At 37.5% G+C, this 144,179-nt stretch overlaps 1 pseudogene; it reads right to left on the bottom strand.

Moving 5' to 3' along the window:
• Positions 1-143,001: 143,001 nt before the first annotated feature.
• LOC149179219 (cytochrome P450 750A1 pseudogene) overlaps positions 143,002-144,179 on the bottom strand; it is a 1,407-nt pseudogene continuing 229 nt past the window's right edge.

A 144,179-nucleotide genomic window follows, 5' to 3' on the forward strand; every position in this document is an offset into this window, starting at 1 on the left:
CTAGTATGGGTTGATGGGATGGTAGAGGAATATATTTCCATACTTATAAACAGTATTTGGGAAGTTTTCCCAAGGCTAGAGAACAAGTTATTCATACGTTCAAGGTGGATCTACAAGGTGAAGTAAGCAAAAGATAGAAGCATCAAGAAACAAAAGGCCAGATTTGTGGCCAAGGGGTTCTCTTAGGTGGATGGAATTGACTATGAGGAGACTTTTTCTCCTATTGGAAGGTACTCTTCAATTTGATCAGTTCTAGCTCTTATAACACATATGGGGTGGAAGGTCCGCCAGATGGATGTGAAGGCAACATTCCCCAATGAAATGATTCAAGAGGATGTGTATATTGAGCATCCAGAACGATTTGAGACCTTCTACAAAGATTCACATGTGTGCGAATTCAAGCAAGCTTGGTATGGATTGAAACAGCACCCCGTGCTTCGTACACCATGATTGATAGCTATTGCACCAGGTTGGGATTCACCAAAAGTTAATGATATGAAAACCTTTACCATTTGTGGTTGAAGGGAAATTATTGATTGTAATATTATATGTCGATGATTTAATTTTAAATAGTGATGAGAAGCTGATCAAGTCTTTCAAAGAGGATCTTGCAAGAGAATTCAAGATGAAGGACATGGGACTCATGCGTCATTTCCTAAGTTTGGAAGTATCATAAGGAGATGGGGAATTGTTTGTCTCTTAGTTAAAGTATGCCTACAAGATACTAAAGAGGTTTTGCATGGAGTAACAAATCCATGGACTCTCCTCTAGTAGGGAGTTGGAGGAAAGAGGATGCCACTTTAGGTGAGGAGATGGAGGCCGCCATTTATAGGAATCTTGGGGGTTCACTTATGTATTTGGTGAACACGCGACCAGACATGTGTTATGCAGTTAACTAGCTTAGTCAAGCAATCGTTAAGACAATGAAACCATATTGGAAAGCATCCAAACATGTGTTGATATACCTTAAAGGCAGTACTCAATATAGTCTTTGGTACAAGTGGACAAAGGGAGTAAAGGTGCAAGGCTTAACAGATGAATATTGGGTGGGTAGTCCATTAGACATGAAGAGCACATTAGGAGGAATCTTCATTATTGTGTCAACAACAGTTTCTTGGTATAGAAGAAATTAGAGATCAATTGCACTCATTTCAGTAGAAGCATAGTACATGGTCATTAGTCAAGAAACTTATGAAGTTATCTGGATGAGGAAGATTCTTGTTGTGTTATTTAGTTAGATGACGAATCCCACTATGATTTACTGTGACAATCAAAGTTGTATCCAACTCTCTAGAAATCCAATTTTTTCTGATCAATCAAAGCATATCAAGATCTAGTATCAGCATCTACGAGATTATGTTCAATGGAAAATCATATTGTTGGAATACTTTCCTACAAAGGAACATGACCCAAATATTTTGACAAAGGCATTGTCAAGAGGGAAATTCAAGTTCCATAGAGACAAGGTTGGGGTATCCCATAATCCCTTTCTTGTTGAGAGGGAGTGTTGAAAGTGACAACAAGAAAATCCTGATTTAATTCTCCCTTCAATTAAATTAGGAGAAAATTGTAATTCCACATCATAAGGCAACAAGAGTGAGTTAAAGAAGTTAATTCCACCTCAATGGCTAAGCTAATTCAATTGAGGGCCTAACTTGAGTCATATAGAGTGGGTCCTATATTTTAGGAGCTTAGGTTGAGTTTAATTTGAGTTAAAGTTAGTTAAACTAGTTCCAACTGTTGGAGGAACTAGTAGGAGGTCTAGCAGTGGGGTGCAACTTCAATGTTCAACTAGTTAACTCATAAATCAACCATAACTAACTCATGCATGCATGAAATTCGAGTTACCCAGTCAAGATTGGAGTTCAAGGGAAGTTCACTATAAGTTGTACAAGTGGTGGATGCAGTCAGAGAAGGGCCTATAGGGATTTCACAATTCAGGATGGGTATTTACCTAATTAAGATGGGGTTAATTCCTTGAGAAACAATGTAAAGAAATAGGAGTTTGGGAGACAACCTAATTGGCTAAGTATTGGCCAGAGTCAACTTTTGAAATAGTGAGATAAATTAAACTTGTGTAGAGATTGTTCAGGCTTGAACAAACATTGTATTTCTTTTCTATTTTCTTATCTAATGCAATACAGATAGGAAGTGGTTTTGAGCAGCAAGCTTTCCCATTAGATAAATATCTGAGCATATGTGATTGATTATTGTCTCATATTTATGTTGTGATTTCTTGGTCAATTAACTGTTTCTATTGATGAGTAGAGTAGATTAAAGTCTTTTCTTTTACCATATTACATAAGTAGTTTGAATCCTCAAGGAATTTATACAATTAATAATTATACAATGGATGCAGAATGTTTTAAAATATTGATAATAAATTTATAGTTATATTAATTTCTAGTTAAATTGATTAGTTAAAAAAATATATTACATGAAAAACTATAGTAAGTAGTTATTATGGATTGATGCTTACTGATTTATAGCACCCATATAATTTATACAGCTATGTTGTTATTATTATAACCAAAAACATATATGTCTAGAATATGAGATTATGATAAAATATGTATTGGTTTTCATTTTCAGACTGTTTTGTTAATCAATTTTATCAATTTTTGTATGATGTGAATTCATATTCACATTTGAATACATGATTTGTTATTGATTAGCAATAAATTGTAGGCTACAATTTGTTTTAAATAATTTTGTAGAATACTATTGTATATAAGAAAGAATACCAAATTAATCATTAAAATAACTAGAAATAATTTCATATAAGATCGTTGTACATAAGAAATAATACCTAATGAATCATTAAACTAACAAGGCAAGATGTAAAGATTTTAGTTCACCAGTAATAAAGCTTAGAGTTTCTTGTAACATTATTCTGTATTTTTACATTTCTATGTCAAAAAATGAAAAAGAAACAATCTATATCTATATATATATATATATATATATATATATATATATATATATATATATATATATATATATATAGATAGATAGATATATATATATATATATATATATATATATATATAGAGAGAGAGAGAGAGAGAGAGAGAGAGAGAGAGAGAGAGAGAGAGAGAGAGAGGCCTGACCCAGGTTCAACGTTAATTAGCCAAACAAATCCCTACACCACTGGCCCTTTTGGCATCAGCCCGCGGAGCGTGGACCAAATCTCACCCAATGCAGTATGGGGGGATGCTGGAAACAAGTTTCCGCACCCTAAGATGGTTGTGATGTCGTTTAATTCCCTCTATCCCTGCCTTCGCGCAGGTTGCTTCTTTCTAGGGCTTGTAAGGGAAACCCTCTATTATGGCCTTCAATACCTCCGCGAAAGTATACGATCGACCCTTGGAGCCCTAACCTACTACTTAGGTACTTTCACACTGCTAGAGCAGCGTGTCATACAAATTCCCCAATTAATCTAAGTGATTTGCTTATCTTTTCAAAAAGTTATAGTTAACACCGTGTAACCATATAGTCATAAATGCATTTAATTACTCCATGTAATGCGGTCATTCGCACATCATATAACCAAAAGAAAGGAAATTCGTACATAACCTATCAAGATGCAATAATAGAACAAAGACACAGAAATTGTAGAATATATTTCTTTATTAATATCTTCCAAGTGTTACAACCTTTGTCCGCCCTCTGCACACAGCTGCAGGGGTCTGTGCACTCAGTTGCAGACTTCTACCCTAGGCCTCTATGCACTCAACTACAGAGCATCTACGTATGCTACAACCGAAGACTTAGACTTCTTGCTTCCAAGCTATGACTCTTTTACATCGTGTGTCATTCTATCTTCTTCTAATTACTTAGAGCTTAGCTCTTTTTATACAATCCCATGGTTCGCAGACCATGGGTAGATCTCTTACAACCAAATTTACTTTACAAAACTAATGGTGGACTACCCTTTTTGACACATAACACCTTCACGCTCTGTGACCACAAAATGTGGAGTCTTTAGAATTATATTACAAAAATTGACTTAAACATGGGCTTTTAGCCGCAAAACTACCCTTGGGGGATCCTACTCCCAACAAGCCCCCAAGACAAACATCGTGACTCGCCCTCGAGTCACATGGTAGGTGCAAGGATATTTGCATGAAGCCTATCCAGCTTGACCCATATGACCACAACCTCGGCCGTGCACTAAGCTGTTGCCTGTCTCGCATCTTCAATTGTCTTCTCGGTTACCACTCCTACATTGTCAACATGAAGCTTTTGTTGTGTCACTTGCAAAGTCACAAGCTTGCCTTTGATGTTTCCTATGATTGCATAATCTTCCTCCAGCCAGGTCTTTAGCCGTGCCTTTAACACTGCTTCCTTGTGCAGTGCTATGTCCACTTGTTCCTTCAGCTACTTGATTCCTGCAGCTTAGCTAACCTTTGTTTCAATGCAATGGTTTGTGTTGTGCCCTTAACTTCATCGTAGCATTCTTATAGCTCGTGCGCTTCCATCTCTAGCCTCTCGATGTTTGGGTTCTCCTGCAAGCTGGTGAGGACCTCAAATGATTGCTTAAACAACATTGTATAGTCTGCTACTGCACTCTACACCCCCGTGGCTGATTCTATGATAGCCACCGCCCACCGTTCCTTTACCTCTGACGGTGTTAATGGTTGGGCCATTAACTAAAGCTCTATAATATGCATGTTCAACTCCAGCTGAACCCATGCCATCTCAGTCTGAGTGTCGCACACCCTTGTGACCAATTTGTGGATTCAGACCTCAACTGGATCCTTCTCCATAATGGCCAACTTGGGAAACATTTTGCATGCCTCCTCCATGACCTGCATGATCTTCTTTCTCTGGTTGGTCATCTCGGTCTCAGCGATGATGGCAGAATTTCTCCGTAGGGCCATCTGTTCGTTGTTTATCTATTTTTCACTGATGACTTGGAGGGTGCGGTGCTCTTGGGCCCTCAGCTCTGCAATTACTCCATCCTAAAAGAGATGGAGTGCTTCACGTGGAAGCACTGGTAGGTTTAGCCCAAATCCCTTCAAGTCACTAATAGTGGGCTTGTCAGCCTCATTTTCTGTGGTCAGCGCTCCATCCAGTAGCACTATCCCATTGGAATTATTCATGCGCAACATATCAACAACCTTTAAAGTGTCGATGACCAAGGTGGTAGACACCGAACCAGCCTGCAATGCACAGGTCTGCAACTCCTCCAACCCGGTCTGGATGGCCCCTAGTATGACCTAATGCTTCCTTTCAAATCGTTGTAGGGCCTCTGCGGTTACATCTTTGACCATGTCACCGATGTCATATAAGCTTCCCTTCATCGATGTGATAGGGTCCACCGAGGTCTTGGTCGCCCTGGATTTTTTTTGGACCCTCCCTTCTCTAGCTCTCTCGAGTGCTTAATGCAGGCAGATGTCTCTTGAGGGTTCCCGACATGTTGCTCTATATCCTCCTTTTCGGTCTCAAGTGAAGGCAACTGCGCGGCTTTGTCAGAGACCCACTCTGTGCCACCTGTCTGCTTTCCTGCCTCCTTTCCCACCTGTTTTGTTGGGGCCTTCTTAGTGGCCTCATTTTTCCTCTTTTTGACCATCTGCGCCATCTTCAGCTTGGCCTTCTCCTTCTTCTTTTGTGCAGTGGACTTGCTTCCACCCACTGCCAAGTCCATGGTTTATCAAGCACCGCATCGATGGCATCATCTATGGCCAGATACAGCAAGTTGTACCACTTCTACGCAGGGTCCTTCTGTGCCCTGATTGATATTAGATGGAAATCAACTTTAAAATCATCATAGCTCTACAATTTAGCATATAACGTGGGTAACAATCATGGTTTGTGATTGATTTCCATCCTAATGTTCATTTCCATCAAGATCCAGAAGATCTTGTTGTCCTGAACTCGCTCCGCATCCTTGGTGGCCCACAACAAAGCATACCTTGCTGCTTCAAGAAGGTCTGGTGCGACCAAAGCAAACTGGCTCTCCCTTGGTAGCTCCCACGGTACTAGCACAATCGATATTGTTATCTCAAAATCAAGCCCTGGAAGGTTGCAGACCAGGAAGACTTCAAGTAACTATTTCAAACCAATCTTTTAGCTAAGGCTTAGCCTCCTTAGCCTGAGATGGCTCTCTCAAAGGATTGAAGGTTTTTGATTATGATTAAGATGGCTAACTCTTTGTGAAACAAATAGGAATGAAGCTGGTGGAGTAAAATTAACAAGCATCCATTGGGCTTATGGAGTCATATGTCATTTAGCATTAACAGTAGACTTGGCTTTGCAATAAAATCAAGGCATTTAGATTTCAATATAGGTAGAGTACACCAAACACAAAAAGGACAGTTTACGAGTATATGAAGGAAATTAGAACACTGCAAGTGATTTCTAAGTAATCAAATACTCATAATACTGTAGACAACAACAAAAGGAACTCATACATTGAACTCTCTATGATTCTTGAGTAGCAGAAGCCAGTACTGTATTACCAAAAGAAACAGAGTTTTTACATAAGCTTGATAACAGAGCTTTTTTACATAAACTTCCAACCCTTATTACATTTCCTTTTCTCCTATATATAGAGTTCTTCTACCTGACTGAGATTCCTCCTTAAACATTAGGGGAACTCGAAATCTACTTCTAATGACACTTGTTTAACTTTTAACTGCCTATTAAATGTAACAAACTGCAACTAGACTTTCTAGAGATCTAAATCAAGTAGGAGTCTAACTCCATATTATGCTAATAATAGCCTTGATTACAATCATTCTCATTCTTTGACATCTGGTCCCTTTTTAGTTTGGATGTGGTGGATGTTCAAAGCTCCATGCTGGTCTTCAATGTTACATCTTCTCCATTGCCCTGAAACATAGGAAACTACCCCTGTTTATCGGTCTTTGGTTTGCCTCAAAATGTTCGAATCCAAAGAACCATGCCCTTTATCTTTGATTATCCAAAATATAACAGATTGCCATGTCTTTGATGTGCTGTCAACCTCTTTTATGTGTAAAGGCAAAATCTCTTCCATGCTGTCTGACATATCTTGGACTGTAGTAAATATGCTCACTTTATGACAAAAAGTTTGGATTTGGATTCGAATACATGTTTCCTTCACCTGTCTTGACCTTGTTGAATGTTGATAGCTTCAGATGATCCCTTGTAGATATTATCTTTTCAAAATTCCCGCTTGTATTTCAAAACCGGTTGACTGAGATTAGATTGTGTAGCTTCAGCAGTTTCGTAGCGCGCTATGAAACTGCTGAGCATTAGTCATCATCTTCAGCAGTTTCGTAGCGCGCTACGAAACTACTGTGTTATTCCAAGAAACACAGTTTCAACCAAAATTTTTCCATTTTTGAGCCTTTTTCTATTTAAACATTTTTTCAACTACTCAAAGGCCTTTCAAAACTGAATGGAAATGTATGATTCTTCAAGAAAGATTATACCAAGAAAAACCATCAAAATTTTGAAACATAGCCTTACTTGAAGTGAGATTTATTTAAGGAGATTCTTTCAGCTAGCTTAACTGTATCTTTAAGTCCTCAATTTGTTTCTTCATGACCTTGATCCCAGATCTGAGGCTTGTATTGAACTTTCTAATAAATTGAGCTTCCTTTATTGCAGGAACAGTCCAGCTACGGAATTGAACACTAAAATCAACCACTTCAGGAATTTGAAATGTTTGGTCCTCCCACCAAGCTTGCATTTGGTTAAAATAAGCCTCTTTAACTACAAATTTCCTTGCAGCTTTCTTCAATCTGGCAATTTCAAAGTTGGTCGATTCCAATCTCCTTTTTAGGTTTTCCAAACTATCTTCTTCTTGAATGGCAATTGCTTTTCCTTTATCCTTTCTTTCATAATGCTGTGTCAGCTCCCCTGTTTAATATTCTCTTGGAAGTACCTCCTGTACTTGTTTAAACTTCCTCATTATGGGTCTCCTAGGCTTAAAAACGAATTGCTCAACCTGATCATCAAACTTGAGTTTTTTCGAGGCTTTGACTCTCTTGGCCTTGTCTTTTCCTGACTCTATGAAATCTGCTTGAACTAGTGGAGACTCTTCAATGTCAATGGCTTGCAATAAGTCATTTAAGTCTCCCTTTGAAACAGGGCTTTCTTCAATACTCACTGACTTACCTTTTTCTTTAGCCACCTGGCTCCTAGTCCTTCTTCTTTGAACTCCTTCACCTGTGCTTGATTCATGTGCAGTTTCTTTGACCTGAGTTTTCTCTTTAAGGGACTGCTGGGGTGTATCCTGGATAGTCAGTGGCCTAGTGGATTCTCTAACTTGTTTCCTTGCCTTTAACTTTGAAAACCTCTTGGATCTTGTTTCTGCCTGATGACCAGCTGTTGTTGGAAGGTCTTTTGCAGCTTGAGGGCTGAGACCGGTCTTGTTCTTGAAACCAGACATGAATATGAATGTGTCCCAGTCTCTACCTACCCTCTGGAGTTCATGCAGAACAATCAACTTAACCAAGCCATGGTGGAACAATGAAGTCTCACAGGCTTCTTTTCTTAGCTGCACCTTGTCACACATTTTGCTTAAGCTGCGGAATAAGTAAAAAGGTAGATCAATAGATATCTTTCCTATGAAATGCAACAGAAGTTTAAAATGATATGAATACACCTTGTTATATCTCCCTTCACAGGTAAGCTACTTCTGTATATAAGTAAGCAAATTGGCATATGACTCTTTGACATAACTTCTAGGAACATACTTGCGTAAATCTGAGTTAATGAACTCCTGCTTTAGAAATTCTTTACACGGGGACATATCAAATTTGAAATTCTTGAACCAACTTTCTTGCCCTCTTGGAATCTCCGTAACTGTGGATATCATGTCTGGTGAGACCTGCAATTCCAGCATACCAACCTTTGAGTTTAGTCCTGTGAAATTCAGGGCAAATTCCTTAGTAACTTGTGCATGACCTTCCTGGACCTTCTTGCAAAAATTCCAACGTCCAGCTTGTTTAAATGCATGCTCGACTTCTCTGTTCTTCAAGGTTATGTCTAAACCTTCAGGCTCATTTCTTAAACATTTTCCTGATCTGTGGTCTTTCCTTTCTGTTGATCCCTCCATGAAGGTTTGAAACACTGTCACTGCTCAAATTTTACTCTCTACCTTGTTTGAATGGCTGCCTTGCTTGATAACTGCCTCGCTTGATACCTGCCTCGCTTGATAACAATGTATTCAAATTGAAAACTTGTAGACTTGTTCATCATGCAACGAATACAATCATCATTAAGACTGAGGATACATGGCTTTCCTTGGAACTTGTAATCCGTGTGTACCAACGTACCTAGTGGTTGTAATAATGGAGATAAGCGGTTGGACATGATATGTGGAGTGCATAAACTGACAATGAATGACGCAACCATAGATTAACTTGACAGATTTGACAGCTGGGAAAGATTCGCTGCGGAATGCACGAATCTCCGATTTCGCAGCGTGGTAGTGTAAATTTTGAATTATGCGCTACAAAATCACCTAAGATGTGTCACGCTGCAAAATCACCTAAAACACATCGCGTTGCAAAATCACCTAAAGGGCTTTTGCACTGCGAAACTGCTAAAAGGATTTATGCGCTGCGAAAACACTACAAAATGGTTATATGCGCTATGAAATCACCTAAAAGGCTTTGTGGCACACAGTAATTTCTAAACCAAACTGACACATGGCTATGAGACCGGTGATGAATGAGAATGATCAGTGGTGAATGAGAATGCATATTTGACTCAAGACCCCCTAAGACTCAGACTCTAAATAAAAACAAAATCAAACTTAGACTAGCACCGACCTTTATCATCAAACTAGTATGAGAAATTTTGGTATTAGAATTCTTAAGTGATAACAGATAGCAAGATCCATGCGTAGTGAAATGTCTTGCTTTTCTCATGCGCTTCGTGACAGTTTGCCAGGAACTCTACGTGAAGGTAGTCCGACTAGTTAAACTAGACTCCTTTTGCACACTATTGTGCAAGCACAATGATAGATGATGACACCTCATCGGTGCAGCACTTCTGCATCACCTTCCCTTCAAGGATCTACATTTCCACCTTCACAGTGGGGTCACAGATCCTGGAGATAGTGTCCCCGCGTGACTTCCTCACCAGCTTGAATTTCTCTTTCATTGACACCATGAGTGCCTACTCGCCACCCTTGCTGCCAAAGATCATAGCTAGATTTGTGCCTGTATATGGCATGCACTTAATTCGGTGGATTAACATATCTGTGATGGGTATCATCTCCTCCAGCCACAAACACCCATCATGCACCAAGCACAACAGTTGCTTGATGACCAAAACTATCACCAGGGTGCGGTTATAGTGCGGCACCCAGATAAGGTTCAATAATCCTACCTTCTCTACCCCCTTGATCCACCTCCGCATCTGTAACGCGGTCATTCCCATATTTGTATATATGTTGTCGCACATTAGCTGTTCAGTTGCCAGGTGTGGGAACTTCTCATGGTCTACCAAGTCCCAGTCTTCAAGCTTTAGTAGCGGCACTTGGACCAAGCACGAACCATCGAAAGTAATTTCATCCGGTAGCAGAGGGATTTGCAAAGGAGTCTTATTCTCATCAATGTCCTTTGGGACCTTGGATTTAGGCTTGCAAGGAAGGAAATACTCCGATAACTATGTAATAGGGTCTGCGCCCTTGGTTTCAACCTCCACTAATTCAACCCCCACATCCTCATCATCCATCGGGATCTCTTCGATGTCCTCCTCCTCTACCTCTAAGTTTACGGCCTTGCCCTTGTCCTGTGTAGTTGGCTTTGGTGGGTTTCCCTTGTAGAGGTGCACACCGTTATGGTAGGTTGCTTTCCCTTATTGTCCTTCAGAGTCTCCTTGGTAGGGTTTAGCTTTGGTCTCGGTGTTCTCAATGATTTATAGACCTCCGCCAATACTTAAACCACTTTTGGAGTAGCTACTTCTACCTCTCTCTACATTTCCTATGACGGCTCCTCTACTACTTGTTGCATATTGATAACTTCTCGGGGTGCTGACATGATCTTCTGCAAGAATTCCTTTGTGTTCGCCGGAAAAGTCCAAACTACCCCAGAAACTGTTAGAAGATCGTATTGCTCACGATTCATAGGTGTTGGAGAGCTTAACAACTTAATTCTTAAAATGCCAAGTGTTTTTTGTTGGACAACCACTTGTAATAAATAGGGAATTTTGAATTCAAATCCTATCGTTCCCCCAAAAATCAGTTCATTAATGCCAAATTGGCAGTAGATTTTCAAGTATCTAAGCCATATATTTCATCTTAAATGCAGGGAATCCACTCCATTTGGCCTCACTTCTACTGTCTTTTCATGAACAGTGACTTTAACAATCACTTTCTGGTCAACCTGTGCGATTTCTCCCTAGGCAGCGCAACTCCTTTTGCGTTGTCGCGGACTGAGTGACACGTCGTTGCTTCATACCATCTTTCAATCATGCAGCTCCCCAACCCAAGAAGTGTAATTTATAGTCTCGTGCCACCTTTCAGCTGCCTGGAGCGTTAAGAGTATGATACCTTCATTTAGTCACATGGTCAGACCACTGGTGTATGGCTTCAAGTGATAGCCATTCACCTTTCCTGGGAAGGGTTCTCCATTCAATTTGACCATCTGTATCACTCCTCCATCCGTAATATCCTTAATAGCATAGGGCCCTAATGAGTGCATCCTGAGCATCTTCTCTAGCTCTAAGAAGACCTTTTCCTTATGTTTTGGATTGAGACGGTAAGGATTTTTCTTAACTCGCTTCACGTTGGGTTTCAATGTAATCTTCGTCATTCCTAGGTCCTCGATTATCCCTTTTAGATCCATAAAACTAGTAGGGAATAAATCATGATATTTGCAGAGCAATTCAGAGACCTTATCCACCATCACATTGTCCTAGCAGTCCCTTCGCAAATTTGGGTTTTGCCTCTGTACTAATGTTTACTTGTTTTGTTTTCAACGGTATGGTTATGCTAGAGTTCTCAATCTGCAGTCCTTGAACCTTGTGGTGACCTTCTTCTTCTGGAATGTTAATCTTCCATAGATCCTCATCCTATTCTTCAAATGTTGCATTATAACATTCTACTGTGCAACTCAGTTGAGTAGCCCATTCAGGCTGAATCAAGTCTAAAGAATCCGGCGGTATCCTAAAGATTATTGCTTTCACTTCTTGTAGTGCTTCATCAATACTATCAAACCTGTCCTCAAAATTGAATGTCATCATCAAGTCCTCATGCAGAACAACCCATTCACCTATACCATGGTGGAGCTCTATTTCTACGTACCAATTCATTGGGACAACATCCAGGGTATGATAGAACAAGTGCACCAACTCAGGTTGGGGCTTTTCTCCATAACCCTGGGTCCATTTGGCCAAATGTGCACGCAGATCATCCTGCCCATCACACTTGTCTGTCAGTTGAACCTTAGGCTTCCCGAATCATGTTCTCATCATCCTCCTACATTTGTGCCAATTATCAAAGCTTCCCTTATGCATACCCCACCATCTTGCGGGCGTAGTGCACAGTGCCCAGTGCAACACCTAGAAGCGCTGCTTTTCTAGTACCTCCCTTTCAAATGCATCCAAAAAGATATCTACCTCATTCAAACCATCTTAAGTAGGCAGATTTGTTACCTCTGACGACACACATCACAAGATCAGTGTTTGGTTCCAATTGATGATGCCAATTACAATTTAATTTAATGTCAACCCGGGAAGGTAAACTTAGAAGTGCTTATCTAAAATATATAGATTTAGAAGGATTCCTAATTTGTCCAAGATCTTAAAGTCCCCTTATAAGAACATATTCATTAAGACCTCTTTCAATAACTAATCAAACCTAGATCTAACAATTGTTTGAGATCTATGGTTCTCTTACAAGAACATATTCTACAAGATCTCTTCCAACATTAGAACATCTAATAAGAACTTAAAAGCCTAGATCTAATAATTGTTTGAAATCTTACGGTTCTCTTACAAGAAGACTTTCAAATAAGACTCTTCCAATATTAGAATATTTAACAAAAACTTGAAAACTGAAATCAAACAAAAACATAAAGTAAATTATACCTAAAATAAACAAATAAGCATGCAAGTGAGGCCATGGGGGCCCTCCATAACTCCACAAGCACACCACTTCAATGGAGACTCAAATGTAGAAGCAAAATTGAAGTATGATCCTTTATTTCAAAATTTCCATTACAAACCAACTCTAAGGTTACAACTCTAAGCTTCTAATATTACATACTCCAAAATTCTAAGATTACAAAAAGTTCAAGATTCTAAGATTACAAATGGAGGAGATTGTACTCCTATTTATACAATGGGATGAGTAACAAACTCATAATGATCATCCACTAATCTCTCTTTAGTTCCATAAATCTCTCAACCATCTAGACACATAACCCCCTTTTGTCCTTGATCTTCTCCATGAGGTTTATCTCTTCAGATTCGAATTTGATCATTCAAGGCCACATAAAGGTGTCTTGGAAGCTTCCTTGGCAGCTACACATGTCACAAAAACAACCCACTTCCATATATAAAGTAAAATATATTATTTTCTAATATTTAATCAAGAATTTCTCTTAAAAATGCTTAAAAATAAATAAAATTTGGAAAATATAAATGAGACCCATTAATGGTGAATAATAGGGAAAATGAAGTGACATGGTGGTGAATAATGAGTGATATAATGGAAGCATAGGTGAAAAATGTATGGTAATGAGTGATATTTGTATGACATTTTGAAGTCCAAACATACTCCCCAACTGAAGCTATTGCATGTCCTCATGCAAGCTACTACAATGACATATTTGATTTGATTCTTAGATGAGCTTCCTTTTACAAGATGTTTGGTTCTTGTGTAACAACCATCTTTTAATCATGGACTTCCTTTTAACTTTGCACATCTTTGGATAACTTTCTATTTTTGCAAAGCATTTACATATTTTAATGATTGGTTCTTGTGTTACAATCATTATTTACTTTGTTGAGATCAATCGTTTTAAGAAGTCATTTAATATGCTCATCGTTTTGTAGTAGTTTTTATTGTGGGAATACTATGTGGATTAAGATGTAATATAAATGAGGGAAAAAAAATGAAGTGTGAAATTCCCCCCTCCACAACTGATGGTTTTTGGCAATTTTTAATGAGAAAGGGAATAGTTAAATAGTGGAATATTTTCCAAATATCATCATTTTAGCATCTAAAAATAATTTCAAGATTAAAGGTTAGAAAACATCATACCTTATTTACCTACAAAAGTGGATGAATCATGCATGTTCAGCTGCTACAATTCTGATCTGAAGCTTCTTTTGCAAGTTGTGGATGAAAGATGGATCTGTATTGTCATATCTTCTACTGGATAGTCTGATGAATTTGATGAGTTTGCTGAATATGGCTGAAAATCTATAAGGATTGGAGGGTATACAAAATATATAAGTTACATTTTCCTTCCCCCCAACCTTATTTATTTACTTGTCCTCAAGTCATGACAAACTGAAAAACAATGAAAGGAAATTTGCTTCATCTCTTACAAAATATGGGTCTTCAAGTCTTCAACGGTCGATGGCACAAATATTAGTATGTGATTAAATGTCCTAGTGTCGAACATAGTAATAATTTTTTGACTTTGTGGCCATTAATGAATGCCACTGGCCAGCACGAGAGGTCCCACCATTGATTCCAATGGGAGTCAAGATGCCTAACACATCTTTGTAGGTACGAATGAGTTTGTTGTGTTCGAGTCACCTACAAGATCCAACGAACAAGGGATATTAATGTACTCCCATTGTTCATTGGCAAGAGTACTTACCATTAAGGCATGCAAGCCTCTAGGTGCTTTTACAAAGATAATTAGACTCTACGACTTTGACTCAATGATATGTAGAAGCAGGATTTTATTGGAGGAAGATGAAAATCGTAGAAAGAAAAGGAAATGGAAATGACAAGGAAAATGGCAATAAGTGAGCTTTTTGTAACTGAGCTTCTTTTTTTATTTTGTGGGTTAGGGGTGAATGAAAAGAAGTAGTTTTGACTGCATGATTGAAACTTGCTGGGAAAAAGGGATTTTGGCTTGCATTGAGGACTCATTGGGATTTACAAAGGGAATAAAAGATTGGTTGTAATGATTATGGAATTTTCACATGATTCATCATAAAATTGATCTGTTAGAAGTCCAACTGTCGACAAATTAGACTCCTTGAATGATCATCTGATTAACGCAAACCTGCAAAAACTTGGCATTCACAAAACATAAATATATCCAAGCAAAAGTGATCAATTTCTACTTGGTTTTTTTATGCAAAAATTAAACACCAATGAAACAGATTTAAATAAAATCAAATGTATAAGTTAGCCCAATTCCATGATTTTTTACAAATCCATTTTCAAATATGAAATGAGTATAATTAATTCCCTTCTTATGTAACTTTTGTAAATAAAATTCAATTTTGTTGCAATTATGCAAATCCCAAACATAGTCGTAATTGTTTCATTATTTGCATCGAGGATATCGAATTTCACATGTCGTCATCGATCTTGTATTTGCCAAAATCTGCATCATTTAAAAATTGCAAGATGTTAATACAGATGCGTCAAATAAAAATAAAAATAAAAATAAATTCAGAAAGAAAACTAATTGTTACTCCTTGTCGAAAGTTTTGTCGTGTCGTGATTTTCTGTGCTTTGCCCATATACCATAACATCACCAACCCACAATGTTACACATGAATAAATATCAAATGCTTGAATGGAGTGCACATAGAAATTCAATGCATATGCATAAGACATATGAACCAATTTACATTTAATATGTGAACCATTGTACGAAAGTTATTGTAAAAATTAAATTTCAACAATAAAGTGACCATGAAAGAAGTTACCAATTTTCGACCTTCAAAGACTTTTCAACGCACCAAATAGAATGCATAAGCATATCTGAATTTCAATGCACCAAATTTCACTTACGTTTTCAGCATAGAAAGGAATTTGTTTCCAAGGAAATAAAGTTCAAAGGTTTATCTCGATTCTTGGTACCATAAAATTTTTTGGTGGCACCAAAATGTTTGCTTCAAAAGCCCTTTATCTATTCGTGAAGATGATCGGTACAAAATGTTGGGCTAGTTTCCAACAAGAATGCGACTTCTTGCAACAATATATTCTTTCAAATTTGAAAATGAATGGATATCCAGTAACCCTTAAAAATTATTCAACTCTATTTCTTACCATTATTTTCCATTGTTGTTATTTACCATGTACTATGCTAGTGATGTCGCATTGTTTTGAAAACAAAATTGAAATTCATATGTTCAAAATGCCGAGTGGGAGGACTCAACACGTTTATTACCATAGCATGGTGTGGTGTGACCATTTGATTAGCTCATACAGCTCCCATAGTTTATGTCAGCCATATGCCGAGAATATATATGTCCAAAGTTTTATGTCTAAATCTTCAGATGTGTGTCACGGTGGCATGATGAGTTTGCAGTCCATTCGGCGCAGAGTGACCGTCAGAGTCAAACAACGTGAGGTGGCATGGAGCAGGTCGATACTACTGATGCTGCATTAGTTGGCTGGAAAAATGGCTGACATTCTGCTTCTGATATAAGAGATTGCGAATTCATCATAATCATCAAATCGCTCCTACACAAATCACTCTCAACAGATATCGAAAATTATTCTACAAAATCTGCAGATTATCGCTCTCTTCCCCAACAGCTGCACTCAAGCATCTCGTGAGGAGAGGAGAAGTGGCAACATCACCATCGCAGAAGGTGGCGTGGAAACCATAAGATGGATTTTATGGAAGAAGAAATATCCTGAGCGATTTTCTGTGATATTTTAGCCTCTTTACTATTTAATGTCACGTAGAAATTTCTCAGTCAACAAACAAGATATCATACGCTGCAAAACATGGTCTTCTACCCAAATTACATCTTATCGATCACAGAATATCAATCTTCGAGTGATATGAATCACTGTAAAATTCAGAAATGCAGAAAGTACTAGCATTCGCATTGTCAATGTTCCTTAGTAATTACGTGGCTGCGTTCACTCCTTATCACAAAGATGGGAAGCTTTGGCAAGGTGGAGTTGGTCGTAACCCACCTCCCGATGCTCCTCACCTTGTTGGCACCTCACCTGAGAACCAATAGCAGCAGCAGGAAAATTATGTCTCACAACCTGCGGTAAATTCTACAAATTAAAGAACATTTCACACGACTTTTCCTCTCGTAGCCTTCACTGAAAGCACCCTCCTAATCTGCAGTATGGGCAATCAGTCTTTTTATCCCTGAATTTCATGCTGTTGAGTTTAAATCTCGGCAAAATCGGTTAGATCAATAGTTTTCCTGAAAATTTAAATTTTCAAAACATCTGTCATTAATCCTTTTGTCTCTCTGTCTAGGTTGGTATGAATGAGATAAATGTGATCATTTCTCACCACACAATTAGATAGTCGACTTTCAGCTCAGTACACCATAAAAATATTCTTCAAATGTTGAATTTCTTGGTCAGTGGTTGGGTTTGAGAGCAAAGAATCATTTTTGTTTCCATTACAAATACGCCCAACTCAGACTAAGTTCACACAGAAAAAGAAATTATTTACTCATACTGCATGAAAAATGTATTTAATCTTCGTAGAGTCCCAAGCATCATGATGACAATGCCATAAGCCTGTTTTCAAAAATGTATATTGGTGAAAACTTCGGCTTCTCTGAGCAGGAATGTTACTGCATTCCCACATGGATACCTAATATGATTTTAAAGTTGGTACATAATATTCCCAAATCAACTATTCTCAAAGGAATCAAAATGCCATTTTTTTATGAAGGATTTTATGAAGGGGCCTGGAAACGAGTCCTTAATATGTTTGATCAGAATTTTCTGAATTTGAAATATGTGGGTTTGATTTGGTGTTATGGGCTGACATTTAATGATGTAGATGCAGATTTGGTTTTGGGTGAAAATCAATTAAATTTTTGACCAGATGTTTTTTTTCATTTTGTAAATAATTCAATAGATTTTCTGATCTTCCTGATCGCTCGAAGCGTAGGAAGAGAGCATACTAATCTCTTGATTTATTTTTATTTATGCAGGTTAGCGTGGATGGATAAAACACAATTAAGATTTGCGAAAAAACCTTGCATTATCTACACTCTTTCTACAATGTCACGGGGGCGTTTAGACTCTCGAAAGACAAGGCTTTCCGATAATCAATCTCCTGGCTCACCCGTGATACAGAAACAAGACATAGAGATGCAAAGATGTGCCACTAAATTTATTCACGATGATTTATTTTTTGAAAACAAGGCTAAAAACATCTAATGATAATGACTTCTAATGACTTATAATGACTTCTAATGAGATCTCATTTTTACTTTTCTAATCTATTCGACATTAACTTAAAAGATGTTTTATTTTCTAAGTAAAAGAATGCTTCCAATGAAGCCATCTACAGACTAAAAATTCGAACATGCTCACATCAAGATTTTAAAAATTTTCATTATGTTTTGCAAGTATGTGAGAATCATGTCTTACAGTTGGCTCAAGGTTATTGTCCTTGCTCTCCAAGAAGTACCTGTTCAACATTGTCAAATTCATCATCCGTAGATGGATTAGTGAGAAATGGGGGGTTTAAAATAAAAACTGAATTTAAATTAACTAGGTGTGAAAATAAAAATGCTCCAAACTTTGAACTCCTTTATGAACCTGCTATCACCAAGTTCCACAAATTAGCCCATTAAAAACAAATGCATAAAATAATTACTAAATCCTTCTAGTTGCACTTCCCCGGCAACGGCGCCAAAATGTTTGGTTCCAATTGATGATGTCAATTAGAGTTTAATTTAATGTCAACCTGGGAAGGTAAAATTAGAAGCGCTTATCTAAAATATATAGATTTAGAAGGATTCCTATTTTTTCCAAGATCTTAAAGTCCCCTTACAAGAACGTATTCATTAAGACCTCTTTCAATAACTAATCATACCTAGATCTAACAATTGTTTGAGATCTATGGTTCTCTTACAAGAACATATTCTACAAAATCTCTTCCAACATTAGAACATATAATAAGAACTTAAAAGCCTAGATCTAATAATTTTCTGAAATCTTACCGTTCTCTTACAAGAACACTTTCAAATAAGACTCCTCCAATATTAGAATATTTAACAAAAGCTTGAAAACTGAAATCAAACAAAAACATAAAATAAATTATACCTAAAATAAACAAATAAGCATGCAAGTGAGGCCATGGGGGCCCTCCATAACTCCACAAGCACACCACTTCAATGGAGACTCAAATGTAGAAGAAAAATTGAAGTATGATCCTTTATTTCAAAATCTCCATTACAAACCAACTCTAAGATTACAACTCTAAGCTTCTAAGATTACATACTCCAAAATTCTAAGATTACAAAAACTTCAAGATTCTAAGATTACAAATGGAGGATATTGTACTCCTATTTATACAATGGGATGAGTAACAAACTCATAATGATCATCCACTAATCTCTCTTTAGTTCCATAAATCTCTCAACCATCTAGACACATAACCCCCTTTTGTCCTTGATCTTCTCCATGAGGTTTACCTCTTCAAATTCGAATTTGATCATTCAAGGCCACATAAAGGTGTCTTGGAAGCTTCCTTGTCACCTAAACATGTCACAAAAACAATCCACTTTCCATATATAAAGTAAAATATATTATTTTCTAATATTTAATCAAGAATTTCTCTTAAAAATGCTTTAAAATAAATAATATTTGGAAAATATAAATGAGACCCATTAATGGTGAATAATAGGGAAAATGAAGTGACATGGTGGTGAATAATAAGTGATATAATGGAAGCATAGGTGAAAAATTTATGGTAATGAGTGATATTTGTATGACATTTTGAAGTCCAAACAATCGGGTCATCATGTTGCCATTCAACATAGTTACTTCATGTAATCGATTCTACCAGTGTTCTATTTCTTCATCGGAGTCTAAAGTGCAGGAACTCTCATGATCCCATGTAATCCATCCATTCACAGTGGGGTTCACCCAATCTTGGTCTTGCATTGTTATCTTATAGATACATTCTAGCTTGTCATCACTCTCATAATCGCGGACTGGTTCAGTATAGCATGATCCTTTAGTAGGATCGAGGGGTAATATTACACGCAATGATTTGTTCTCAAAAATCATATTTTTCTTCTTCAGATGGATTACCCCATTCATATCAGTAGCACAGTCAATTCCCAGTAGTGCCAGATAGAGATTGTTATCATCCACTATCTCTATTACATCAAAATCAGCCAACGTGTTTGCTCCCTCAATATCCATGATCACCCCCTGTAGTCGTCCCATGAGGATGATATTTTTTTGATTCACCATCCTTAGCTGAATCGGAGACCATTGCAACGTAGGTCTCCCCATTCATTCGCAAGTTTGTTTCGGTACAATGTTCGATCTGACCCTGGGTCCAAAATAACTTAATCCATTTCATACTCTCCTATTTGCGCAGTCAGTATCATCTCTCGTCCCATCCTTGTTGTATGTTTACCAATATTTCGTACCACATGTGGCTCACCTGGCACAGTCCTAATGCATCTATTGATGAGCTCTTGTAACCCTTTCACAACCTTACTATCCCCCAGTAACTTCATACAGGTCTCGAGGAAAGTTGTGAGCATAGAGGGGTCCATCTCCTAGTCAGAATTATCCTTGCTTCCTGAGGTGGAGGCCTCAATGAAGCTCTTCTTAGCTTGCATGAAGGTCTCATGTGCGTGCTCCAAATCGAACTCAACTTCCTTTGCTAGAGGTTTGGGAACCCATGTACTATCCTCTGGTTGCTTCCCCTTGTCATCTCCCGTCGTGATTCCACTTCTGAGTACTATATTTACATTTGGATCCTCTTCATGCGGCTCATACCTCATCATCTGTAGGTTTTGAGTTGGCGGAGGTGGTAGCGCCCCTTTGTCTCGTATCCTAGCTATCAGTGTAGGACAATATTCCGTTTCATGATCAAACAGAGTGCAATACTTACACAACGAATGCATTGGATTAGTGAAATCATGGGCATAGTGTCCCGGTCCCCTGTAATTGTAGCAAATCAACTGTCCTCAACCTCTATGAGGTCCTCCTCCGCCTTGGCATCGTCTGCACCCCTGAAATCCTAGATGTGCCATCCTTGCACTCTGTTCGAGGGGCCACATTTCAGCCAGAACCCCATAGGCGGGAGTTCTATCCATAATCAATTCATATCTCTGGCAGGTACGCTCATCATATCCTATCGACCTACAAAAGTTGCAGAAAAACTGTTGCGGTACCTGTACAAACTTATATAGCAATTGATCCTTATACCTGGCATGTTTTCCTGCTGCCTGACAGATAGCGCACCATAATGAAGACCCCGCGCTAGGTCCTGCTTGAGCTTCTGACCTTATAGGCATCGGTCCTCCTCCTACAATATAGTTCATAAAGACCGGGCAATGGTCTTTGTCATGACCCTAACTCTTGCATTTCAAGCACCATAAATCCTCATGAACCTCTAGTCGAGTCGTCCTGTCCTGCTTTAGACTTTGCATCTCAAGGCATAGATTCTTCAGTTGCACATGGATCTACTGAACTCCTAGATTTGCCTCTTGCATAGGAGTTTTATGTAGTCTCATGGAAATCTCCAAGTCTTCCACCTGAGTGGTTATCTTTTGCTGCGACAGCACACTCCTTATGTTTGGTAGTAGTGAAGCTACAAATCACTCATGATTCATTTTGGCTTCATGGATTGTACACTTCAACCTCTGATATAGTTCCCAAGTCATCTTGCCTGGTTGCATCGTGATTTCTTTGAATCGCACAATCTATTGTGCCTCAGATTTAGACCTACTAAATTCTCTATTCAGTTCTGCCTGGATGTCTGCCACTCCAACATTCGAGTTGTCATTAGAGTACTTAATATACCAAGTTAGTGCGTGATCTTGGAGAGAAATAACATATATAGCCTTCTTTATATGATCATCTGTAACACCTTGAGCTTCCCATACAACCCTTACAATGAACCAGAATTAGTCTGGGTCTTCATTTCCCAAGCCTTTGAACAAAGGTAGCTTCACTGTATTTGCCATACTGAACTGTGTTGGAGGTGGAGGTGGTATGGGTGAAATTGGACGTGATGGTGGTGAAGTTGGAGGTGGTGTGGGTGGAGGTGGTATTTGAGAGAATCCTTGTCTTATTAATTGAATAGCACTTCACAGATAAACCTTCACTATCTCTTCCTCATCACCTCGCAGAGGTGAAATCAATGGACTATACTCTGGACCCTTTTTTCCTTTGTTCCTGTAAGTTTTTCCACTTCACATAGTCCTAAACATCAAGGTAGCTGCATAACCCGCCTTTTGCACAATAGCATTTTAATCTAGGTATTCAAATATTTTACATACATACCTCGCGGTCCTTTGAAAAAACGTCTCTCTGCCTCACTATAGCTGACTAAGATGTCGACTGAGAATTCAGTCACAAATCCTCCTATGACCTGATCAAGCCAATGATTGACAACGTGAGTGATTTTGTCCTCAGATGCTTCCAATTTATGTAATAGCTTCGAGGTCCACATAATAGGACCATTAAGTTTCCACCTCCCTTGGCTATCTGCTAGCTTCACGATCCACTCACATAGCTCAATAGGGAAGGAGTAGAAAATATCTCGTAGAACTCTATATACAGGTATCTGTCCAACCACTCTTCCTCTGTTAGTCGCGGGTTCTTGTTCTCCTACGCCACGAATTCGTGGATATTTCTATACAACTAGTCTCTAATATCCTTCTTAGTTGGATTCCAGTGATACGACATGACACATTTCATATGAAGATTTTGGTCCCAACAACAGAACCATTTGTTGGCTTGCGTGGGCCTGACCCAGGTTCAATGTTAATTAGCCAAACAAATCCCTACACCACTGGCCCTTTCGACATCAGCCCATGGAGCATAGACTGAAGTCTCACCCGAAGCAGTATGGGGGGATTCTAGAACCAAGTTTCCACACCCTGAGTTGGTTGTGATGTCATTTAATTCCCTCTATCCTTGCCTTCATGCAGGTTGCTTCTTTCTAGGGCTTTCAAGATAAACCCTCTATTCCGGCCTTCAATACCTCCGCTAAACTATACGATCAACCATTGCGCAGCCCTAACTTGCTGCTTAGGTACTTTCACATTGTTAGAGCAGCATGCCGTACAAATTCCCCAATTAACCTAAGTGATTTGCTTATCTTGTCAAACAATTATAGTTAACACTGCGTAACCAGATATTCAAAAATGAGTTTAATTACTCGATGTAGTTTCACTCATTCGCACATCATATAAGCACAATAAAGGAAATTCATACATAACCTATCAAGATGCAATAATAGAACAAAGACGTAGAAATTGTAGAATATATATTTTTTTATTAATATCTTCCAAGTTATACAACCTCTATCCAGCCCCCACACACAGCTACAGGGGTTTGTGCAGTCAACTATAGGCTTCAACCCTAGGCCTCTATGCACTCAGCTGTAAAGCCTCTACCTATGCTACAACCCAAGACTTAGACTTCTTGCTTCTAAGCTATGGCTCTCTTACATCGTTTGCCATTCCATCTTCCTCTAACTACTTAGAGCTTAGCTTATTTTATACAATCCCATGGTCTGCAGACCATGGGTAGATATCTCACAGCCAAATTTACTTTACAAAACTAAGGGTGAACTACCCTTTTTGACACATAACACCTTCGCGCTCCACGACCATAAAATTTGGAGTCTTTAGAATTATATTACATAAATTGACTTAAACATGGGCTTTTAGCCCAAAATCTTCCCTTGGGGAATCCCGCTCCCAACACTTTTCGACCCCCATGCTCTCTAGACGTTAACATGAAGGGACCAGGGGCAGGGGAGGTGGGAGGAAATAGTCTTGGTCCAAAATGCTGAAGCATATGTGGCAGACGCTCAAGGGTTTCAGGGATTCACCTCCCAATACTACAAACTATTGACACTCACCCCCCCAAAATACTACCTCCGCTCCCGCTAATGATTATATCCTCCGCCAACCATCTCTCGCCAAGTGTCTTCTTCTCCAGCACATATCTTCCAGCATATAATCGTTACCTGCTACCACTCAACTCTTGCTGCCCATCCTGGAACATCATCATCCTACCACATCACTTATCTATTATTGTTCGAAATCTCCTGCGAGATCTTATTAACATTACAACATTTATTCGCGCCATATACCCATTTCTGTTAATTAAACCCCTGCTCCAAGGGCGTTTGATTTGTCATTATGCACCTGATTGACCTAATTATATAAAACCCTATAATGCCAATTATTTATTTCTTTCCTAGCTATCTAATTCTACAGAAGGAAGAACTCTTTGCCGTCAATTATCAACATTCAAACGTAGTTCTCCTATAGTACAATCAAAAAATTTCTCGGGACACCCTATGCCTAAAAGTTTCCTCTATTAGAATCTTTGTTCTGCGAGAGTTCTTCATCCAAGTCTTTTTAACATTTATTAATCTGTACCTGGTTTTCATATTCCACAATGTCGAACCGATAGGGAAAAGCAAAGGCCATAGAGAACAATCATCTTATTCCCCCAATTCCGTATTTTGACAAATCCCCTTTAGTAGACACCTAAGTTAAAATCGTATAAACCATTTCAGAATTTGACCTATATGATCTACACAATTGGGCCAAGAAAATGTACTTGGACAAGATTGATGAATTAAACCTCCAAGAATCCTTTCACCCACAGTTCATCTTCCCCCAAACTCTTTTCTTTCCAGAATTATCTGTCTGGTGTCACTTAGGTATTTACCTAGTCAAAGGGTCATCATTTCCTAAAGTAATGAAGTTATCTTCTCTGTTTCTTCTGAAAGCATCTGTCAGGCCCTACAAATTAAATATGAGGCTTCCCATCACCCTTTTTCTTCTAAAATATTAATGGAATTGTATAGAAAACTCACTTTTCCCCCATATCTGATCTTTTTTTGTATGATTAGTTTTTTTGTGCTAATAAAAATTATAGATTTATAGACATGTTCTTGGTTCTTGCCTTTTGTGTTGAGGTTTCCTTAGTTGTTGGTGCTTACAAACAGGTAAATTTTGTTAATTTAAACAAGACATTCATGAGGAAAATAGCTTGAAAAATGAATAATGAACAACAAACATGTACAGTGAAGTAATCCATCAAAGAGACACATTAACACAATGTTTTGATGAAGGAGTTCCCCATCCTGGGCTACAACTCCTTAGTCCATCTTCCATGGCTTGGACCTCTATATTAGTTCAATGTGGAAAAATGATGTTTACAAAGCTCTATGGCTCCTAATACCTGCACCAATGAGTTTGGAAGGTCGAAATTAGCCAGAAACAATTCTTTTTGATCTCAATTTGGTCAAAAATTAAGCAAGTTATGCTTCATGTAGTTTCTCCTAGAAAACCTCTAGTAAATCTAGAGTGACTCCAACTAAGTTCACCAAAACTAGGAGTTTCTGCCTAATTTAGTGTGCCGTCAAATCCACTGCTAACTTAATCTGAATTTTAAGCATGCTTAATTAATGCTTTAAATGAAATTAGTTTACTTAACTCGAGATTAGTGCTAAGCGCTTTCGCTGGCCCTTGGTTTCCATTTGGTGGTCATATGGAGAGGGGGCTAGCCCCACGGGGCTAGCTCCCTCCTCTGCACTATCAGTTGACACTAGTGCATTACTGAATGTCTTGCGACCTCCTTTCAAACATGCACGCTGTGATTTAATGGTAACGCACAAGAATTACGAGGGTGAGGTCATGGGTTCAAACCCGTCCTCCCCCCATCACATTATTTTGCCATAATATATTTCGATACCTTTCGAACTATACCATCAAATAAAAATGTGCATTTGTGTATACGTTTGGAAATTTGTAATGGCTATGCATGCAAATTTAATAATATATATATATATATATATATATATATATATATATATATAGATAAACAATAACTATATATATAATATATAATAATATTTAAATAAAACTAAATTCGAATTCCACCTTGGAGCCAACTAGGAAATTTCCCTTTCACACAACTACACCTGTGAATCCAGAGGTGACACTTGTCACATCCACATTGGGCGAAAACTGAAGAATATTCCCCTTGCCAACTGCATTGCTGACTCGACTGCCATGTCATCATTCTGTCCCATTCTACAATTTTTTTAGTTGTTTAGGAAAATGGAAAATAGGCCTTTTATCCTTCATCCAGACTCCGTTTTTAGTGAAATTAATTGTGTTGTGATTGTCTTGACGAGACTGCTGCAACCATACCATTTTCAAGCCAATACGAGAAATTTGAATTTTGAGCTAAATACTGAGCACCTAATCATTCCTCCCCACTAAAAGCCTTTCTAACCATAAAAGATACTATTATCTAACAAGTAGATGTGGGTTCTAATATCTCACCTTTCCAAGCTCGATACAATTGGATTTTGATGAATTTGCTTCATTTAGTTCCTCTCTAAAGAAATCAACATTGACTTGCCTTGAGGAACCCGTTCTATACATGTAATTGTCTTTGCCCTTTTCAAGATGATATTGCACTGTTTGTTGCACCATTGTCAGTCGTTCATAGAAGCTCATGGTTTTTTCCATGTCACCATCAAAAGAAACATCCTTCTTACCATGATGACATAACAAAATATAAAGCAAATAAATGAAAAAGTTCACTACTTGGTTGACATGACTCAAGACTAATTGCACATCTTGAAAGTATGAAATTTTCTGAACATAACTTTCATGTGAAACATAATGATGCCCAAATACAATAGTTACATAACCATTAGGCCTAAAATGCATAACAATGAAGTTGCTGCTTATACCTCTTTTGTACCTTTGAACCAAGTGAAATTTTTGATAAGTATCCATCCAATGAAAGTGCATGGATTGTTGCAACTTAATCTTTACACCATGGAAATCTTCTACATGAAATAAGATGGTGAAGTTGCTTGCAAAAAACGGAAACTCAAATGAACCTTTCAAGTTTGAAAGAGCATAAAAAAGAATTGAACTGATCTTTTGGTTTGAAGCAACACATGCCTCTTGTTGTTTGCCTCCCCACTGGAAGACTTTGCATACGCATGACAATGCATGCCAAGGAGCTTCGAAAGAAGAAATTTCAACAACAATTCTCCTTCAACATTGGGCTACTCCCAACAAACCTCTTATCAAAATCACGATCTTAGGCGTTGATCAATCAAAAATGGCATCCAACTTGGAGAGGCTTGCCTTGAACTTACCTCTTCCAATATCATGGCCCAAATTCATCAAAGAAGTGAAACCCAATTTTTTCTTTGATATCTTCAAAACATCAAACAATTTTCATTCATAGATGACATGTGCATAAGAAACTTTTCTAAACATGTTTATGTCACCCAAGTGGAAAATTTCTTCAAGAAAATGACTCTTTTTTGCCATAATTAAAATACATGTATGTAATAGAAGTGCTACAAAGAACATACAACACTAAAAGCCATACAAACCATTCTTGTTTGGTGTTATGTATATTCTTGCACTAACCTCTTTTTTGGCGAAAACTACTCCTTCAGTCCTCTTTCTTGAAATACTTACCATTCCTCTTTGCCACCATAACCACTGGTGCACAACATGGCGTAAGGGGTGATTGAATGGGCCCATTGTTCAACAAACTCTGCATTGCATTTGTGTATCTACACTTTGCAATTTTGTCAACTCTTGCATGATAACATCACAAAGAGAAACCTCTTACTGCAAAGATATTTCATGTTAAATTTCTTTCTCCATGAAGGATGATTCTTTCACAACCTGAAATAATTCATCACTCTAATGAACTGAACCAACTAAATCATAATTGAAAGTTGCATTGCATGAAACAACATTTTCATAAACAATTTCATTATTTGGCTTGAACATGAGAAGTACTAAACTTTTACTTGAATTCACTAGTCTTTTTGCCTCCCCTGAATTAACCAAAGAAATGTTCAACCTTTTGCGATGGGATCTTACTATGTACTCCAAACCATCATTTAACAACTGATACTTGCTCTCATGGCAGTAAAATACTACTTTTCGGTAATACAAATAAGGACTTCCCAACACAACACCTAAAATATCAAGTGGTACCACATCTAACTCTACTTCGTCAACAAAATTTGCAGTGATTGCAAACTTAAAAAAACATTTTCTTGTAACTTGTAAACTTGTGTCTCTTGTTATCCATCGCAAAGGGTATGGTTTATGGTGAGGAACAGTTTCAATATTCAATCTGTTGACTAAGTCTTCAGAGATTAGATTTTCTTGTAACCCCCTATCGAAGAGTGTGTCAATCCTAGTGTGTTTAGATATGACCCTAACGTGAAATAACTCAATTCATCTCTTTTTATCTGGAGTAGTAGTAGTCTTACAGTTTTGTGAACTAGTGCTTGAAATATCTTGTTTTCCTTTAATTCCCATGATGATTAGAATCCTTCCTCTCATACTTTTTGTCCTCTGAGCTTCCTTATCCATGTGGAGGCTTAGAACTCTCTCCATCCATTCTAATTTTCCTCCCTTCATAGAGGACTTTAACCATCTCAATCAAAGTGTAAATATTTCTTGAATTCTTCCTCTTCTGAAGAGGGACCTCCAGGCTCTCTTTCTATAGACATAATGGCTATGGATTCAGGCTCAGAAATTTGTACTAATTGTACCTCTTTAATCTCAATTGAAGGAAAAACTTGAGGAGTTTCAAGTGCAGCTAGAATTGGAAATTTGGGTGGTGTAGATTGTGGCTTTGTGGTTCTCCTTATTCTGGGAATTACCTTAGGAGTTGCAAGCAATAACTTCCCTTCTCCTCTCTACAACTTTAACCTTTTAAGCATCACAATTTTGCAAGCATTAAAATCCTAATTGCACAAACTCAAGCAATCAAGCAATTCAACCTTGAGCTCTGATACCAAATTGATGTGTTTTTGTATAATTAGTTTGTTGTGCTAATAGAAATGACATATTTATAAACATGTGCTTGCTTCTTGCTTTTTTTGCTAAGGTTTACTTAGTTTTTGGTGCTTACAAACATGTAAATTTCCCAATGTTAAACAAGGCATTCATGAGAAAAATAGCTTCAGAAATGAATAATGAACAAAAAACATGTACAGTGCAACAAATGATCAAAGAGACACATTAACATAGTGTTTTGATGAAGGAGTTCACCCCTCCTAGGCTACATCTCCTTGGTCCAGCTTCCATGGCTTGGGCCTCTGTATTAGCTCAATGTGGAAAAAATTGTTGTTTATGAAGCTCTATGGCTCCTAATACCTGCACAAATGTATTTAGAAGGTCCAAATTAGCCAAAAACACTTCTTTCTAATCTCAATTTGGTCGAAAATTGAGCAATTTATGCTTCATTTATTTTTTCCTAGAAAACCTTCGCTAAATCTAGAGAGATTCCAGTTAAGTTCGCCAAAACTGGCAGTTTCCGCCTAATTTGGCATGCCCCAAAATCCGCTGCCAACTTAATTTGAATTTTAAGCATGCTTAATTAACGCTTTAAACAAAATTAGTTTAATTAACACAATATTAGTGCTAAGCGCTTATGTTGGCTCTTCATTTCTATTTGGTGGTTGTATGGGGAGGGGGTTGGCCCCGTGGGCTAGCTGCCTCCTCTCCACCGTCGGTCAACACTAGTGCATTAATGAATGTCTTGTGACCTCCTTTCAAATGTGTGCACTATGGTTTAATGTTAACACACTGGAATTATGAGGGGGAGGTCACGGGTTCCAACCCGCCCTCCCCCCATCACATTATTTTGCCATAATATATATCAATATCTTTGGAACTATACCATCGCATAAAAATTCACATTTGTATATACGTTTGGAAATTTGTAGTGGTTATGTATGCAAATTTAATAATTAATATTTTATATATATATATATATATATAGTTAAAAAAACTATATAATATAAATAATAACTATATATATATAATATATAATAACATTTAAATAAAAATAAATTTGAATTCCACCTTGGAGCCAACTAGGTAATTTCCCTTTCACACAAGCATACTGACGAATCCAGAGGTGACACTTGTCATAGCCCCATTGGGAAGAAGCTGAAGAAGATTCCCCTTGCTGATTGGACTACTGACTAGACAGCCGTGTCATCATTTTGTCCTATTCTGCAATTTTTTTAGTTGTTTAGGAAAGTGAACATCAGGTCTTTTATCCTTCATCCAGACTCCATTTTTAGTGAAACAAATTGTGTTATGATCATCCTGACGAGGCGGACGTAGCCATACATTTTTCGAGCCAATCTAATAACTTGGAATTTTGAGCTAAATACTAAGCACTTGATCAATATCCAACTTCTATCTTTCCTGAAGTTTCTAAGAAATTCATTTCCATGGTAACTCGATTGCTTTGATACTATAGTGATGGTGGGTAGATGAGATATCAGTTTTTCTATCCACTTTTGCAGTTGGTAAACAACCCTCTCTACTTTTCAACTACAGTCAATTTTTATCCAATGAAATCCATGAGAAGTTGATTAATTACGAAGCAGAAATTGTTTTCAAATATGAGTTAGTCCTATTTTATCTTATGTTATATTATCAAGTAGATAAATTCAAATTCCCTTTACAGAAAACTGATAGTGAAGGTAATCCTTGGTCAGTCATTCACTGCACCTTTCTCGTTAGAAATAACTTAGAGGAGGATTCCTATACTGATTTTGTTGACAAATTCTTTTATACTTCACTATGCTTGTTAAGCAGCGATGTAATTCGAAGGATCTCTCCTAAGATTAGGAAATTTTTGCACCTATTAGAGCAGGCCAAAGTGGGAGACTAGTACTTATAACAGAACTACACCGAAATTAGAGGTTATGGATTAGAATTTCCTCCGTACAGATTGCCAATTTTTGTATCTATCAGGATTTTCGCATTGGAGTACAGGAGGAAGATGTTAAACATGGATGAAGTGCACTTTGTTTCCAAAAAGAAGAAGGCACAGTTTGAACTCAAATCACACATAGGTCCATACATTATCAATACCAGAGTTGTTGTAAAAGAAATAGATGCAATCTTGACCCAAATGAAGTTCAAGCTAAGCTTCTCCTAGTCATATGATCCTCAAGGTATTATTTGTAAACTTAGGCTGGAGGATAAAAGCACCTCTTGTGCATGCACACCGAGACCTGAGATTGCACAATATGCCAATCAGGAAGAATGGATAGAAGGTACTTTATAGGAAGCCGGAGAACAACTAGTCACTCAATAATCCATGCAAACACTTATATCTAAAGAGGAGCAGAAAAGAGAAAGAGAACCAATGTCTCATATATACTTGTTGATGCCTCGAAATTCATTGCACAAACATTTGGGAAAACCACCCAGTTCGGACCTTAAAGAATCTCCTTTTCCATTTGGAGTAGTGGCTCCGACCGGTTAAATTAGGTCCAGTTACCTTTTCACAATCACTATTGCCTTTAAATATGCCTTTAATTTCTAATAGCTCGGGACATCAGATCGATTCTTCTAGCTAATCAGGTAAGAAGAATTATCCTTAAGTTGTTTTAGTGGCACAACTAAACCAATCTAAAGCTTTTCCTTGAAGAGAGGACTTCTAAGATATGAAAGCTAAGATAACACATGCAAGATGAGATAAAGATGCAATTAATCTAATCTATCTTGATTAAAGGATAGAGAAATCCTTCTCTCCATAAAGAGTTGGTTTACTTAAATAAGAGAAACTTTTAAGAATTGAAAGTCAAATGAAGTAATTAGATCAAGAGATAACTCTCAAGATCTGATTCCTTATTAATCCAAATACCAACAATTAAGCACTTAGTAATTAGTTACATAAGCACCCTATGAAGTATTTGAATGCAATCTAAAATGGTTGTATTTAGTACGTGGTAATAAAGATTAATCACATACTTAAAGAAATGAAATTTTTTTAGTTAATTAGTATGATTAAATAGTTAATTAAAAGAATTGTTATAGCTCATATCACAATCAAAATAAATTAACAATTTGTTGATACATATATTAAAAATTACAGCGTTGGCATATTCATAAATGATATGATGTTGTACTGTATCAAAAATACACATATAACAAAAAAATTGAAATATGGAATGACTACAAATTATACAAAACAGAACATTAAAACATTGATAAAAATTCGTGATGTATCATGCTCCTTTTGTAAAATTCACAATCTCAGTCCTTTTTGTTCATTCCAAAGCTCTCCAGAAGTACATAGATGTAACTAGCTGAAGATTCTTTAAGTAAAAGAAAAAGAATTTAGATGTTATCACTCTATTAAGAGGACTAAGAGGTACAATAGTGCAAGGCTCAAAGGCTTTCTTTTTTGAATTCTGGACCCCCACCTTATTTGTTAACATAAATGGGTTTTTATAGTGAATAAAATAATGTAGAAATAAAGCAAATACAGAAAGCGCTAGGCAAGTTTAACAAACACCCTACATTCAATGAGAATTTGATTAAAATAGAATTCGTTTTTTATAACAATCTGGATAATGTCGCTCTGTCTCTTTTAGTGTTGTTGTTTGAGTTCTAAATGTCTAGTGGTGGCCAATTTCGTGGAATGACATGTTCCTTTTGTGTAGTTTTCCTTCATATTTTTCACCTAAAAGCAAGAAAAGAGTGAGAGATTAGCCATAAAATGAATACAAAATATATTTCAAACTGTCAACATTAATCCACAAGCTATGTAAGATAAGAAAAATTATGAATTATATTAATTAAAGAAGACGGTTTGCCTTTCAAACCACAATTTCATCGGGATAGGGCCTTAAACATTTAAAACAGAGTATTGTTTCCATGAAATTGCATGTTAGGGGATTCAATTTGATCGCGATCGCAATACATGAAGATATCGCAATCGCATCTGAATTGGGGACAAAAATTAGACTTATTGCAATCACATTCAATCGGGGTGGAGGAATGGCTTAAGTCCCCTGGCGTTTTTGATTGCCATATCTTAATCGCGAAGGAAAAGGGATGGGCTGATCGCATCATAATTATGGAGCAGTCGACTACGAAATTTTCCATAAAAGGTTTGTGATTGCAATGTTTCGAGGTGACGTGGAGGACGAGTGATGTGGCAGAGACGTCATTATGTGATGTGGCAGGTGATGTAGAGCATAATGTGGAAGTTAACAGGGTATATAACAAATGACGTGATGGATGACATGGAGGATGACGTGGATGATGATGTCATGGGCGACGTGTTAGAGGAATGGGTCTCACCGGGGCTTCCTTTATTTGAATTCTTTTTTGTTTAATATTCATTTTCATAAAGATTGTGTTTCACATCAAGAGATCGTACTTGGCGTGGAGTGACATTAATAATGAAAATTTGCGATCCGTTTTGGACATGAAATTTTATGAACCCAAATTAACAATTATATCAGATCAACATATCGCAATCGGTGAGGGGAGGTTCCTTGGAGTTTTATGTCGCGATTCATCGGCTGCGACAGATTTATAGTTTACGTTTGCTTATCATGTTGGGTCTGAAGCTTATATCTCAATTCACAATCAGTGATGTGGAGGAGTATGGCCTTAAGCCCATGGATATTACGATCATCCTAGATGCGATGGATTTATAAAGAAGAGTTAACAATTGCTTTGGGTCCGGGCCTGAATCACATTCCGCAGTCAGTAATGTTATTGGGCATGGGCTTCACCACCATGCCTTGTTTATTTGTGATGTGGGGAGCGAGATTTGGACAAATGGAGTTTAGGTTATAATTCATGCTTTTTATTATTTTAAACTCTTATATATTTCTTTTAATGTATTCCGCTTTTAATACTTAAGGCTTTTAAGCATAAGACTAAATCTTGTTCTCACGGGCTATTTCTTATTGAATTTGTGATATGTGATAGTTTTTTTTTTAATCGCAAGATGTGATCAACGATGAAACCTTTATAAAAGGCATTCTTATTTGAATTTCTTGGGGGCAATAAAATTTGGATTTTTATGAAAATAATTAAAATTATTTTATTAAAACAAAAAAATGTTTTTTATTTTTTAGTTTTTAAAATTAAAAAAAAAGGGACCCATATATTTAAATAATTAGTTTCATAGGAAGTTATTCTAAAAAAATTGGGGGTTGTTGAACAATAAAACAATTGGCGATTCACTGGAAGAACCAGTTATCTCTGATGAATGATAATGAAATTTCAAAAATTGATAAAAAATAATTTAGGAATTGGAAACTACTTATTGAAACATTTAGATAAATAAAACTACTCTGATCATAAAACTCATTAAATTGCAATTTATTTGAAAACCTTTCGTGAATGAAAAACACCTATTTACTTGTATTAGTCATTAATCAACTATAAATATAAAGTAGGGGGTCTTTTACAGCTTAGCTTTTGATGTACTCATTCGTCACAAGTAGATGCACTCTTTCTAGCAAGCGTTCACAGCTTCTACTGGGTTACCATTTAACCACCAACAATTCAGTATCTCATCCGTTTAATTGCGTAATAGTTAGATATAAATTTATTTTTTATTTTTCTTTTGCTTTGTTTTAACTAGTGCCTAAAATCCATTGAATTGGTTTGGTGGGTAGATAGTAACAATGCCATTTACTGGTAGTAATTAAACTGAACAAACTGGCTCATGATGAGATCCCTTGTCTTATAATGGAAATAATCATAAGCCATTACCCTAATTTGGTGTTCAGTAGTGGTAATGTCATTCTTATTATTTCGCTATGATCATGGTAAGTAGGTTCGTGATGAGACCTCTTATATTTTGGATTTATTATATTTTTCAATTACACTCTAAAAATTACATTTTAATGGATGGGGAGAATCATTAACTCCTTAAGGGTTTTGGATGACAAATTAGAGTTGAAGATGCTTAGTCATAAGATAGTCTTTACTTTTTAAGGATAACCTTTTTAACTAATACTAGAGTAAAGAAGGATATAATTTTTAAGGTTTTAAAATTTTCTCAACTTAATGGAAAAATTTTAGAGTTATATAATTATTATCTAGTTTTTCAATTTTGATAACCACTTCTTAGAAAATTCCTACCTTCAAATTGAAAAATCATAAAATGATTTCGAGATATTTTTCGAAAATCCAAGGGTGTGATATTAACATTATTTTCTAAAAGTAAAATGTAAATGTGATATGATAACTGAATTTTCTCAAGATACGAGCATTCATAACTATGATGGTAAAATCAGAAAAACCATATCTTAAAGGAAAACTCCACACGATTGTTTATATAAATTTCTTAACAAAAGGAAAAAAATAATCAAGTAAACATTCTTTCTGATGTTGAAATTTAGATAAATTTTAACTTGTAAAGGTATACGAATTTAGTAATAATAAAGTTCAGTTAAAAATGAGGAATTTTTTTTTTGCTATGGATTTTATTTTTCAAAAGAAAAACTTGCAAAAACATTTTAAACATTTTTAAATCAAAGTAATTGTTTAAAGAAAAATATTAATGTTTAGAAATCCCCTATTCTGCCTAATTCGATGAAACTCATTACTGCTTCATTTTAAAATTTGAGCTCAAATCTTACTGTGCTGAAGGTGTGAAAATACTTGTGAAGAGATGCAAAACAATGTTACATATCAACAGAAACTAAAAACAAAACTGAAAAAGTAGAGAAATGAATGAAAGTGACTGTATGAAACTTAACATTGAAGAATTTCAATTGATCTTACGAGAAATGTATGGCTTTCTCCAATGCAAGGAAAGTAACTCAAACTCATTATATATTAAATCTAATCTAAAATGAGTAGTAAACTTAAGAAAATGATTACATGTTCGAGGGAATGAGACAAAACTGATTTTATCCAAAAATGAGAATTAAGATTCACTTCTTTATCATTTGCAGTGATGAATTTTATTTGTCAGTTTTCAATTTATATAAGCTCCAGAATATAGAGAATGATTCAAACTCAAATGATGTATCATTTAAGTTTATGATGAGAGTTTTAATATCTAAGCATGGAGTGACATATCAAAGAATTGAAAATAAAAGAGAACTTAAAATGAATTAATCATGATCTATTAGATTTACTTGTTCCATATTCTATATTTACGAGGTTAATTGTGAGATTTGGAACATGCATAGATAAAATCATGAGTAAGATCATTTTTTTAAGATTAAAAAGAGAGCATTTGAATAAACCTTGCTTTAAGATAAAAATCCTTTTAAATAATTTAATTAACTATCGAGTTTTTTGATTGGAGAAAGTTATTGGAACTTTCTAATGAGGATAGTTACAAAATTTTATGATATGATATGAGTCTTTCGATAACATGTTAAAGGATTATCATGAATTTTATGAGGGGAAGAAAAATTTAGAGAATTTTCAAATTTTGATGAAACAAGAAGTATTTCTCTGAACATATTGCAAATTTATAAAAATTTAACTGCTTGTTTATTTTAAGTTTTCAAATAAAACAAGGAAAACCTATAAAAGCAATAATGATGAAAAGAAAAACTAATGATAGATGAAAATTAATTTGTAAAATGCATACTTGGAAGTATTTTAACTGTAAGTTACCTCATAGATGTTGAAGTTCTTCAATCTATTTCTCAAATTCCGTTATGTTCAATATCATCTATTTATATAATCTGAAATGCTAAGTAATGAATTTTAAGATTACATTCATCTCAATTTCACATAGGATGACAATAGTAGTGACTATAATCTTCTCAGAAGTACTTGTAAATAAGCGATTATCGAGCTATAAAAGGTTTTAATTAGTGTGACATAGTTTCTTGCTAAATCCAAACAACCATGCTATTTATAGGTTTCTGATATGTTTTGAATTACTTTGTCATAAAATGAAAAATAGATGTCAAAAATATTTGATTCATTTATTTCTTATGAAATCTACAATAATAAATGGGAACAAAAAAGAATCTAATCTAACCTAACATATTCCTAATTACTGACTAAATGGAGGGAAAATGACTAGGTATAGTCATATTTCCAATGTAACCATGTAAGCATTGTAATTCCTATATGTATGTACATATTAAACATTAGTAACAAAAATACAAATGTAATTAAACTAAACAAATTAAATCTAAATGCAGAATATAAAGTTATTACTAAAATATTTACAAAAAAAAAAAAAACTTACTTATAATTATCTTCTCTTGGAATGTCCTTTCCAATTAAATTTTTCTTGGATCATAGAAAATTGGATGAATTTCTATTAATGATTGGAGGTGATTCAAAAGAGAAGATAATAGTCTAGGTTGTAGAAACAAATTTTTTGATTCAAAGGCCTGTATAAAATCGTTAGTGTTATGTGAAAGTGTTAAACTATTAGCAATATTTCATGAAGGAGAACTTTCAAAATATCTTTCAAATGGATTTATAAAAGATGAGTGGAAATATGTTAGATACAATGGAAGATTATTAATTGAATTAGATTGTTGGTCACATTGTGAAAATGCACACTCTTGCTGACACTGCGTTCGAAAAGAAAGAAGCAATTGATAAGATTTGAGCATCAATTGGAATTGGAAAATAAATGACTCTTGATGTTCACGATTAAAATGTAAAACTTCATTTTTCCACTCAGGAAATGCATCAATTGAGTGTTTAATGCTAAATTTCTTGAAATCCCAGAACAAAGTATCTAAATATTGAAAACTAAAAACAGAAAAGAAATATGAAAGTAAACAAAATAAGTGAAGGAAAAATCGTAAAATTGAATCATAGTTTACATTGCTGTTACAATTATTGTTACAACAAAATTGGAATTGAATTAATACAATTTCCTCTTCACAAGAATTGGTCTGATTTAAAGTAGATTTCAAATGATTTCTGCTACCAACTTGTGAATTAGAAAGAGAATTCTAATTATGAATAGGAATGACAGTTTGATCATCATATAAATAATATATTGGGATGGTTTCTTGAATGTTTAAGTCATGATTATGATTAATTTCCTGAAAATGAGAACTATTTGAAATTATTTCTGAATTACAGCGTTCTTCATTTTCACATATGATTCGACTTTGATCATGAGGATTCAATTGTGAAAAAGACAAATGAATATCCTCAATGTAAAATTAAGTATCATAAATGACCTCACGACATTCATTAGAATTCCCTTCGATATCATCCAATGAATCAAACCAGGAAGGTGTTATCACTACTTCGAATCTCCATGGCTTAGGAAGAGTCTAGGTGAGGTAACCACAAACCAACTGTTTGACTTGGTATCTAGCGCTAGCAAGCTAGAGAGGGCTCTCTCCACAAAATCATAGGAAAAAGGGTTGGATGAATTACAGTTTTAGGCTAGTTATGGTGTGCATAAGGGTTTGAATATTTGAAATTGGGTTGCTGGATGAGGATTAGGTCAAAGAGACTAGGTCATTCTAAATAATCGTATGATTGCAGACATCTGATGGAGCAAGGTAGGTAGACACTCAATCACTTTAAGGTTCTTGAGTGAGATGGATCATACTGGTGAGGTGCTAGAAAGAGAAAGACAAACATGTATTCTTTCTAAACTCAAGAAAATGGACAAATTATGAAGATTTCCCCCAAAATAGAGCATGTAAGATGTATTCTTCTCATCAACTTGAAAATCAACATATCATAGAAGTTAAATGAAACATCAGAGTACAAAAAATTCAAACATATGCAACATAAGAAGAAACTATGTCAAAATTCCATACCACAGGTATTCCATCAAAATAGTTGTAACTCATTCATTAAATTTCTACCAAATACAGATTACACTAGTGTCTCTGATCAATACAACAACATCCAACCAATGAAAATGAGTGAAGAAACGATATATATAGCCATCAAACAACTTATCCAATCCTAAGGGCTTGAATCCAAGAGCTAAGGAGTTATTCCACCAAAATTTGAACTGAAACCTAGATTGTAGGGAGGTTAGACTCACTCATCCCTCACTTTTTGGAAACTGATTCATTACATCACAAAAAGAGTTTTCACCTAATGTATTTACCATAGGTAACTTTAAACATCATTATTACATTTACATCCATCAATTACATTGGTAAAAACATGATTTGTCAAGGTGAAACTGTCAAAATTGAAAAAAATTACAAAATATTGAAACTCAGAAAACTTGTGTCAAAAGCACAGCACCACTGTCCTAAGCGCAGTGCCAACTTTAGAACCACTTTGGAGGGGATGCCAGTGTCCACATTGAGCCCAGGATAGCTCATTGGAAATCCTATCTTGTCTAGTTTCCAGATCTACTTTTAGTTTCCGAAATCGTCAAGTGCTAACCCTCCAAAAGTGGATTCTCCTAAGACTGGTCAAAAGCACAGTGCCAACCTCCAAAACAGGGTAGAAACGTGATTTTTTGGGCGTTTTTTGACACTTTGATTGCCCAGTTGACCCAAAAAATCTTAGAAAAGTGGTTTTACTGATTTTATTTGTCCTTCTGAACCCAATGGTGGTGGATATTTTTCATTTCTAAGCCTCTAGGAAAAGCACATCGCCTAGGGTGCTACACTTTTAGTAGTGCAACTCGTGCAAAAATTTCCAAAAATGCAAAAAAATCCAAAACTTTAAAAATTGCTAAAAATTCTTCAAAATTTGATCTATGGAAGGCTGATGAGCTATGTTAGGAAATGATTGTTGCCTCAGCAAGGATTTCAATCTTGTCTTCCTTCTTTTGCTTGGCTAGGGTTTCAAGTCTTGTTTTGACCTTTTGGAGCTTGGACGTTGCCATTTGATTTTTGTTGAAGTAATTTTTGGCCATCTTTCTTTGTAAGTTATTGTCCCTCATTGACTTCTTAAATAGCTTCTGAAGATGCTCATTTACCCTTTCAAACCAATATTCTCGGTCCTTGTTGATCATGATAGCAAACTTCTCATTCATAGTGAGCCCATAGGCAAGGTCAACCTCTTTTTTCCTCTCTAGTTCTAGAGATCTTTTCATCTCTCTAGTCTTGGGCTTCTTTCTTGGAATTTGGTATTATTCATCATCAGAATTACCATACTTCCCATATGCTTCATCAAGCATGACCTTTTCTTTATTTTCTTCTCTTTGAGCCTTCATGAGTTTCACCTCATTGATCACTTTTTCGGTCTTTAGCTGCTTGCTTTCCTGCTCAGGAAAAGAAATGACAAACTTAGCTCTACATAAGTTAATCTAAAGCTCTCTAATTTTTGCTTCCATCTCCTTTAGAAGTAAACTGGAAGTTTCATGTTCATCTAGCTTATCCAAGTCAACTAAGTCAAAAATTTCCTCCTCACTATGAGGATCATCATCCTCTTGCATTAATTCCTCATGTTCATATTCTTCTGTGATTTTTTTCTTTCCCTTCTAGCCCCTCCCACAATTTGTGGGGAAAACACTTTCCTATGCCCTTTCTGATATGTTCTAGTCAATATGCCTATTTTAGCCCCTTTAGGTTTGCTGACATTATCCAATGAAAATGGTGTTTTATTGGACCTTGAAAACCCTAAGACCTAATGGTAACCATGACTGACCAGAATTGATGGTGTCATGGCTGATACGATGACATGATGACTTTGACCTCATGACTAATGTATATTAAGCAAGGTATGACAATGTGACAACAAGTAATTAAATTTAAGGGAAACTGATGTTTTTTACCTAGGGCTACCATCAGTGAGTAAATATTTGAATGATGACCTACTGGAATGACAAAATTTTTTGAGAGGGACCCTAATATGTTATGAAAAGAGGATTTTTGATCACTGATGGTAGGATGCAAATACTAACACTAACATTGGCCTTATTGGGGATGGAAACTCTAAAAGAGGTGTCAAGAACATTGTAGACCAGCATGCCTATCCATCAGGCTATACATTCAAAAACTCAATAACTAATGAGCATGACTAAATGCTGCAAACTTAAATGACATAAACTGACTTGTGACAAACTGAAAACTGACTGAAATTAAACTGAAAGCTAAACTGTACACTGTCAACTGAAAACTCTACTGGAAATTAACACTGAAAAATATGCTCATAATGTTGAGCGTATTCATCACACCTTATATATTATAATTGATCCATAACATGCTCACTCAAGTGATGCGAAATTTCTGATGAAGCCAAAAAAGGAGATTCATAGAAAATTCTGGTCACATCCTTTGTAAGCAAACAAAATGATGTACATGTAGCAACTCACAATGAAAACTGAAACCAAGACTTATGCTGAAAAACAAAACAACATTCACCTTCTCCGATGCTTGCAGAAGACTACCCAAGGGGTCTTGGAAATCATGAACCATTACCTCTTGTGGATCAACAATAGGAAGGAAGATGCTTTCAAATATAATGGCTGATTGTTCTTCTTCAGTTTTGTGATCCTTTTTAAATGAAAATTGCCACAATGCAATCTTCCATACCATCGAGATCAGAGACAAGATTTGTATGTTCTTGCAGATCTTCAATTGAGGTAGCCAAATAAGCATCAACACAAATATTTACAAGTGGCTTTTTATGCATATTAGAAAAATAATTGTATAGGCTTTGAAAAAATTCTATATCTTGATCATTTGAAGGTATGTTCATCAAAATCAAGAAAACAAACCTATTGTACACTATCTTTGACCTCAACGGATAAATCATGACTCTCTAGAGTTGCCATACAAGTAAACTGAAAATTCTGATCTGCAGATATTTCTTCCTTAGTTAAAAGCTCAGAAGAGGAAAGGAATGAAGGGTAGCTGGAAAGAACATATTTATATATATCTTTACTGGTTGAAGATTAGAAAGACTGTTGTAAATTATTATGAACTTCGTATGATGAAAGATCATTGTCATCTTTTCAAAAATTTTGTTCATGTTTGTTGTCATCCAGGGTAGAATCCATGATGTTATCATGGTGGTTAAAAGGTTTCATTCAAAGCATACAAGATTTGATCATCCATAAACTCTTCATCGCCATACGTGCTTTCCAGATCTTGAAGGATAGGCTTATCTATACTTCTCAAAAAACACTGAGTGAAAATCCTTGAGAGAATAAATACAAGCAGGAGGTAAGCTTTCATACCAAAACCATGCTCTTTCTTCTAATGTGACCATGAACATCTTCATTAAACAATATTCATGAAAACTAATCCTCAACTTACACACATGCATATGAAATATTATTAAATTAAGTGTAGCATCTTAACCTTTTCCATCTCTGAATTTTGGCAAGTAAGTTTTCCAATCTACCTGAGGCATATGATTTGGAAAGCCTGGAACATGATCTTGATGCATAGGAGCATATCTTCTGGACTGAGAACTCTTTTTGATTTTTGGATCCTGCTACCAGTGGAGTCTTTGAATCAAGTTGGAGTCATTGGGTGAATGTTTCAGCCTTCATATGTGTCTGACCCCTGTCCACCATTAGTAGTTGGATCTGATCCTTGTCGTTCTTTCCCAGGGAAGATATGATCTTTCGTTTCCATGACAAAAATTCCAGTATGTTATCACTCCTCCAGATATCCAAGGCAGAGGAAGAGTCCAACTGAGGTAACCATAGACCAACATTTTGACTTGGTATCTAGCCGTACCAAGCCAGAGAGGGATCTCTCTACAAAATCATAGCCAAAAGGGTCAGATGAATTAGAGTTTTAGGCTAGTTATGGTGTGCAGAAAGGCTCTATTGTTTGAAATTGGGTTGTTGGATGAGGATTAGGTCCAAGAGACTAGGTCAAGGAAAATAAGGGTATGATTGCAAACATCTGATGGAGCAAGGTAGGTAGACACTCAAACACTTTAAGGTTCTTGAGTGAGATGGATTAGACTTGTGAGGTACTAGAAAGAGCAAGACACACATGTATTCTTTCTAAACTGAAGAAAATGGACAAATTATGAAGATTTCCCCAAAACAGAGCATTTAAGTTGTATTTTTCTCATCAACTTGAAAATCAACATATCATAGAAGTGAAATGAAACATGAGAGTACAAAAAATTCAAACATACACAACATAAGAAGAATCTAGGTGAAAATTCCATACCATACGTATTCCATGAAAATAGTTGCAACTCATTCATTAAATTTTTGCCAAATACTAATTACACTAGTGTCTCCTATCAATACAACATCCAACCAATGATGAGTCAATAAATGATAGATATAGCCATAAAACAACTTCTACCAACCCCAGGGATCGAATCCATGAGCTAAGGAATTATTCCACCAAAATCTGAACTAAAACCTAGAGTGTCAGGAGGTCAAACTAACTCACCCCTCACCTTTTCAAAACTGAATCATTAGATCACAAAAAGAGTTTTCACCCAATGTATTTACCCTAGGTAACTTTAAAACATCATTATTACATTTACATCCATCAATTACATTGGTGAAAAGATGATTTTGGTGAGCTCCAGTATTGTAGCAATAATGCTACAACTCCTGGGGCTTCCTGTCTCTCATTTTATCAACCCGGTAGTTCGTACAAACTTGGAAGCGACAGTGCTATATGCACAAGTACTAGCTCTTGTCGCAGCTGTCACTTGGTCAGCTGGCACAAGTCCGCTAGGGATCAAGCCAACTTCTATAGGCTCTCAGAAGAAGCTTTCTAATTGATGGACGAAAGCTATTCTCAAAGGAAAACTACTCTACATGACAAAATGGACTGAAAGCAAATCAAAGCATGTAAACCTAGGAAACCCTAATTTAACTAGTCTAACCTCTATAATGCAAAGAACGTGAATGAAACTTCTACCAATGCTGTTGTTACCTCTAATAAGTGAAAATGCATGGATCTAAGCTGCTTGCATCATAAAAGACATGTTTTTGTATTTTTCCTTTAAGTGTATGGAATGATTGTGATTGTGTGCTAATTAGGGTTTGGTTGTGCAGATGGGATGGAGAAGGAAGGAAAGCGTGGGACAGGTTGGGGAGGCTAGGAGAGGTCCCTAGGGATCCTTAGCATCCATCCACAGAGGTTCCTCGCATTCAGATGCTCAGCAACCGAGTGAGTGGCCTCCTACAGGATGTCTGCAGGGGATCCTATAGGATACGCAGAGATTTCTACAGGATGTCTACAAATTGCTACAGGATGACCTACCGTGAGTGTTTGAAGTGATGGAGGAGTGATGGAATGGTAGGGGGAGATGTGTAAGGTAGGAATAAGGCTGGTGATGGCTCAGAAGTGGAAGAATAGGATAGGGAGTGAGTGTAGGGAGTAGGTTGGGAGATAGAGGACTAGGTCAACGAAAGGGCTAGAGAATGAAGCTATGTGAGGAGTGAAAGACTTTGGGAGATAACAGAGCGGAGCAGGGGTCAACGATGTGGTTGCATGCGTGATCAAGATGGAGAATGAGGTAATGGAATGAGAGAGACCAGTGTAAGTGAAACAAATTCTTATGACTGTCACCAAACCGAAAATGCATCAACCTAAACTACCTGTGCGTATAAATTCAATGAACAACAATCCAAAACGCGAAGGAGAATGTGCATGAAGCTGTGATGAAGGCGTGTGTGCAGGTGTGAATCATGTGGAAAGATCTATCATAACGAGACTATGTTGCAGCATGTATGAAGTGAAGAACTGCGTGTTTTTGTGGCTGGTATAGGCTGCACTCCAATCTCCAAACGGAGATGGCAGTGGAGACTTCCTCAACCTTTTTTGCTGGAGCTCCAATGTATTATAAACCTGCTAATCTAACTAAACAACCGAAAGCAATTCAACCATAAACTAGTCCTATCTATGCTCATGAAAAAGACTAATTCAACAACCTGTAATTCAAATTGCATGTGAAAATGAAAACTCAGAGTGCTGAAACGAAATGCAAACAACACTACAACAGAGGGGATCTATGGCTCTCAGGTTGGGCCCTAACCTGAGAGCTATAGTCTCCTTAAGAAAACTCAGAGCTAGATCAAAATCTGACTTCCTTATTCATAATCTGATGTTATGCCAAAACTGGCTTACAACAAGAACTAACACCTAGCTGTGCTCAAAAATTACAATAGTAATGCGAAAGTTTCAACAACCTATCAAAGGCTACGACCTCTATACTTATGCAAAACAGTGATCCAACAAGTGTCCTTGATTTTAGGAGCTCGACTGTCCAACTAGAGTTTGACTGCTGATCCTCTAGGACAGTCATAAGTGTTGTTCCTGTAGAACAGTTGTAACTGTTGTTCCTGTAGAACAGCTGGCTGCTTCTAAGCTCGGAGGGGAGATGGATTGGAGCTCGGAGTTCTTGGTGGGAATCACGAGGAATGTCCCCAAGACCGTGGACATCCTCTCCTAAAAACCAGCAGTGCCACCTCGTTGTCTCCTTGTCTCCTTTTTCGTTGTCTTTTGCTCCCTTTTAATGCCAAAACCTAGAATCATAATGCATTAGTCACGTAGATAGAGTGCCTACCCTTCTTCCTACAAACAACATGAACAAACTAAGAAATGCATGCATAAGCAATAAAAATGAATGGTTTGAGCAAGTAGAATAGGCCAAAATGAGCCCAAATTGTACCAAAATTGGGGCTCATCAGATTTGTCAAGGTGAAACTATCAAAACTGAGAAAATTTACAAAATGATGAAACTCAGAAAATTTGTGTCAAAAGTGCAGCGCCATTGTTCTAAATGCAATGCCAACTTTAGCTCCACCGTTCAGGGGGTTCTCGATGTCCAAATTGAGCGTAGGATATCTCATTGGAGAGATTGTCTTATCTAGTTTCCTTATCTACCTTTAGTCTCCAAAATGGTAAAGGTTTTACCCTCCAAAGGTTGATTCACCCAAGACTGCTCAAAAGTACAGCGCGAGCCTCCAAAACATGGCAGAAACATGATTTTTTGGGTGTTTTTTAACCCTTTTACTACTTATTTGACTTAAAAAATTTAGAAAAGTGGTTTTACTGACTTTATTTAGCCCTCTGAATCGAATGGTGGTGGTCATTTTTTATTTTTAAGCATCTGGGAAAAGCGTAGCGGCTAGGGAATTTCACTTTTGGTAGTGTGCCTGGTGCAAAAACTGCCGAAAATACAAAAAACTCCAAATTTTTAAAAATTGCTCAAAATTCTTTGAAATTTGATCTGTGGAAGGCTGATCAGGTAGGTTAGGCAATGAGTGATTCCTCAACAAGGATTTTAGGCTTGTATTCCTTCTTTTGCTTGGCTAGGGTTTCAATTCTTTTTTTCACCTTTTGGAGCTTAGACCTTGCAATTTGATTTTTCTTGAAGTAATGTTTGGCCATATTTATTTGTACATTATTTTCCCTCTTTGAATTCTCCAAGAGATTCTCAAGATTCTCTTTTACCCTTTCAAACCAATATTCCCGGTCCTCATAGATCATGATGGAAAACTGCTCATTCAAAGTGAGCTCATTGGCAAGTTTAACCTCTTTTTTCCTTTCTAGTTCTAGAGCTCTTTCTAGCCCTCTAGTCTTGGGAATATTTCTTTCCATTTGGTCTTCTTCCTCATTAAAATTACCATACTTCCCATATGCTTCATCAAGCATGACCTTTGCTTTATTTTCTTCTCTTTGAGCCTTCATGAGTTTCACCTCATTGATCATACTTTTAGTCTTTAGCTGCTTGTTTTCCTTCTCAAGAAAAGAAATGACAAACTTAGCTCTATTTAAGTTACTCCGAAGCTCTCTAATTTGGTCGTCCTTCTCCTTTACAAGAAAAATGGAAGTTTCATGTTCATCTCATTGATCCAAGTCAACTAGGTCAAAATCTGCCTCCTCACTATGAGGATCATCATCCTCTTGCATGGCTTCCTCATGCTCATCTACTTCTGTGATCTTTTGCTTTCCCTTCTGTACCTGCTTTGCTGATGAAGAAGGCAGGTCCCCTCCCACAATCTGTGGGGAAAATACTTGCCTATGCACTTTCTCATATGTTCTAGTAAATATGCATATTTCAGCCCCATTAGGCTTGCTCACATTATGAAATGGGAATGGTGTTTTATTGGACCTTGAAAACCCTAGGACATAATGGTGACCTTGACTGACCAGAATTGATGGTGTCATGACTTATAGGATGACATGATTACTTTGACCTCATGACTAATGTACATTCAACAAGGTATGACAATGTGCCAGCAAGTAATGAAATTTAAGGGATTGTGATGTTTTTTGACTAGGGCTACCATCGGTGAGTAAATTTTTGAATGATGACCTAGTGGAATGACAAAAATTTCTGAGTGGCGCCCTAATATGATATGAAAAGAGGATTTTTGATAACTGATGGCAAGATGCAAACACTGATACTAACATAAGGAATATAAAGCACATGTTGATTAATGCTAGAGGAATGATCAATAATTAATTATGTATCTTGATAAAAACTAATTGGAAATTCATTAAGATCAACCTCTTTATTTTTTGAAATTTTTTTGATGTTAAGAGGAGATAGATTACTATCAACAAACATATGAAGGTAAAGTGAAAAATGCGAATCAGAAGCAATGGATTTAAAAATGTCTCTATTTGAGAATTTTTGCACATTTTCTTCATCACAAATTCCAGATTTAAGTTCATTTACTCGGCTAATTATATTTTCTTGAAGAACGTTGCTCATATCTTATTGTGGTTGATTTTTGAAAATCCTTGAGAGAATAAATACAAGCAGGAGGTAAGCTTTCATACCAAAACCATGCTCTTTCTTCTAATGTGACCATGAACATCTTCATTAAACAATATTCATGAAAATTAATCCTCAACTTACACACATGCATATGAAATATTATTAAATTAAGTGTAGCATCTTAACCTTTTCCATCTCTGAATTTTGGAAAGTAAGTTTGCCAAATCTACCTGAGGCATATGATTTGGAAAGCCTGGAACATGATCTTGATGCATAGGAGCATATCTTCTGGACTGAGAACTCTTTTCGATTTTTCGATCCTGCTACTAGTGGAGTCTTTGAATCAAGTTGGAGTCATTGGGTGAATGTTTCAGCCTTCATATGTGTCTGACCCCTGTCCACCATTAGTTGTTGGATCTGATCCTTGTCATTCTTTCCCATGGAAGCTATGATCTTTTGTTTCCATGACAACAATTCCAGTATGTTATCACTCCTCCAGATATCCAAGGCAGAGGAAGAGTCCAACTGAGGTAACCATAGACCAACCTTTTTACTTGGTATCTAGCCGTACCAAGCCAGAGAGGGATCTCTCTACAAAATCATAGCCAAAAGGGTCAGATGAATTAGAGTTTTAGGCTAGTTATGGTGTGCAGAAAGGTTCTATTGTTTGAAATTGGGTTGATGGATGAGGATTAGGTCCAAGAGACTAGGTCAAGGAAAATAAGGGTATGATTGCAAACATCTGATGGAGCAAGGTAGGTAGACACTCAAACACTTTAAGGTTCTTGAGTGAGATGGATTAGACTTGTGAGGTGCTAGAAAGAGCAAGACACACATGTATTCTTTCTAAACTGAAGAAAATGGACAAATTATGAAGATTTCCCCAAAACAGAGCATTTAAGTTGTATTTTTTTCATCAACTTCAAAATCAACATATCATAGAAGTGAAATGAAAAATGAGAGTACAAAAAATTCAAACATACGCAACATAAGAAGAATCTATGTGAAAATTCCATACCATAGGTATTCCATGAAAATAGTTGCAACTCATTCATTAAATTTTTTCCAAATACTGATTACACTAGTGTCTCCGATCAATACAACATCCAACCAATGATGAGTCAAGAAATGATAGATATAGCCATAAAACAAATTCTACCAACCCCAGGGATCGAATCCATGAGCTAAGGAATTATTCCACCAAAATCTGAACTAAAACCTAGAGTGTCGGGAGGTCAAACTAACTCACCCATCACCTTTTCAAAACTGAATCATTAGATCACAAAAAGAGTTTTCACCAAATGTATTTACCCTAGGTAACTTTAAAACATCATTATTACATTTACATCCATCAATTACATTGGTGAAAAGATGATTTGTCAAGGTGAAACTATCAAAACTGAGAAAATTTACAAAATGATGAAACTCAGAAAATTTGTGTCAAAAGTGCAGCGCCATTGTTCTAAGTGCAACGCCAACTTTATCTCCACTGTTTAGGGGGTGCTCGATGTCAAAATTGAGCGTAGGATATGTCATTGGAGAGTTTGTCCTATCTAGTTTCCTTATCTACCTTTAGTTTCCAAAATGGTAAAGGTTTTACCCTCCAAAGGTTGATTCACCCAAGACTGGTCAAAAGCACAGCGCAAGCCTCCAAAACATGGCAGAAACATGATTTTTTGGGTGTTTTTTGACCCTTTACTACTTATTTGACTTAAAAAAATTTAGAAAAGTGGTTTTACTGACTTTATTTGGCCCTTTGAATCGAATGGTGGTGGTCATTTTTTATTTGTAAGCATCTGGGAAAAGCGTAGCGGCTAGGGAATTGCACTTTTGGTAGTGTGCCTGGTGCAAAAACTGCCAAAAATACAAAAAACTCCAAATTTTTAAAAATTGCTCAAAATTCTTCGAAATTTGATCTGTGGAAGGCTGATCAGGTAGGTTAGGCAATGAGTGATGCCTCAACAAGGATTTCAGGATTGTATTCCTTCTTTCGCTTGGATAGGGTTCCAATTGTTTTTTTCACCTTTTGGAGCTTGGACCTTGCAATTTGATTTTTCTTGAAGTAATGTTTGGCCATATTTATTTGTACATTATTTTCCCTCTTTGAATTCTCCAAGAGATTCTCAAGATTCTCATTTACCCTTTCAAACCAATATTCCCGATCCTCATTTATCATCATGGCAAACTGCTCATTCAAAGTGAGCTCATTAGCAAGTTTAACCTCTTTTTTCCTCTCTAGTTCTATAGCTCTTTTTAGCCCTCTAGTCTTGAGCATATTTCTTTCCATTTGGTCTTCGTCCTCATTAAAATTACCATACTTCCCATATGCTTCATCAAGCATGACCTTTGCTTTATTTGCTTCTCTTTGAGCCTTCATGAGTTTCACCTCATTGATCAGATTTTTAGTCTTTAGCTGCTTGTTTTCCTTCTCAAGAAAAGAAATGACAAACTTAGCTCTATTTAAGTTACTCTAAAGCTCTCTAATTTGGGCGTCCTTCTCCTTTAAGAGAAAAATGGAAGTTTCATGTTCATCTCATTGATCCAAGTCAACTAGGTCAAAATCTGCCTCCTCAATATGAGGATCATCATCCTCTTGCATGGCTTCCTCATGCTCATATACTTATGTGTTCTTTTGGTTTCCCTTATGTACCTTCTTTGCTGATGAAGAAGGCAGGTCCCCTCCCACAATCTGTGGGGAAAATACCTGCCTATGCGCTTTCTCATATGTTCTAGTAAATATGCATATTTCAGCCCCATTAGGCTTGCTCACATTATGAAATGGGGATGGTGTTTTATTGGACCTTGAAAACCCTAGGACATAATGGTGACCTTCACTGACCAAAATTGATGGTGTCATGACTTATAGGATGACATGATTACTTTGACCTCATGACTGATGTACATTCAACAAGGTATGACAATGTGCCAACAAGTAATGAAATTTAAGGGAGAGTGATGTTTTTTGACTAGGGCTACCATCGGTGAGTAAATTTTTGAATGATGACCTAGTGGAATGACAAAAATTTCTGAGTGGGGCCCTAATATGATATGAAAAGAGGATTTTTGATAACTGATGGCAAGATGCGAACACTGATACTAACGTAAGGAATATAGAGCACATGTTGATTAATGCTAGAGGAATGATCAATAATTAATTATGTATCTTGATAAAAACTAATTGGAAATTCATTAAGATCAACCTCTTTATTTTTTGAAATGTTGTTGATGTTAAGAGGATATAGATTACTATCAACAAAAATATCAAGGTAAAGTGAAAAATGCGAATCAGAAGCAATGGATTTAAAAATCTCTCTATTTGAGAATTCTTGCACATTTTCTTCATCACAAATTCCAGATTTAAGTTCATTTACTTGGCTAACTATATTTTCTTGAAGAACGTTGCTCATATCTTATTGTGGTTGATTTGTGAAATTTTGGTAAATTTGTGTCTCTCAAGCCCGAAAAAGTATAAAATAATACTTGAGAGAACCACTTGATCTTTTACGACCAAGGAGTACTTTTCGTTATTAGTGCCCTTGACCCGAAAAAGTAAAAAAGCGATCAATGACACGTCGTTTTATAACCAATATCAAATTTGAAACGACAAAAATCCAGCAATCTTTTCATGTTTTTACAGTCCGAAAAGAGCTGTAAGTGGACTATCTTTTAATTCCGTTTTAACGAGTTTAAAAGAAACACTCGGCAATCTTTTCATGTTTTAGGAGCCAGAAAAGAGCTTAAAGATGACTCTACCTATTTTTTCGTTGAAAATGATAGATTTCGCCTGAATAATCTTTTATTCTGCACAAAAACACAAACATTACTCATACCTGTTTGAAATGGATAAAAACATCGCAAAATACCTTTTCAAAGTGAAACATAAACAAATTTGCAATTTATTTACTCAAAAAACTTATAAAAAGGGCCTTTGTCAATTCATTTTTACCGTTTGAGTTTGGGTGAGAAAATAGTGCTTTTGCTCAGAAAACTTCCCGTGAAGATTGCGGAAAATCCAACCGTCGGAATCGAACGTCGTCTTCTCCAGGTAATCCACATCATCCCACTCTTCATTTTTAACCGTTTAATTTTTTGTTTTAGTCCTTTATTTCATTTTTGGGAGGGTTTTTAGGCGCAAAACCCGCGCGAGGGGACCCGCAGGTTTACCATTGCGGGCCTGCGGACCCCAACTTTTTCTCCATTGGGAAAAAGCTTGGGCTCCGCACCTTCTGTGTAGACAAAGTGTGGTCCCACACACTGTGTCTAACCTGGAGGGTGCAGTCCCCGCCACAAGGGTTTTTAACCCAAAAATTCTCAAAAATGGACCACACAAAATATTTTCTAGCATTTTAATTTTGTCTTTATACTTGATGCAGAGAGTACATCATGCTAGATTGGCATGAATGAGAGCATGAGGACGTGGATGCTGCCGCATGGAATCATTAGCCTTCACTTGATGCTTTGAGGGCGTGCGTATTGTACAAATTCTGGGCCATTCCTGGCATGAGGGCTCAGGTGGATTTCTTATAGTGGCTAGTTGACAGATGGAGCATACAGGACCAGTGCTTCTTCATTGATGGCCACCAGCTCGAAATCGAGCTGGCGGACATATATTTCTTGACTGGTTTGCCTAAGAGAGGCGAAGACTTGACTCTGCACGGGACTAGGCCAGCTGGCCAGTCTGTCGATAGCCTCCGACTAGAGTACTGCAACAGCCAGGCTAGAGACAAAGGGATAGACATAAAGACGATATCCCGTCCTGAGCTCATGGTGATTGCATTTACTGTCACCGGACTTTGCGGAGCTGCCGCATTACATATTGCCACTGGATCCCAGATGCGTATGGTAGTTGATTGCTTTCGAGGCACCATCTTCAACTGGTGCAATGCCGTGTTGGCCAATGTGAAAGGCCAACTGACCAGAGCCAAGAATGGACGACTAAAGACCTTTGGTTATGGTGCTTTGGTTGTGAGTTTTGGCCTGGAGAGGGTTCCTCGAGAGTCCAAACTGATGCGATGGGTCGCAGTCATGGCCTGTCACCCAAACGAGAGGACAGAGGTTGCTCGATTCAAACCTGAGTATTTCCAATGGTTGGAAAACCAAGTCTTTTCCATTCAGGACTTTCCTTACGCTGGGATAGATTTTCATGGTGACCCAGACATGGTTCTTCCACTAGGAGAGCAGTGGGATGAGTCAGGTAAAATCCTTTTCAACATTTTTTTTAATTTAATTTTTTGTTATTTTTTCATCGTCTCAAAACTGATAGTAAAAATTTTTCAAATGCAGATGTGGGTCCACAGCGACCAGTCGCTCTCCGGCCTTACGAGAGGAGGCAACCAGTTTCACCTGGGCCAGCCCCACAGGACGAATCAGCAGAGGTTTTGGCCGAGTTGGAGGGTCATCTTGAGCGCTTGACAGGAGATATTCCTGAGACCACTATAGATGACATTCCTCGTCGACTTCAGCGCTATGTGATTGGAGTCCCGGGACCTTTTAGGCGGTTCCTTTGCAAGGTGGCCCGTGCAGTGGTTTCTTATAGAAATCATCACCAGTGATAGGATGATCGCCTATTGTGGGAACATGTGAGATTTTTGTTTTTTGTACTTATCATTTTTGCCGATCATAAGGTGTTTTTCAACCTATGATCGAGGACGATGTATTTTTTGACACACTCCTATATATATATATATATATATATATATATATATATATATATATATATATATATATATATATATATATATATATATCACTATTACTGGTTTATCTTGTAAATCATGTTATGGAATGGTTTTAAATTTACATGTATGATTATTGCAAATGTCTATTTAACATTCGAGAGGAAATTGCATCTGCTAATGTATTTAAAGACCTTGGAATATGCTGATATTCAATGTAATCAAATTCACGTTCCAAAAGACGCACTCTCAAAAATAATCTCAATAACACTGGATTTCTAATGGCATACACTCTATTAAGCTGTAATACAACGAGTTCAGAATCTAACCTCACTATCAAACTCCGAATCCCAAATGAAATAGATTAAGATAATAACTCAATCACTGCACTATACTCGGCAATGTTGTTTGATGTTTGACCGAGGCTTACCCCATGCATAGATACTAACTCGTCAGAGCGCGAATAGATAACCCAAGCTGCGGAAGAGATGTTCCGTGTATTACGACAAGCACCATCAGCGAAACCAATGTATGTTTGGAGAGGCATCGACATCTGCAATATCAAGAGTAAAACCAAGATAAGCAGGAATAATGACGAAAAAACACTCTCTAAGCTAAGCACACTGTTTAAACTAAAACACGCCAGCTAGAAAGAAAAAACTATCCTAACTAAAAATCTCCATACCCATTCTTTTAAGCATAATACCTCTGCAAGTAAAGGCCATTTCTGGGTTTACCCAAAGATTCCCCGTCAAAGTCTACCAATTGATAAGCCCCTTTGGCTAGCTTTCGCTTGACAACATAGGGACCATGCGACATAGGGACAAATTTTCCAGCGCCTAATTTATCATTAGCTTGATCGTAAACTAAGACTAGACCTCCTTCCGAAAAATTTCGAGGGGTCACATTTCGATCATACTGAGCTTTCATTCGTTTTACGTGAGTCTCGATCGCCAATTCAGCATCACGTCGATTCTCATCTAATTGAGCCAAGTATAACAAACGCTTCTCCTCTTCGAAAGTGGCTGGAAGTAACTCGATGGCCATTTGCAGTGACGGGATTTCACATTCAATAGGTAACACAGCTTCCAAACCATAGACTAGTTAGAAAGGAGTGAACCATGTTGATGTTTTTACTAAAGTTCGGTATGCCCAAAGCACTGAAAATAGCATGTTGTGCCAATTTGACCGATGAATCCCAATGATTCGTCGGATCATGATAACTAAAACTTTGTTGATGGATTCAACCAAACCACTTGCTTGTGGATAATAATTGGTTGAACTATCGTGACATAAACCAAGCTGGCCTGTAAGTTCGGTCATCATAACATTTCGAAAATGGCACCCATGATCAGTGATTATCGCTTGCGGGACACCAAACCTAGCAATTATATGATTGAACACAAAAATTGTAGTTGTCTTGCCGTTTGCCTCAAATGTAGGCATCGCCTCAGCCCACTTAGTAAAATAATCTACCACAAGAATGATATACGCATGCCCCCCGGCCGAGTGAGAGTTACATGTAATAAAATTGATACCCCATTTGGCAAAAGGACCAACGGTAATTATAGGGTGGAGAGGAGCAGGTGGAGCACACATCTTACGATCAAAAATTTGGTAGTTGTGGCATTTTCGGACCGCCGTAATACAATCTTTAAACAAAGACGGCCAGAAGTAGCCAACACGCAATATCTTTTGGGTTGTGGCATACCCAGACATGTCACCGCCACACACTCCAGAGTGGCAGCCATTTAGAAACTTTTCAGCTTCCTCGTGAGTTAAGCAACGTCGAAAAACAGAATCCGCCCCACGATGATAAAGACTATCTCCAATAATCCTGAATTGTTGGGACTAGAAACGAATCTTTCGACGTTCTGACCGTGAAATTTCTGGCCGAAAGGATTGGGTCTGGTGATAAACGATGATATCCCCATACCACGGATCTAAAGAGCTGATTAGAAACAAGGATTCATCCGCAACGGGCTCCTCCGCCATAGTTTCCATGTTAGCACACGGGAAGTCACACATTAACTCCGCAAAAACTAAAGATTTCTTAGGCTTAGATTTCTCAAATTCCAAGTCAAACTCCTACAGGATAACGATCCATTTAGAGTACTTTCCCGCTAGCAATTACTTGGTCAAAATGTAGATCATAGGGTTACAATCCGAAATTACCGTAGTTTTGCATAGTAGAATGTAGTGACGAAAACGTTGGACAGCTTGAACGGCTGCCAATGCCAATTTCTCCACATGTGAGTATTTTAGCTCAGTTAGATTTAAAGTTCGACTAAGGTAATATATCACATGTTCAGTTCCTGATTCATCTTCCTGAACTAAGACCATTCCAATGGTGGAATGAGAGGCGGCGAGATACAAGAAGTAATCCTGGTTGTAGTTGGAAGGATGCAACAACAGTGCATGGGTCAACACGTGTTTGAGTGCATCAAAAGATTTCTGAGCTATCTCATCCCAATAGAATGGAGTATTCTGTTTCAACAATCGGGTAAAACTCTTTGTAACCTCGGCGTAGTTAGGAATGAATCGTCATAAAAAGTTTGCTTTCCCCTGCAAACTTTGGAGTTAGCGAAGACTCGAAGGAGGAGGCAATTTGATGCTAGCTTCAACCTTTGAGGGATCAACGCAAATTCCGGCTTTCGAAACTATAAATCCCAGTAATCGACCCGTTTCTATACAGAAGACACATTTGTGTGGGTTCAACCGAATACGATAATGTCTACAGCTCATAAAGATTGCTCGTAAATGGACGAGGTGATCAGCTTGATGTAAGGAATGAGCAGGCAAATCATCGAGATACAACTGTAAAATGTGTTCGATGTCATGAAACGCATAAGACATCGCCCTCTGAAAAGTTGCTCCAACATTCTTAAGCCCAAAAGGTAATTTCCAATAAGCAAATGTCCCCCATGGACAAATGAAAGCCGTTTTTGGTTGATCGGCAGGTAGAATGTCGATTTGATTGTATCCAGAAAAACCGTCCATAAAGGAAAATATTTCGCTACCGGCACAATCATCAATGATTTGATCAATATAGGGAGTTGGATAATTGTCCTTTGGACAGGCTCGACTAATATCCCTATAGTCGATGCATGTTCTTATTGTTCCCTGCTTTTTGTTAACTGGAACAATATTCGATACCCAATCCGTTAACGGGATCGGATAAATGAAACCTGCTTTCAATAATTTTTCAACTTCTGCTTTAATTGCAGCAGCTTTTCGTGGGTGAATCTGACGCAAACGTTGCCGGACGGGTTTAGCATCCGGGTAAGTCTTGATTTCATGAACAACAATTGCGGGATCAATTGCTGGCATTTCCTCATAGAACCAGGCAAACACGTCTCGGAATTCTTGAAATAGGGTCTTATATAATTGAATTTCGTCATCTGTACACGAGGCACCTATATGAATGTTCTCAACAATTCCGAGCTTAACCGAAATGTCAATAGGAATAGTTCGAGAGATGTTTCCCAAATTTAACTTTGAATCGGGATGTTTCATTGGATTCTGAGGTTCCTTGACATATTCAGTTGTAAAAATTGATGAGAAATCATTTTCAAAACGATCATCCTCAGGTAAAAACGAAGATCTGTGATGGAGATCTTCCCATGGTAAATCATCTACACATAGGATTTCACGAATTTTCTCATCAGAGTGAACAAGTTCAGAAAATGTGATTAAATCCGAGGTTGATGTTAAAAGTGATTCCTCACGAACCACATTCATTAAGTCATTTTCGATTGAATATGGGTCGGCAAACGACTGCATGACTTCATAGGAAATTTTATATGGACTCAAAGGTATGGAATTACCAAATGAGTCTATCCTAGATTCAGAAGGAATGATCCAAGGATCATCATAGACAATGTTGTCTGATGTAATCATATGAATGGTTGCGAATGAAGACGACGCGTTGATTGGAGGAAAAGGAAAAGTTCCCAGTAAAGCGGCATCTTTAACTAATCCTACTCCAACATCCTTATATGGGATAGTGATTTTACCAACATGCTGAATACTCTCCGAAGAGGCTGGGTTAGATGAAAAGTAAGCTAGCTGGTCTATTGTTACGATCTTTCCATTGTGTGGAAACTTTATTGCTCGAAAGACTGATGAAACGACCGTTGTCATAGCGTAAGACCAAATTCGACCCAAGAGAAGGTTGTAATCTAGAGGGGCATCAACCACCTCCACATCTAGACTAACGGTTTTTCCTTCAACCCCTATAGGCAAATCTTGTAGAATGCCAAAAGGATGAAACCCATGGCCATCAAAGGCCTTTAGAATCATCGGGGATTGATTTAGCGAAGGAGAACCAAGCGATCTCCAACACTGTATCGACATAATACACGTTGAGGCTCCCTCATCAATTACAGTCCGATGAATAGGCCTGTTTTTTACTGTCACTGGAATCTGGAAAGCCATTTGATGAGGCAAACACGGTGTACTATTTTCTAGATCGAAGATTATTAGGTTCGGGTCCTGAACATCAACAGCTCCTATAGCCGACAAAAGTAATTTACCTTGTGCTGGACATGATTGCAGCACTTCCAAAGTCAACATTGCTGAGGGTGAAACAGCTAAATCCTCAACAATGTTATAATTCTGAGCCGCTCTCGCATGTGGATTGAAAGCTGACTTTTGACATATACCCTTGGCGGGTGGTTTGATTACCAAGTCTGGATTAGGTTTCTCGATCTGTAGTGGATCAGAACTGGGAGCTGAGGTTGATGGATTAGAATGAGAAGATTCTGCTTCTTTACCATCAACAAGACTCTTACTACCATAATCTTGCGATCGAGTCACAATCCTAACGTGGGACATCATCAGTATGGGTTCTTCATTGGCACTCGAGGATGAACCTATCATCTTACTGTCTTGAGCCGGAGAAGGATCCTTCAAAACAACAGGAGTTTGGGAACCCTTGACCATTTTCACAACCTCTGCATGATGAGGGCAGTCTCTTGTAAAATGTTCATCGTCACAAATGAGACAAGGATAACAAGGTTTGCGGTTTTCATCATTGGATTCCACCTTTTCAGGTTTCTCCTTTGAAATTTTGTCTGTTTTATTCTTCTTCATTCCTTTCTTCTTCCCACCGGATTTTGATTTGTCTGTAGATGACTCTACAATGTGAATATCGGCGGAAATCTTTGCAGAAGAATCTCCTATTGGGGAATCAGGCAAGGTTATAATGGGAGAAGAATTCTTGGAAGACTTCTTCTTACTTTTAGTGTTAACCATATCAATCATACCATCGGCGGCATGAGATCCCGAAGGAGCTGCAATGATTTGATTTTGCTTGGGAAGATCGGGGATTTTTTCGTGTAATGTACCCGACTGAGTATAAACCAAGTCAAGGTACTGTTCTTGAGAAATTACTTGCTCCTCAGTAACAACTCCAGATTTAGCAACATCTGCAGTGATCTTTGGCAACAAAGATTTTACAAACCACTCAGCCAAGATCTGATCCGGAATAAATACCTTCACTAAACGTCGTCGACGTCTCCACTCATGAATATGATTAGAAATGTAAGTGGATGTCGATTGTTTTAGCGAAGTTAACAATTCCGTGCCATTTTCATATCGGACTGGCAACTGAAAATGAGTTAAAAACGAGGTAGCTAACTGACTAAAATTATAAAAAGTGCCTCCTGGTAACTCAATGTACCACTTGGCTGCGAGACCAATTAGAGTGCGCTGGAAAAGTCTAAGATGGATTGAATCATCTATGATGGAGTTAGACGCACACCAGAGGTGGTAAGTCATCACATGGTTCGACGGGTCCTCTCCTGATTTACCTTCGAACTTGGGAATGTCACTTGGCAACTCATTCGGCATTAGCGGCCAAAAAGGAAGATAATTAATGGGATCGTTCATTAGGCGTGACAAGTCAGGTAAGTCCAAAGTTGCGATAAATGGTAACTGCCGATTAGGATCCCTGAAACTCTGGGTCATGAGCCCAGCCCCAGGAGGAGGATATCCAGGATAACTAGGAATAGGAATTGCGTTCGGGATATTGTATCCTCTTGGAAAACCAGGATTAACCAGACCGTACTGGGGTTGTTGAGGTTGTTGATAAGTGTACCCAGGATATGGTTGATATTGATAGACTGGCTGATAGACAGTAGGACCGAATTGGTATTGTCCCTGGTATGGTTGATAGGTGAATTGTGGTTGACTTGTGACAACCGTACTTAAACCAGGTTGTCCTACAGGCATCTTAACCGAAGTTTGAATCATAGATCCAGACGGTGGTAAGGATGTCTGAGGAGTAGATATAGGAACAGTAGAAACCGAAGTTGTCGATACTCCAGAAGTATGTGGGGTAGATTGAATAGATGTTGCGCCAGTTGTAGCAGTTGTTTGAGGCGGAGTATGAGGTGTACTGGGCCCAGGCTGAGAAACTACCAAAGGTACAGAAGTTTGAATGTTAGACTGTACTGGTTGCTGGGGTGAACCAGAAACTAAGCGTTGTCCAGTTTGAGATGACAACTGTACACTTGGCTGCAACACCTGTTGGGTTTGCGATGGATCGCACACTATATTCATTCCAGGGTACTGACTCATAACTGGTTAAGAATACTGAGGACCATAACCGGGTTGAGGGTAGGATTGATAATTGAAAGGTACATTTCCCATTCCTTGAACAAACGTTTGACCTTGGGGTGGTTGGAAACCTTGGTTCGAGTATTGACCTTGGGGTTGGTACCCTTGAGGCACATACTGATACTGGGGTTGACCTTGAGGTATAAATTGATACTGGGGTTGATCTTGGGGTACATATTGAGTCTAGGGTTGACCTTGAGGAACGTACTGTCGCATAGGTATGTACAGTCCTTGAGGTTGCCCCTTAGATGAAAATTGTGTACCTTGAGGTTGCCCCCTAGGCGTTAATTGAGGTTGCCCCCCAGGCGGTAACTAGCCACCTTGAGGTTGAGGATTGGGATTAGAACCTGACATCATAAGAATGTCTTCTACTCTCAACAGCTTAGTACCATTGTTTCCAGTTAATAACCCTTGCTCAATGGGTTGAGGAGACGCTCCCGAAAAAGTGCCAGAAAGTGACTGATACCCGGAGAGAACAGAAGTACCGCCGTACAAAAAAAATTCGGGCGATTGAGTAAACATAGATGACTGTCCTGCCATATTGACGGGAGTATAAAAACCTCTAGGTGTTGGGTGATAAGGAGCACGAGGTGGTGACAAACTTAACCCTGAGTTTTCTAGAAAATTAGTCAAAGAAAGATACCAAGAACTACTCCTAGGTGGACTGTAAAAAATTTATTCACGCTCCCTTAGTTCAATAACAGGTTGATTTTCAGGGATAGGATGCCTACTTCTTCTTCCGGAGCAAGTTCTTCAATAGCAATAAGTCCAGAAGGAAGATCTTGGGTGATTACTCTTTCTACCCTAGGTGAACCAGGACCACTAGAAGTTGGAGAAACAAACCCTGATGTCGGAGTAGCAGCAAATCCACTTTCAGGCTTGGATATTTCGGGTTCTTCACCTATATCACTAGTAGATGAAAAGCTACAAGCGATTTCGGAGTCAGACACTGATTGTGGATTATAATCTGCTACTAACGGTTGAAAATCAGGATGTACTATCAAAGAAGATTCTCCTTCCTCAGGTGACCCAACTCTACTGTCTCTAGGAGTTACAAGGACTTTTAAGCCTTCAAGTTGGCTTGGTACTTCCTCAGGAGGTTGGCCCCGAAGTCTACGAGACCTCCTTAGTAACTCAGCCACGTTTACTAACTCAGGAGACTGGCCCCGAAGTCTACGGGACTGTCTTGGTAATTCAGCCACAGTTAAAGACTTTTAACTAATTCACACGCAAACAAAGTAAAATCTCAATGAAAAGCACCTAAAGTCTCTAAAGAACCAAACAAATTTGAATCACACGCCTAAAGAATCTAGGAGATCAAACACACACAAACAGTAACTTTCCGGACTGAAAACACTAGTTGGTGATGAAATCCAACATCGCAGAGTTCAACATCCCAGCAACCTCCTTAATGAATAGACTGGCACAAGTTCGTCCACTTAACCGTCTCGAGTGAAGTGAACCCCCAAGAAAATCCAAGTGAGTCTAGCCGACATCTGCTCCAGGTACAGTGGGATCTTCCCACCACTGTCACCTCAGGAAGAGTCCTAAAGAATATGGCCACTAAGGTTACCAACTGAGACAAATACACTTGGGGGAACAGTCTACGATCCGCTACGCATGCAAGGGCAGAGTAGAAAGCTCAATCCCCTTGAAGGCTCCTTGACATAATCCAAGGTTTACCAACAAGTGACCCCAGGCTCCTCGACAATGGTTAATCCTAGGTTTACCGTTTTTAATACGTGAATATATGGCGTCGTTCCCAATGAGGAAGGATTGATTCCCACACTGGTTCGGACACGATCTCGTACTTCTCCTTTAAGAGGAGCTTTCCTAGAGCATAAATGCAACAATTGGATTTCTTCCCTACCACAAGATACAGCTACTTGTTTGTTTTTACTGTCTTGGAGAGTTAATTACTCTCCTACTCCAAGACACTAGCCTAAGCTAAGTTGGTGTATCAGAGCCCTAGAAATAAAAATGTTACTAGGTGAATTTTACTTTAAGCGTTAATTTTAGTGGTTTTTGTTTAAGTCCAAAGGTGCGGAGATGAAACTCGTGGTATGAAGACTCGACTCAAAATCACTAAAAATGCACCTAAGATGATCTAAACATTTTTTTTTTTTTTGATGAACTTCTAAACTAAGAAAGAGTTTGAGAATGCAAATACTTTGTAAACACAAATCTTTCTCAATTCAACAAATTTAAAGAAGAACTTTTCCTTTCCAAAGCACTCAAAAAACGAGACAACTAGTTATTTCACAAAAATTTCCCTTTTTCGTTTCAAAACACTCAATCACTACAAAAAAAAAACTTTTTTCAAAAGAGATTTTTTATATTTTTTATAAAACACTCAAAACTAATGAAAATGAATAACTTTGAGATCTATAAATTATAAAAACCTATTTGAAGTCAAAGCCTACTAAAAGTCTTTTTTAAGGATGTTTTACTTAGCTAGATATAAGCTAAGGACCAATTTATGCAGAATCACAAATAAGTCAAGAACAACCAATTTTGTTTTCTTTTTGAAAATGAAAATCCAACTCTCAAACACAAGCTTTTCGAAGTTTTGTAAAGAGAAAACTCAAAGCGGATTTCTCAAACAAGGGGAGGTTTCATCAATGGTCAGACTCATAACAAGGCTGGTAGACACTAAGGTGATCTGAAGTCCCTACAGCTTCTAAGCTCAGAGCCACTACACAACCATAATGAAAAACAAACCCAACAAGCAAAACTCCTAGGAATTTCACCTAAAACCCTAACACTAACGAAATCAATCCAAGGAAAGCTTCTGACAAGTTATATGTAGGTCTGGGCAGTGGATAACAATTTCTAAAGACAAACTAAGCTGACTAACAGAGGAAATCTTAGGGTTTTCAAAATTTTGACAGGGTCCGCAGGCCCATAGTTGGCACAAGTGTGGTCCCGCTCTGTGCTAAAAACCAAGTTGCGGGTAAGTACGCACTGTGTCAAACAGCTAGGGTGTGGTCCTCTCCCAAAGCTATGAAAAATGAAAAATAACCCTGGATCTATAAACTCTACCCAATTTTACACACAACAAGCCAAAAACAGAAACAAAAATAAAGTTTCTCAGGTCAAAGTAAAAACAAGCAAAACAATCAAGTCCCCAGTATGGTCGCCATTTTGTCACACGGAATAAGTCGATCTTGCGGACAAGATAGACCTTCCTAGAATCTAAAGAAGACCTAATGACAAGCAAACCAGCCAGACACTATCTTTCTCTAAATATACTTTGATAAACAATAGCAAACAAGTGTTTTTAGGGCCTACCTTAGGTCCAACGCAAGCTTATGGATGCACTCACTCCTTTGATCCAAATGAGCTCCTTTTCGCGAATCTGCAAACACAAACAAGGCAAACAAATTAAATAGCACCTGAAAATCAATTGCATAAAACATATATAACATGAAAGTCAAGGAGTCCATGAAACAAATAACATAAGATACTTGTTGAGAAAAATGAGTTTGATTGTATTAATTCAAAAGAAGAAGAACTTTACAACCTTCGCCTTGACGCTGTACAAGCTCCTCCCAGGGTCCAGCAAGAAGTCTCCTCTACTTTGACAAGTTTCACTCACTCCCCAATGAAGCCAAAAAGATGTGTGATCTCTGTTCTTAAGCTCAACTAGGAAGTCTTGATTTCACCAGCATTTACCCTCAAAAATGTTCAGCTTCTAACCTCCCCAACAACCAGCCCAATGCCTGTGTTTATAGTGCAATAGAGGGAGGTTACTAGGTCCTCCTTCAAAGGGATAAAGCCCTCCTTCAAAGGGATAGCTCCTCTCATCAAGGGATTAGCTCCTTCTCTTTTGGGATGCATGAACCACCTCAGAGCAAACAATCCACGTCAAAATTCCTTCTAGAAACCTCTAAAATTAGCCCAAAGTGAGTTTTTTAAGATAAAACTTGCGCCTTTTGACTTTTACAGGGGTCTGTGCCTACACCGTTAGGGACAGAGCGGGAAGGTCCGCAGTTTTTGTACACAGAAGGTGCGGGACCATAGGTGACCATGAGAGAAAGTGTAGAACCAGAGTTACATTGATTTTTAATGTCTTTCTCTCATTTCCAAAGCTTGATTTGAAGAGCTGAGGTCTGAGACTTGCTTAGGAGGACAGTACAAGTGATGATAGACCCATACTGACTACAAATAATCATGGTGATGATATTTTTGTGAAACATATAGCATCAGAATTGGGGATAAAACTTAGCCTTATCGCAATCTCATTCAATCGAGATGGAGGATGACTTAAGTCCTATAGCTTTTGCAATTGTGATATCGCAATGGCGGATGAAAAGGGATGGGCCGATTGCATTGGGATTATGGAGCATTGGACTACAAATAGTGTTGTAAAATATTTGCGATTGTGATGTTCCGATTTGATGTGGAGGATGACTGAGGTGGCAAATATGTCATTCTGTGATGTGGAAGGTGATGTGGAGCATAATGTGGAAGTTGATGGGGCATATAACAGATGACGTGATAGATGATGTGGCATATGACGTGGAGAATGATGTGGAGGATGACATCATGGGTGATGTGGCAGAGGAATGGGTCCCACTGAGGCTTCCTTTGTTTAAATTTTTTTTTTGTTTAATATTTATTTTCATAAAAATTGCATTTCGCATTGAGAGATCAAACTTGGAGGGTTGCAGTATCACTAACGAAAATTTGTGATCCGTTCTAGACGCGAAATTTTATGAACACAAATTAACAGTTATATCAGATGAGCATATCACAATTGGCGAAGGGAGGTGTCTTGGAGTTTTACATCGAGATCCATCGAATGTGATAGATCTATAGTTTATGTTTGATTATCACGTCGAGTCTGGGGCTTATATCGCATATCATAATCAGCGATGTAGAGGACTATGGACTTAAGCCTGCTGATATTGCGATCATCCCAGATGCGATGGATTTATAAAGAAGAGTTGACATTTGCGTCGGGTCTGGGCCTGAATCACATTTCACAAACAGTAATGTTATCGAGCATGGGCTTCACCACCGTGCCTTGTTTATTTGTGATGCAGGGAGCGGGATTTGGATGAATCAGAGTTTAGGTTATAATTCATGGTTTTTATTATTTGAAACTCTAATATATTTATTTTAATGTATCCTGCTTCTAATACTTATGGCTTTTAAGCCTAATACTAAATATTGTTCTTGGGGGCTATTGCTTATTGAATTTGCGATATGTGATAATTTTTTTTTTCTTTTTTCTTAAATTGTGAGATGGGATCAACGATGAAACCTTTATAAAAGGCATGCTTATTTGAATTTCTTGGGGGAAATAAAATTTTGACTTTTTATTAAAATAATTAAAATTATTTTATTTATTTTTCTTTGTTATGTTTTCAAATTAAAAAAAAAAGGTCTCTTATTTTTAAATAATTAATTTCATATGAAATTATTATATAAAAATTGTGGGTTGTTGAACAGTACAACAAGACTCTGACACTCTAGATGTAGAGTTCATTGTTTTTAAAAGGAAGAAGAAATACCCTAAGGCTACTAAAAAATCAGATTATCCAATTAATCCTATGTTTAGATCTCAAGTAATAACTATTCAAGATGAAACTAAAGATGGAGAAAAAACAGAGCAACCAACAATAGTGATTTTATTAGGGACACCTATTATTCCTTCTACTCATGTAGAAGAAACAATACAATCAACTAATGTTCAAGCAAATGCCCAATCTCCAGTATGTACTAGTTCATAGGTTTCTATTGAGTAGAGTATCTTTTCCGGATATAGAGAAATAAAGTTAAAGAATGAAGCTCTAAAGGCTTCCACTCATTATGAGTTTTGGAAGCAAACACCAACAACCCAACATAGACTAATTTCTCCATTTGATGCATAGAAAGGATAGTTCCAGATGGCTTTCATGGAATCGCTAGTGCCAGCCCCGAGGAGTGCTGAAGACTATAAAGCCTTCATCTTTTCCATTGACACTAAGAAAATACATGAAATAGATCAGATTGATCTACATAAGCAGACAAGGGAGCTCATTTATTCGTCACTCACTAGATCAACAATGATTGTTTCTAAGTTACAGTCGTCATTAAATAATATGAACTCTCAATTAAAGATTGAAAAAATGTCGTCATTTTCAAAGGATAATAGAATCAAATCTCTTGAGGATTTGGTCAGAAAGCTATGATATGATCCTAAATATGTTAAGGCATCAGAAGAGTTAATAAAAAATAAGGAAGAAGATATCCAAGCATTGAGGAAGCAATTGAAGCTGCCCTCCATAGATCATCCTCAAGATAAATAGGTTGCAAATATAGAGCTAGAAAAAGAGAAACATTTTAGTATAGTAAGGGAGCAGAATGCCCGGACATAGAAAATGGAGGAGGCTATGGGAGCAATGTTGAATGAAAAACAATAGTGGAAAGTAGTAGGGGTATCTACATCAGGCATAGGTACAGAGGCAAAAACTTCAGCGAGGACTACAGTTTCAGAGCCCACATAAGAGCTTACTAGAGCTCTAGATGAATTGTTAGTTTTTCAGTCAAAAAAGGATAAATTGTTATTAAAATTGCCCAATAGGGAGGAGAGTAAACTCAAAATTGACAATGAATATTTTTTAGAATTACAGAAAGATTATAAACTCATCCACTAGGTGCAAAAATATGAAAATCAATCCCTTGTAGTCCAAATGTTAGCTAAGGCTAAAAATAGTATTTGGTAGAATATAAATGCCAATATAACAGATATGTGGCCTTCCATACAAATTATTTTTGAACAACAAGAGCTTGTATATAGAGTTAAGGCAGCCATAGAAAACACAAAGGTGGATTTGGAACATAGGACTGAGGAAGCACACAAGATCATCAAGCTATTGAATTCCAAAACCAAGGAGGAACTTGAAGACCTCAATATTCTAGACAGAACATCAACAATCATGGAGGTCAAGAGGGTCTTGACAAAGAAAAATCTGATCATACAATTAGAAAACAAATGAAAGGATCTTGAATTGCAAATCAAGAGATTCAAGAAGAAATTCATTGTGTTGGAGAAAAAGGGCTTTCTTATACTAAAAAATTATAATAGAAAATTGATCCCATTAGAAAATGATCAAGAACAACAAGGTAACATAGGTCTTGATGCCTCCAAATTTGCAAAATCCAAAGGTGTTATTCGTCGTGAAGCATTCATATAGGGAATACAATTTGATTTGAATATCCAGCATGAAGTCCACCACCTTTTTGTAAATAAACCTACTTTTGACACTTACACTAAGGCGGATGAAAGATTCAGGAATATGTTTGGATTTTCTATCCCAAATGAAGAAAGGTGGCACTAACTACTAGAATTGGTCAAATGGAGTGTAAATTCATTTCATGATTTTTAGTATGAAAGGAAGAAAATTTCCAACAAAGTAGCAACGGTCATTACTAGATTCCTACATAGCTTAAAAAATGCAGCATTTTAGAGCAAATTTTCCTATTTTTTTTCTCTATATTTAGAAATATACGTGCTTGTTAAAACATATATTATTTTGTAAATGTATTATAGTTTGGAATCTGATCTCAAATGTAATATTTTCTATAAGTACTTAGAAATAAGACTTAGAAATGGTTGAACCATTGTGTTAGACTTTTGAGCAAACTTGTATACTTCAAGGTTATTTATGAAACAATAAAAGGATTGTGGGTTCATTTCAAAGCAGATCGTGCTCAGGTAAGTTTTTCTTTGTTATTATTTTCAATTTGTTTCCTCTGCATGTGTTTTGAAGTTTATGGAAGTACTGGGTAAGATAATATTGGGTTTCAATTTGTCTGAAATATGATAAAGCATTATAATCTATTATAGATGTTAGTTGATTAAACTGTTTGTTTAATTTAACTCTCCATCAATAAATTGCCATCTTCCCTTAAGTTCCTTAACATATATTATTTGGTTGTAAAAGTATTTTACATGCATCCATTGCATATGATGGTTAGTTAATTTCTTCAATGTTTAACAAGTCATATAGTTTCTAAAGTTTCAACCTTGCACATCTAAATCAAAGCTAAACTATTGTATTGAGGTGAAGAATAAACCGTTCTATTGAATCATAAGTAATTAAGAATTACATCTTTTCAAGCAGTTTAGAGCTTTGATCATCTAAAAACATTAAAAACCAACAAAATAGCTTAGATTCTCTCGCATAATTCCTAACCTAGAATTATCTTTGGAGGTACAACAGAGTTTATGGAAAACAAGTAGGTGAGATATTCTCGATTCCAATGTTCTGTCTTGTTTTCAGTTCACAATATATATAACTTAAAAATGCGGGTTTTTCATTGGAAACTATATGTTAGCCTCATCTTTATTATTTGGATGAAACTATTAGAAAGTATATGCTATCCTCGTATTTATTATTTGGATGAAATTTCTTCATTTCAGAGAGAGATTAATGGCAGTGATCATGTTAGTGCTTTGTGTTGGACATTGAATAGTCGGGCTACAATAATACTTTGGATTCAGATTGGTTGATGTTCATAGAATATTAAAAATAATAGTGCTAGAGAAATTATTAGGAAATTTTTTGCTTTTAAAAGAAAATTATATATAAAAAAAAAATTATACTAAATTGGGTAAATTGAAAGTGAAAAATAAAATAAAATAGTTATTATTAATCAAAATTAAAGAAAAAGATAAAGTTAAATAGTAATTATAATTGAAATTAAAGGAAAAGATAAAATTTAATAGTAATTATAACTAATATCATATAGCCTCTTATTTTAGAAGTCCATAGTGAACTTTTTGATCAATATTGTAATGTATGAGATAGAGATTTATGGTTGTTATCATACCACTTCACTTCAAACACCATAATCCTAAAACTTTGCGGGTATATTAATTATCTCGCTTAATGGAAAAACCTAACGATATTCACATTCTAAATGAGGCAGTATTGTTAGATTGCCAATCATGTTGTTCTAGTCTTATTGGCCTTAGTTGATGGATTTTTTTTATTTTTTCCTTTCTTTGAGACCATTGTTCAAGTTGTTTATTGTCATGGGATATCTCTGAGCATTTATAATTAATATCATATAGACTCATATTTTAGTAGTTCATAGTAAATTATTTGATAAATATTGTAATGTATGAGATAGAGATTTATGGTTGTTATCATATCACTTGAGTTCAAATACCATAATCATAAAACTTTGCAAGGCATACTAATTATATTGATTAATGGCAAAACTTTACAATATTCACATTCTAAATGAGGCAGTATTGTTGGACTGCCAATCATGTTGTTCTGGTTTTATTGGTTCAATTAATGAAATTTTGATTTTGATTTTTTCTTTCTTTCTTTGAGCATTTACAAAAATAGGAAAATATTTTGTTTATAATAAAAAACATTTGAAAATATGTATATGTTTTTTTTCTTAAAACATTTTTATCAAAAAAATTATTATATAATCACAATTAAAAAATAGTAATGAAATAATTACAAGTTGAACATGTTTTCAAATAGTAACTAGCACAACTCCATTATTATATGTACTTGACATAAGTTAATAGACATAATTTTTATAAGGATATGAAAATGGAAAATGCTACTCATATACTTATATCACTCACGTTTATCAATGTACTTGTGGTAATCAACCCAAATAAATCAAATTTATAAACAACTTTACTATTGTTGAAAATAATAGTCAAAAGTTAACAATAATCCCAAATAGTTAACCATAATTTCCATGGATTATTAAGAATTAACAATAATCTCAAAGAGTTAACCATAATTTCCCTGCATTATTAATGGTTAACAATAGGAATAGTAAGATATCCAATTTTAACTCGATGGGCCCAACACTCGTTAGAAGATCAAGTGGCATTAGATCTTGGCCCCGCACTATCAAATCACATGAATTTTTTAGGCAAAGACAGAATCATTGCTATCACTACAATATAGATATTGCAATTTTCAATTTCAAATTAAAAATTAAATTTTATAGTATTCAAGTTTTTTTTTCCAGATTAAACTCTAAAATTGTTAAAAAATGTGGAGTTTGTTTCGAGATTCATCTTAATGATTTTAGATAAGTTTCATCACCCATATGAATGAATGTAGAACCAATATTTTATCATGCCAAGGACATCAAGGAACAGCTTTTGCAAAACATTGTGTTCCAATACATCTGGTTTTGTAAACTATTTTTCATTCTACTCTATTTCTCATTTCATGACACGCTGTCGTTGTCAGCCTGAGTGTTTCACTGCCATCATTGCTGGTGCCGTTTTGCATACACATTGTATCTATTTAATGTACGGTGGGCCCGCAGAGAATTCTACGTGATCCGTGGACTGGTGTATCGTTCTTTTTATATGTGTAGGCGTGTAGACAATTCGATCCATGGAGCCGCCAAAATCTGGGGAAATCACAAGTTTCCGGCTGAAAACACAATGTACAGAAGCCGTGCTTTCCCTTTTGGGTCACACAGAGAGAACGAATCTCACAGCTGTTGATGGGAGTATTTATTGAGCTGAGGGGTGGTCTTCAGCGAAGGGAAGAAACCATTTAACGCTGCCACCTGGATTCTCCGCAAAACAACGCCGCCACGACAGGCCACGCCACCCCCTGGTTCTAATGTATGGTTTACCACTGGTCACCGCATTTACCATAAACCTTCAGAGATAGATACATGCACTTAATTCCATTACGATAGGTTTTGAACAGTGTAAGCAACATATTTGCCTCTGCTTCCAATTTTCGCTTAGAATCATCGCCTCTCGTAACTTTACGTGAAATGAGTGGGTTTTTTCGGAATGGAGAGGGAAGCATGTGTTGTGTAAGGAAAGATTTTCTTTAGAATGCGAGCGCATAAATATGTTCCAAAGAATAAGAATGTCAATGAAATCCAAAATATATAGCCGGACAGCCGCATTCAAATGATTACGTGGGGCCACATGGATTCGCTTTATCATTGTGCCACCTCTCAAGAATATTAATATTAATTTATGGACAAGGCCGAAATAGAATGATTATGATAGATGTCAACCAAACTCTTGCTACATGACTGTATCTCATTACAGTTGTACTTACGTCATTTTTGGCCGTAGGCGTTCATATTTCAACTGAAGGTGGAGGGAGGTTAATTGAATTTTATTTTCTATTTAAATCAATGGATGTGATTAGATTTTAAAGGAATATGTTTTGTGTGAGAGGAGAATGGAGGGTTGTGATTTGAGGATCCAATATATTGTAATTTGAAATAATTTAATAAACAAATTAAAATGAAGAGGTGTTGTTTCAGTTGATTTGTGAAACATGGGTTTCGAATATTCTTAGGTTTCTTTAAGAGATCAATTTTTTGAAAATACACGAAGAAACTGATGTGTTTCATGCCTCGTACAAGGTCTCGCATGGAGAGACCGCATACTAAAGAGCCAAACACTTTTAGGTGAACTATTTTCTCTACTATTTTTTATAACACACACTTTTATTGATGACTCGAGTGTTGAAGTCCAAGTAATTGAAATTTTGCATATGTAAGAGAATTTTAGTAAAAAGCACAAAAAAATCATGAAGAAACAACTTAAAAATCTAAAAAAAAAATATTTAAAAAATAATAACATATAAATAAATATATATTAAAACATAATTTTTTTTATAAAACATATATAAAACATGTAAAAAAAATTAAAATTAACTTTTATATATATATATATATATAACAGAAAATATTTTAGAAAAAATAACAATCAATTGAATAACAAAACTAAACACAAACCAAAAAAGTTAAAATAAATAAACAATACATTAAAATAAAATACTAAAGAAAATAAAACATTAAAATAAAATAAAAACATGAAAATATTTTTTTTAAATTTAAAAACGACATTAAAAAAATTGAGAAAAAAAACAATAAAATATAAATATAAATATAAAAAAAAACAACATAAAAACAACTTAAAAAACATTTATAAAGAATATAAAATTAAAAATTAAAAAATTGATATCCCTCGGGCTTTAATGGGGCAATGTTGATTCCGACAATCCACTTTGTCGCACCCAGGACTCGTGGGGTGATGTGCCTGGGTGGGGAGGGGATGATCTTTGTGCATTTCTCTTTACCCTGCCATGGCTGTGGTCGAGTGTGCCCTAGTTAGAGGCCAGTTTGATTATTGGAATGAGACTTGCCTTTGCCTAGGGCCAGTGGGCAGGGAGGAGCAGCTCTACCTACAAATCCTCTCCTCGACTTAGGGCCACCACCCCATAGGCCCTGACTGGGGCGGCAAGAGCTCTACATGTAACTCCTACCCCCTGCCTACGGGCACGACCCCATGGTCCTTGCCTAGAGGCAACTCCGATTTGGGAATTAGACTTATCTATCTCTAGGTCATATTGGGTTCTGGTCCTCGGTGAGGGGACGAGTTGCATGTAGAGCTCCTTACCCCTGCTTATCGCTGTCGTCCCATGGGGCTTGGGTAGAGGTAAGCTTGATTCAAGGAATTTGACATGCCTCCGCCTATGAAGGAGTTGTGCGGATAGATCCCCACATGCCGAGGTTGGCAGCACCATAAAGCTCCGAAGGGGGGAGCTGGGCGTAGCTACCCCCTAACGAGACCCACTATGCCACATGCCCTGGGTGGGGAATTCCCAGAATGCGCCTTGCATTACGTAGGGCCTCACGAGTCTCATGTTTTTTTTTAAATGTTTTATTTTTTAATTATTTTATTTTAATGGTTTTTAAATTATTTTATAGTGTTTTTTTTTTTCAAATTATATTTTTTGACGACTTTTTTTTAATTTTTAATTTTTTAATGAATTTTTTTTTAATGTTTTTTTTTATTTAATTGTATTTTATTTATTTATTTTTTTAAAGAATGATTTTTATTTATTTAAATTTAATTAATTTTTTTAAATGTATGTTTTATTTTTATTTTTTAAACTATTTATTTCAGTTATTTTGCTCAAAATTTTATTTAATTTTTTTTTTTGGAAAAAAACTTCAAATGCTATTATCTTTGAATGTAAAATTCTTAATTCTTTTTTATAGAGTTTTCTATATTTCCAATTTTTTTTATTCAAAATTTTCGTAAAAATATTTTATTTAACATGTCATTTTTAGCGAAAAGGTCGTGAAATACATATTCTTTTTAATTATATCCACACACAAAATGTGTATTTTTTGTTGACTGTTTAAAATTATTATTTTTTTGTTGAAGCAAGAGTTGGTCCTTCTATTCACTTGTAGTTGAAAAAATAGGTTACATAAAATACAACAAACGCAAAGGGGAAGAGGGCAATAGACTTAAATAGCACCTTGAGCTTTGGGTACTTAGCCAACTGCTCAAGAACCGGGCCAAGGGCCCACAAAACCGAACAACCTACCTACCCCATTCGATCCAACTTCCGAGATCTAACGTACGACAATCTATATTGGACCAAAAACATGTAATCTCAAAAAGTCTTTAAGCGGACCTGATGAGGAAATAGAAACCGCAGTAAACAGATTTTGGGTCCGCTAGGGGTATAACCCTCGAGCAAGTAGTCCGCCCCAATTCCACCGATCCCAACCTTGAGGAGAAACAAGCAAGAAAGATAACTTGGACCCGCCAACTTTCACAATGGTCCTTAACCTTTGATCTGCTTCTACTAGATCTAATGGCTGAAAAGAATATCGGGCTGAAAAGAAGAACAAGGAATACCCGCCTGATAAAGGTGGTTTTCACTCTCCTCCTTGAGCCACGTGTTGATCGATTAGTGGCATCGGGAGCATTCCTATTAAATTGCTTCGGGTATTGAGGATGCCCGAAAACCACTTTGACTGTGGCCAAACTCTTTTTGCCGCAGTTTATCTTCATGCTCTTCCCCCACTACCCTGCATCCAACTTAGAGACCCATTTGTGCCGATTCTTGGGTCTTCTGTTAGCCGAACCCTTATCATCCATCTGCTTAATTTTCAACTGGCTGCTTCTCCTTCATGTATTGATAATGCTCCATGTCTGCACTTGCAGAGAGTCGCAATCCACATGCAGTTTCCCTGCGGGTACCGACTCCCATGAACAACTCTTGTTATCTCTGATACAAAGAACCCCTTCATTAGCCAGTCGATCTGCCAATCTATTGGTGTTTCTACGTACATGAAAAAAATCTAAGTGTTCTTAGGATTCTTAGGTGTGATTTAATACGATGATAGACCTGCAAAAGTTTTCAATGGTTCGAAAATTTATCTAGAGCTGTGCCAGTGCCTATCTTTTTGACCGAATTAATTGTTAATTCAGAGTCTGCCTCTATGATAGTGTTATGTAAATTGGAATCAATCAGAATTTCTAAGAATTGCTCGGTGGCCATGAGTTCCGCCATATTGTTGGTGGCATTCCCGAAATGACTATGAAAGATGACTTTTATATTACCCTTTTCATCTCTTATGACTCCTCCGTAACTAGCATCCACAGAGTTTCCTTTTGAGGCTCCATCTATATTGAGTTTCAAAAACCCATGGGGAGGGGGTTGTCAGAAAGCCTTTCCCTCTGTAGTGTGTCTTGCGGTCTTGTTCATGCCCTGAGGGACATGCGGCTGGAGCCCCAATAGTCCAAGAATGTGAGCATCCTGGTGACAAGGGGTTTCTCGGGGGGTTGCTTCAGAAGGGCATTAACAGTTTCTTTGAGTTGTCTCAAGATCTGTGCAATGATGCTTTGGATTGAACCAGATTTGTCCTTGAAGATCCTATTATTACGTTCTTTCCAAACATTCCAGATCAAAAAACCTGGAATCAGAGTCCAGGCTGTGTTGACTACCTCATGATTTGAGAAGTCTTTCCTCCAATTCTTTAAAGTTACATTGATGTCATTTTCGTTCCTGTCAATTTGTCTGAAGATTGAGGCCACCCAATTCCATAAGGTGGAGGTGAATGAGCAGAGGTTGAGAAGGTGATCCATGGTTTGTTCCTACAAACCACATAACTTGCATCTTGATGGACCAGCAAAACCTCTCTTTCTAAGATTTTCCCAAGTTAGAATCTTTTTATGTTGTACCAACCACATGAGCATTTTGATCTTCATCCAGTGTGGGTTCTGCCATAGGTCCTTCCATTTCTTATCAGGGCTTAGATAGTTAAGTCCAGTGGCAACTCTTTTGGCTTCTTTGAGGTTGAAGTTGGCCTCGCTATTTCTCCCCCATCTTAGTTGGTCATTCGAGGTTGAAATGAAAATTTTCCTCTTTTCTACGCTTGCTTCAAGAACTTCAGCTTGGGCCTTCAAAGGGGTCTCTTCACTATAAATTGGTACCTTCCATATTCTCCATTTACCATTGTCCCTTGTCTGATCCGAAAATTCACTTACCCTTTTCAGTCCTTTATTGATGGTATCCTCTTTGATAATGTCCAGTCCTTCTCTGCATAGGATAGGTTCTTGCTGCAAGTTATCCTCCCAAAACCAGGCCAGATTCCCACTTCTAATCTCCCAGAAACTATGTTTCTGAACTAAGGCTTTGTTCTCCCAAGCATTGTTCCAAATATGGGAGCCCATGATTTTCCTTGTCATTCGAATGTGGTCCCTTTCTTGCCAGTTCTTTGCATATTTCTGTTTCCAGAGCTTAGCCCAAGAGTTTCTCTTTTCCTCTAGCCATCTCCACCAAAGTTTTTCCCCCAAAAATTTTCTTAGAGTATCCGGGTCATGGAGACCCAAACCACCATGTGTTTTGGGTTTGCATATCTTGACCCAAGTTACGAGAGCCCATTTCTTTTTCTCTTCCCCTTTACCCCAAAGAAAATCTCTTTGGATGTTCCTGATTTGTTGAGAAACTCCTTTTGGGGCAGGAAGAGCTAAAAACATGAAACTTGGAATGGTTTGCAGGATAGCCTTTGTAAGAACTAGCCTGCTTGCTAAATTTAAAGATCTGCTTGTCCATTTACTGACTTTGTCCTTCAGTTTATTAGTCATTGGCTCCCAAACTTCCTTGCTCATAGGTTTATCAGTGAGAGGCATTCCCAGATATTTGGAGGGAAGATGATCTCTTTGAAAGCCAAGAATTCTAGAGAGATTTCTTTGAATAGAAATATCAGTATTGAAAAAGAAAACTTTTGATTTTGTGAGGCTTACCTCTGTGCCAGCAACCATTGCAAAATTGTGGAGGATATGTTTGAAAGCTTTGGCTTCCTTGACTGTGGGTGTGCCCTGCAGCATGGTATCATCGACAAATTATTTATGTGTTAATGTGTCCCCATTCTGAGTTAGTTTGAGTCCCTGGATTCTTCCTTCTGGCTTGGCTGAAATGATCGCTTTGCCTAATCCTTCCATCATGAGAATGAAGAGGAAGGGGGAGAGTGGATCTCCTTGCTTGAGACCTCTTGAAGCCCAAAAGGTTCTGGATGGAGATCCATTAAGAAGGATCGAACAACTAGCTGTGGTAACCAAGGCCATGACCCATCTTATCCAGTTGTGGTCAAAGACATACGCTTTTAGAACATCCCTTATGTATGACCTGCTTAGCTTATCATAAGCTTTCGCTATGTCAAGTTGTATGATCATACCCACTTGCTTATTAGTCTTCAGAGAATGAACCACTTCATGTGCTTGAATGATGTTATTAAGAATTTGTCTACCTTCCACATATCCAGTTTGCTCCTCTGACACGAACGTTGGAAGAAGGGGTTTGAGTCTAGTAGCAATAACTTTAGAAATGATTTTATACACCACATTGCATAAAGCTATGGGTCTAAATCTATCTGGTGTAATGGCTTTTTTCTTCTTATTGATTAAGGCTACGAAGGATGCATTAAGCGCTCTTAGAACTGTTCTTGATATTCTCGAATCCTCCACCACATCAAGAATATCATGTTTGACTATTTCCTAGCATGTTTTGAAGAAGTCTACATTGAAACCATCTGGGCCTGGAGCTTTCCCATTGTGCATCTCTTTAATTGCTTCATTGACCTCCTCTTCAGTCACTGGCCTGTTGAGATTATAATTATCTTCCCTGGTTACCAGTTTTGGAATATTCTGAGTGAAGCTATTAATAAATTGAGATCTGTCTATGATAGTCTCCTCTGCTATGGTTTGAAAATGTTGTACCAGAAGAGATTGCATTTCTTTGTGAGTCTTTATCTCTTTTCCTTGAGGATCTATGAGTTTTGAGATCCGATTATGTGCCCAGTGTTCCATGGTGGACTTGTGAAAGAACCTAGTGTTTCTTTCCCCTTCTTTAATCCATTGCACTCTTGATTTCTGTCTCCAGAAGATTTCCTCCTGTTGGCATTTTTTGTCCCATTCTTGTTGAAGAGAGTCAGCTTGCATTTTCCTTTCCTTTGTGAAGCATTCTATGATTAGAATTTGGTTAGTTTCCTGTAATCTTTTTTCCACTTCTCTTTTGGCTTCAAAAATATTGCCAAACTCATTTTTGTTCCATTCTTTAAGCCTTAGCTTGATGTGTTTGAGTCTCTGTTGTAGGAGGAACATTTTTGTGCCTTGAATGGCCATGTCTTCCACCCACCATTTTCCAATATTAGTGATGAAGCCAGGGTGAGTAAGCCAGACATTTTCAAACCTGAAAGGTCTGTTCCTCGGAGCACCAATAAATGAAGCTTCTAACTAAATAGGCCACTGATCTGAGCCTCCAAAAGGTAGGATAAAAGAAGTCAGGATAAGGCTAGTGAGAAGGAGGTCCTCCGAGATTATGAACCTATCTAGTTTCGAGACAACTTGAGAAGCTCCTCCTTTCTTACTGTTCCATGTAAAGGTACAATTTATTGTTTCCATGTCCACCAGCCTCATGTTGTTTAGGAAGTTATGGAAGGCTATGGAGTCTCTTCCAAGTATTCTGGTCCCTCATTTTTTCTCTGTGAGAGATCTAATCATGTTGAAGTCACCTCCCAGAATCCAAGGCATTACTGGGTGTCTCTCTCTCAACTCCTCCAGTGAGGTGAGGAGCCTAAGTTTGTCTTCAATTTTTTGAGGACCATAGATGTTTGTGATCATGTAACATTCCTTGTTCCCCAAAGGTTGGATAACCATTGAAAGGTGGTTCCTAGATGCCTCAGCATCCAGGATTCCAAATTTCTGAGGATTCCAATGAGTGAGAATTCCTCCCGCTGTATTATATGCTTTGACTTGTAGGTACTCATATTTAATAAGCCATTTGCTATGTATTTCTCTGATTTTGTCTATTGAGCATTTTGTTTCGTGTATAAACACTATATCTGGTTTTTCTTCTTTTATTCTGTTACTGAGATCTCTTTTTTTTCTTTTACTTCCTAGACCCCTAATATTCTAGGTTGTAAGCTTCATAATGATGGGTTTGTGAAAGAGTAACTGGTAAGATCTTTCATATCACCTGAATTAATCATGAGTTTCCCACACTCCGTCAACAGTTCATTATGTCTCTTCCTTCCTCTTTTCTTGCCTGGGTTCTTGGTGGAGTGTCCTAATGTTACCTCCATTAATTTAACCCCTCCGTTCTCCTGTCTTTCATGGTTCCTTTTGACTCCAGCAGCCTTTGTTTGAGACCTTCGGAGGAATAGCTGTTGTACTCTATGAAACTCCTCTTGTGGTAGAGAGCCAATACCTTTTTTGGTTCCCTACTCTAGAAACTTTTCTAGATCAAGATTCTCCCTCAAAAGAATCTTATGAAGTTCGTGGTCCTCCATAACACCTTCAATTGGGGTCATCTCATGGTCCCTGCCAAGTTCCACAGTGCTTGGTAGATCCTCCTTTTGTTCATTGTTTTCATTTATGATTTCCATACTATCCTCTTTTTCCTTCTCTACCTAATTGTCCTCCAGTTCCTTGTCCATTCCATTTTTTCCTCCTTCTTCTTCTAAGATCTCAAAACTGTTATGACTTGGTAGCTTGTTCTCAATAGTTCTCTTTTGGTACTTTTTCCCCCTCCTTTCATTCTGCCCCCCACTTTGGCGAAATCATCAGGGTCTCTTCCTGTGTTGGTTTCCAGATTGTCCTCCCTTTTGTTGAGTGGGAAATCTCTGAAGAGGTGCCCATGTTCATGACATTTACGACATCTGAATGGTATGTGTTCATAGTCTACCGCCTATACCCATTCCTCATCATATACTTCTAGGATGACTTCATCTGAGAGTGCTCCCGATAGGTCCATTTCTACACATATGCAGGCGAAGGAGGTATATTTTTCTCGTAGAGTCGCCTTTGATATCTTTATAAAATTTCCTAATTTGTTGCCTATAGCTTTTAAGGATTCAGGCAGCTAATAATCTAAAGGTAAGGAGTATAGTCTAATCCATACCAGCACTAATGTGAATGTTTCTAGCTCGCATGTAAAAGCCTGTGACAGCATAGAAGTAGGGTCCTCCTTCGTATACTCTGTCTTTGTCCTCTAGGTTAGTGAAAACCACTGTGAAAAAACCCTTGGACCCAAGATGTAGATTTATTTCTCCCTTTGGTTTCCAGTTGTTTCTTATCCATGTGTACAGAGCCTTCTCTGTAGGCCATATACCCATAAACTTACATATGACCACGTAAGTCGCCATGTGATCTCTGTGCACCTGTAGTGCAGGATCATTTAAGACCATGCGGGGTTTAATGTTTGTCTTGGGTTTACAGGGTTCAGACACAAATATGTTCTAAGTTCTCTTACTGCTGTCTCCGGATTTCACTTCTTTCCTGACTTCCTCGTGGATCCCTTCCTGTTCAAGGGATTTGCTGCTTTCCGGCTTTTGAGTGCCTGTTGTCTTTGTTTCTGCCTCCGTTGGTTTTCGTAATTTGTTTAGACTCGCCTCCTTGCTTTTGTTTGATACCACGTTACTGTAGGACGGAGTGGAGCTCCCCCCTCCATGCCCCTCCATTGTTACCAGCTCGCACCTGTCGCTCCCTGTTCAAAACCCTAGCGCCACTCCCCAAGCTCCCAACACACCTTCGATTTTTCCATCCAGTGTTTAAAATTATTATTTTTTAGTGACAATTATTTTATGTGTATTGAAGTATTAATATCAAGCTCAAAAATATTAATGTTATCATTAACCTCAAAATATTAATGTTATTATTTTGTTTAAACTTTGCAAAAAAATTAAAATTTTATTTTAAAAGAAATTGCAAAGACAAACAAAAAACACATGTTTAGAAAACCCTTAAAAAAACATCTTAGGGCAACAAACAAGAATATGAATAAAACAACCTCAAAAATGGTTAGATAATCAACATTTAAAAAAATAAATTGCATTGAACATAAGAAAATTTAAAGTGTCAAAAATATGCCTTAAAAGAAATGTTCACTCTTTTCAAAATCCATCTCAAAATCATGAGATTTTTTTTTAAGTTATTCTTGGACAAGGTCAACGTCTCCATGACCACGTTCTTGCAATGACTGGCTATCAGCGAGGAGGAGCGCTATGGGTTGAGGAATAATGACAAACAACACTTCTTACTTACTGCCTTGGGTCGGGCGAGGTACCTCCCCCTCGATCGCTCTCCACACTAAGGCTCTTGGATTGAACTCGGAGGGCATGGGACTAAAGCTAAGAACTAAGTAAGAAGAGAGAGTGAGAAAGATCATTTCTTCTTATTATGTTGCAAGGACGTATCTATGCGAGTATTGATTTCATAAGGTTTCATACTAGGTCACACTTAATATATGATAATCAGCAACATGAAAATCAATAACCGGAAAATTTAAAGTTTCAAAAATATGCTACAAAAAAAAACTGTATTACGAATCAACAGTTTTCAAAATCGGATGATTTTTTGCTACCTTAAAAAAACGGGTACTTAGTACAATTCCCTTTTGATAGTATACTTTGTTTTGTGGAGAAGAATTTTGTTGGTGCCATTACATTATTCAGGGAGGCTATTAATGTCAGAGGCCATGTTGACAACATATTGAAAGATATGAGATATTGTGATGAACCAACTGAACCGACCATTGGAAGCCATTCAGGCCATAAAGTCCTTTAGAAACCTTTACTCCAAGCAAGCACATGCGCCTCTTCATAATGTGTTCATTGATCTTTTAAAGGTATAAATTCAAACAAATCCAATATTTATAAGCACTACATGACATATACTCTACTTTGCAACATTTTATGTTATGTCCTGCGTTTATACTGCAAAAAATGTGGGAGTTTTAATGAGAAGATTAATCTATTGAAGCATAGGTTTCACTTAATTCTCCAAGGATATGCATTATTGGAAAACCCACCAAAATTGCACAGCCACATGGAAGGAAGTTCCAGGTTTCCATAAAGCAAGAGACCATTCAGGCTCTCCTACATAGCATTGATAACCTTGCCCTGCTATTTTAGTATTTCTTTGTAAGAGTGGTTGAAAGAGAATGTAATGACTATTGGTAGGCTATGCCCTATATTATGCAGTATGAGTGATGTTCTGAAAGAATCATTTATAGGTCGATGTCAAATGAAGGTGAATGATTGACTTTTTGTTATTCAATTACAATGTTACAAATAAGAATAATGTGCTCTATTGAAATTTGAATGAATAATTGCAAGTAAGAAAGCACTCGTATTAGAGCAAGATGACAAGATGACAAGGCCCATAATATAAGTGTCTCTCTAATGAGGTAGGGGAAGGTGGAGGGGACATTCGGTCTTCTGCAAGGGGTGTTGAACAATGACGAGAATTCTATCGACAATAATAATAATAATAAAGGAAAATCAAAATTAGATATCATTTTTGGGATTCAACTGCGTTAAGTAAGTCATTCAAACGTATGACCATTTCCATGAGAGGTAGTCTTAACTGACTAATTTCTCATGATTTTTGAATAGTTCACTTAGCACTCATTGCATCGGGTGATGCTCACAGGGGTGAAGAAGTGGGATTGAAACTAGTGAAATGTGGAGAACGAATCACATAGCATCAATCATCACTTCCGGGGCTTGCACCCGGTAACCAGGACTTCCCAGGAGGTCACCCATCCCAGAACTCCTCTGGCTCAAGCGCGCTTAACTGTGGAGTTTTTCCCACAATCAAGCCCACTTAGCTTGCTACCCCATTTGCAAAACCTTAGCAAGTATTGTGCCTCATGAGCCATTCAAGTAGAGATCCCTTGACTCTTTTTGAATTTAAGTATGGGGGATTTACGCAGTGCATTATATTAGATATCATTTTTGGGATTCAACTGCGTTAAGTAAGTCATTCAAACGTATGACCATTTCCATGAGAGGTAGTCTTAACTGACTAATTTCTCATGATTTTTGAATAGTTCACTTAGCACTCATTGCATCGGGTGATGCTCACAGGGGTGAAGAAGTGGGATTGAAACTAGTGAAATGTGGAGAACGAATCACATAGCATCAATCATCACTTCCGGGGCTTGCACCCGGTAACCAGGACTTCCCAGGAGGTCACCCATCCCAGAACTCCTCTGGCTCAAGCGCGCTTAACTGTGGAGTTTTTCCCACAATCAAGCCCACTTAGCTTGCTACCCCATTTGCAAAACCTTAGCAAGTATTGTGCCTCATGAGCCATTCAAGTAGAGATCCCTTGACTCTTTTTGAATTTAAGTATGGGGGATTTACGCAGTGCATTATATTAGATATCATTTTTGGGATTCAACTGCGTTAAGTAAGTCATTCAAACGTATGACCATTTCCATGAGAGGTAGTCTTAACTGACTAATTTCTCATGATTTTTGAATAGTTCACTTAGCACTCATTGCATCGGGTGATGCTCACAGGGGTGAAGAAGTGGGATTGCAACTAGTGAAATGTGGAGAACGAATCACATAGCATCAATCATCACTTCCGGGGCTTGCACCCGGTAACCAGGACTTCCCAGGAGGTCACCCATCCCAGAACTCCTCTGGCCTAAGTGGGCTTGATTGTTGGATCATGTCAAAGTGTTGTGGAGGGAAATCGAGGAATCGAAAATAGAGGGAAGGATTGGCGAAGAATGTCAAAATGCGACATTGCGTATAGAATATTTGGAGTGCGTTTGGTATTGTGAAGATGGAGGAGGATGATAAGAAGAAGAGTGGGATGTGACAGTTGAGATGGACCACAAACAAAATCGATTGACAAGTTTTCAAGAGATGACTTCTTTGAAAGAAGAAGTGGCATATCAATGCAGTGTAGATTGGTGGCTGGTGAACCTGATCAGGTTGTTTATACAAGATGTCACAACGACGGAATGGCAGATTCCATTACAACCTTTTTTAAGGTTGGCAATGAAACCGCTTCGGTCTTTTCCAAATTGACAAGGTTTCTTTGAGTACGGGTAATTCCTTGTAAACCATGTTTATTTTCCAATCTGATCGCAGTATATACACATTGTTAGTTTACAACACACCGCATAGTAGGCGAAACCCTCTCATAATTCAGAGCACATCATTCAAATCACTTCGGGGAAGACCAATGACAACATGGCATTGCCAATTTTATGCATGTTGCATTCAAAGTGAATCTCACGTTGGCATTTGCCTTGTACCATTTCTCAACTATGAAGAGGAGATTTGTTCTTTGTGTTTTTTCCAAAGCAACAAGTTATGCCATCATTTTCAGATTGTGTTGCCGTTATTGCTAGTGCCTTAGGGAAGCAAAATGAAGTGAAGATTTAAAAGATATGGATCAATTAATTATTTGTAGGGGTATACCAGGTAGGTTATTATAATGTGAAAATGTTTAAAATATTTTATTGTAAAATATTTGAAAACTATTTTTTACAGCAATTTTAAGGTATTTGTTACCTATAATAAAGCGCTTAGATGAGACTAAATACGTATGTATTGAATGTGTAATCTACTTGAACTTTTTCTGAATGACATCCAAATTAAACAAAGTTTACTGATATCATTTATGATTTGTAAGATCCACGGCCGCAACGTGCACATAGATTTCCATCCTCTTTTGAAGAGGTGGGGTCATTACGTAAATACGAGTCATTCATAAAAGGGATCAAAATTAGTTTACCCTAAGTGCCATGGGGTGATCAGAAAGTCTGATTTCTAATCATATAAAAAGGAAATGCTAAGAGATAGCATCAAATGATTCGGGGATTGTTTAGTATAATCTCCGACTCAAGGAAGGCGGAATGCATGTTTCATAATAAATTGGAATGTGAAGAAATGAAAGGCCACAAACAATTATATTAATTGTTTTTTCGTACTTTTTTTCTTCATTTAACATTATTATTTCATAGAAAATTTTATATTTTAATAGGTTAATTCCATCAACTAAAAGAGGTGAATGCCTTGTTTGTAAAACACTCGTAAAATATTTTGGATTTACTAATTTTCCTTTTTTCGTCAAGTTCTATATAAATTAAAAAAAAATGATAAATTTCATGTCAAACTAATTGCAACGTGTTCCTTAATATGTAAGAGTTAAGGGTGTTCTTTATTATGTATGAGTTAAAATACTTTTCTATTTTTGGTACGGAATTTTGTATTTATATTTTAGAAATCATGTGATTGTTTCCCTATTTTTATTAGGAAGAGCACAATTATTTTCATATACATTTATATATATTTATTTATTACGTTATTACTATATTTGCAAAAATATATATATATATATATATATATATATATATAATTTTGATTTTATTATTCTTATTTTATTATATTTATGTATTATTATATTCATTAATAATAGTATATTAATATATTTATTTAGAGAAATGAGTGTGACAAAGGTAGTACTTTTTTAAAAGAAAGCTTTTGGGTTTTTGGAATAATATTTCAATCTACCTATTTTAATCTTTAATAATAATTTATTATTAAAACTCAAATTGTAACAACTCAGGTCATACACACAACACAAACAAATTTTCAGTATAAAACCGATCATTAACATAATTCTGATACGCATTAATTGATAGGCATAGGATTGTTTTTAAAATAAAATGATTTACATCATGTGAAGTAAAGCCAAAATGAATTACAGTAAAAAGCTAAGCAAAGTAATCTAATTTTTTAATTTTCGTTATATATAATGAATTTAAATTTAATAATTATTAAATAAATATTATATAATAATATTAATTTATAATTTATTTTATTTTATTTAAATTAATTTTAGGTTAGATTTAATATTTTTTATTAGGGTTTCAAATGTTCATTTAATTAATTTTACTTTAACGATTATTAAATAAATATTATATATAATAATTTAATTTAATAAATGTTATTTAATAATGTAATTTAATTTAATGTTATATATAATATTTTGCTTAATTGAAATATTAAACAAAACATTAATGTAAGTAGTTTAATTAATGTGCTGAAAATTAATTTATAAATATAATATTGCTTACTTAATATATAATTAATATATTTTTAATATTTAATATTATTAATTTTATTAAACAATTTTAATTAATATTTTATCATTAAAGAGTTTTGTTATAGGTTTTTAAATAATTAATTTAACTCTAGAACTTATTTCTAGGTTGTGGGTCTTTACTAGATGGCCAAACTAAATTGGGTTGTGTGCACTTCTTGGTTACACAACATAGTTTTCATACATGTGTGAATAATTTGTTTGTTCAATATATTTATGGGGTAGGTTTCAATGTTGCTAAGTTATTTAAATATTGTAATGTTGTGAATTTTCCTTTATGTCGTTGATGTAATAATTTTTAATGTTCTTATACAGTTAAACTTGTGTCACACTTCTTACTTTCTCCTCAGAATAGAGGGTTTTGTTTCAACAACAATTCAGGCCGTTGGGTAAAGGTTTTATTTTTTAACCTAATTGTTTATATATGTAAAGTTAATATAATTATACAAAAATGGCAACACACATTCTATTCCTTTTTAAGATTTTAATATATAAGGCCCTATAGAGGAGTGCCATGTCTAGAGGGTTTGCGCACATTCAACTCTAGCTCATATAATTTATAGATTTGGATACTAGTATGTTTATGGACATGTAAATAATAATATTAAACCTAAGGGATAGTTATTAGACTCGAGGGATAATATGGAAATCAAACATGGCCAACCATGTTTATTTAAGGGTTTATATTATTTATCTTAGGGTTTGTATACCGTGGGTTTATCTTGTTCCCTTGGGTTTAATATTATTCCATTGGATTTATAATTCCTTGGGTTTATTATTCCTTTGGGTTTATAATATCAATCATGGTAAACCATGGTCAACCATGTTTTATAAAATAAATCATGGTTAAACATGGTCCAACATCGCATTGTCACCACGATTGTCTCAATATGAAAACAAACCATGGTCAAATGTTGCATTGTGACAAGGATTGTCTCAATATGAAAACCAACCATGCTCAAACATTGCATTGTGACAAAGATTGTCTCAATATGAAAATGAATCATAGTCAACTAATCAATCATTGGTTTATTAATTTAAGGGTTCATATTTGTAGGGTTTAATATTATTTCATTCGGTTTATAATATCAATCCCTTGGGTTTATTAATCAAAGGTTTCATAATCCTAAGGTTTAATATTATTCCATTGGACTTATAATCTCCTGGGTTTTTAGTATTAATCCCTTGTGTTTATTATTCCATTGGGTTTTTAATATCAATAGTGGTCAACCATGGTCTAATTTCGCATTGTGATAAATATTGTCTCTACATGAAAATCAACAATGGTCAACCATGGTCCAACATCGCATTCTGACAAATGTTCTCTTGGTATGAAAATCAATCATGGTCAACCATGGTTGAAGGTCGCATCGTGAAAAATATTGGCCCGATATGAAAATCAACCATGGTTAACCATGTTTATTTTAGTGTTTATAATATTTATGTTAAGGTCTATATACATGAGTTTTATAGTATTAGTCGCTTGGGTTTAATAGTATTCGACCATGGTCAATCATAGTTAACCATGTTTTATAAAATTAATCATGGTAAACCATGGTCCAAAGTTACATTGTGAAAAAGATTGTCTCAATATGAAAATCAACCATGGTCAACCATGGTCCAATGTCAAATTGCGACAAAGATTCTCTCGATATGAAAACAAATCATGGTCAACCATAATCAACCATCCTCCAAAGTTGCATTGTGACAAGGATTATCTCAATATAAAAATCAACTATTGTTAACCATGTTTATTTTAGTTTTTATAATATTTCTCTTAGGGTTATATACCTTAGGTTATAATATTAGTCCCTTGGGTTCATAATTCCTTGGAGTTTTGGTATTAATCCCTTGGGTTTATATCAATCCCTTGAGATTATTAATTTAAGGGTTCAGTAATGGTCGAGCATGGTCCAATGTCGCAATGTGATAAATACTGTCTCAATATGAAAATCAACCATGGTTAAACATCGTCAACCATGTTTATTTAAGGGTTTATAATATTTATCTTAGGGCTTATATAGCTTGGGTTTAGATTATTTCCTTCGCTTTAATATTATTCCCTTGGGTTTTTCTTATTAATCCCTTTGATTTATTAATCCGTTGGGTTTATAATATCAATCATGGCCAACCATGATCAGCCATGGTCAATCATCATCAACCATGGTTTATAAAATCAATTATGGTCAATCATGGTCCAATGTTGCATTGTTACAAACATTGTCTCAATATAAAAGGCAACCATGGTCAACCATGGTTCAATGTCACATTGTGACAAAGAATGTCTCGAAATGAAAAGAAGTCATGGACAATCATGGTCAAACATTGCCAACGATGCTTATATTAGTGTTTATAATATTTATGTTAGGGATTATATACCTATGGTTTAATATTATTCAACCATGGTCAACCATTGTCAACCATGGTCAACCATGGTCCAACGTCGCATTGTGAAAATTATTTTCTCGATATGAAAATCAATCATGGTTAAGCATTGTCAAGCATGGTAAACCATGGTCCAACATAGCATTGTGACAACGATTATCTGAATTTGAAAATAAACCGTAGTCAACCACAGTCAACCACAATCAACCATGTTTATTTGAGTGTTTATAATAGTTATCTTAGGGTTTATATACCGTGGGTTTATAATATTAGTCCCTTGGGTTTAATATTATTCAACCATGGTCAACCATGTTTTGTAAAATCAATCACGGTCAAGCATGGTCCAGCGTCACATTATGACAAATATTTTCTCAATATGAAAATAAACCATGGTAAAAAATGGTCCAATATAAAATTGAGACAAATATTGTATAAATATGAAAATCAACCATGATCAACCATGGTCCAATATTTAATTGTGACAAAGATTCTCTATATATTAACATAAATCATGCTCAAGCATGGTCATCCATGGTCCAACATCATATTGCGACAATGATTGCCTCAATATGAAAATCAACCATGGTCAACCATGTTTATTTTAGTGTTTATAATTGTTGGGCTTCATTTCTGTCTCATTTTTCAATCAAAAGCTCTCATGCTACTATTTGATTAAATGATTATTGCTGCAAGTATTTGTTACTTCTTTTGTTTTAACGAGATTAAAATACCATTAATGGAAGTTTAATAAAGTTTGTATGTTGTAGGTTAAAGTTGATTTAATCATGTTTTGAACCTACACTTACCAGCCTGCACTGTGCAATAAATTCATGCACCAATTCAATTCTTACAGCGTGCCTGCACTAGTGCGAGTTTTACAATGTGCCTCCACCAATTTGGGGCTTTCATACATTGACACATTTCTGGGAGAATTTGAAAGAGGCTTATGATCGAAATGTAATTTGAACACTTTCAAATAAGCCAAGACACACCTAGGTCATATAGATTTATATTTAGAGAATAATTAATGCTACAACCCTGAATTTGTAGCAGTTTCTAGACTGCCTATTTACACCTCGACTTTCGCGTCGATCATAGTGAATCTCATAATTCTAAAACATGGGTTTTTCTCCCAGCATAGAAAATTGAGTATGTCATGAGTCATTTTCCAAACTTTGTAACGGTTAAGGAGATAATATGGGGGCTTTGGAGGAAGTTCATTAAGAATACCAACTTTTCCAGAATTCTAGAAAATGCCCAGATTTGGGAAATTCGTGGTAAATCTGCATTATTTCAGTAGGGAAACGGTTGTATTGATATTCTATTAATGATAATTAGTTAGGATTCAATCCCCATGATGTTTACAAAGGATAGGCTTGTTTTATGCCAAGTTTGGAATGTAAAAAGATTATAAAAGAAGAGTTATGGCTCTAAGCCTGGCAAATTAATTACTCAATCAATTAAGAAAAGGGCAGAATCATGCACAAGCAGGCACCGCGTAGAAGGGAGGAGAAGTTGTTCCAATGTAGCAGCATGTGAATTTCAGTGTGGAATGCTTCTCCGACTTGTTGTGATTAGCCAATGTCTGCATTATGTAAAAGATTGTTTTTTTTTAATTAATTGAAGCATTTTTTATTTATGCTTTGTCTATTCATCCATTGCACCTTAATGAATCTAATTACTGTGTGAACCAAGTTAAGTGAGGGTGTGAGCTGGCTGGGTTGGCCACGAGACCAACTCGACACTGCTCTCATCTTTTAGATTCAATAGAATTTAGATTATTAATTGTTGTGTGAATTTTACAGTTTCTTTCTACCTTCAATTTCTAGTTCTAGAATTAATTTGATTTGTTGCAAATTATTCCTTTATAAACTATTTCATTTGTTGCATCGCTAATCACATTTGCACTTGAAATATTTTAAACAAACATCGTGTCCTTCCAGATTGTCTGAATCCACAAGATCGGCTCTGCCTTTATGAGCTCTAACTCGAATTCTGTAAATTAATCCAAATCTATTAATTTATATCTAAAGCTGCAATTTTTACATTTGCTGAGCCGATATTTATAAATAAGGAAACTACACTATGTTTGAATCGATAAATGCTTAATTAATAGTATGGTTTCCTTTAACTTTTGGATTGTTCTTACACATAATTAGTGCAAGCTGAATTAGTATAGGCAAAATTAGTGCAAGCAGAATGTTAGACAGAATTGGTGCAATAATATTGTTACACGGAATTAGTGCAAGCAGAATTAGTACAGGCATAATTAGTGCAAGCAGAATAGTTTGAATTGCTTTTCAATTTATTCCAACATTTACAGTCTTTTCGTTATTATGACGGCACCACTTGATTTCCAGTTCTTATTTCCCTTATGTTTACTTGCAATTAGAATTTCATTTCGCATTGATTGCTTTTACTTTTCCGCATGCTTTTAATTGTTTGGATTGATATTTCTCAAACTAGTGCAGGATTACATTTATTAATGGCAAGATAGACTAGAATTTTTTTTGCAGGTTACCAGGGACTCTCTTTGGCATTTCCAGTGTTGTGTCTCGAAGTTCACGAACGCTTCGGATTGAAAAATTAAATGTTGGTACATTTACAGACCCTATATTGCACCCAACATTTTTGCATCATTGCTAGGGAGGCGCTTAGGCGATTGACCTTGGTGATCTACCACATTTGGTTTTTTTCCTTCGCCTAGTTTTTCTTGCAATTTTATGTTATTTGAATTTATTTCTTTCCTGCACTGTTTCTTTAAGGTTTCTCATTTTCTTTAATGTTGTAAGAACCCTCCGCCCACCTCACACACACACACACACACACACACACACACACACACACACACACACACACACATATATATACACACTATTGATGTGCTAACAAATGTATCAGTGGTCTTGTTGAAGATAGAAAAATGGTATTTTAAGGCATTTTTCAATGAAGAGTTTGAGCCTAACATCAATCATTCAATGCACATATTTCACTGATTAGTTTCCAGGAACATTCAAAGAAGGAGTCTCGAAGTAGTACATGGAGAACCTTTTTTAGTTTGGTAAGAAATGAAAAAATTATTTTGAATTTCCTATCAAAGATCTAGGAGTGGATCTAATGCATAATATTCGCCCATCCGCACTACCAAAATTTCATGGTTTGGAAAATGAAGACCCAGATACATTCTTATTTGAGTTTGAATTACTTTGTAGAGGATATGGTTATTGTACTAATTCTCAAAGGTTGCAAGTGTTTCCTCTTACAGTTAAAGGAGAAGCTCTCCATTGGTTCATGAGCCTTGGTGGGAACTGCATTCAAACATGGGAAGAAATGAAACATGCATTCTTGGAGAAATATCAAGACTACTGCTAGGCTGGTGAAGATATTTTTGGATTATAACAAGGGGAAAATGAAAGCTTGGAGGATTATGTGGAGTGACTTAAATACAACCTCCAAAAATCAAAACATAAGAATTTGGTAAAAGAGACCTTGAAAACACTCCTACTCAAAGGAATCAAAGATGAATTTTTAGAACCTTTAAATCTTATAGGAGCAGATGGTGTTTCTCACTTACCATATGATGGTGTTTGCAAATTGTGCATGAGTTATTCAAGAGGAATCTCCAAGATTAGTAAGAATTCTCGAGAACCTTCTTCTCAATTTTTGGAATCAACTACAAAAATAGGAGCTACAGAATGTTGTCTAAATTTACAATTGAATGATTTGCTGGAAGAATTGAAGTAGTGCAAGGAGGATCATTCAACAAATTATTTGCCATCACTGTCAGGGTTTCAACAAGTATTTAAGGAATCAAGTAAGGAAATAAATTGACCGCTAGGTATAACTCAAAACTCATCATCATTTAATACTTGGAATAATATTTATTGTCCCCAACAAGTTCGTAAACACATATACAACCCTACAGTTCCATGGAAAACTTAATATCCTCTTTTGATTCAATACCCCACCTTATGGCCGCAATGGCCGTCTCCTTGGCCCTCATCCTCGAGCCAAATATCTCCATGTCCTTAAGAATCATTTGGATCTTTTTCTCTAGGGAAATCTCCCATGCAAATTCAATCATATGAGCACCAACAACAATCACAATTTCTTTCCAATACACCATTGTGTTATCCTCCTCCATGTTCCGAGCTGCATGTGCAACCTTATCTTAACTGTAGTCCATACCCTCATCCATATCACAACCTTAGTCCAAGCCTTAACCAAAGCCCTAATCCAAACCATCAAGTTGCATAAAAGTTTGAACCTCCTATTCTCTCTGTTGATTCCCATATTGAACAAGATGTTACACCTTCCATATTGGGAAAGGGAATGAATTTGGAAACTTCCCCCATTATTGCAGAACATTTACCCTGGGAAGATATAATTCAAAGACTACCTAAGGATCAATCTTTCATTGGAACTTGTTCTAAAAATGTTGTTGAAACTCAAAGCCCTAGAATCTCTCTCAACCTTTCCTGTGAATCTGAAAATCAAATATTTGAGCCTGAACTTGAGGGATTTATCTTTTGTCTTTCACCATATTTTTTGTGCTTACAAGAGAATGAATATCAAACTGTGGAAGACTTGCATTAGTTGGAGAATCATAAATATGTGGATTCCATTGAATATGACTTTATTATTTTTTTATATTCTACCAATTTTATATTTATACTCGACAAACTTCAACGAATCAGGCTTTAAAGTATTGTTGTAATGTCTATCATCCCCTATATAGTGTCCACTATTTAATGTCCAAAGCAAATTGGATAACATTATCACTGCTATCTCTCTCTAAACAGAATAGATGTCTTCCCAATTATAAACGGAAAGCTTAAATAATCTTTAATAAAAATCTTGGATTCAAAAACTAAGAATATTATGGACGGAAAACAAGAATAAAACCTTACATTTTTGTTTGTATACCTAACTAATATCTAATTTATAGCATGAACTACATTTAAAAAAAAAAAACATTAAACATAATCTCCCCACATATAAAATGATATAAGACATTTCTCACATTTCACGAAAGAAAAAGTCTAAAACGGAAGTTGTATAACAAAAGTCTTAAGTTTCTTTCATAGTGAAGGAAAAGCTTTACATGATTCCTTGTTACAATGATCGGGGAATTTCATCATATATTTGTTCATTTGATATACTTTTTATGTACAACATCGTTTTATAAGAATACTACAAAACAAAAAGGGGAAATATGTAGTACATTGATAACTGATACAAGTTTTATCTAATGTATTATATATCTTGTTTTCTAATCTGCTTGATACTATTTAAATAAGATTTAATTATATTTTCTTTTGAATTTAATTGTTAGGTAATCGAATCTATTATTACGCAGTAAAAAAAAAAATGTGTTTTTTGATTTCTTAACGGATATTAAAAATATTTTATATAGGTGTAATTTATGGAGGGCGATGAATTGTTTGGACTGGAATATTTTGCTAAAAGAAATTCAAAAAATCTAACAGTAGTAGTATTTGAATTATGTTTTTTATGGTGGAAATGGAGTGAGCACCATCAAAAAACACCAAAACATTCAAAATCATGAAGTTTGACAGTTGTAACATGGATTTATAAAAGTCCCTGCCAGATCTTATCAAAATCTTATCCGAATTTCTATGATTTTCCAAACAACTTTGCAAATTAATTAGAATACAACTTATATATAATCAAAATCATTTTAAAATAAAATCATTATTGATTTTTTATCATTCTTTTTACTATCTTATTGAATTAGAACTCAAATCCGAATAACTATCGTTACACCCTAACAGAAATTTAAAATGCAAAAGAGCGCTTGGACTTGAAAACAATATTGTTGCATGAAACCAACCGTCATCATCTTCTCTACACATGGAAAACACCACATTTTTTCCTGAACTAAAATTTTAAAATTAAAAAGAAAAAGTAGGAGAACAATTAAAGAAAATAGCGAATGCCTAACACCATACATTCAGTTATTACTCCAATTGTATAATTTTCTTTAATCAAAGTTATTAAAAGAGACGAAGCCAACTACCATTACCCTCGTACTTATTTACAAAACTCCGTGTAGTAATCATAGAAGCGGTAGTGATGGATCTACGAATGATTCCTCTGGGCAAATAGCACATGAAGATGATCGGGACACATTTTGCAGGTCCTGTGTGAGTATATTTTCTAAGCGTCTATCTATTTTTTAGTTGAAGAAATAGTGTGTCTTTAGTAGCTCTAAGAGATAAATAGTCTGTTGGGTCCCTATAATACTAGTGATTCACCCCATTACTATTGTAGTTATACCTCTTATCTATATTGTTGTGCCCCCGTTTCTCCCATATTGTTATTAATGTGCCCATAGAATCCCTCTATTGTTATTTTTGTGGCTTTATATTATTATTGTTAGGTGGGCTGGATTATATTGTGACTCCTTAGACTCCTATATATAGAAAGGAGGTTTTGTCATTTGTATCATCCAAGAATTGTTCATTTATGTAATGTAAAGGAGGTTGCCCCCTCGAAGAGGCTGAATTCTAAGGCATTGATCTATCTTTTCTATCTTTTCTTGAGCTGGTTTCATAACATTTGGTATCACAGCTTTGGATTCTAGGGTTTCGCTGCTCCAAACAGGTCATCGTGGAATTTTCGCTATAACTTTTTTTCTGTGACATTTCAGAAGTCGCAAAAATAACCCATTTGAGAAGAAATCACGCTAAACCTTGGGTCCGAATTTCAGAGCTTTTCGCGTGATATTTTCGGAGATATGATCTGAGGAAGTTGGTCTTTTTGTAGACTCCTGAATTACACTCAAAACAGGTGACCTGGGGAAAATCGTCATAACGTTCTTTCTGAGCATCGGATTGAAATTTCGTAAGAAGGTACAGAAAGAGGACGGACTGTAGTTTTCTTTTATATATTTTTCAGAGTCAAAGGTTGAAACAGTGACACGTGGCACTTCATACAATTGCGCTCTACTGAACTAGTCTATAATCAGGTCACTGCGGGAGATTGTGCATAACTCTTTCTTGGAAAATCCAATTTGGATCAGACTAGTGGCATTGGAAAGAGGACATAGAAGGATACTACAGGTCACAATTTCAGAACTGGATGATTCGAAATTACAGAGATGCATCAGATTCAATATCAGGCTTCTACAAAGTAAAAAAAAGGTGTGTAGTTTTTTTTTTAATTTTTGCATAAGCTTGGTTTGAAGGAATTCAAAGGGCATAGTAAAGCATTATTATCGGTAACTGATGCCCTGAGGAAAGAAAATGCAAACACCTAGTAAGGAACCTGAAAGCTCTAGCATGACTCATGAAGAAGAGGAAGAAATGCTACATGATATATCAAAATTACAAGAACAAGTGCAACAAATGTCATGCTCACAAAAGCTAACAGATGTTAAGATAAATGGCGTGGAATCTAAGATAAAGGGCATGGAAGCTAAGATGGATGATCTGAAGACAGATTTGAAGACAGACACGACAGATTTGAAGACAGATTTGACAAATTTTCTACAAGAAATACTTACTAATGGTGAAAAGGCTGTAAAGGAAACTCATGATGTGAACGAAAGAAATGTTAATCATGATTCCATAGACTCTAATGTTGGATTGAAGACCCACCATATTCCAAAAATCGATATGAGGAAGTTTGATGGCAAGGATCCCGCCACATGGATATTACAGATGGAGCAGTTCTTCGATCTCAATAATGTGCAAAACACACAAAAGGTACGTATGGCAACTTTATATTTGGAACCAAATCAGTTTGTATGGTATCAATGGCTTTGCTCTCGTAAACAATTTATCACTTGGGCAATTTTTACGGAAGAATTGATAGCACATTATGAGGATACAAAAAGCAACACTTTTTTTAGCCAATTGATAAGTCTCAAACAAAAGGGTTCAATAATGGAGCACATTGAGGAGTTCCAAAAATTGAACATAAGGGTAAAAGATATTCCAGAGGAGCATAGGATTGATGTGTTCATAGGGTCTTTAAAAGATAATATCCAACATGATGTTCGACTTTGGGAACCTGATTCATTAGAGAAGGCATTCAGGTTAGCAAGAAAAATGGAAAGCAAAATTATGGCAACCAGGAAGCATACCACTCACAACTATAAAGACGGAAGTGTTGTTGCCCCTAGTCTTCCACAACCTATAAGGTTGACACCACAACAATTGGAAGAAAAAAGAGCAAAAGGGCTTTGTTATAGTTGTGATAGCAAATACACTAAAGGTCATAAGTGTGCTGAGAAGAAATTATTCTACATAGATTGTGAAGAGGAAGAAGAAAAGGAGCAAGAAAGGTCAAAAGAAGAGGATATGCTCCAGGAACAAAGCCTAGATGAAGAACAAATAAATCCGACCATATCTTGTAATGCATTGGCAGGAATTACCACTCCTCAAACCATCAAGATAGAAGGACAAATCAAGAAGAAAAAGGTAATAGTGTTGATTGATTCAGGAAGCACCCACAATTTTATTCATTGTAGGGTAGCAAAAGAATTGAATTGCTTCCTATATCCAGCACCAGAGTGTCAAGTGATGATTGCAAATGGAGGAACAATAAATTGCTTTGGAAAGTGCCATAATATCAAGCTATCCATGGGAGAATATGTATTGACTAGCCCAATGCTTTCCATTCCAATGGGAGGTGCTGATGTTGTACTAGGAGTCCAATGGCTACAATCCTTGGGTACAATAGCTTTTAATTTTCAAGAACTTTTCATCAAATTTTCTTCGGAAGGAAAGGAAGTTGAATTAAGGGGTATTGCAGGGAAACCAGGAAAGATACATCTCTAATGGTATGACAAAGCTTCTAAAAAGGGAGCAAATGGGTGTAATTGCACAATTATGTTCGCTAGATGTTTCCACATTAGAATCATCTATTTCTCCAGATCTCCAAAAAGTCCTGGACAATCATTCCAAGGTATTTGAGACTCCCAAAGGTCTCCCACCTATGCGTGATCATGATCATGCTATTCATCTGATTCCAGGAAGTGTTCCTCCAAACATCAGGCTGTACAGATATCCCTATGTCCAAAAAAGTGAAATTGAACGTATGGTTGCAGAAATGCTAGAGGCTGGTATAATTCAACCGAGTCAAAGTTCTTTCTCTGCTCCAGTAGTATTGGTGCACAAGAAGGATGGATCATGGCGCATGTGTCCAGATTATAGGGAGCTCAACAAGCTCACTATTAAAGATAAGTTCCCCATTCCTGTCATTGATGAATTACTGGATGAATTGCATGGATCAATTTACTTCACCAAGTTGGATCTTCGTTCGGGATATCATCAAATCAGAATGAAGATTGAAGACATTCTGAAAACAGCATTTAGAACTCATGAGGGTCATTATGAATTTTTGGTCATGCCTTTTGGCCTTACCAATGCACCTTCAACATTTCAAGGTTTGATGAATTCAATTTTCAAACCATTCCTTAGAAAATTTGTGTTAGTATTTTTTGATGATATACTAATCTACAGCAAGTCTTGGAAGGATCATGTTGAACATGTTGACAAGGTGCTACAACTATTGGAGGAGAAACAATTATATGCCAAAAGATCCAAATGTTTCTTTGGAGTCCAGGAGGTGGAATATTTGGGTCATATTGTATCTCATGAAGGAGTTAAGGTAGACCCTAGCAAAATTAAAGCCATTAAGGAATGGAAAATCCCCACATCCATAAAGCATTTGCGAGGATTTCTTGGGTTGACAGGGTATTATCGCAAGTTTGTTAAGAATTATGGGAGAATAGCAGCACCTCTAACAACATTATTGAAGAAAGATGCATTTTCATGGACTCCGGAAGCAACAAAGGCCTTTGAACATCTTAAAGAGGCAATGTGCCAAGCACCGGTCTTAGCTACACCGGACTTCACAAAAACCTTTATTGTGGAATGTGATGCTTCAGGAAATGGAATTGGTGCTGTTCTAATGCAAGATGAAAGACCCATTGCTTTTGAAAGTCGTCCAATCAAGGGAAAGTTTTTAAGCAAAGCTATTTATGAGAAGGAAATGTTGGCAATACTCCATGCACTTAAGAAATGGCGACCCTACCTAATGGGAAGACACTTCAAGGTAAAAACGGATCATGATAGCCTTAAATACTTTTTAGAACAAAGATTATCCTCTGAAGAGCAACAAAAGTGGGTCACAAAGATGTTGGGTTATGACTTTGAAATCATCTACAAAAAAGGGAAGCAAAATGTGGTGGCAGATGCACTCTCAAGGAAGGATGAGGATGTGGAAGCATTGTTGTGCGCTATTTCTATCATCCAACCAGATTGGATAAATGAAGCAAGGGAGGAATGGAAGAATGACGAAGAAGTGTGGGCACTTATTCGAAAGCTACAACAAGATTCCAGTACGTCTGATACATTTAGCTGGAAAAATGATTCGTTATGGTACAAAGATCGCTTATACCTCTGTAAGAATTCCCAGCTAAAACAAAAGATTCTTATGGAATTGCACACTTCTCCCTTAGGAGGGCACTCAGGATTTTTAAAAACTTACCACAGGGTTAAGAAGGAATTTTTTTGGGATGGCCTTAAATCAGATATTCAAAAGTTTGTGGCAGAATGTTTGGTTTGCCAACAAAATAAAGTTGAAACAATTAAGACACCGGGTCTATTACAACCTTTATCCATTCCAAGCCAACGTTGGGAGGAGGTATCAATGGATTTTATCACAAGTTTACCCAAGTCTGAGGGAAAGAGTGTCATCATGGTGGTAGTTGACAGACTTACCAAGTATGCACACTTTTGTGCATTATCACATCCAATTAAAGCCAATACAGTTTCTACTGCATTTATGGAAACAATTCAAAAGCTACATGGAAACCCAAAAATTATTGTAAGTGACAGAGATCCCATTTTCACTGGAAATTTTTGGACAGAATTATTTTCTTGTCTTGGTACTCAGTTAGCTCATAGCTCATCTTATCATCCTCAATCTGATGGGCAAACTGAGATAGTAAACAAATGTTTGGAAGGATATCTTCGTTGCTTTGTATCTGATAAATAGACACAATGGGTCAAATGGTTGCCTCTGGCTGAATGGTGGTATAACACTTCCTTTCATACAACAACAAAAATGACCCCATTTATGGCACTTTATGGGTATCAACCACCATCCATCACATCATATTTAAGAGAAAATTCTAAGGTTCAGGCAGTGGAACATCACATCAAACATCAACAACAAGTCCTCCAACTCTTAAAGGATAACCTCGTGTTGGCACAGAATAGAATGAAACAACAGGCAGATCAACATCGCAGTGAAAGAATTTTTGATGTAGGTGATTGGGTATTCCTATGGCTACAACCATATAAGCAAATGTCCCTCAAGCAAGCTAAGAAGGATAATAAATTATCACGAAAGTATTATGGTCCGTACAAGGTGTTGCAAAAGATTGGTACTATGGCATACAAATTGGAGCTTCCTACAGCTTCTCGATTGCACCCAATTTTCCATGTTTCATGCTTAAAGAAGTTTATAAGCGACAAGCTCCCAGTTCAAACAATATTGCCAAAACTTGACGAGGAAGGAAAAATTATATTAGAACTGGAAGCACTTATAGAAACAAGAACTCGACAGCTACGAAATCGATCAATTTCAAAGTACCTTATCAAGTGGAAGAACTTATCCGCTGAAGATTCCACATGCGAGGATGAGAATTTTATGCAGAAGTATCCGGAACTACTCAAGCGTTGAGGACAACACTTTTTTGAAGGAGAGGGGCACATTGGGTCCCTATAATACTAGTGATTACCCCATTTGTTCCATGTGCAATAAGTTGTTCCCCATGTCACATCATATATGGTTGAAGCATGGTAGCCGCGTGACCAATTGTTACCACCACGATATTGTGCCACCTTCATAAAGTCGCTTTTATTAAAATTCTTGGATCTTTTGACTTCTACATTTTTAACTTTTCTCCATACAACTAGATCCAATCCCACACTCAATCAATGATCATCATTCGAATATGGGATTTCTTAAAAAGTCTCTATTTTATAAAAAAAATAATTCTATGGACATGTACATCCCATCATCATCAAGATGTCATCTCCTCAGCATCTCCATGACATCGTGCATGTTATATCTATGTCATCATTGCCAAGTCATGGTGGGTTTCTGGGGTTCAAATATCTAGATATCTAGACATCTAAAATGTGTGACATTTGGAAGAATGCTAAAATGGTCCTTTTCAAAGAATCTAGATATTGTACATCTAGTCTCCACATCACCTTCCAATAGGGACATCACCACAACCACCACTTCAGCATAATCACACCTGTCACGCAATGTTAGCATGCCATGACATCATGCCACATCACGTGATCATGCCGCTATTTCCACATCAACATGCCGAAACGACACCCCCATCACTAGCAACACATTAGCTACCACATTATATCCCACGTTTGCAGCACATTTTTTCCATATTAACATCCAAATCTAGGATTTCTCAAAAGATGCATTCTCAAGAAATTCTAAATCTAGGCTTCTAGATCTACATTTTGTTAAAGGATGGAAAAAATATGAGGGAATTGTAACTATAATATTTCGAACCTTTTGATCAATTTGAATTCTATTAGGAAATGGGAAAGTTCATCGCAATAGACGAAAAATGCATCTAATAGATTCTATGCGTTTTGGACCCATTTGGATTTTTTTAGGTGATAAGAAAGTTTGTGGCAATAGGTAAAAATATCTACCATATTCTAGACATTTTGGATCCATTCACATTCTTGTATGTTAGCGGATAATTCTCCATGACTTCAATGGATTTCTATTAACCACTTAAAGAATAATGTTATATGTCTAAATATTTGGATGTACGGATAATGAAAACATATACACTTTATTGTACTTGGGAACCTTTATCCCTATATTGCTCAAATCATAGACACAACACCCCCATGGGGTGACCCATGTCACTAGGGAGTACCTAAAACTCCCATCCACTAATTTTTTAGAATTATATATTTAAACTAGGATTTTCAAGCTTACTTCCTTTAATAGATTTTTACTTTCACTAGGTGCTTATTTTCTCAAATCCATCTGTAGAGACCAAATCATACTTGGCCTAAGAATTTCCCCATGTCTCCTGAGAATTAATCCATCACTAAAATATTTTCTATGAGGTAATGAAGGTCACCAACCACTTACATATATCTCCCCCCATTAGTAAATCCTTTCACTCAGACTTTAGTAAGTGAGCATAGAGTTCCAACCCTCTTACAAAATCATCTAAGGAAAAAATTAAGGCCTATCACTTTTAGGTCTAGTACTCATGGTCTCTCCTTACATCTCAAATCTATATATACTATCCATCCTTACACCATCGATCTTCTATAGTACCCTTAGCCATAGCTATAGGAAGACATCGAGGTTTCTCTCCACACCACACAAAGCTATGTACTAGTTGGTCAATTACCCAACTCTCTATGGAGTGTTAATAGTAGCATCAGATTGCAAAGTTCTACAAGCCTCTCAATAGAATTCACCATCAATTTGTTTGTCTTAAGTGGGCCTTTTGACATATTGTAGCCATATGTGTTAGGTAGACTACTTCCCTTGAGTCTTCACTCAAAAGTAGGGTTTCCACATCTAATAAGCGATGGTCACTTCCTATTGACTCCTAGTAAAGAGCCTCCTACCAATAAAGGATCATCACTTGATTGAGATCTCAATTAAACTTATACTGAGTGTAGTGATGTCCAAGGGTATGAGGGTTTGTGTGCCACTAAATGGATTTCTCCTTGAAAGGAGACTTTTGATAATGTTTTCCTAAATATAATTTCAATATAATATATTAAACATCAATAACTAGTTAATCTATCTATATCAACTTTATATTTTAAATCTAACTATATCAACTTTATATTTTAAATCTAACTATCCCAATTGACATAAAAAAGTAGTTTATAATATCTCTTTTTTTTTTTGTAAGTTAGTGCGGTACTCTATTGGCATTACTATAAAAACATTGGGCAATTACATAACATGGACAGGTCATTGCCCGCCCTTAAGGGAAACCAGGCTAACCATCTGAAATGTTTGAAAGCCATCCAAAAACAAAAAATAACCAGTCTTTCTATCCATGCGATATAAACAACTAGGCTTACTACCAAGTTAGAGTCTTTGCCTTTCAGCATATATATAAACAAAACAGCAAAGAACCAACCATATTAAAAAGTCACTACACTGCTGCATCTGCTGCGGACATGGCTGCTGATACTGGGTCTACTGCGGCGGAACCTCTTGCCTCTTCGTCTGCAGCCCCTCCTTCTCCAGCTTAACCCCCAAACCGCCTGTCTGTAACAGCGTCACAATGTCATCCATTTTCTTTTCTTGCATCATAAGAATAATCTGAATATTTTTCAACTCCTTCTTCATGGTGGGAATGCCCTGAATCAACTCTGCCATCTCAAGAGCCACCTGTTCCATGGCTTTAGCTAGTAACCTCTTCATCCCCCAGTACACATGCAGCGACTGTTTGTAAAGTGACCGTCTGCCACGGGTATGTCCAGGATCAGGTAAGTATTGTTCCCAATCATCCATCTCAGGCTCAGAGTAACCCTGCAAAGCTTCATCTTCCATTTGTTCAATCATCTTGCGGATATTCGGATGAGTATCTATGACATACGCAGCTTCGGCCTCCTGCAGCCGCTTCCGCAGATCCTTCTTTCCCCGTTTGTGTCCTCGTCCCTCAGTGGCAGCCCCCTCCCCTAGATCATCAAACTGAGTTGCGCTTCTACGTCCCCAACCACCACGGCCTGCTGGGCGGCCTCTCCCTCGCTGTGACCCTCTTCCTCGCATTACCCTACGACGACCTCGTTCAGCATCACTCCAATCTTGACTGTCATCCTCACTATTCTCCACAGTCCACATCGGTGGTTTCCCAATACCCACTTTACCTTTCCCTCCTCCGCGAGGTGCACCCTCTGCAAAACTCCTCGGCTCCTCCAATTCCTCGTCCGAATCCCCCTGAATATCGATAAACGCCTTCTTCATGGTGTCCCCCACAGGGCTCTTACCCTTCTCCATTAAGTTCGTCGTGTGACTACGCGTAAGCCTACCTCCGCGCCGCTCCTGATACTCCATCAACCTACAGACGCTGGGCTGATAGAATTGAACTACGAAATGGCTATCAGTAATACAATGCAGATGGAGGTTAAATAAACTACATGCAATGCTTGAGGGCCCAAGATCCTGCCACCTGGCGAGCCAAACCCAGCACGATCGACCTGAATCATTAATTGCTCTGCCTAAAACACCACCATTAAACAAGGGTAATGGGGATACTTCGCCGTCATGATATGCACGTCACCTTGGTACCTTAACCCAATTTCCGCTTGGGAATCGCCATCTCCCCCTGGGTGGCATGCTCTCCTTATTACAGTCATTAACCATATGAAATCTAAAGGCTGGATAGTATGATCGTTTCTTGAATACTCTGTCCTTCCGCCTACAGAGTATCCTGCCCGTATGTGTGATGGAACCTGTGGGAGACCGTTGTAACATCATATCCAATGGAGAATGAAATCATTGCGCTGAGCGCCGCTGCCAGGCAACCGCATCAGCATGATCTTGATGTAGGATGTTATTTAAGTCATGCCAGCTGGGATCATTTTGTACCGATGCCCAGCTGCAATCCATTCGCCTATTCGGCCCTCCACCCCCCCAATTAGCCAATAGGTCGGCTGCTCGGTTGCCATCACGTAGCACATGAGTAATCAAAAGATATTCAATCCGACGTAAGAGGAGTTCAATATCCTGCAGAATCGCAGCTGTCCGCCAACTCTTTGACACAGAGGCCCAGCTCTTACCATTTCGTAACTTCTTCAACATATCAACAGTAATAAGTGAATCGCCCTCTATCTCTAAACCCATGTAACCATTTCGAACTGCTATTCGGAGACCATGAAAAACTGCCCAGAGTTCCGCTTCATTGTTTGTCATCTCTCCGCCATCTTCAGCAAAAAGCCATCTTGTATGACCATTATTATCCCTGAACAGACCCCCAAAGCCTGCTTGCCCCGGGTTACCCTTGGACGCGCCATCGAAATTAAGCTTCAATCTTCGCTCACCAGGCATTCGGTAATGGTTGGGACTTAGTACTTCTCGCTTCAGTTGGCGGTCAGGCCTGGGATAAAGCATTTGGAAATCCAAATTGAGTTGGAGTATAATCCTCTGTTCCTCCGGATTCAGACGCCAGTCCTCTTCATCCCAAGCTTCTGCCAAAACCGTTTCTTTCAAAGAGCGGCATATTTCCTCCCAAAGCTGTTGTCGCTGCCAATAAGTATCCCGAAAGATTCGCCTATTCCTTTCTTTCCAGATCGCCCAAATGAGAAAACCAGGAGCAAGGTTCCAGAGTCTTCTGACAACAGGGCTTTGGAAATTACCTTTGCCCCAATGAAAGAGCGTATTTCGTATACTACCAGGATCCCTCCTCGTCATGCCGAAAAGTACTCGGATCTCCTCCCAAATACTTAGAGTATACATACAGTGATTCAACAAATGTTCCTGGGTTTCGAAAGCTTCATTACAGAGATGACAACGGGATGGACCTATCATACCTCGTTTTTGCATTTGATCCCAGGTGAGGATCCTCCCTCTACAAACCAACCAAGCAAAGCAAGTAACCTTGGGCCACCATTTACAGCCCCAAATTTGTTTCCAGTCAACTTGTTCTGCCGGTCTATCCTCCTTCGTAGCCCAATAATATGCTTCCTTTACCGTAAATATTCCAATCATTGCCTTACCCCATCGCAGGATATCAGTGCCTTCTCGAATTTTAATTTTCCTCATTTCTATTATCCGATCAAAAGATTGACGTGCCTCTTGTCCAAGAGTATCCATCCATTCATCCGGTCGCCTCCATTCTTGCCATATATCAGATTGTTGCGTACGTTTCCAATAATCTTTAACGTAATACATCCCTCTTCTTTGCGCTATATCTTGTATATCTTGCAAACGTGGTAATCTATTCAAAATGCTCCATTGTTGCCAACTATCTTCCCAAAACCGGGCAGAGTTTCCATCACGGATTTCCCAAAAGGCATAGTCCTGCACTATAGCCTTATTTCGATTGGCGAAATCCCAAATCTGTGAACCCCTAGGGTTGTCCTGTACATGCAATCGTTCCACAGGGTACTGAGGCATTCGATACTTATATTGCCATATTCGTTTCCAGACATCATCTCCACCTTGAACCCACCGCCACCATAGTTTTGCGCCAAGGATATTATTGATAATTTCCGGGTCTCGCACACCCAGACCCCCTTCCTCTTTCCGCATACTTACCTTCTTCCATGATACCAGCGGCCATTTCCGCTGCTGTTTGGGGCCACCCCATAAAAATTTACGGAAGATTTCTCGCATTTTACTACAGACGGCTTTTGGAGCAGCCATAATCGACAAGTGATAAATTGGAATAGATAATAAAACAGATTTCAATAATACAATTCGACTCGGTAAATTCAGCAATCTAAAGGTCCAAGTATCTAACCTTTTTCGAACCCGTTCCAACAAACTTTGCCAGTTCTTAATCCTATTAGGATTTGCATCCAATTGAATGCCTAAGTACTTCGTGGGAAGCACCCCCCTCTTAAACCCTAACACTCTGGTTAAATGAGATTGAATAGATTCATGCGAATTAAAAATAAAGGTACAAGATTTATCATTATTAATCTCCATACCTGCTGCATGCTTGAAGCTTTCGAGGATTCGCTTGAAGTTCCTCACCTCCTTTAACGATGCTTCACCAAATAACATTAAATCATCAACAAATTGTTGATGTGTGATAGTCAAATTATGTCCCCACAATCGTATACCTCTGATTCGTCTGTCCAGAACTTCCTTCTTGATTTTCCTGCCTAGTCCTTCCATAGCCAAAATAAACAAAAACGGAGAGATGGGGTCCCCTTGTCTAATTCCCCTACTCGCATGAAACTGAGGCGTGGGAATACCATTCAACAAGATTGAAAAACTTGGGGTCGAGATCATACTAAAAATCCATGCTATCCATCTGTTTGCAAAACCAAAAGCTTCCAAAACAGCTCGGAGATAATCCCAATTTAATCTGTCATAAGCCTTTGAAAGATCCAGCTTCATGAGCATCCCTTTTTGTTTATTCAGTTTTAGGGAATGAATCACTTCCTGAGATACCACTATTCCATCCAGAATCTGCCGACCCTCTACAAACCCCGTCTGTTCAGGCGCTATTAAGGTAGGCAGAAGAGGTTTCAGGCGTTTGACGATCAAAGTAGAGATTATCTTGTAAATAACGTTACAAAGGGCTATAGGACGAAAACCCTGTGGTTCGTCTGAGTTTTTACTTTTTGGAATTAAGGTCAGAAAAGTCGAGTTTATCCCTGGCCAGATGCGCTGTCTCATTCGAGATTCTTCCACTGCTGCTAGAATATCGTTACCCATAAACTTCCAACCAGCCTGAAAAAATTCCACAGTAAACCCGTCAGGTCCTGGAGCCTTATTCCTGCTCATTCCCATAACAACTTCTCCTAATTCCTCCAGGGTCACAGCCCGCATTAATGCCATATTTTGTTCTTCAGTTACTAACCGCGGGATTTCTCTACAAATAGAGTTAATAGCTTCGCCTCTATTCCGATTAGTTTCTGTCAAAATTCCGTGGAAGTAATCAATGAGCGCTTTTGAAATATCTTTCTGATCAATTACTCTGTTTCCCTCTGCATTCTTGATTGAATATATTCGATTCTTCTGTCGATGTTGAACCATCGCCTGATGAAAAAATTTGGTGTTACTCTCCCCTTCCCGCAGCCATTTAATTCTTGACTTTTGTCGCCACAATATCTCCTCCTGCTTTCGTCGCTCCTCCAACTGACTAATGATGGATCCTTCCTCCCTACTTAAAGCCTCATCTCGTCCCTCCAAAATAATCCGTTGCTGGATATCCTCCATTGCACGTTCTAACTTTTGCTTCTCTTGAATAATATGCCCAAATTCGTTCCTATTCCATTCTTTGATACGCCGTTTAATTTCTCGTAATTTCAATTGGAGAGTATGCATTCTCCCACCACTGGCATTAATAGTGATCTGATGCCACCACTCGTCCACTTTTTGCATGAAATTCGGATCTCTCAGCCAAAACGACTCAAATCGAAAAGGCTTTCTCCCTTTGACCATATTGATATCAATAACTAGACGGATGGGCCAGTGATCTGAGCCAAGAGTAGGAAGAATGGTCGCCTCAATAAACACATCTCGATTCAAAATATTCTCTGACAACAAAAACCGATCCAGTCTACAAGCAATTTGATGGTGACCTCCTCTGCGGTTATTCCATGTGTAAACTCCATTAGTGGTTGGAATATCAACTAATCTCAAGTCCCGAATCATATCTTTAAACAACATCATAAGCTGGTCGTCTCGTCTTATACCCCCGCGCTTCTCACTTATATCTGTAATCATATTATAATCCCCGCCAACTATCCATGGGAGATCTGGAAGTAGGCTTCGCAACGTATAAAGATTCTTTAGGAAATCAGGCCGATCTCGATAATTATGGGGACCATATACTGCGGTAAGAAGCACTCGATCACTGGTACCTACTGGTCGAAACAAGCCAGAAAGAATACGAGGAAGACTACACCAGTGCTCAAAAATAACCTCTTCCGGATTCCACAAAATAGCCAAACCACCGGCTGTTCCAATCGCATCCAAAGCCATAACCTCATATCCTATTCGTAATTGTTGAATAATACTAGCTAATTGTTGACTTTCCATCTTTGTCTCCTGAAGCAACATGATACTGGGTTTATCTTTCTGCACTCTATCTTTCAGATACCGTTGCTTGCCCTTACTATTTAAACCCCGAATATTCCAACTAGTGATAATCATTAAAATTTCTTAGAAATTTGTTGGAATACCTCTGACAGAGGTATCACCCTTCCAGAATTAACTAAGGACTCCCCCACTGCTTGGATGGATTCATTTAACTAGTTTATAATATCTCAATTGCAACCAACAATATATTAAATATTAGATGTTGAGAGGAATATAAATTGCTTTAAAAAAGAAATAGTTCATTACTTGGGAAGAATTGTTAAATACAATGTTTAATGTAACTTATAGAATAGTACATTAACATTTGAACATCTAAATATAGTTAGAAAAAAAAGATATGATAATTCAATTTAAGAATTGAAAATATTTTCAAATCAAAATGTTCCACACACCATTACAAAGAATGTCTTTTAACTAATCATTGATTTTTAATCCTTTATTCATATAATAGTTTACAAAATTCAATATTAGATTCCGAGTTGGAGAAGACACTCACATTTGAAATAGACCAAATAATAGTATAAAAACGTAACTCCATATGCAAATCCATACTTACGAGGCCTTAAATCCTTTAGTACCCACTGTGACAATAGTGCACAAGTCTGTCTTTTGCAGATAATCATAATTATACAATAAATTAAAAGTAAAAAATAAAAACATAGAATTATTCATTTATCTTAACTTCATGTGCAAACAAATAATTTTTTTGATCCCGATGACTTTTTGTACAATTTACTGCTTTTATTTAATGTGGCATTAAATATTTTCCACGCCATCCTTAATTTGATGCTCTCATTGTGCATTAGATTCAGATAAAAAATAGAATTTCAACATTGGTTCCATTCGGAGGATGTTTAATTCTAAAATTATTTGTTGGAAGGGTTATTGATATCTTGTATAGAAAACCAAAATATTAATTAAAATTATAGAATATTTGCCAAATGTGAAAAACCAAAAAATATATTCAAAATTTCAAATACCTAATAAAATATATCACTAACATAATGCTATTTTAAAAAACCAAATTTGTCGATTAGTAATGGAGACTAATTAATATTAATTCTATTAATTGATTTTGATAACCCGAATTATCGTCTTAAATAAATAATTTTAAATGATATCTACATAATGGATTTTTTTTACGTGTGCACAATTGCGATATCTCTAGCAATTGTGAGATCTCTAGATTGTGTGCTATACACATATTAGGACTTTTGTTGTGTAATGAAATGGCACTAACAAATGGAAGACACATATGAAGAAAATATGTCAATTTTGGGTATTAAGAATTAAACAAAACAAATACGTTGCACATGTCAAATGGTATATCAACATTAGCCACATTTGAGATGACATGTCAACATTGAGAATATGTCACGATACAAATGGTGATCAAAGAGTAAGGTGGTATGTTGAATGGGTAAGTCTGAGTCAAGGGTTGGGTAGTGGGTAAAGGCTCTACAACTGTGTGCGCAGAGGCCTAGAAGAGTTTGTAGCTGTGTGCGCGAACCCCTGCAGCTGAGTGTGCTGGGCAGATCTAGATGTACTCATGAAGGAAGTAAATAAAGATAAGTTGCCTTGATAATTTTGTGTTAATTTTGAAAGTATCGTGGATCTATATTTTTATGGTTAATATCACTATTTGATCTATGCACATATGCTTACATCTTGAATACATGTGCATCTGTGTTTAATCTAAGTGCGCGAACTGGGTAAATATGATAAATGTTTGCGTAAAAATCCTGCTAAGTAGATTTGATTTACAATGCTTCATCAAATAGATTAGATCTATAAACAACGTCATAATAATTAATAAATATTATTCTGAGAATGGATCTGTGTGAAACAAAGTAGTGAGACACTGCGGAACGGTGTGTGAAACCTCCAAACCACATCTAGACATCCCAAGGGTGTGGAAACCTGGTTCCAACAACCTCTCTTGCTACCTCGGGTGAGACCTCAGTCCGCACCTCGCAGACTGTTGCCGAAAGGGCCAGTAGCTGCGGGATTTTCTTGGCTAAATAATTCCTCCGAACCTGGGCACTCTAATATAAGCCAACAAATGGTTTCCTTGCAGGGACCGGGATCTGCCTAAGGGGTGTCTGGTGTGAAACGTGGGGACTTGAGAGAGAAGAAAATTGGAGGATCGAAGGGACCAGGAACAGTAGTAGTTCAAGGGTAACAATGATGAGCACAATCCAGTTATAGATATTCAAAGGCGCAAGAGGCGAATACCTAGAACAATTCTAGTTCATATTAACATTAGTATGGAGCACGTTGCGAATTGCAGATGATAATATCAGAAAGGCCACCTTAGTCAGTGCGCTGCTGGACCGAGCACTGACATGGTACATAAAGTACTCAAGCGATCACCCAACGACGGGGACAACAGACATCAAGACTGAATTAAAGGAGTTTAGCCAGCTGAAGTTAGAAACACAGTTGATTATAGGGTTCAAAGAGATCGCGATGATGCCTCGTGAAACCCCGTCGGATTTGGACCGATGACTAAAAAGTACTATTCGTGAGGCTAACATGACATTGACGGATGCGCAACACTATGCTTGGTTTATGGCATCCCTAGCACCACATTTGAGGACGTCTTTATCACAACAGAAGATCTCAACCCAGGCTGAAGCATTAGAGACAACGATGAGGTTGCACGACACTCCATTACAAGACCCGGGGTTGGGAGTTCAACAAATCCAAGCGTAGATCCAAAATTTGTGTTTTGAAATGAAGAAGTTAAAACAAGAATAGGCATCACGACCAGAAGTCTGGGAGGAAGTATGGTGTAGGAGCCAAGGGCATGATAAAGATCACTACCCAGTCTCAGTGAATAATGTGGAAATGGGGGGACCAACACCATTGCGACCAGAGGTAGGGCCGAGCACAAAAACCCTATTCTAGTGTGCAATCTGTCAGGTGGGAGGAAAGAAAATCACAAATAACTGTCATCTGCTGCCAAAATACAGCCAGACCCCCTAGCAGCTATTTTGCAACTTTTGAAGATCGGTGGGCCACGAGGAAAACGATTGTCGTAACTACAAATTGTTAATGGATAGGTCACTTGCTTACAGAATGGAGATTGAGGTGCGAGGTCAGGATCTAGCCATGACGATCATGCACAGTGGGTTCTAGGGCTGTGGGCGAGGACGGGGTTGCATGGGGCTAGGAAGGGGTCGCAGACAGCTAATCTGCTACAACTGCGGAGGTCCAGCACATTACACGTGGGATTGTACCAACCCCACGAAAATTTCGTGTAGTTATTGTGAGCAATTTGATCATGAACTGATAGATTGTCTTATGATGATAGCACAGATCCGAGAAAAAAGAGTAGTGCAAACAACAACAACCCAGAACGCGCGAGGAAGATCCCAAAGTTAACATGGTACTAAGAAGTGGCATGGCCATAGAAGCGGATAGAAGGAGCTTAAGTAAGGAAGACGCAGCTGTGGGTAAGGAGACATATCTGGAAGCTCGGGAGAGCTTCTCGGAAGTCTCTACCCCAGGTAGTAGGGATCATCCTGAGCTGGTAAGGGACCCCTCAGTGATAACTACCTTTTTAGAGACATGTATAACATTTCTTTAGGATAATAGGGTAGTTAAAGGCTTACAAGAACTGATAAATAGATGCGTAGGATGGAATGAACCTCGCGTTGTTCGAAAATTGGAAAGGCATGGATCACGGACCGGGAGGGAAATGTGCCTAATAGTGCAGATCGCCGAGTATGAAATGGATCAGGTCATTCTGGATCTAGGCTCAGATGCCAATGTACTGCCTAAACATACTTGGGAGTGCATGGGTAAGCTTACACTACAATGGTCCCCTATCGAGCTGTGGATGGCAAATTAGCAAAAGGTGCTGCCCATGGGAAGGCTACAAGGAGTTATGGTAGACCTTGATGGCGCAAGTAATCGAACGGATTTTGAAGTTATTGAGCTCATGGATGAAAGTATGCCCTATCCTACGTTATTAGGAATCGATTGGCCCACCGATATGAACGGGGTTATTAATTTAAAGAAGTGGACAATGGTATTTGAAACAAAATTGCTCCACGTAGTCATTCTGCTAGATCCAGCTGAAGGAATGCGCTATATTCAACCTATGCGCAACAAAGGGAGAGACGACGGATTAGATGGTATCTACAGAATAGGTACAGAAATGCAAGAAGGGGGCACAACAAAGACGGGTAGAAGAATATCACGAGGCTATGTAGAATCTTGCACCATCGACTCAGACGAAGAAGATGAGTGGTGGCGTAACAGGTTGAACGGAGTAACTACGCTACACTACAATATGATGACTAAATCTTTGTATTGTGTAAGGGCCGAGGATCCAAAATTTCCGACTTATGATGGGATGATGATAATAGATGAACTCCTAACCAAATTCGAAATCACAGTAATAGAGAACCAAAAGTTTGATGCATTGAGATGGACATTGCGCGTGATGTTTGTGCGATGGTGGGGCACACATGAAGGGACTTTCGACGATTGGCACAACTGCAGGTGCATGATGAAGATGAGATTTGGGAAGCCAGAACTACACATAACGGAGAAATATGATGGATGTGATGACCCATGCATGCACCTTACCAGATGGATCAAATTCTACGGTGAGGAACCTCAGCTAGAATGGGTGCACTTATTTTATCACACCCTAGACGTCATTCCTAGAAACTGTTATACTGAAGCGGAGCTCTGACACAACATAGGCGAGTGGGATATCTTGCATGCAAGGTTTCTGGCAACATTTCTCTTTGAAGATCGATGGATGGATCCCATGGATGAAGCATTATAGCTGGTAAAGGCCGCCATTTTCAAGGCACCACTGGAACCAAAGGAAACTATACAGCCTGACTGGTTGCGACAGCTGAGCCAGGCCCTCGAATGCTATAATGTCAAAGCGGACGATGATGAGGATGATATGCAAAATGTCAATATTCCGGAGTCAGAGGGGATCCGTTAAGTGCGTTGACCCGAAATTGAATATCCAGATATCACGGCGCCATTAAAAACAAAACAATTCAAAATCGGAACTGAAGAAGAGCCGAAGTATGAAATGCTGGGGATTATTGGGATGATGCCAGAGTGGAGAAGGTTGTTATATTGCTTCGAGAATATCAAGATTTGTTCCCAACAAAGATCACAGAGATAAAATGGATCCTAGGAGACTTGGGAATGATGAAGATAACGTTGAAGCCAGACACGAAAATGGCGAAGTAGCGACCCTACTGATTGAATCCAAAATATAAAGCAAAGGTCTGCGAAGAATTGGACAAGATGATGGCAGCAGGAATCATTGAACCAGTCGAGGAGTCCAACTGGGTAAGTCTGATGGTTGTGCAGGAGAAGAAATAGAAGGGTGAGATTCGCATCTGCGTGAATCTTAGGAAGCTCAATGATGCCTACGTTAACGATCCGTTTTGAACACTGTTTACAGATGAGGTACTAGAAAATTTTGGTGGGCAGGAAGCCTACTCCTTCATGGATGGGTTATAGGGATACCACCGGATCAAGATCGCGCCAGAGGACAGGAGTAAAACAACGTTCACCACTGAATGGGGTTGCTTTGAGTACATGGTGATGCCCTTTGGATTGAAGAATTCTCTGGCGATATTTTCACGAATAGTAGTAGCGGCATTCAAAGAATTTATCCACAAGTTCTTAGAGGTCTATCTTGATGTTTCGACCGTGTTTGGACTAGTTAAGAAGCACGTAGCGAGCTTATGGTTGATGTTGGATACTTTCCGCTGACACGAGATTGTGATAAAATTAAAGAAGTGTACTTTCCTTGTTGCATTCAGGAACTTAATGGGCCATGTGGTCTATAAGCAAGGCCTGATGGTGGATCCGGCAAAGATCGACATCATACTCAATTTGCAAGCACCGTGAAGTGTTAAACAATTATGTGCCACACTGGGACACACGGGCTACTATCGGAAGTTCATCAAAAGCTACACTCAGATCACGACTCCGTTGGAACAGCTGCTGAAAAGGTATGCTACTTATTGCTTGAAGGAAGAATGCAAAAAAATTCTAGAGACGCTTAAGGAAAGGATGGCATCAGCTCCTCTATTGGTCTTTCCAAAATGGGACATCGAATTTCATGTGCATATTTACGCCTCATGTATCACATTGGGGGCGGTACTTACTCAACCAGGAGCAGAAGGAATTGACCACCCGATCATATTCACAAGTTGTTGGTTGTCAAAAGCTGAGAAGAACTATTCCACTACTGAGCACGAGGGATTAGCGATCGTATACGCGCTTCAAAAATTCTTCTACTAACTACTTGGAGGTCACTTTAAGATGTATACTGATCACTCAGCATTAAAATACCTAGTAAATAAGCCTGTGTTGGGGGGACATATCTTTAGATGGTTTCTGTTGTTCCAGGATTATGACTTTGAGGTCGTCTTCAAATCGGGACGTCTAAATGCAGGCCCAGATCACTTGTCCCAAATTGAGACCAGTGAAGAACCCACAAATCTAGAGGATAGACTTTCAGATGCTCAACTATATGCGGTGCACGTCGTGGATGGCCACTTTGAAGATATAATCCATTTCTTAACTACTCGAACTGCGCCGCAGGGATACTCTATTCAGTAGAAGAAGGAATTGGTGATACCCATGGCAGACTTCACCGTGTTTGCAGGCCACCTCTACAAAATGGGCAACGATGAGATATTACGTCGATATGTCCCAGAGTTCGAACGAGGATAGATCCTGGCCGAGGCACATCAGGGGGTTGTTGGTAGACATTATGCGGGTAGCGCACAGCTCAGAAGATCCTTCGCACAGGATTATGGTGGCCTACTCTACATCAGGATTCGAAAGCACACTGTCGAGCCTACGACGTATGTCAACGGATGGGGAAACCATCGGGGAGAGATGAAATGTTGCTCCAGCCACAGATGATGCTATAGCCTTTCAAGAAGTGGGAAATTAACTTCGTAGGACCTATCGAGCTGCAATGGAAAATTGGCATGCGCTATATCATCAGCACGATAGATGATTTGACGTAATGGGCCGAGGCACAATCGGTTAAGGATTTCACGGCTACAACAACTGTGAAGTCTTTGTTCGAGAACATACTAACAAGGTTTGGATGTCCCAAAATCCTAATGAGCGATCGGGGAACACATTTTCTAAATGAAACAATCAGCGCGCTCACTAAAGAATTCCAGATATACCACCAGCAGAGTATGCCATACCACCTGCAAGTGAATGGGACCGTTGAATCTTCCAACAAAATCTTGGAGACTACGTTGACCAAGGTCTGTAATGCGTGACGAAATGACTGGGACTTGCACATCCCTACTATGTTATGGGCATATCACACCACATGCAAGAAGTTGATGGGCGAGACACCTTTTCGGTTAGTCTATGGCTAGGAGGTTGTTATGCCTATGGAATATATTGTGCCTAGTCTATAGATAGCGGAAATCACTGGTATGGCAAACCGCGGGGCATTGGAGGAAAGGCTCATGCAGCTCGAAGAACTAGAAGAGGAATGGCTTTTGGCTAGATTCCATCAGCAAGTACAGAAACAACGTGAAAAAGCGTGGCATGATCATCATATCAAGGTGCGCACTTTCAAAGAGAATGATCTAGTATTGCTAAATGATAGTAAATTCAAGAAATTCCCTAGCAAACTCTGAATGCATTGGTTGGGACCTTATGTCATCAAAGAAGTCACTAACGGGGGTGTGGTTCAGCTTACCAAACTCAATGGGGACCCCTTCTTGGGGTATGTGAATGGCAGTCGCTTGAAGCTCTATACAGGTTGGTTGGCCGCCTGACTAACCGTTCGAGGGACAGTCTCACCACTCCAGCTAGTTGAAAGAGAGAGAAGGACAGTAAAGTAGTTTGGGAGATAGAGAAGCGAGTGCCAGGATATGCATCAATCTAGCTCATCATCAAGATCGCAGTCGCGTAGTCCGAAGTATGTTACTACCTTGCTTCGAGCAAAGGTGACCGTTCGTGTCGCTATTGATGAAAAGATGTGTGCATTATGGCGAAAAGGAGTGGGCAACGGGAAATTAAGAAGAGGAGTATGAGCCAAACATGGCATGAGCTGCCACAGACCTTCCACAAAACAGGAGGGAATCAGTGAAATTGAAATTCGAATCGCTTATAAATCATCGAGGGGAATCCACTGGGCGATCTACACTTCTGGAAAGCATATGCTGAGTATAGATATGGAGTTGTTCATTATCTCCGCATAAGGAATAAGCCCAAGGGTTGTGATATGGCTGCTGAAGTAGCTCAGGACTCTCTAAGGAGCAGGGTGTTGAAAGCTGCGGGCATCCTGTAGACTATACATCAACAGTAGGGGAGGTACCGGAAAAGAGGAGACACGTAGCAGAATTTGTCTGGATGTCGTCGCCTTGCCTGGGAGCAGGCCAACGAACTACAACAATACAGAGAAAGGATGGAGAGATGGAGCCCATGGGTAGAAACGCAGTTAATAAGTCGTCTCTGACAGACCTTGAGGATTGGGATCTCGCGGACAACAACACAGGTCTTTCAAAATTGTAACACAAGCTGCCACAGATAGTTTGAAGAGCAGACACGAAGGCTAGAAATGAATGTGCTGGTACAAGAAGCTCCCATATGTGGCTTCCCCGCTATAGCTAAAATCCTAGGACGGGGTGTTCTGTGTTAACCGAGCAGAGTAGAATGAGCATTATCGGTCGCAAGAATGGGTAGAAACAATGAAGCAGAAGTTAGACGAAGCATTGTAGGAGACAACGAAGAGGCAGCAGGATGATGAGCGTCACTCAGAAGCAAGTGAACTGCGAAGCCATGGCAGTGCATCTCGCCGCACCAACAAGTGACTTGAGACGAGTCACGATGATTGCGTTGGAGGACTGTTGGGTAGCAGAGGTCCCGCGTAACAGTTTTGGGTCTGATAGCCTAGAAAGTAGATTAAAAATATTGTAAATCTCCGAAATATGTGGAGCACGAAATGTAAAAGGTTGAGTCAAAGGGTTGTCCGTCCAAGAAATAATATAAAGTAATAGGAAGTAAGTCGGTCCGCAAACCATAGGAAGGTATAGATAGAGCATGGCTCTATGAGGGAAAGGTAGTTTAGTTTTTGGGTACGATCTTGGACCTATAATGGGTTTTTGAGGAGGACAATCTGAAAGCATCTGTAAGTCTAAGTCGGGGGTTGGGTAGTGGGTAAAGGCTTTGCAGCTATGTGCACAAAGGCCTAGAAGAGTCTGTATCTGTGTGCGCGGACCCTTGCAGCTGAGTGCGCAGGGCAGATCTGGATGTACTGGTGAAGGAAGTAAATAAAGATAAGTTGCTTTGGTAATTTTGTGTTAATTCTGAAGTATTGCGGATCTAGCTTTTTATGGTTAATATCACTGTTTGATCGATGCACATATACTTACATCCTGAATACATGTGAATTTGTGTTTAATCTAAGTGCATGACCTGGGTAAATCTGATAAATGTTTGCTTAAAGATCCTGCTAAGTAGATTTGATTTACAATGCTTCATCATATAGATTAGATCTGTAAACAGCGCGTTAATAATTAATAAAGATTATTTTGAGAATGGATCTGTGTGAAACAGAGCAGCACGATGCTGCGGAATGGTGTTTGAAACCTCCAGACCACATCTAGACATCCCAAGGGTGCAGAAACCTAGTTCCAACACCCTCCCCTGCTACCTTGGGTGAGACCTCAGTCCACACTTCGCGGACTGTTGCTGAAAGGGCCGGTAGCTGTGGGATTTTCTTGGCTAAATAATTCTTCCGAACCTAGGTCAAGCCCATATAAGCCAACACACCTGTAGGTCTCCCAAATCATATGCACAGCTTTAACTAAACTCATCCACATGCCTTTAACCAAACACCTTTAACCGAACTTGTCTCCACACATCTTTAACAGACTCGCCTTTAACTGATTCACTTTAACTAAACAGGAGGAGTTGGGTGGGTGCCTACCCCTATGTCCACACACTCATCACATAACATTGGTGTGCACATACCCACACCTTTGGATTTTCGATACTTCTGGGTGCTCGCAAACTCAAGGCCCTTACATCCTCCCCCATTCTAAAGAGGTTGTCATCCTCGACAACACTATATCGGTAAATTCCGTCGTTGAGACCAAAATGTCATAAAGTGTCACAAGCTCCAACATCAAATGTCCATGCTTCCTAACTCCATACATTCATCACACGAACCTCCATCAAGGCTCATAACTCCATCTATCGGTAACACTCCTCAATCCATGGTCATCAACCACACTCGTCAGAGTGAAACACATGCTAATCTACCATCTATTGTCATCATCATGAGAATTTTTGCTGACGTACTCCAACTCAACTCTGCCATGCATCCACACACTGTTGATCCCCATGACTCGGACTAATTGGAAAGCTAATCCAACTATTACGACCAATCCATGACAATGTAGATCCTCATGCCTTCGTCAATTTTTTATTTCAACACTTTGTAACACCTACAACTCAATAAAGAACTTTGCCCATCTCCATCCAATTCTCATCATGCCATACCCAAGTCCATGAAGAATCCTCCATCTCATTTGCGATATTTTTCCCATCAATGTTATCATCTGTGTGTTACCAAATTTTATAGACCATCAACCACATCCCTCCAAGCATCATCTTTATCTAATGTGAGGTCCTTCCCTAAAGTCTCATTTTTCTTGTGTTGCAACACCTCTTCCTAATCAGGGCGCTACACTTAGCCATCTCCAAATATATAGTGCATGAAAAGGGCCACGAAGTTTCCATCCTGATTCTCATCCACCCATGTGTCTGATTCATGTTGCATCCTCAAGTAGTTGTTCACATCAACAGCCTCTTCCTTCGTACATATAATCTTCTCATTTTTTCCTTTTATCAGCTGAAAGTCGTAGATGCCCATAGAATATATGCAATAGTCCAAAATACTAACTAGATCTCTGCTTGCATGCTCCTCTCCATATTTCGCCTTAGAAGATGTACTCAATCCTTAGATTAATTATTCTTTGTTTAAATCTTTTTTTATCTTCTTCTCTAAGAAAATTTCTAGCAAATAATTCTTCCGAGGTTTTCATTCCTTGTTTAAGTTCATAATAAATTGTCAATATGATGGGGCTGTAATGGCATAGACTGGTTTTTACTCTTTTGGAGGTTGAATGAACGTTTTTGGTAAATTTGTACAAACTTTGGAAAAGAGAGAAAGGGAAATTGACATCACAACCATCTATAAAATGGATAAGAAGTCTTAAATGTAAAGGAATATATCTACATACCTCCCTTCACAAGTTATAAATATTTGCAATGTTGTGACAACTGGCCACAATTCCTCTACATTGCAGCTCCTGAAGACTCCTTTGGACCAGTTAATAGATTTATACGTCAACTTAAGAAACTTTGAGCACTCTCTTAGTTAACCTGAAACACGTTGAAATAATTTTTACTAGTCAGAGGTAACCCCATTATCTTTCTCATTAATTCATCTACTATCTAAATGTCAAGTTCTCCAATTTTCATTGTCTTCTCATCAAAGTTTTCTGCAAATTCCATGGCAGCCCTGCATTACGCCCTTAAAACTTATATAGGAAATTCATCCACACTTTCTCCTCAACCTTAGGTTTGCATGCAACATACACAACACTAACATGAAATTGAGTGAAGGTCGGCTCGTGCCTCTCCACTCCCATGCCAACGACCAAACTTATTTCAAGGCTAATTGAGGAATTCGGAGGTTGCTAGGCTAAAACATAGAGAGATTATGTAATTGGGAGTAAAATGTTTCTTGTTTCAGTCATTTCCAATGGGCCTACACCCCGATGGGCCCATTGGGAGCTGTGAGTGGGGAGGCAGGGGGCCATGGGGATGCGTCCTTGCTGCCCCACCCCACCCCATTAGGCCATGGGGATGCATCCTTGCCGCCCCACCCCCATGCCCCAACGGGCCCATTGGGGCGGAAGCTTGATTCTCAGAATCGGGCCTCCACACCCACGGGCCCATTGGGTTGTAGGGGTGTAGTGGGAAGGGCTGCACATAGGCCCTCCCTCCTCACCCGCATGGCCCAACAGGCCCGTGGGGGTGGAAAATTGGCCTTCCACCCCCACGAGCCCGTTGAGACATGGGGCTGGGGTGGGAGGGCCTGTGCGTAGCCGCTCCCGCTCCACCCCTCCAACCCAATGGGCCCATGGGGGTGGAGGCCCGGTTCTGAGAATCAGGCCTCCACCCCAACATGCATGTTGGGGCATGGGGTGGGTTGGTAGGGTATGCATGTAGCCCCTTTCGGTCCCACCCCCGCATCCCAATGGGCCCTTAGGGATGGAGGTGTGCTTGGCCTGTGTGGGTGGAGGATCGATTTTGAATTGGGCCTCCACCCCCAAGCACCATTTGTTTCATGAGAGTGGGGCAGGAGGGGGCTGCACAACATGACCCACCATGCCCACTGTGGACATAGTGGCCTTACACTTTCCATGGGTCTATCAGGTAAGCCTCACTCATATAAATTTTGAATTTCTAAAATAAATCTAAATTTCATTAATAAAAGGTTAAATATTATTTTACTAGAATATGTTTTTGGTTTGGTATTTTACACAAAGATAATGACCCAACTCACACATAACTACTATTAAAGCTATGGGAGTTTAAGACTTGCACACAACAAAAGGGAAACTAACATTTCAGATGTGATAATCTTCCGCTGAATATGTTTTCAGTAACAATGTAGATGCTCCACAAAATCACTCCAGATCTTTGAACAAACCTTGAAAAGCCTTGATGTGATGTGAGGAATAACGATATTGATGTTTATGATATAGAAAAAATTATGGAATTTTTTTACCTCATGGTGATGTCGTATTAATTTTTTTATTACAAAAACTTAACATATAAATCATGTTATGGTGATATAGAAATTTATTTTAAATGTGTGATACAAGATATAATAAAAATTAAAAGAAATATTTAATTGTCTAGTAAATGCTATATAGTTTAGGCAAAAAATTAATTTAGGTAAAAAATTTACTTTACAATTTTAATTTAAAGATTTAGTTTAAATGATTAATTTCATAAGAAAAATTTAGTTAAAATTTTTCAATAAATTGTAGAAGAAAATTTTGGAGGAAAATACATGAAACAAAATTTTTGGAGGGAAACTTTTCGGCAAAAAATTTAGAGGGAAAATTTCATTCTTTAATCTATATATTGTCATTAGGAGAGAGTGAATTTGTATCATTCATTCTCTTTTGTTTGAAAGACATGGATTCTTCTAATAGTGAAGTTTGTCTTTGTGAAGTAGCAAGATCTTCGTCATGTAACAACTCGATTCATATTGATGAAGATAATGGAAATTCTTTTGCTATGAATAGAGAGTCAAATATTACACATAGTCCTAATCCTAAGGACCATGAGAGCAACACCGATGAAGGGAAATATGAAAAATTTCAAATAAATAAAGAGTCACAATTTCCACTTAGTCCTAATCCTATGGACTATGAGAGCAGCAGCGATGAATAATTTCAAATAATTAAATAGTCATGGTTTCCACTTAGTCCTAATCCAATGGACTATGAGAGAATTAGTGATGAATATCATGATGAAGAATTTCAAATGAATAGAGAGTCATGGTTTCCACTTAGTCCTAATCCTATGGACTATGAGAGCAGTAATGATGAAGGCGAGGATGAAGAATTTCCACTAAATCAAGAGTCACAATTTCCACTTAGTCCTAGTCCTATCGACCATGAGAGCAATAGTGATGAAGGCTAGGACGAAGAATTTAAAATAAATCGAGAGTCACATTTTCCACCTAGTCCTAATCCTAAGGACTATGAGAGCAGTAGTGAAGAAGGGAAAGATGATGAATTTCCAATAAATAGAGAGTCACATTTTCCACCTAGTCCTAATCCTAAAGACTATGATAGCAATAGTGACGAAGGGCAGGATGAAGCACTTAGTCCTAATCCTGAGGACTATGAGAGTAGTAGTGATGAAGGGAAGGATGAAGTGCTTAGTCCTAATCCTAAGGAATGAGAGTAGCAGTGATGAAGGGCACGATGAATAATTTCCAGTAAGTAAGGAGTCACATTTTCCACATAGCCATAATCCTATGGACTATGAGAGTGGCACTAAAAATGCACATTATGAAGAATATCCATTAAACATCGAGTCAAATTTTCCATTTAGTCTAAATTCTAAGGACTATAAGGGTAGCACTGATGAAGGGCAAGATGAAGAATATCCTCCAAGTCAGTATTTTGGAAGCACAAATGATCATAGTGAAGACAATATTCCTCATAATGATGATGAAAATGCTTATACATATTATGATCCAATGATGGATATGTTTCCAACAAATATTGTATCGAGGCGTAGCAGCACACCTCTTCGTATCAATCCAAGATGTTCTAGTTATACAAGGGGTCGAGCAAAATATCTCATGAGAAGAAGTTTTATTAGTGGTCTCATTTCAACTAAATGTTGTCAAAAAGATTGCTTGAAACATATGGATTTCAAGTTTTCATTGAAGAAGAGGAAGAGATATTCGTCAATGAATAAAAGGATTCAACATTCATATTTAGTGGGGTGCATGCAATCTACGTTGTAAAGTTCTAGTTACCGTATTGGTTATTTATTTATCTGTAGAAAGGATTTCAAAATGTTTCATTCAATAGGTAATTTTGTCTGTCAAGAATCCAAGAAAAATTGGAAATGGATCCCACATTTTATTTAGAAGTACGTCATAAACAAAAATTTGAGCCATTACCAAATAATGCAATGTCATGGATGAAAATACTTATTTTCAAAGCATGGAAAATGTATGCCACATAGAGAGACAATACATATTCGAGATAATTTCTTAAGATGAGAGATCTACAACTTATACAAAGAATATGCAGAAGGTGCTGAAGGAAATGGCCGACTTATTACATCTCAAGATTTTGTGAAGATATGGAAGAAAGAATTAAACAATGTCAGTGTTCGTAATTATACAAGGATGGGGATTTATAGTACATGTGCTTATCTTAAATAAAAAAGGGATAAATGTGAAGGGGCAAAAAGAGGTAAGCATTCATAACATTAATTTTTAAAATTGTATAGTCATCAACTATGAAAACGTATTTATTATTGACTTTCTTTTATGTTGTGTAGATTCCATTATCAAAGCGCTTCAAAAGCAGTGCAAACGACAAACAAGTGAAAGTAAAAAGTTGTACAAGCATCGAAATAAGTGTTATGATAATCCAAATAAATATTTGGGTTTGATAATTGATGTTATGGACCAGAAGAAAACACTTGTACGACATTTTGTTTGCACACCCAAAATTTAATAGGATGGAAATTTTATTTAGTATCACTTTGTCAGTTGTATGGTATTCAATGGGAAAATGTTGCCAAGGGTATACTTCACAGCTCCAAATATTCATAATGATGCAAATCTAAAAATGACCATAATTCATGATGTGCTTCCTCATTCGTTTGATAATCTCCTTGAAGTTTTCTATCTACAATTGGACAACACTTTTCATGAAAACAAAAATCAGATTGTTTTTGGATATATAAACATCCTTGTTGAATTGAGAAATTTTCAAAAGGTAGAGGTTGGTTTCCTTCTTGTTGGGCACACTCATGACCATATTTATCAGATGTTTAGTTGTTTTTCAGTCACATTGAGGAGGAAGGATGTTGTGAGCTTTCCATCATTAATTGAATGTATCAAGAAATCATACAAGTCAGAGCCTATTTTTGATGTGTTGGAAGCAACTATTGATGTACAAAGTTTTATTCTAGGATTGCATGGTGAGGAGAAATGCATTGAACAACCTAATGACATTAGCTTCCAACATCAATTTCATCTAAAGAAAAATGATGGGAAAACAATAATATGGGGAAAGAAGTATTCAACTACTGCAGAATGGGCACCGTCATTAAGTTTGGCATTTTTGAAGTTCATTCTAGATCATCCAATATTTGCACCAAATATATTTTTATTACAATCAGTTGCTGAATTTCATAATTCATGGAGGAAGAATAAAGATATACGTTATTCTGATTGGGTGCAGGTAATTAAAAAATGTATTAGATATACATATGAGTATTTTAATATTGTTGATTCAATTTGGTGAGAGTCTTTTTTCAATAATCAAAGTGATATCATTTCAATAACAACAAATGAATACATACCTTTGAAAATTCCATTTATTTGGCCACAAAATGTATCAAACGAACATGAGGAAAGAAACACTCTTGAAACAACCACAATCTCAAGGTATTATTAATTCTTCACAAGTAGAGGAAGGAGAAATGTATATTGGTTCTAGAAGATCTTGTTCACAATGTGAAGCCATGGAATACCTTTACAGGGGTTTAGTATAGGATATTTAGGAGATTTGCACGATCGCATTGCTAGCAGATGGATATCCCAATGGCTATTTATTTTGCATTGCTAAGGTTATAAAGGTCATTACAGAAAATGAATATGTTTAAGTTGTTGAAGTACATTGGTATGCCACAAATAAAAACCCATTCAATGGTGTGTACAAGCCAAAGATGGTATTTGATAAAGAAAAGAGGAGGAAAGTGAAAAATAAAGGGTACAAATATAAATCATTGCCGCAAAAACCCCTTAAAATTGGAGGATTTTGACATACCTTTTTATAACTTCAATTTAGAAAAGAGAGGAACTCTTCACTTGAAGATGATAGAGATTCTGAAGAGGTTGTTATCAAAAGAAATGTTGTTGAGATGGGAGTCTGCTAAAACCAGTCATATATCTAGAATAATTTTGAAACCTGAAATGGTGAGCATGCTTGTGGACCTAGATGGGGCACTAGTTGATGAAAGAGAAGAATATGGAACATCTTCATCTGCATCCACTCATTCATCTGAAGATGTGAATTCTGATGGTGTGCAAGAAAGTGCAAGTGGTATTTATTAATTGTCTAAGACAGTTTATATAATTGATGTTTGTGTCGTATCTTGAAATAAAAATTTTGATTTCCATATAGTGTTAAATGAAGTTATGAGTCATTTTTATGTTTGTTGGATTATATTATTTTAATTATGATGACTTTTATTGTTTAGAATATCTATAATGCAACAATAACTTAGAGATATAATTTATGTTTCATTCAATCTACAAGTATTGACATTTTGATTAATTCAGTCATGTAATTTGTTCATAATGTCATGGTTTAAATCTGATGAAAACTTAAAGTTTTTTAATTCTATGGTTGAAAATTTTCTAATTTGTTTTATCTGTAACGTTATGGTTGAAAACAATTAGAATTTTAGCGATCTTTAGTGTCATGTTCTTATATGCTTAACAACATGGATGAAAATTGATGGAATTTTAATGTGTTTCAGATCCCATTATTTTATCTTTATCGTCATTACTAAAAATTGTTAAAGTTATACCTGGGAGAGAAAAATGTTATTTTACCAAAAACATTAGTGTGTTTGTTTCCTCAAAAACAATTGTTTTTTGCACAAAAAAAAATTGGTTTTACCTCCATTTTTTAAATATGTTGAAAATTAACTCTAAAAAAAACATCATTCTAGTATACACACTTTTCATTTTTAGCACTGTTTAAAAAGCTTTTTTGGGGTTTTTTTTGCTACAGTTCTTGTTTTGAGTTTATAGTTCTCATTTCAATGTTTACATTGTTAACTCCATAAAATTTATTTGGCACTCCACGAGAAATATCTAGAGCCTATCCAAACTCTTATACACACATCAATACATCATAATAAGACTCCAACTTCCTAGATACCTCTACATCCACCTGCAAATCAACTACTAATCACCAAGAGTGTGATATGATCTAGGTTGTCATAGTGTGACAAGATCATGATCCACGTTGACATCAAGGCCAACATACTAGCCATAATACCAATAAAAATATGTACCCACATCCATTGGTTTTCAAAAATTGTGAACTATATAGCAATACAAAGTTTAACTTAGTGGCTACAAGCTCATGAAAAGTGCATGACTATAAGAAAAAGTTCCTCGTATTCCTGGATCAATGACAACCTATTTAACACAGAAGTGGACCTTATCATTTTTAGGCGCATCGAGGAGGATGAGATGCAATAAATCCTAAAGGATTGACACAGCAAACCTTGTGGAGGTCGTTTATCCAGAAAACATATTGCCTACAAGATATTGCAGTCTGGTTATTATTGGCCCAATCTGTTTAAACATGCTAATAGATATGTGCAATAGTCTCACAATTTCCAAAGAATGGGAAGGGAAATGCAAGAAAATGAAATTCCATTACATCTACATGTCCGAATCAAACAATTTCAGAAGTGGACCTTATATTTTGTAGGCCCGATCACACCAATTTCAAGGAAGGAAAAATATATTCTCATGTGCACCAATTATGACAGAAAATGGTTTGAGGCCAAGGCATTGACCTAGGTTAATGAACAAGAAGTTATATATTTTTTTATGACAAAATTTTCAGAAGAATGGGTGTGGTTAATGGGATCTTCATATACTAGGGAACAAAATTCACATCCAAACTCATCAAGTCTATCATTAAAGAATACAAAATTAGGAACTAGACTTCCACCTTTTACGACCATCAAGTGAGCAGGCAGGTTGAGTCCATGAATAATGTACTTATGTAAGCTGTCCTCACTAAGACATTGTAGATTCATCATAAGGACTATGTGCTTACAGGACGACCTAGAGGAGTACTACACAATGCAATCCTTATGAATTTGTGTATGAGAAATAGGTTCTCCTCCCAATAGAGTTCCAAATAAAAACTTTCTAGAATCTTGCTTAGATTGGGATGGATTTGAGCAAGGAATAGGATAAAATTTTGCTACATTTAAAACAATCGATGAAATCACAAGGAACGCGACTAAAAAAAATATGTTGGTACATGAACAAATAAAGAAATGGCATGACAAATATATTTAAAAGAAGTAGTTTTAGGTGAGAGAATGGGATCTCCTCTTCAATTCTAGATCCAAAGACTTCAAATGGTAATTCACAACTCGATGATTGGGACCCTATGAAATAAAGACAATTTTTGAGAAAGGACCAGTTCAAATTAATGTTATTGATGAAGATCAAAATTACTTTCTTGCGAACAGGCATAGGTTGAAGTTCTACAAGAAGCTGATGTCTAAATTAGGGTTTATAACAATTATTTATTAGGATAATGGGATGGAGGTGGTGAAGATGGAATACCATCCACCTACTCCTAATTTCTCTTCTTGAATGATTTCTTCAAGTAAAAAAAATTATTGTGGCCTAATTATGAAAACCACTTTGTGGCATGGTTGGGCTAAGATTCTGCTTGAAGACGAGTTTTTTAGCCGTCATAATTTGTTATTTCTATACGTTTTTGAATTTTTTCTTTCTAAATCATGATTCTTTAAATCCCTGCTTGTCTTAAGTTAGCTGAGGAGGGATTCATTTATCCCTCTTTCTAACAACCTTTTTACCATTTACTTTAGCACATTATTTGGAAAAGGTTTAGAGACTATTTGGAGTACCTATAGGATTGTATACATTAAAGGCACATTCTCTCATTGTTGATTAGAGGGAATGAATAAATGTCCCTTGTTCATTGGATATTGCAGGTGACTCAACTTTATCACATTCAATCATACCACGCAAGATGTATTGGGGTACCATGGGAATCATTGTTCTTAAAGGTGACAAACCTTGCGTTGGTTAACAACATACACTAATGGTCAATAGTATGATGACTTGATCACATGATCAACACCTGTAACACCCCTCCCTTGTGTACTACATTATTCTAAACCTAAGCTAAGTTAAAGCTAGGAATGAAATCCTCCCTTGTGTGTTAAAGGTTGTAGACCTAAGCAGAGGAAAGTTAGTTTTGATACCCTCCTTTGTGGGTTAAACTATTCTACACCTACTCTAAGGAAAGCTAGGTGATATGTAATATGAAAAACAAATGTATTATTAAATAAATTAATAAAATAAATCACTTGGAGGGTGGAGCACCAAGAGAGAGGAGATGTTTGCCAAATTCCATGAGGAATGGGATGGAGATGAATATTTCATGATAAGCTTCTAGATGTGATTCTAGAGAAGATTGTATGGATTGGATATCCATCAGATGGATGGGAGATAAAGATGCATCAGACATAAAATCTTTGCTGGAGAAAAAGGCAAGGTTTTATGTGGAAAAGCGTGGGAGATAAAGATGAGCTTTTCTAGATAAGGCCTAGGAAAATGGAAAAATTCATAAAGTGGGATGCCGCTAATGGTAACTAAATCATGAAGGAGGGTATTAAATACCCAAAGCATTGGTCAATTGAGGAAAGGTTATCCTTGGAAAGATCTTCGCCTTGGGGGGAATCAGAGGTGATTCATGATTGGGTGGTGGCGCTACTCCCTGCAAGCGAGATTTAGTTGGTGTCATTTGCATTGAATGGATGTATGTTGGACTCTTACCCTTATGTTCTAACTATTTGTTTCATTTATGTAAATGATGCTATATATATTGGTATGGAAGAAATTGTAATTTATACATATGGAGTTTATGGTCTTAATGTGGTTTCAAGTTAAATTAGTAGAAGAGTAAAGCATGTCGTACTGTAGGGGATAGTGGTGATGTATTACTTCTAACTTATCTACTTTCTCGATAATGAATCTGTATTCATATTACATAAGTTAGGTCGGTAGTGTGAACTATGTTATGCCAACGGTTTCATCCTTATGTATGTTATGCTATTACTTTCAAAAGTAAAATTAGTGGTAGAGGATTATTAGGTGGTTACTATCATTGTGGCTATGGAACTATCTTATTGCTGATAGATTTCACATGGGGCCATCAATAAGAATAGAACTACTTGCACTAACATGTTTATTGTATGTTCATAAATATTTGAGATAGTTGTTGAATCTAACATGATTATAATTTTAAATTAAGGACATAGCTGACCTTATTGTTAGATGATAAATACTTATGCATGCGATTGAATTATGATGTAGCGTTTAAATATATCATTAATAAGGGAATGGGTTTCTATGCCTTGCATAAAGGCTGGGTAGTCATATGTTAGTTAACTATGATTTTGATGCATGGACAAGTTAACTACATTAGAAACAAATAAAAAAAAATTAAACCTATGGAGACTAGTGGCGGGCTTTCCAGGTAGGCTCAGGAGGTTCGTTACAAATGGTATCACAGGCATAGGTTAAAACACTAAGGCCTATGGACTCATCCACATCCTAGGACTAGATCCATAAAGGTAAAAAGAAAATTGAATCTTGGAACTTAGAATATGTTATGGTCATATTGGTTTCTAGTCATTAAAGGAAATTATGATTCTGGAAGAGTCATTAACATAGATATAATTGGATCAAGCAATAAAATTTAATGGGGAGTTCCATACATTATGAGAAGAGGTTGAATTTTTAGATTGTGTATGGAGACATGATTTCTTGAAAGACGTAAGGGTCAAAAATTTAGTATTTTTTTCCGAAGAAAAAATCAAAACTTTTCATTAGCATAATAAAAAGTTTTACATTCTGTTTGGATCACTGTCATAGTAATTGGCTCGACTAGAGCTATCCCCGACTGACTGTAGGCATTTTGTACATCAAAAAGCATAACAACATGACTCAGTCAAGTATGACTGTCCGTCACTATCCCTCTTCCTGAGCTTTGTACACACATTTTAAAAAAAAAAACACGACTTGGGGTCTCCTTCTATGAAGGAAAACAACCCCATATATCAAGCTGGCATATATAATTGTCGACTGTGTGAAAAATAATAATGTTTTGAAACAGTTTTTCAGGAGGCCGAAACAGAAATATACAAAAATATATGATGACAGAGTCTTTAAAAACATGTAAATACACAAAACTGTAAGTGAAAAAAGGGAAGAGAGGAGTCCCCGCTCAATGAGGAGGTGCGAAAGGGGGCTGATGAGATGTGGTTTGTTGCCCCTGGAAGAATTCCTCTATCGACCATCCGCCCAAAACCTGTTGTAAGCCAGCTTTAGAAAGCTGATCGGCTTCTTCATTATTCTCCCTGTAGATATGACAGATATGAAAACTGTTAAAAGAGGACTTTAATAACACAATTTCTTCTAACAAAGGCTTTAAAGTCTGATTTTGACATGATGCATTTCCATTGACCCATTTAATGACATTTTGAGAATCGCCAAAGATTTGTATAGTGAAAATGTTCCTCTGAAGAAGCCAGCAAAGCAAAAGATGTAAAGCAGACAACTCGGCAAAGTTATTAGTCCCGGAACCCAAACCAACAGAAGCTTTAAGATAATGATCAGCGGATATATGAATGCTCATCCCAGCGCCAGCCCTATTATTCTGGGATGCTCCATCAAAAAAAGCCCAAGGAATGCCTTCCTTGATAATAAGAGGCTTGTCACGGATTGGGGGATTTTTCACTTCAGGGGCTGGAATAGCTGAGTAGATGGCTGCGCAGTTAGAAGCAATAACAGATGAGGGGATGGTATTATCTTGGAAAATACTTTTGTTTCTCGCAAGCCATACACCCCAGAAGAAAATGAGAGGCAGGTTTCTCAAAGTTCCATCCGGGTGATTCTGCCACCAATTTCTCCATGCATCTTCCAGAGGTTCAGACCCCCACTGAGCTTTAATATTAAGCAGAACTGTAAGCTCTTCCCATATCTTTAAAGAGACAGTGCAAGATGTAAAAAGATGTCTAATAGATTCCTCATCTGATTTGCATAAGGGGCATCTTCCTGGACCGATAAGGTATCTAGCTTGTAGTCTATCCCAGGTTGGGATTTTTCCTTTCAGCAAACACCAAAGGAAAAGCCTGGCCTTTGCTGGACTTGACAGTTTCCAAATGCTTTTAGACCACCACTCAGGGATATCCCATCCTTTCTGTTTCATTAGGAAGGAGTACCCTTCTTTGGGATAGTAATCTCCAGTTTTACCCAAAGCCCAGATCAGCTTATCAGGTTCGTTTTTGAGTCTGACATGTGAACGGTGGAGTTCTTGGATGAAGGAGGCCCATTCATTCTTCCATCTGATATTTAAACCTAGTTCTTCATCATTTTTCCATGCCTGACCCCATATAGTGGAATGGCCAACTTTCTCCACCTGATTTAGAGTGACTATTCCTTTACTATCAAGGTGTCTAAGGAGACCTGGAGACAGAGCATATGCTTCATTACATCCCACCCAAGGGTCCCTTCCAACTCTGATGTGACTACCATCTCCCACTTTCCAGGCAAGGCCTTGTTCTATCACAGAGAAAGCTTCCAGCGTAGCCTTCCAAATGACAGATATATTCTTCTGTTTCTTTTGCTGACTCCGGATCCAGTCTTCTAAAGGGATTGGGTCTATGTACTTCCTTTTAACCACCTTTGTCCAGAGATTCTCCATCGATATTAACCTCCACCCAGACTTTGCTGCCAGAGACAAACTGAACTCGGGGAGTCTTTTGATTCCCCATCCTCCCCATTCTTTAGGTCTTGCAATCTTATCCCATGCCACCCATGGAAGAACCGATGAGTCCTTTGCAGAACCTGCCCATAAGAATCTACTGCATATCTTCCTGATTTTCTCCAACACTCCTTTAGGGACCCAAGTTAGAGCAGCCCAGTAAACTGGGATGGCTAACAGGACTGATTTGAGGAGTGTCAATCTGCCTGCTCTGGAAAGCCACCTGAAACTCCAATGATTTATTCTGGCTTCAATCTTTGCAATGAGCCAATGCCAATCCTCTTTCTTGTAGGCTACTGGCTTTAACCAGAACCCCAAATATTTAAAGGGAATGTCCAGAGGCTGAAGAGGAAAAGTAAAAAGATTGGTCATTCTTTCTCTTTCTCTTCTGTCAAGATCTGCTGCACATATTTGAGACTTTCTAGTGTTTATCTGCATTCCAGTGGCTTTCAGAAAGAGATCAAAAATGCTTTTATACTCCTTAATTTCGTTAGATGAACCATTTGTAAAAATCAGAATGTCATCGACAAAAAGCAAATGAGTGATAAAGAGGTTGATTGCTACCTCGATACCTTTTACCTTCCCTTCTCTTCTGGCCTTGTGGATCAATCTGCTCAGTCCTTCTGCCACTAACAGGAACAGGAGCGGCGATAAGGGGCACCCTTGCCTGAGACCTCTTTGGCTGTTGAAAAAAGGGGAAGCAGAGCCATTGATCAGAACTGCAAAACTGACACTTGTGATGCATCCCATAATCCAGCTGGTGAAAGAGTAGTTGAAGCCCAGATGAGTCAGCATCATTCGCAAATAAAGCCAGTTGATGCGGTCATAGGCTTTGGATAAATCTATTTTTAAGACCGCTCCCTTCATTTTCTTTTGCCTGACACTGTGGATAACCTCCTGTGCTACCCCAATTGCTTCATGAATTTGCCTGCCATCTAGAAACCCAAATTGTTCCATTGAAATGTTCCTAGACAATATAGGAAAGATTCGGATAGCAATCACTTTTGCTATGATTTTATAAATACAATTGCACAGGGAAATCGGCCTAAAATCTTCAAAGTTTCCCGGGTCATCTTTCTTTGGAATGAGGGCTATAAAGGTGGAGTTAAAAGGCCTGTAGACCTCTCCCTTCTGTCTTGATTCTTCTATTACATCAGTGATTTCAGAACCAATCAGGTCAAAAAAGAAAAGGAAAAGTTCAATAGTCCATCCATCAGGGCCAGGACTCTTGTCTTTTGCCATAATTTTCATTGCTGCTTCAACCTCCTCCTTGGAAACAGGTATAGAAAGGTCCTCTGCTTCTTCCTCCTCCACAAACCTCGGGAAACACTGAGCTGTTCTAAGGACTTCAGCAATAGTAGCCTCCCCTGAATCAGAGAAAATTCTTTCAAAATGCCTCTTTCCTAAGCTTGAAAGATCAGAGAAGGAGCTGACCTCCCTCCCTTCTTCATCTTTAAGGCTCCAAATGGTGTTTACTGATTTCCTTCCTTTTGCATAGTTATGAAAAAACCTGGTATTTTCATCACCAGATTTTAACCATATTGCCCGGCTCTTAATTCTCCAATCTTCCTCCTTGTCTAAAAGAATTTTATTTTGAAGCTTCTCCAGATGAAGAATTCTATCTTTTAAAGACTGCGACTGATAGCCATCCTCCTCAGTGCTCTCCAACATCTTCAATTCCTCCCTGATTTTGTATAGATCTTCATTTTGTTTCATCTTCCTATCTTTTGCCCACGATATGGTTGCTTTTTTTAGTCTCTTAAGGTTCTCCATGAACAGAAAGCCTTTATCCTCTCTTGCATTATTACCCGGGTGAATCCAAGTATCTTTGAAAAGAGTGCTAAAGGAAGGATCTTGAAGCCATGAAGGGTTGAATTTAAAGGGTGCCGGAGGCTTTGGGGGAGGGAAGGCTATATCCAGAAAGATTGGAAAATGATCAGAATTACCAATTTCCTCCACCCACTGTCTAAAAATAGGAGCATTTGATATGAGAGCCTCGGAGAGAAGAAAACGATCTAGTCTCTTGGCTATCCGATCCTCCCCTACTCTTCTATTCCTCCAAGTGGGCTTGAGCTTTACCGGAGATGGATCTGTGAAGTGATAGTCTTCAAGGAAATTATGAAAGAAATCCGACAAGGGATCCTCCCTGGCTGAAGGTCCCCAAGCCTCAGCTCTACCAATAGAAAAATTCAGATCACCTCCCACAATCAACATGGAAGACTTCATAATAGATTTTTCCATCAGATCTACCCAGAACGATTCTCTTCCTTGGCAAGGACCATAGATGTTTACAATGGAAAAGGGACGGGGGAAAACAGGTGTGAGGACCTCCATACCCAAAACTTGCTTAGTCCCCCACTGATTGATTACTTTAATTCTTCCTTCTTTGTAGCCGATTGCAAGACCCCCTGAGTGGCCAGATGAATCAATGGCAGAAAAAACCCATCCCGGTAAGAGGGTCTTTAGCATAGCTTCCACCTCAGTACCCTTCCCTAGAGTTTCTTGGAGAAAAACAATGTCTGCTTTAGAGTTTAGAATCCAATCTCGCAAGGCCAATTTTTTGGGTTTATTGGCTAACCCTCTGCAATTCCAGGATGACAAAATCATTTGATAACCTGGTCAGGGGTCTGCACAGCTCTAAGAACCCCGGGGATTGAGTATTGTTTTCCATCGGCCACGTCAAGCTTTGCTTTCAACTTTGCCTTTGAAAGGTCCGATTTCCTACCTCTCTTATTCTTTGCTGAGCTAAGGCCAAGAGATTGTCCTAAACCCCCAGCAGCAACAGGCAAACCAGATTTTCCCCCCATGGATCTTAGGTTATAAGGGCAAGGGTTATGGGATGGAGGGGAAGCCAGAGGAGGCCACTTCTCTTCACTATTCAAATCAAGGGACGGTAATGCATCCGAAATAGAGTCAATATCAGACTTGATTTTAGGAATTGCATCATTTTCATTATGGCCCGAAATATGTAAGGGAAAAACAGAAGGAGAATTTTGCACAGAATTTGAAATATGCTCAGGATTTTGAAGGGAGATGGAAGGAGAGCCTGAGCACATACCCTTATCCTGCTCGCTGTCGGGTTGGTGTTCTACCGCTGCATCCTTGGCGTTCTCCTCCATTGGTACCGTCCGCGGAGAATCATTTAACCGGGTCGCCTCGTGGAGTTGGGGTTCTTCCACCGCTGACTCTTTCAGGATCTCCTCAGTCTCCATGTCTTCCACTGCCTGACTCGCATTTCCTGCTCTGTCCTGAGGAGGGGGAACCCGATTGAATGTAAATTCTCTAGTAACAGGGGTCCTTCGGAATCTTCTCCTTCGTCTGAACAGAGGGCAGTCCTTGGCAAGGTGCCCATACTCGTGGCAGCTATGACACCGAAAGGGCAAGTGTTCATAGTCGAGGAGCTGCTCAAAAACGTACTCTTTATACTGTAAATTGATCTTTTGAGGAAGGCCGCCGCTCGGGTTGAGACTCACCAGGATACGGGCCATTGCCCTGTTCTTCGTTTTCAGAAAAGACATATCGGCCTCCAGGAAGGAGCCCAATCTATTACCGATAGCTTTGAACACAGCTTCAGTCCATAAAAACGACGGGAGGCCCGGGGCCCTCACCCACACTGGAAATTCGTCTGTTCTTTCTTTGATAGCATCGAAGAGGGGGCTCCAATGCTTCATCAGGACCGGGATACTCCCTATGCTCCAATTCCGCTCCAAAACCCATTCTGCATCTTTCTTTTCCTCGAAGCGAAGCATAAACCAGCCTTTGGCTAAACATTGGGCCTCAAATCGAAGAGGGCTTTCCGAAACGAAAACTTGTTCCCCCCACGCTTGAATAAATTCTGACGAGAACTTCTTTCCTCTTGCCCTTCCAACAAGGGTGCTTTCCGCTACTTCTAGAGATTCTTCAATGGAGATTTCCATGCCTAACACTAAATTCCCTACCAATTCCTGAGAACCAATCGGCCCTTGGGGTTTTCGCTTCTCACCTTTTTTCCTTGAGTCTTCAGCTGGTACCCTGGTTTCTCCGGCTTCGCCCGTCCATTCTGGACCCTCCTGGACTGGATCCGCTGGTACATCTACCTCCGGCTGTGGCTGAACAGGGGCCGAGAAAATAAGAGCTGGACTCCCAGAAGAAAGAGGAGCTTGTTCCGATTCATTGTAACCCCTCGTCTCTCCGGCGGGGTCGCCAAGATGACCCACGAAACCATCACCTGGGATATATTTTGGAACAGGGTCGACCTTTGACAGTGAAACCCTAGATAGCGAAGAAGCCCCGCCAGGAACCCTTCCAATACCAAGACCCGAGGAAAGCCCCAATTTTCCTGTATCCTCAAAACCCTTCAGAGAGAAATGCCGGAACGACCCAGGGTTATCCTTGTTTGCAGAAAGAAATGCCCCTGATGACGGCCCATCCGCCTCAGCTTCCCTATCCGGCGATTTGCATGAGACCTGGTGGCGAGGGTTGTTGCTTTCCCTGTTCGAGCCACTGCCTTGGATTAAAAAAGAAGGTTTTGTCTCCAGAGAGAAACCCGCCTGCCTCGAAAGCTCATAAGCACCAAAAAAATGCTCAACATTTTGAACTGTGGGATCCTTACCCCACATAGATAGTATATCCTCCAGTTCCGGGTCCAAGTCCACCAACTCGCTCGGATTAACCATGGTTTAAAGATGCGTTCGAGGAAAATGACAGCTACAGACAAGGAAGAGGGTTGCCTTCACCCGAGAAAACAGGAAACGAGAAAAAGCGAAGACCTGCAGTTTACCCTTTGTGTAAATCCTTCACAGTAAACAAAACACCGACTGCCACCTCCAACTGCCAGTCATCCGTGGAAGGTCCCCTGCGCCTGCACCTGTACGAGAGCTAGGTTCCGCCTGCAGAAACTTACCCGTGACCCGAGCGAGGTTCCACCTGAAACCCTAGCCTCCAAACCCTAGCCGAACCCATTCCCGCTCAGACATATCAATGTTTTTTCGTCAAAAATTTAGTTTGCGTCAATTCGATAAATCTTTTCTTTTACTCAAAATAAATAAACATGGATTTCCTAATACGTAAGCACCAAGCCTCTTAAATGATTCCACAAAGGAGATTATTGTGCAACACACTTAAAGGATTTCATGATCTTGACTTAAGTTCTAATTCTACATATAACAAGGCAACATACCAATTGGGTCCGTCGCTTAATCAATTGGTAGAACTCATTGTTGGGCATGCCGCTTTCCACCTTTCTCTCGGGATTAACTCGGTACCAAGCCATTCTGTAACATTCAACTGTGATTTTGTATGATGGGAACTTAGTTGTTTCCCTCACACAACACCATATATCCCTGAGTAGTGCAAATCACTACCTCAGCTCCCACGAAGATGATGAGGATGTGAAACCGTAGGTTACCAATCAGAATGATATACGGAAGATTCTCTTGTAGTTTCCAAATATAATAGTATTTTTTCTTTAGGATTTGAGCATGCTTTGTGAATAAACATCAATACATCAGGAAAACTAAATAAGTTCAATCACATCTACAATGGCGTGTTTTATTCCTATGCATGGTTAAAAAAAAATAGTTTTTTTTTTTGGTATAATTTGGATAAAAACAACTTCATGTGACTATGGAGCATGTTTTATAAACAACAATACATGTCAAAAGTTCAGAAAAAGGGTTGTAGAACTGCAAGTTCCTATTTTATGACCATTTTCGAGGTAGGGAGTTCGCCATAGGCCAACGATGTTGCTTCCATGGAAGATTTGGGAAAATCTAGAAGCCTCAATTGTTTCCTGCTATTTACATTAAGATAAAGATGTGGGGAAAGTGGATATCCACCACCTCAGTCGGATTAAGTTATCCATTGATGAGACAGAAAAATTGGAATGGATAGAGTGATCAATAGTCAGCCTTATCCATACAATGAAAATAGAAAAAATTCTGAAGATATGGTTTATCCCAACTATGCATTGATACAAAAAGCAAGCGAGCTTGGGTCCCTGTCCTCTACGGATGGCTGTGGGAAAGTATTGTTTTGATCGATGTTATTTCCATGAAGGGATCAACAAAAAGCTGAAGCAAAGTTGTTTCCTTTGATCAATGGTGAATACGTATCTGCTAAATCCTCATGTGCATCCTTGCCTTAATGGGAAAAATGTTATCCAACGATCAAACTTATCCAAGCAATAAAACTAGGAACAAAAAAAAAACCTTTAACTGAGCAGGCTCCAATGGCCTGTTTCCAAACCATGGTGGGTCGACTAAATTTTTAGTATACTATGTATATTTGGTGGAGCCACTGACTCCAAATGGTCAAAGAGGGATAAGAAGCCCCGTAAATCCTCTGTTGCTTTGCCTACAACCGTGACTGTCAATAATGAATCTTGAAACCCACCATTCCTCTCTCATATCAAGCAGTTTGAGTGCTCATACATTTGTCCATATATATTCCTATATGGATCCTATGCCCTTTCCCCATTGACTTTTGTGAAGGTTAAAGGCCAAAAAGTCACACACCAAATGAACAATAATCCATTCCTCTTTGTCGGCTGGGTTTAAGATATTGAAGATTTGGGGAATATTGCCATAATTACGCCGTAAGGCGTTTCCTTTTGGATTGAATTGACCCAGCTGACACCGTGTCCTATTGTTAACCGTTGATTTGTGGTGTTAGACGATATAACAAAGTGTGATCGTTGATCGTGGGAAGCCGAAGATCGTGGGAAGCCGAACGATTAAAAGCAGTTTTCCTGTTTGTATTCCTTCCTTCTGCCCTTGCGCGCTGGTTAGTTTATTCCTTATGGTTCCACTAGGTATTATTTTCTTTATATGCACCGACTTCTTAAATGAGATCCGTTTGCTTTTTCTGCTTTTCCGCCCGTTTGTCATCTTTCAATTTTCTGGCTTCTTCTGGTTTCTTCAAGACTATTTTTCGGATTTTCTTGAATCTATCAATCTGATTAATAGTCAACAGTCGCGACAGTTGTTTTCAGGAAGAACAAGAGGATAAAGAATGAGGATAAAGAGAAACGGAGTAGCAGTCAGTGTGCTACAGGCTTTTGCATCGGCAATTGCTTGCTTTATAGCAATTGAACTGTATTGACACAGTATTATCATGGCCTCATCTCAGACTCAGGAAATGGACATAGATGATGAAGATTCAATGCTCTTTATTAGGAAGCCGCTCATCTTTGTCAGAACGAACAGAAAACCCCCTTTGTTTGGGGGCAGAGCCAATGCGAATGCCTGTCAAGATGTGAGTATTGGCAACTACTTCTGCTTTATTTTGGTTTTAAAGTGTGTTCTTTAAACTTTGATTGCAAGAAGCTGGACTGCGAGAAATGGCCCTAATAAGCACTTTGTTTGGAATTCTTTGCTCTGAGTATTGGCAACTTCTTCAGCTTTACTTTAGTTTTGAAGTGTTTTCTTTAAACTTTGATTACAAGCAGCTTCACTGGGAGAAATGGCCCTAATAAACACTTTTGCTGGAAATCTTTGCTGTGAGTATTGACAACTTCTTCTGCCTTGTTATAGTTTTGAAGTGTATTCTTTAAATTTTGATTACAAGAAGCTTGACGGGGAGAAATTGTCCTAATAATCATTTTTTATTAGAATTCTTTGCTGTGTGCATTGGCAACTTCTGCTTTATTTTAGTTTTGAAGTGTATTCTTTAAATTTTGATTACAAGAAGCTTGACTGGGAAAAATTTCCCCATTAAGCACTTATGTTGGAATTCTTTGCTGTGAGTATTGGCAACTTCTGCTTTATTTTAGTTTTGAAGTGTATTCTTTAAATTTTGATTACAAGAAGCTTGACTAGGAGAAATTGCCCTAATAAGCATTTTTGGTGGAATTCTTTGCTGCGAGTATTGGCAGCTTCTTCTGATTTATTTTAGTTTTGAAGTGTATTAAAGTTTGATTACAAAAAGCTTGCCTGAGAAAAATTTCCCTAATAAGCACTTTTGTTGTAATTCTTTGCTGTGAGTATTGGCAACTTCTTCTGCTTTATTTTAGTCTTGAAGTGCATTCTTTAAATTTTGATTACAAGAAGCTTGATTGGGAAAAATTTCCCAAATAAGCACTTTTGCTGGAATTCTTTGCTGTGAGTATTTGCAGCAACTTTTGCTTTATTTTAGTTTCGAAGTGTATTCTTTAAATTACAAGAAGCTTGACCGGGAGAAATGGCCCTAATAAGAACTTTTGCTGGAATTCTTCGCTGTTATGATGGATAGATTGATTAAATATTCGGTTGTTTGTTTTACAGGAGGAGAAACCGAGAGCCAAAGAGTCTCCTGGTGAAGGTGGGCTGAGAGAAACTGAAGGGAAGAGAGGGGTAGAGGACAGGGAGGACAGATCTCCAAGCCCGGAATACCAGATTAAAGCGGGTGAATTCGGGTCTCCAAGGACTCCCTTCTCTGCTGCTATACCACCTATTCTCGAGTGTCCAGATCCTCCTAGTGTTAGGTAAGGTATCGATTTTCACATCGAATCTTTTTCCTGTTAATTGTTTGCTTACACCGCGTTCGAATTGGAAGTGGCTCAGCGAGGAGCTCGTTGCAGTTGCCGAGTCGCAGATCCTATTTTCTTTCCCCTCATTTATTTGTATATTTATCCTAATAATATAGGAGTTTAAATCCGCCCAATTCCCATTGATGTGGTAAACGAAGATTTGTAGTATCGTTACTTATTTTTGGATCTATCCAATAGGTTAGTCCACAGAGGAGAAACGGAAATGTTAGACAGAGAATTTCCTCGAGACCCGGAACTTATGGAAAAATGTTGTTAGGCAGGGAATTTTCGTGAGCCCTAGAACTTGGTCAATAACATTTTTTCTTCATATTCGTGCTTCAAAACTTCTAGGTACGAATTTTCAATGTCCACCCTTAACAGGGATGCTCCTATTTCATTCTGGAAGGTGTCAAAACTGCCTGTGTATCTCTGCCCAAATCATAGTTTAAAAAGAGTGGTTTCATATTGAATAGGATTCAAAAACTTATAACCTTTTTGTTAAAGATTGTTAGGTTCATTATAATTGCATTTAGAACAGATAGTAACAGGTCTTGGGAAGCGTGTTTCAAATTTGTCTTGATTTACATGGCTGCTTTTATTCCACTCTGTATCTTTGTAAAAATATTACGTTAATAAAAATAGTTTCAAATTGAATAGGAATTCAAAAGTTTATAACTTTCTTGCTGAAAATTGATAAATTCTTTATAACTGTATTCAGCAGATTTGCCTTAAAGGCAGATCATAGCTCTGTCCCCTCAAAACAACCGACATGAATACATCGATATGGTGGTCCCAGCCTTGTCACCACTTCTTTCTGATTCAATTCCATTCTGAAGAGGTCAAAACTACCTGTGTCTTTGTCCAAATCTTAGTTTAAATAGAACAGTTCCATATTGAATAGAATTCAAGAGCTTATAACCTTACTGAAAATTGTTGGATCCTTTACAGCTGCAATAAGAACCGATAGTAGCATGTCTTGGGAAATCCTGTTGCAAATATTCTGTGTATGAATTGTCAATGTCTTGACTGAAGCCATTCCACTCTGGAAGAAGTCAAAAGCTACCTGTGTGTTTCTGTAATAGTTTAAAATTAAATAGAATTCAAAAACTTCTTATAATTTTTTTTTGTTTGTGAAAATCGTTAGATTTTTTTTATATATAGAGGATTGTAGAATATATATATATATATATATATATATATATATATATATATATATATATATATATATATATATTTTCCTCTCTCTTCTCTTTTTCCGGAAAAAAGAGGAAGCAACGCTCACTGGTAGATATCAAGATGGATATGGTTGCTGCTTCTCACTGTGCCTTATTGCTTTCATAGGTGCACAACTTCGTTCACCGCCTTCAGACTTGCAGGTATTTCTAAAACTTGTTTTCCATTAAAATAATAATGGATCGAACACTATATGCAGTGAATTATTGTTTTATGTTCAAGATAATGGATAGCCTTTAATATTTTTAAGTTCTGGCTGGTAGCTATCTGCTTTTTGGATAAATCTTATATTTATTTAGATGTCAGGATTGATATCCATGTTACTTCTTTCATAGGTGCACAACTTCATTCACCGCCTTTAGACATGCAGGGATTTATGAAACTTGTTTTCCATAAAGATAATGGATCAAACACTATATGCATTGAATTATTGTTTTATGTTCAAGATGATGGATAGTCTTTAATATTTTTATTTTCTGGTTGGTAGCTATCTGTCAATGTCTCACCTTGCTTAACAAGGCTAATCTCATTCCATTCTGGAAGAGGTCAAAAACTACCTGCCTACCTGTGTCTCTGTAAATCTTAGTTTAAAAAAGAACTAATTTCATTTTGAATAGAATTCAAAAACTTAGAACCTTTTTATTGAAGACTCTGAAATATGCTTATGATTATATTAAAAACAGATACTAAAAGGTCTGCATTAAGAAAATATATTTTCTATCAGGGATTGTTCTTGGTTATGTCAAGAGCAGCAAAGCTGTCTAGATGGATATGGACGTTGCTCCTTAGCCTAAGGAATTACTAATTTCATATATGCACAACTTCATTCACAGCCTTTGGACTTGTATGTATTTTTTTTCTTTTTCTATGAGGAGATTTGATGATGGATGGAGACTATACAATGGATTATTGTTATTTCTCAAGATATTTGATAGGTTTGGTTGTCTTTACAAATGTTATGGTTATTATCCATGAATTTTTTAATCAATTTTATATTTTATTTATTGTAGTAATGAGTTTAAAGCAACGAATCATAGATGCAGAAAGATAATTTATATTTGAGTTATTTACCACTAAAATTTATTTGTGTGTTTTTTTAAGTAATAGAACACTTCCAATCCGCCTCAGTGATGTAGTGAACAAAAATTTGTATTATCATTTGCTTCTGAATCTCTACAATGCTTAGTGCAGAGAGGAGAAACGAAAATGTTAGAGAGAGCATGGAAAAATGTTAGACAGTATTTTCGTGACAAGTAGAACTTAGTCAGGAAAATTTTTCCTTCATATTCGTGCTTCAAATCTTCCAAGTACGAATTTTCAATGTCCCCCTTAAAAGGGTTGTTCCCATTCCATTCTGGAAGAAGTCAAAACGGTCTATGTTTCTTTGCCCAAATCTTAGTTTAGAGAGTGGTTTCATATTGAATAGGATTCAAAAGCTTATAACCTTCTTGTTAAATATTTCTAGATTCATTATAATTGCATTTAGAACATATTATTCCATTCGGGAAGATGAAAAAAACTAATTGTATCTTTCTAAAAAATCTAAAATTAATAAAATTCAAAAGTTTATAACCTTCTCTTTGAAAATTGATACATTCTTTACCACAGTCACACTTGCCCAGGGAAGACACAAGGAGAATCTTTCCCTCCCAATTTCTAATGGCAGCATCATAGATGCCAAACTCATTATTAGACCTTTAAGAGACTAGTTGTATCTGAAGCCCATTCTTGAAAACAAGCAGTCCACTTTTTGACAAAATCCATATTTTCAGACAAATGGAATAGCTCCTTTTTTGTACTCTATATTGCTGGCAATTGTACAACTTTTTACATGACACGGTCTTCAGAATTTTGTGAAATATGTCAGAATATACTTAAGACATCCGATACCTTTAAGAGTATCGCCTAGGTTGGAGGGAGGGATATTTCCGACAAAACAATGACCTGCACGAAATAGGGGGGCCCTGGAGTAGCGCTAAACAATAAGGACTACGGATAAATAGGTAGGGGTGCGCGACGTCCTACCAGCAAAAGCGTTGGGCGTACTTAGCCAAACCAAAAAGCGATGTGTACCCAGCTGTACATGGGAAGAGGTGGTTTCAGGGTACTTCATAAGGCAAGGGCTAACCAGCCTGCCATAGGGCATTAAATGCCTAGGAATATGCATGCTCTATAACAAAATAACACCCAGTATTTACTTTTAATTTAGGTACCGGGGATGGAAACGATACTCCCTTGCTACTGAAAGAAGGACAGAATGTCTTCAAGTTTTATGCCAATGGGCGCCGATATTGCCAGGGCTGGTAGCTATCTGCTTTTTGGATAAATCTTATATTTATTTAGATGTCAGGATTGATATCCATGTTACTTCTTCTTTCATAGGTGCACAACTTCATTCACCGCCTTTAGACATGCAGGGATTTCTGAAACTTGTTTTCCATAAAGATAATGGATCAAACACTATATGCATTGAATTATTGTTTTATGTTCAAGATGATGGATAGTCTTTAATATTTTTATTTTCTGGTTGGTAGCTATCTGTCAATGTCTCACCTTGCTTAACAAGGCTAATCTCATTCCATTCTGGAAGAGGTCAAAGACCTTCCTTCCTTATCTTTGGAAAAGCAAAGAGCGGAAAATGGCTTGATATAGAAGACCCACCTTCTGTCATATCCAGCTCTAATGGATCACCATCTACTCTCCAGTCAAAAGAGTGCAGCAGCTGAGCTAGTGCAAGGTCAATCATGGAAACAGCCATGGCGGCCCCTGGGCACCCTCTCCTCCCTGCTGAGAAGGGAAGCATCCTGAAATTTGATTGACCTGTCACTAAATCCATAACATGGTCATGCTCACCCAATTCATGCATGAATCTCTCCGGCTTGAAAACCAAAGCATCCACCCCCCACACATTGGGATCCCTTCCAATAGTCCACACATTCACAATTACTATTGTTTTTTTAGGTATATTGCATCCGCATATGCTCGCGGTCTCTACAGATTCATGGGGAATCGCTAGCAGTCCCATTGGATGTAATCGCAGCGTCTCTTTCACAACACATTGAAGGAACTTCATCCTTCCCACATCAGATCCGTTTATTTTGCCACGTTTTCCGACACAAGATTCTATTTCTTGCTGCAACTTTTTCAGGACATGGGGATGTCTGAGCAGCTCACTCATTGCCCATTCTAATGTGGATGCCGACGTCTCCATTCCAGCGATGAGTATGTCCTGTACAAACCAATGGGAAAACAGTTTATGTTGTCAATTAAAAATCAATGTAATATTGAATTGCTGAAGTTAATTTATTTGCATGTAGATTCAGGGGGTTCTTGGGAATATTTTGAAATTTGAAGGACAGGGCAGAGTGTGGTAAAGAGGGATGTCAATTATGTGACCTTCCAATAGATTTCCTAAATTTACAATAAAAAAGAATCGATTTAGTTGTTTAACTCGATTTAAGATTTCCTATCTACATACAAACATAATCAATTTAACTGCTTCCCGTTTGGCTTTGGTGTCTCCCTTTATATCATTGTTATCAGCTGTCATCTGCAGCAACACATCCACGAAATCTTTAACATGCTCTGCCTCTGCCTCTGCCGGTCCCTCGCTGTGGCCGTCGCTGGAGTAAGGAATAATTTAATGACTTTTGAGATACACGTGGTCTTGTAGTACATCACGATTGTGGGAAGAGGTCATGCTGGCGGAGAGCAATGATATTCATGGAAGCAATTTATTTCAATACCAGAACTATCTATGCAATAATCTTA

This window comes from Pinus tabuliformis, chromosome 4_1, assembly GCF_031772625.1.
Source record: "Pinus tabuliformis cultivar Carrire ecotype Pingquan chromosome 4_1, CPIR1, whole genome shotgun sequence".
NCBI classification, from domain to species: domain Eukaryota; kingdom Viridiplantae; phylum Streptophyta; class Pinopsida; order Pinales; family Pinaceae; genus Pinus; species Pinus tabuliformis.